The sequence below is a fragment of the Lottia gigantea genome (assembly GCF_000327385.1).
Source record: "Lottia gigantea unplaced genomic scaffold LOTGIsca_100, whole genome shotgun sequence".
Taxonomy (NCBI): Eukaryota; Metazoa; Mollusca; class Gastropoda; family Lottiidae; genus Lottia; species Lottia gigantea.
In genome coordinates this window covers 326,137-436,414 of record NW_008706748.1, presented here as the reverse complement: position 1 = coordinate 436,414, position 110,278 = coordinate 326,137, and the positions used below count along the sequence as shown (strand labels likewise).

The 110,278-nt window shown below is 33.0% G+C and overlaps 18 protein-coding genes across 18 annotated transcripts; 7 read left to right on the top strand and 11 right to left on the bottom strand.

Annotated features, from left to right (window-relative positions):
• Nucleotides 1-1,491: 1,491 nt before the first annotated feature.
• LOTGIDRAFT_170542 (hypothetical protein) lies at nucleotides 1,492-3,541 on the top strand (the record flags this gene model as incomplete). Its single annotated transcript, XM_009046357.1, has 2 exons — nucleotides 1,492-1,981; nucleotides 2,064-3,541. The coding sequence occupies 2 exons, from the start codon at nucleotides 1,492-1,494 to the stop codon at nucleotides 3,539-3,541; spliced, it is 1,968 nt and encodes a 655-aa protein (XP_009044605.1).
• A 2,142-nt stretch (nucleotides 3,542-5,683) lies between these two features.
• Nucleotides 5,684-6,415, bottom strand: LOTGIDRAFT_135759 (hypothetical protein; the record flags this gene model as incomplete). The annotated part of the gene is made up of 1 exon (XM_009046356.1): nucleotides 5,684-6,415. One exon carries the CDS (start codon nucleotides 6,413-6,415, stop codon nucleotides 5,684-5,686), a length of 732 nt encoding a protein of 243 aa, XP_009044604.1.
• Nucleotides 6,416-6,646: 231 nt separating this feature from the next.
• Nucleotides 6,647-7,012, bottom strand: LOTGIDRAFT_170540 (hypothetical protein; the record flags this gene model as incomplete). The annotated part of the gene is made up of 1 exon (XM_009046355.1): nucleotides 6,647-7,012. One exon carries the CDS (start codon nucleotides 7,010-7,012, stop codon nucleotides 6,647-6,649), a length of 366 nt encoding a protein of 121 aa, XP_009044603.1.
• A 2,616-nt stretch (nucleotides 7,013-9,628) lies between these two features.
• On the top strand, nucleotides 9,629-12,403 carry LOTGIDRAFT_170539 (hypothetical protein; the record flags this gene model as incomplete). Its single annotated transcript, XM_009046354.1, has 2 exons — nucleotides 9,629-9,764; nucleotides 10,731-12,403. 2 exons carry the CDS (start codon nucleotides 9,629-9,631, stop codon nucleotides 12,401-12,403), a joined length of 1,809 nt encoding a protein of 602 aa, XP_009044602.1.
• Nucleotides 12,404-13,363: 960 nt separating this feature from the next.
• LOTGIDRAFT_170538 (hypothetical protein) lies at nucleotides 13,364-14,679 on the top strand (the record flags this gene model as incomplete). The annotated part of the gene is made up of 2 exons (XM_009046353.1): nucleotides 13,364-13,832; nucleotides 14,024-14,679. 2 exons carry the CDS (start codon nucleotides 13,364-13,366, stop codon nucleotides 14,677-14,679), a joined length of 1,125 nt encoding a protein of 374 aa, XP_009044601.1.
• A 251-nt stretch (nucleotides 14,680-14,930) lies between these two features.
• LOTGIDRAFT_170537 (hypothetical protein) lies at nucleotides 14,931-16,046 on the bottom strand (the record flags this gene model as incomplete). Its single annotated transcript, XM_009046352.1, has 2 exons — nucleotides 14,931-15,513; nucleotides 15,724-16,046. The coding sequence occupies 2 exons, from the start codon at nucleotides 16,044-16,046 to the stop codon at nucleotides 14,931-14,933; spliced, it is 906 nt and encodes a 301-aa protein (XP_009044600.1).
• A 515-nt stretch (nucleotides 16,047-16,561) lies between these two features.
• LOTGIDRAFT_135816 (hypothetical protein) lies at nucleotides 16,562-17,293 on the bottom strand (the record flags this gene model as incomplete). Its single annotated transcript, XM_009046351.1, has 1 exon — nucleotides 16,562-17,293. One exon carries the CDS (start codon nucleotides 17,291-17,293, stop codon nucleotides 16,562-16,564), a length of 732 nt encoding a protein of 243 aa, XP_009044599.1.
• A 206-nt stretch (nucleotides 17,294-17,499) lies between these two features.
• Nucleotides 17,500-17,877, bottom strand: LOTGIDRAFT_170536 (hypothetical protein; the record flags this gene model as incomplete). Its single annotated transcript, XM_009046350.1, has 1 exon — nucleotides 17,500-17,877. One exon carries the CDS (start codon nucleotides 17,875-17,877, stop codon nucleotides 17,500-17,502), a length of 378 nt encoding a protein of 125 aa, XP_009044598.1.
• Nucleotides 17,878-19,138: 1,261 nt separating this feature from the next.
• LOTGIDRAFT_170535 (hypothetical protein) lies at nucleotides 19,139-20,176 on the bottom strand (the record flags this gene model as incomplete). The annotated part of the gene is made up of 2 exons (XM_009046349.1): nucleotides 19,139-19,364; nucleotides 20,031-20,176. The coding sequence occupies 2 exons, from the start codon at nucleotides 20,174-20,176 to the stop codon at nucleotides 19,139-19,141; spliced, it is 372 nt and encodes a 123-aa protein (XP_009044597.1).
• Nucleotides 20,177-21,597: 1,421 nt separating this feature from the next.
• On the bottom strand, nucleotides 21,598-29,764 carry LOTGIDRAFT_207498 (hypothetical protein). Its single transcript, XM_009046348.1, has 10 exons — nucleotides 29,675-29,764; nucleotides 29,088-29,236; nucleotides 28,458-28,660; nucleotides 27,465-27,590; nucleotides 27,042-27,297; nucleotides 26,338-26,443; nucleotides 25,534-25,658; nucleotides 24,055-24,165; nucleotides 23,526-23,719; nucleotides 21,598-22,769 (listed from the first exon to the last, which is right to left on the bottom strand). Exons 2-10 carry the CDS (start codon nucleotides 29,194-29,196, stop codon nucleotides 22,641-22,643), a joined length of 1,359 nt encoding a protein of 452 aa, XP_009044596.1. The 5' UTR covers nucleotides 29,197-29,236; nucleotides 29,675-29,764; the 3' UTR covers nucleotides 21,598-22,640.
• Nucleotides 29,765-29,897: 133 nt separating this feature from the next.
• On the top strand, nucleotides 29,898-32,541 carry LOTGIDRAFT_237256 (hypothetical protein). Its single transcript, XM_009046347.1, has 4 exons — nucleotides 29,898-30,015; nucleotides 30,565-31,165; nucleotides 31,244-31,755; nucleotides 32,243-32,541. Exons 1-4 carry the CDS (start codon nucleotides 29,941-29,943, stop codon nucleotides 32,519-32,521), a joined length of 1,467 nt encoding a protein of 488 aa, XP_009044595.1. The 5' UTR covers nucleotides 29,898-29,940; the 3' UTR covers nucleotides 32,522-32,541.
• A 658-nt stretch (nucleotides 32,542-33,199) lies between these two features.
• LOTGIDRAFT_223730 (hypothetical protein) lies at nucleotides 33,200-42,794 on the bottom strand. Its single transcript, XM_009046346.1, has 12 exons — nucleotides 42,597-42,794; nucleotides 41,517-41,624; nucleotides 41,144-41,260; nucleotides 40,291-40,508; nucleotides 39,580-39,675; nucleotides 38,750-38,949; nucleotides 38,360-38,473; nucleotides 37,232-37,327; nucleotides 36,522-36,675; nucleotides 35,848-35,977; nucleotides 35,572-35,688; nucleotides 33,200-35,271 (listed from the first exon to the last, which is right to left on the bottom strand). The coding sequence occupies exons 1-12, from the start codon at nucleotides 42,690-42,692 to the stop codon at nucleotides 35,041-35,043; spliced, it is 1,677 nt and encodes a 558-aa protein (XP_009044594.1). The 5' UTR covers nucleotides 42,693-42,794; the 3' UTR covers nucleotides 33,200-35,040.
• Nucleotides 42,795-43,035: 241 nt separating this feature from the next.
• LOTGIDRAFT_68637 (hypothetical protein) lies at nucleotides 43,036-45,178 on the top strand (the record flags this gene model as incomplete). Its single annotated transcript, XM_009046345.1, has 4 exons — nucleotides 43,036-43,102; nucleotides 43,878-44,000; nucleotides 44,556-44,721; nucleotides 45,103-45,178. Coding segments are annotated over 4 exons (432 nt in total), but the record flags the coding sequence as incomplete, so codon positions are not given.
• A 2,250-nt stretch (nucleotides 45,179-47,428) lies between these two features.
• Nucleotides 47,429-47,944, bottom strand: LOTGIDRAFT_135781 (hypothetical protein; the record flags this gene model as incomplete). The annotated part of the gene is made up of 1 exon (XM_009046344.1): nucleotides 47,429-47,944. A coding segment is annotated over one exon (516 nt), but the record flags the coding sequence as incomplete, so codon positions are not given.
• A 5,947-nt stretch (nucleotides 47,945-53,891) lies between these two features.
• LOTGIDRAFT_135750 (hypothetical protein) lies at nucleotides 53,892-67,329 on the bottom strand (the record flags this gene model as incomplete). Its single annotated transcript, XM_009046343.1, has 23 exons — nucleotides 53,892-54,060; nucleotides 54,433-54,615; nucleotides 55,178-55,279; nucleotides 55,862-56,007; nucleotides 56,487-56,565; nucleotides 56,930-57,127; nucleotides 57,762-57,840; nucleotides 58,370-58,523; nucleotides 58,976-59,134; nucleotides 59,544-59,736; nucleotides 60,156-60,296; nucleotides 60,510-60,597; nucleotides 61,043-61,231; nucleotides 61,910-62,066; nucleotides 62,527-62,682; nucleotides 63,147-63,228; nucleotides 63,429-63,598; nucleotides 64,217-64,375; nucleotides 64,595-64,678; nucleotides 64,807-65,032; nucleotides 65,335-65,602; nucleotides 66,269-66,355; nucleotides 67,197-67,329. 23 exons carry the CDS (start codon nucleotides 67,327-67,329, stop codon nucleotides 53,892-53,894), a joined length of 3,402 nt encoding a protein of 1,133 aa, XP_009044591.1.
• Nucleotides 67,330-67,767: 438 nt separating this feature from the next.
• Nucleotides 67,768-79,283, top strand: LOTGIDRAFT_135703 (hypothetical protein; the record flags this gene model as incomplete). The annotated part of the gene is made up of 22 exons (XM_009046342.1): nucleotides 67,768-67,842; nucleotides 68,405-68,457; nucleotides 69,552-69,642; nucleotides 70,113-70,211; nucleotides 70,561-70,647; nucleotides 70,925-71,029; nucleotides 71,258-71,392; nucleotides 71,723-71,883; nucleotides 72,029-72,161; nucleotides 72,468-72,563; nucleotides 72,968-73,072; nucleotides 73,486-73,677; nucleotides 74,028-74,221; nucleotides 74,654-74,722; nucleotides 75,036-75,108; nucleotides 75,585-75,719; nucleotides 76,148-76,248; nucleotides 76,763-76,874; nucleotides 77,136-77,296; nucleotides 77,915-77,987; nucleotides 78,479-78,669; nucleotides 79,133-79,283. 22 exons carry the CDS (start codon nucleotides 67,768-67,770, stop codon nucleotides 79,281-79,283), a joined length of 2,592 nt encoding a protein of 863 aa, XP_009044590.1.
• A 3,735-nt stretch (nucleotides 79,284-83,018) lies between these two features.
• On the bottom strand, nucleotides 83,019-105,314 carry LOTGIDRAFT_223723 (hypothetical protein; the record flags this gene model as incomplete). Its single annotated transcript, XM_009046341.1, is given in 5 exon segments — nucleotides 83,019-83,189; nucleotides 83,209-83,236; nucleotides 83,362-85,855; nucleotides 91,985-91,995; nucleotides 104,956-105,314. The coding sequence occupies 3 exon segments, from the start codon at nucleotides 105,312-105,314 to the stop codon at nucleotides 85,695-85,697; spliced, it is 531 nt and encodes a 176-aa protein (XP_009044589.1). The 3' UTR covers nucleotides 83,019-83,189; nucleotides 83,209-83,236; nucleotides 83,362-85,694.
• Nucleotides 105,315-106,631: 1,317 nt separating this feature from the next.
• LOTGIDRAFT_135735 (hypothetical protein) lies at nucleotides 106,632-107,006 on the top strand (the record flags this gene model as incomplete). The annotated part of the gene is made up of 1 exon (XM_009046340.1): nucleotides 106,632-107,006. A coding segment is annotated over one exon (375 nt), but the record flags the coding sequence as incomplete, so codon positions are not given.
• Nucleotides 107,007-110,278: the final 3,272 nt, after the last annotated feature.

Here is a 110,278-nt window from a genome sequence, read left to right as displayed (position 1 = left end):
TGAGGATCCCCTTATTAAATTAGTGAAGTCTCTTTGCATTTAAAATTTCAGATCAATCGATGCAAAAGCAAAAAAGTTGCAAAAAAATCGAAAAATTTGATCGAAAAAAGTGAGCGACGAATTTTCGAATTTCGTAATTTTTCAAGTGCTATCAGGTCAGAAATTACAGGTAGATTGTAAAAATGAAAACCCGAAGAAAATCGATGCAAAAATGCGCCTTCTAGAGCCGATTTGCGACTTTTTGCACATGTTGAACTGTGGCACTTCCGGTTTTGCAAAAATGTTCCAATTTATATTTATGCACATCGTCACCTATATAGAAGGTCTATGAAATTTGAAAAGTTGCTACAACTACTGCAGTCTAAGCTCGGGAAGGTGTGGACGAAACGAAAAAAAAAAAAAAAAAAAAAAAAAAAAAAAAGAATGGACATTTCGATAACAAACTGGGACTTTGCTGAAAGCAAAGTCCCACAAAAAAAAAAAAGAATTGACATTACGATAACAAACTGGGACAGTTGCTGAAAGCAAAGTCCCACAATAAAATATTCCTATCATCTTAAAGAGGACCATACGAAAAAAGAAATGTCGTTAGTACGCTTAAATGTTGTTACTTTTAATAGCCGCGAATATAATAATGCTAGGCCAAACAAGTACGTTCTATACGATATTCCGTGGTTCCATTTATCGGAAATTCACTTAATTTAACGACTTAAAAAATGGAACTCGAAAGCAGACAACAATACATGATAGACAAACAAGAAGAGTTTAAAATAAAGTTGAGACAGTGCAATACATGCAGGAAAACATGGAGTAGAATCGATTCTTTTTTCAAAACAGCGAGCACAGTTCTAACGGTAGGAGTAACGGTGGCAACGGCCGTGACTGGTGGATTAATGCTTCCGGTCATCGTCCCAGAATTACAAGAATTCAATGAAATTTTGGACAAATTCCATACAGAAATATCAGAGGTCAAAATAAAGAAATAATCAAAAATATATACTTAAAAAAATATGAATAAAATCGAACTTGCAGACGATGAAACATTGATAGAAAACGCCCTATTTTCCGATGTTATCAAGGCTATCTCTGATAAATTTAAAACATTCAAAGGACAAATTAAAATAGATGGAGAGATAGTCGAGGAAGGGAATCACAGACAATACATGTCACTCCTCGGTTTCAATGCCAAAACTTTTCACAATATCTTTTCAAATATGGACAAAAAATCCGATGCTTCCGATTGGTATTTTACAGGAAAAATAATTTTAATGAAAGACAATTTCCAAGAAATCAAAAGATCGAGAGTTGGTAGAGGAGGAACTGATCTACTAAAAAAGATCAATGAATACGAAGGCGAAAATTGTTACATACCTACAGATGGTCACTGCTTTGTAAAGTGCGTCAATCGTGTTTTAAACGAAGACTACACGAGAGAATTTCAAGAATTTCAAGAATTTCAATGGGTTTTCAAAAGCAAATAGAAAAGGAGTGATGACTTGTGCTAGAATGAAGGAATTCAACAAGAAATTTAACACTTCGTTTCAAATTTATAATCCCAAAAACAGACATTTTCATCCCAGAGACGTTCACGATGAATTAGATTGGGTTTTTTACTTACACAACTCGCATTTCTGTCTGATTAGAAGAAGCCAAAAAAGTTTGGGAATTCAAGAAATAGAAGACAATTACGAACAGGTGTGGAAAACGTGTAGAGACGATAACGCAGTAACACAGGTTTCACCCCTCAAACTAAACGTGCTTTCGAGTATGAGCGATGATGCGTTATTCGCTTGGGATTGCGAAACGTATTCAGAAAAAAACAGTCGAAGAGCAATTCCTTATGCCTGCACCTTAATTAATTTAGAAAAACTAAGAAAAAAGTTAGAAACGATAAAAAATATCTTTCCAAATATAAATCCTACTGATAATGTTCCAGAAGAATTTTATGATAAACTAATGAATGTAGTAGAACTATTTGTAGGTACAGATTGTATAGATCAAATGTTGAAATATTTAGGTCAATATGATAGAAAGAGATTAATATTAATTTCTCATAACGGTAGTGGTTTCGACAACTGGATCGTGCTTAAAAATGCAAAAAAAACTAACGCATTGCCCTTTAAAAACACCCAGAGGAATTCTATCTTTTCCTTTATCTAATCCATACACGGATGAAGATTTACAGAAAAAATGGAAAAGACAGAAAGAAATAAAGGGTAATTATTTACAACATATTAATTTCACGTGTTCCTATCAACACGAATCCTCTAGTTTGGCTGCATGGGGAAATTCTTCCAATCTCCCAGCGAATTTGAGAAAGATTGCCGACGCAGATATCGCTAAATACACGCAAGACAACTGGGAGGAATTGAGACACGAATGGCAACCTTACGCCAAGAGAGACACTCTCTGTTTGGGAGCTTGTTTGATAAAATACAACCAAGTCACGAAAGAAGTTGTAAACCAGAATATGTCCAATAATCTAACGGCTCCATCTTTATCTTTAAAGGGTTGGTATTATTTATATCATTACGATAAAGAAATGGTGGAAGAAGAATGGTATGAAACTACTAGAATGGTTGCGAAACATACCGAAAAAGAAAACGTAGAAAAAGTTTATTCGCACACTAATCCTTTTATAAGAAATTTTATCAGACGATCTATTAAAGGAGGAAGAGTTTCGGCAAATAGAAAATCATTTGAAACGAACAAAATGGATGAAATTTGTAACGTATTAAAGGAATATATTTCGCAAACAGAAAGTAATAACATAATTGATTTATTCAAAGAATACAGTGCAAGCACAAAAGACAAAACGGAGGTTCATTCGAGACTTAAAAAAATAGAATGTACTAAACTAATGGCATTTGATGCTAACGGTTTATACGCTTCCGCCATGTCGGATTTAGACAGTGAATATCCGAGAGCGGAAAGTGGAAGACCGTTTCTACCAGAAGAAGAAAAAGAATTTGTAAAACTCTTCAATAAACAAAAATTCAGACCTAGAACAGCTATTTTAACAGTGTGGTTTGACTATCCCAAAAACATGTTCTTCCAACCGATACCAGCTAAAGATAAAATCACTTTCACGAATAAAGAAGGTAAAAAGGAAACTGGTAACAAAATCAGGTTCAGAAATGGTTTCTGTCACGACGTTTTAACATCGGTCGATATTCAAGAAATAGTGAAAGCCGGTGGACGAATTATTAGAATATCAGATGGTATAGTTTACGAACAAAATTTTAAAACTTCACCCTATAGAGATTATATCTTAATTTTGAGAGATCTAAGAAATAAATATAAACGAGAAGGTAATATCGTGGGTAGTAATTGCATGAAATTATTAGGTAATTCCTTGTATGGTAAATCAATTCAGAAAGATATATTCACAACTAGACATTTATGGAATGAAGCAACTTTACAGGCCAACTTTGATTCACGCGTTAAAACCTATGAGAAAATTAATGATACTCAATATAGTGTTGAAACGGAATTGAAGAAAAAGAGATTACTACCGAAGATAGTAAATCTACACGACTAACACCTAGTCATTTGGGATCATTCGTTTTATCTCACAGTAAAAAAATAATGAACAATTTCATTCACGTCATAAATGGATTTTATAAACCCGAAATTTACTATACCGACACCGATAGTTTGTACATTTCATCCAAAAATTGGAAAAAACTAAACAGAGCTGGTTTGGTTTCCGAAAAAGACTATTGCAAAGGTAAAAACGATTACGGTGACGGTGGAATTATATTTGTTTTATATTTAGCACCAAAAGTAAAATACAACATCGTTTTGACTTCTGATGGTGTTTTAAAAGAAAAGAAAACGTTTAAACATTATTCTAATGATAAGATAAGTGTAGAAGATTACGTTCAGTTAGCAAGCGGACATGATGTGTCGAACGAATTTAATAAACCATGGGAAAAAAGTTTCACCAATGGAGTAGTTATTCCAAATGATAAACAAACTAAAGTTTTTAGAAGTTATTTGAATAATGTTAAAAGAAAACCACCAAACAGTGAAGGAATTATGTATCCTTACAACGACAAAGATGAGTATAGTTTTGAAGAAAACTATGAATTTGATGATTTCGATTATCTTACTATTCAAGAAGAGAATGAATATTGTTTTAAATGAAGTTGAATGACAATTTCTTCGTTGCCAAAGTCTATGAACCTGTTTTTACCGTCTTTGATTTCCAGATTTATATCTTTGATCATGAAAGAATTGACTGGTAAATAGGTCGTTTGAAACGGTTTCTCTATAATTCTGTATCCGATCGGCACCGTAAAAGTCGGTATGCTGTATATGATTTGGCGTTTGTGCTTGTTGAAAAATCCACCGTTGATCAAATTACAGTGAATGTTGATCACGTCGATGTCGTTCTCGATGTTGGCCTTGTGCTGCGCCAATGTCGATTGCGCGTATATTCGTTTATCGAACCCTAGTAACGCATTCAACGAATTTTCTACGTTGAAATCGACTTGACTGTTATTTCTCAAGATCAGTTTTATTTTGTTCAGATTCAAATTACCTTCGAATTCGATATTGTTTTTGCCGTTCAGGCTTCCTGCGTATTCGGATAGGTAATCGTTGATGGCCACGTATTCATAGCTTCCCGCTAGTAAGCTTATGGTTTTGAACGTAACTCCGTTATCCGTCGATATTTTTAGTTGATTGTTTTTTTCGTTGATGTTTCTTATGGAATTGTAAACGGAGAAATACTTTAATCCCAGTTCGTACTGTTTATTGCGATCGAGTTCATACTCGTAGTCTAGAGACAATTTAATGTCTGATTTATTCGAGGTGATAACGAACAATTGTTCTTTATTGGACATTTTTAATGACGTTTATATAGTCTTTTTTAGTGATGATTTTTTTCTCCAAAAGCCGTTTTAATATGCCATTGACTTCGTTGTATTGGCTGTCCAATTGATGACCTTCCTTCATGGCCGCTAATATTATTTCTAATCTATTAAGCATTCTTTATTGTTGTCGGATAAAAAAGTTATACCTTGTCCAGATGCCACCATATCTTCGAATTCGTCTATTTCTTGTATTATTGGTGGATACTCTTCTGCATAATCATCTACATCCTCTTGCTCAATAACTTTTGTTATATATAAATCAACTTCTTTCAATATTCTTGTTTCGGGTCCTGACTTTCTGATCGCATGTAGAAATTTTGAGTATGCTACTAAATCCTTGTAATCGGCAATTTCAACATCCTCGCCATTCATTAAATCTATTAACCCTCTCGTTAATGTAAATATAAAGTCTTTTGTGTCGATTTTGAATTGTGGTGAATTTCCACTAAATCTTATTCTAAAACCATTAAACAATAACCCCACTTCATCAATGATTGGTGAAATACTCTTTGGTAAATCTGGGTCAGGGTTTGAAAAAAGACGTTTTATATCATCTAATGTCTTAATTATAATACCATTATATTCAATCGCTTTGGGTTCTATATGAGGGGTGGGTTCTATAACGAGTCTCTTTTTAATATCTTCTTGACTTTTTAATATGGGTGAAATAGAGATTTTCCGTTAATCCGAGTTGTTGCAATCTGTTATTTTCAACTTGGGTCTTTATTTTTTTCTTAGCTTTGATATATTCTCTATTTCTTTTTAAAAAATTATTCCAATCCGTCATTTTTAAAAAAATAAAATTAACATATATCGATCATAACTCTTTCTCCCGCAGGTTTTCTAGTATTTACAAATACATATCCATGATCATCTGGGTTTCTCCATTGAGCTTTACAAACCTTTTTAAATGTATCTCTATCCTTTCCGTGATTTATAGACTGAATGATTTGAGATAAATCTTTATCATTTAATTCAAATAATAAAAAACAATTTGCATTTTTTCTATTGAATATAGAATCCATCCCGTAAAAAGATTGGGATTGGTATATGCAGTGACAGTTGTGATGTCTTCCTTTGGTGAAGAATTCTTGTTGAACAGTTTGATTTCTTTGCGCTATGCAGTCGTCAAACAATATTAAGTTCTTTCGATTGCTATCAATATTAGACAAGTCTAGATCATTAACATTTTTCGTAAGAAAAACTTTTATATCCGTTGGATTGAAAGATGGATTCTTTGATTTAATGAAGTTTTCTATGATATCTTTTATTTCCACTTCTTCTTCGTTTTCTTCGTAATATTGAAATATGTCTTGAACGTCTTTCTTTGGTAAATATTCTAAAGCTTTGAGGAATTGATAATACGATTGCTCTGGTGTTGTTGTGTAGATATACAGAGAATCGAATTCTAAACGGTTTGGTGTTGTCAACATGTTAAAAGTGAGATGAGTTTTCCCAGAACCTGAACTACCGCAAATACACATGAGCATTGGGTTACTAGGAAATATGTCCGAATGTTTGAATTTCTTGCCCATTTTTATTTATTACATTTTCGTACCAAAAATCACCCCGTTGCCTTTATACTTTGAAAGGAAGATTCCCTCGCCTGAAGGTATGTTTTTAAAAAATATGGCGTTGCCCTTGTGTTTGACCTTCATTTCTCCAGTGTCGATTTTATCTATTAATTTGCTTAATCCCTCTTTAACGGTTTTCTTGGTTTCTTCGCCAAATCTTTGTCCAAATTCTTTAACCGTCCCTAATATATCTCATACTCCCGAACCACCTCGTGCTTCTCTTTCCATTGCCAAATTGTGTCTACGCGCTTCGGCGTTTGCAGCGGCTTCAGCTTTCTTATCGTTGACAGCTTTGGATATCCCAGCAGCTCCACCAGCAGTTGCACCAGCTGCAGCTAAACCAGCAAAGATTAAAGGTAAGAAAGGTAAAAATCCACCTTTTTTAGTTAAATTCTCATCAATTCTTTCCAAGTCTATATCGTGTCTGACTTTGCAATGTTTGTATTTATCGATAATCTTTTGGGTTATATGCACTTTTTTACCGTTGTAAGTTATTAGAGTCGGCGAATTCGTTTCGATAGCTTCTATTATTTTCATAACTAAAGTTTCTGGTTTCATTTTTAAAGGGTGTTTTTTTATTCAATTCTTATCATTCTTCTATCTGATATTTTAATCAAATGTTTTGCTTCTTCCAGCAATAAACAGTAGCCGGTTACATCTCCTTGTGTTTTATCGATGTGAATATTTATGTTTACCCCTGTTTTGAAAAGATCTTCTTGATGGGCTGACAGATCGAAACAAAAGATTGGATGATTGAGTGAAAAATCTGTGTATTCAAACTGAGGCGTATTTCCAAACAATTCGCACATGTTTTTATAGTTTCTGTACAATTCGTTGTAATCTTTTTTGGAAGGATCAATTGTCAAAGGTTGATTGGGATAATTATCGTTGTTCAATCTGACTTGAACTGTGCGAATGATGGGATCTTGAGTATGGTTCAATGCCACTCTGAAAATGTTGTTGTTGTTTGTCTGAGAGTCTGGCAAGTTTTTGAAACCGACCATTAGATATCTCGCTGGTTTGACGGTGTTGGTGATTGGCCACGTGGTGGATTCTCCCGTTAAAGTCATGCTACCTACTTCGTTACGACGAAGAAAAGCAATTTCGATGTCTTTGGTTAAAAAGTTGAATATTCTCGTTTCCACTTCTACGGAAGGAGTGATTACCGGTATGTAAAGTTGGATATTCGTTATTTCCAATTTTGCGTCAGAGTTGTTTTCACCAAAGAATATCTTGTTGTCGTTGATTTCTCTTTGCAAATGAATTTTATACGGTAAACCTATGAAAACCTTTCTGTGTTCCAAAAGACCAAATAAAGGATACAACTTCCAATTAACGTAATTACCCCATCTGTTGTTCTCGACAACATTGTTGTATTGAAGCGCTCGTTTTTCAAATCCGTGATTTACTCCGCGAGTCACTCTTTCCAGTGTGTTTCTAGCAACAACTCTAACTCTAGCTAAATCGGCATCATTTGCAAGATTTCTTACCGGTTCTTTTAAAACTTCTCCGTCACCAACATCGGGAATCCATCCCGAAACTGAATCGTAGTTTTTGGGATACAGAACCGTTTTCAACATTGTGTCAAACTCGCCGGGTGTTTTATGGTCTCTATCGGATTTGAACCAGCTTCCAAAACCATTTCGCTGAATAAAGACGGAAAGAAGTTTCTAAAGTCGTATTGGTTTGTTGAATTCGATTCTGAGTGGCGTCTTTGATTTTGAAATCGCATCGGAAATGGGCATCGGAAATCAGCAACCAATTGGACAACGAATTAATTTCAAAGGTAACTCTTCCTCCGTCGTTTATTTGGGTCTTTGTCCCTACCGATGGTGAGATGATTACATAATCCTCTTTCTTCTTGTTGAACGAATATTGAATCGGATCATACAATTGAAAGATTGGATCCAATCTGTAATTTTTGCTTGCCATTTTTATCCAATGATTTTAAACCCTTTTCCTTGTTTTTCTAGGGCTTGTCGTTCTAGTCTCTTGTTTCTTAGTTCTCTTATTAACTGCAGTTCTTTAAGTTCGTCAGATTTTTTCACTGCATCGCTAATATTTACTCCTGCTTTTGCCACAGATTCAAGAGCTTGCGCTTCTGAGGAAATGAGGGATTTGTTGTTTGAGACAAAGTTGGCCACTTTGGGGATGAGAGATGTTAGCGCAGAGAAGAAACCGTCTCCTTCGAATTTTTTTTGTTCATGTTTTAAAATTAAAGACATTTTCATTTTTTTTAATGCGGTTATTTTATACTGTATTATTATTAGTGATTCTTGTCTGTGGTTTGGGTAATTTATAATACAGTTTGGGAGGAATCTGTTATGATATATTTTTTTAACAGTTTGGGAAGTCTGTTATAATACATTTTTAACAGTTTGGGGAAGTCTGTTATAATACATTTTAACAGTTGTGTCTTTTCGGATATGACGCATTGAAAAAGCTGCGCATGCACAGAAGTGAAACGCATCATATCCGAAAAGACATATACCTTCCATCTCAAAAACCGGATCAAACTGGATGCGCTATATCAGAAAACACATATACTACTGTTGTGTAATCACAATGGCTGAATACAGGCTGCATTTAATAAAAAAAATACTTTTTAACTGGTATGAAACAGGGTGAAATTTTACAATCATTATCTGAGAGAAATTTGAAACGATTATGAAACAATCTAACCGACATCCAGAAAAACTGTGGGTAGATAAAGGAAGTGAATTTATAACAAAAATATGAAATCTCTAGGATTTGAAATTTACAGCACGCATAATGAAGGTAAAGCTGTAGTAATAGAAAGATTTAACATGACTCTAAAAATTAAATTATTCAAAAAGTTCACGGAATTGAAATCCCAAAAATGGCTTAAAATATTACCAGAGGTTGTAGATGAATACAATAACAAATTTCATTCATCCATAGGTATTACACCAACACAAGCCTCAAATAATCCAAATATTATATAAGTCAATTCACACACAAAATATCGCGTTCGTATTTTCAAATATAAAAGCAAATTCGAAAAAGGTTACGTTGGATTTTGGACAAACGAATATTTATCGTAGATAAAGTAAACACCACATCACCTCCAACATATGAATTAATCGATCAAGACAAAGAACAAATCATAGGTAGGTTTTATCAAAACGAACTTCAAAAAACTGACTTTTAAAAATGAATATCTTTCTCGATAAATACGGAACCGATACAACTACAAACTTGCAACTTATGAAATGGGCAAATGAGTTAAATATATCACCGTTTTATCATTGTATGAGAGATGAAATAAATAATCTCAAATATAAGAAAGGTAAATTTTATGCGATAACAAATATACATACTTCAGATCAAAAAGGAGTTCATCACTCTGCTTTATACAAAGACTCTTTAAATAACTTTTATTTCTTCGATTCTTTTGGATTAGAACCCACTGAAGAGATAGTGAAATTAACTAATAAACCAATCAAATGTTCAACATTTCAATTTCAATTACCGGGTCAAAAATTTTGTGGTCAACTTTCACTTTGGGTTTTATATCAGTTGAGTTTAGGAAAACAATTTGAAGAAATTATAATAAATTTAACTTAATAAAAATGGCGAATAAATTTGGATTAGGTTCTTTACCTTTAGATACTAAAAAACCTAACACAACAACATAAATAATAAATAAAGCAAAACCTTACTTTGTGGATCAAATTAGAGACAAACTTCAAGGTGATTTAGATATGAATAATTTTACCATAACTATTTTAAAATTACCAGAAAATGATTATGACGCTGTTCACAAGAAATATTTAATGGATCGATCAAATTTAATTGAAGTAAATAAAGAACATTTAAAAGAAAGAATAGGCGATGTGAAAAGATACTTCAAACGACAAATAAATAATAAAGATTTTATTGATGATACTAATTTACAACAAGAAGTAACAAGTTTGAAAAGTTTTATTGAAGAACAATTACTTAATGTAGTGGATAAAACTCAATTAGAAAATTTAACATTATTAATATCTAAATTAGATGATAAGATAACAAAAAAAAATAGACCTTAAACAACTAATAGATAATGTTAAACCAGGTATAAGTGAAGAAAACTTAACTGAATTAGAAACCAAACTCAATGATAATAGTGAAATAGATGCTATTCAAAAACAATTACTCAATTTAGTAGATAAAACTCAGTTACAAAATTTGAAATCATAAATATCTAAATTAGATGATAAGATAACAAAACAAAAAATAGATCTTAAACAGCTAATAGATAATATTAAACCAGGTATAAGTGAAGATGAATTAGCCGCATTAGAAACCAAACTCAATGATAATAGTGAAAAAGTCGCCATTCAACAACAATTAGACAATCTAGTAGATAAAACTCAGTTAGAAAGTTTTAGTTCATTATTATCTAATTTAGATGATAAGATAACAAAACAAAAAATAGATCTTAAACAAATGATAGCCAATATTAATCCAGGTATAAGTGAAGAAAAATTAACTGAATTAGAAACCAAACTCAATGATAATAGTGAAATAGTCGCCATTCAACAACAATTAGTTAATGTAGTAGATAAAACTCAATTTCAAAATTTAAGATCATTAATATCTAATTTAGATGATAAGGTAACAAAGCAAAAAATAGATCTTAAACAATTAATAGATAATATTAAACCAGGTATAAGTGAAGAAAAATTAACTGAATTAGAAACCAAACTCAATGATAATAGTGAAATAGTCGCCATTCAACAACAATTAGTTAATGTAGTAGATAAAACTCAATTTCAAAATTTAAGATCATTAATATCTAATTTAGATGATAAGGTAACAAAGCAAAAAATAGATCTTAAACAATTAATAGATAATATTAAACCAGGTATAAGTGAAGAAAACTTAACTGAATTAGAAACCAAACTCAATGATAATAGTGAAATAGATGCTATTCAAAAACAATTACTCAATCTAGTAGATAAAACTCAATTAGAAAATTTAAAATCATTAATATCTAAATTAGATTATAAGATAGGAAAACAAAAAATAGATCTTAAACAACTAATAAATAATATTAAACCAGGTATAAGTGAAGACACATGGCAAAAGGAATCAACTGCTCTAGAAACTAAATTTAAAACTGAATTAAAAAAAGAACTAACAAATATTAATCAACTGATACAAAATATTTATGATAGCGAGATTCAACAACAGATAACTACTATTAATAACGAAGTTTTAAAACAGGAAAAAAATATAGCCACATTAGAAAAACATCTCAAGGAAAATAAAAAATTATATTATTTCAATCTTCCAGTTTTCAGTGTGAGAAATACTGAACGTATTCCTACAAGTGAAACAACATTTCAGTTGGAAGGATATGGATTTATATTAAAAATAAAAGTATTTTCATATATAAGTGGAAACGTTAAAAACATATTTGATGATTCAGGAAACTTTAATTTCCGATGTAAATCTCTAATTGAAATTCTTTTTCCTGTAAAAGTTAAAATCGATTCAATCTTCTTCTCTCATCCATCTAACTATTTTAACGCCAGTAAGATTTTCGAATTTATCAAAGATGGTGAATATGTTGAAAATAAAGATTTGGAAGTTAATGATGAAAACAACAAGCCTAATCATATGTATGAAATTAAAACAAATGGAAAATATATAGACACCTTTAGAATGTCAATAATACCAGACAATGACAGCGATATTCTTTCAATAGGTAATTTTGATATGATATTAAAGACGGAAAGCTCACCATCGATAAACATTATTAGAAATCCAACTCCACAAAAACCACACACAATAAAGAGTTATACGTTTTTAAGAACATTAGACTTTGAATATGTAAAACTATATTTTGTTAATACTAGTTTTTCACTCAATGTACGAAAATATTATCCTGATTTACCTCAATTGATATTCACAAAAGTCAACAAGATAAAGAATTTATAATATTTTCATCAATAATTGAACGTCATGAAGGAGATAGTAATAAAGAAGTTGGTGGTATATATACTTGTAAATGTAGTATAGAGATTAATATTGAAAAAAAAAATTTACAGTTCATCTAAATAAGATTAATAATTCGAAAGAAGAAATATCATTAGCATCTGTAAAAGTTACTATTTTTACACCCGAAGTAATGATAACAGATAAACGAAAAATAATAGGAGGAGGTATAGAGATTAAAGGGTTCCCTATTGTAAATATTGAACAATATCCATCTTTTTCTTTATCAGAAATTCACTTAATTTAATGTCTTAAAAATGGAACTCGAAAGTAGACAACAATATATGATAGACAAACAAAACGAGTTAAAAGTAAAACTAGAACAATATAATAAATGTAAGAAAAGATGGATTAGAATTGATTCTGTTTTTAAAACACTGAGTGTAGTTCTAACAGTAGTTCTAACAACAACTGCAACGGCTGTAACTGGTGGATTAATGGTTCCAATACTTATCCCACTGTATTAGCCATAATTACTGCTATTCAAACTTCATCTTGTGGGTTGATTGCTATAGGTTATACATCAAAACAGGAATCTTATTATAAAAAGAAAACAGAAATTTTAAATACATATCTTAATAAATTATTTAAATTTTTCGAAAGATCAAGAGAAGATAAGAACATAACAATAGAAGAATTGGAAAAATTCAATGAAATTCTAGAAAAATTTGAGATGGAAATATCAACAATAAAAGTTAAAAAAAATACTTAAAAATAGATCATTAAAAAAGCATATATAAAAAAATATGAATGAATCAATTGAAATTAATGATAATGAAACATTCATAGAAAACGTGTTATTTTCAAATATTATCAAGGTTGTTTCCAATAAATTTTTAACATTTAAAGGACAAATTGAAATAGATGGAAAGCACAAACAATTTATGAAACTTCTTGGTTTTAATGCCAAAACTTTTCATACTATCTTTAGAAATATGGAAGAAAAATCTGACCCTTCTGGTTGGTACTTTACAGGAAGTATCTTTTTACTTAAAGACAATTTTAAAGAAATTAAAAGATGGAAGAGGAACTGAACTACTCAAAAAAATTTTGGGTATTAAAGAAATAGAAGATAATTATGAACAAGTTTGGAAAACGTGTAGAGACGATAACGCAGTAACACAGGTTTCACCTCTGAAACTAAACGTGTTTTCAAGTATAAGTGATGCTGGGTTATTTGCTTGGGATTGTGAAACGTATTCAGAAAGTGAAACGCGTAAAGCAATTCCTTATGCGTGTACGTTAATTAATTTAGAAAAACTAAGAAAAGTGTTAGACAGAATAAATAATCTCTGTCCAGATTTAAATCTTACAGATAATGTTCCAGAAGAATTTTATGATAAACTAATGAAAATAGTAGAAATATTTGTAGGTACAGATTGTATAGATCAAATGTTGAAATATTTAGGTGAATATGATAGGAAGAGATTAATATTAATTTCTCATAACGGTAGCAATTTTGATAACTGGATCGTGCTTAAAAATATAAAAAAAAACTAACACAATGCCCTTTAAAAACACCCAGATGAATTCTATCTTTACCTTTATCTAATCCATACACAGATGAAGATTTACAGAAAAAATGGAAAAGACAGAAAGAAATAACAAGTAATAATAATTATTTAAAACATATTAATTTCACATGTTCCTATCAACATGAAACATCTAGTTTGGCGGCATGGGGAAATTCATCTAATCTACCAATGAATTTGAGAAAGATCACTGATATCGGTATTTCAAAATACACCAAAGATAACTGGGAATCTTTAAGACACGAATGGGAACCTTACGCTAAAAGAGATACGTTATGTCTTGGAAGTTGTTTGATAAAATATAACCAAGTCACGAAAGAAGTTGTAAACCAAAATATGTCCAATAATCTAACGGCTCCATCGTTATCTTTTAAGGGTTGGTATTATTTGTATCATTACGATAAAGAAATGGTTGAAGAAGAATGGTATGAAACTACTCGAATGGTTCCGAAACATACTCACACTAATCCTTTTATAAGACATTATATCAGACGATCTATTAAAGGAGGAAGAGTTTCGGCAAATAGAAAAATATTTGAAACGAACCAAATGGATGAAATTTGTAATGTATTTAAGGAATTTATTTCACAAAGTGAAACACGAAGTGAAACTGAAAGTATTTCACAAAGTGAAACACAAAGTGATAATTCAAAAAGAGATAACATAATTAATCTATTCAACACCTAGTCATTTGGGATCGTTCGTTTTATCTCACAGTAAAAAAAATAATGAATAATTTCATTCATGTAATAAATGGATTTTATAAACCTGCACTGATAGTTTATACATTTCATCTAGAAATTGGGATAAATTAAATCGAGCTGGGTTGGTATCTGAAAATGAATATTGTAAAGGCAAGAATGATTATGGTGATGGTGGAATCATATTTACCTATATAATCAAGACGAGAATGAAGAGTGATTAATTACTCAATAGATTTAGTTCTTTTGTTTTAAATGAAGTTGAATTACAATTTCTTCGTTACCAAAATCAATAAACCTATTTTTACCATCTTTGATTTCCAGATTTATATTTTTAATCATGAACGAATTAAGTGGTAAATATGTTGTTTGAAATGGTTTCTCTATAATTCTATATCCAATCGGTACAGTGAATGTTGGAATACTGTAAATAATCTGACGTTTGTGTTTATTGAAAAATCCACCGTTTATTAAATTACAGCGAATATTAATGACGTCGATATCATTCTCGATATTAGCTTTATGCGGCGCTAAAGTGGATTGTGTGTATATTTGCTTATCAAATCCTAATAAAGTATTCAAAGAATTTTCTACGTTGAAATCAACTTGACTCTTATTTCTCAATATCAATTTTATTTTGTTCAGATTCAAATTACCTTCGAATTCAATATTGTTTTTACCATTAGCACTTTCCGCATATTCAGATAGATATTCGTTTATTGCAACGTATTCATAGCTTCCTGGTAGTAAACTTATGGTTTTGAATGTAGCTTCGTTATCTGTTGATATTTTCATTTGGTTATTATTTTCGTTGATATTTCTAATGGAATTGTAAACAGAGAAATACTTTAATCCCAATTCATATTCTTGATTGCGATCGAGTTCGTACTCATAATCTAGAGACAATTTAATGTCTGATTTATTTGAAGTGATAACGAATAATTGTTCTTTATTTGGCATTTTTTCAATGACTATTTTTATTGGATAATTTTATCAATTACGGTTTTATAATCATTTTTATCTATAATACCTTTTCTCTAGGAATATTTTTAATATACAATTTACTTCATTATATTGTCTGTCTGAACGATGACCTTCTTTCATTGCTGCTAATATTATTTCTAATCTATTAAGTAGTTCCTCGTTGTTGTCGGATAAAAACGTTATACCTTGTCCACTGTTTTCTCTGGCTATCTCCCCTTCCAATTCGTCTATTTCATGGTCAGATACGATATCTTCGAATTCGTCTATTTCATGTATGATTGGATTGTCTTCAGCATATTCATCATCTTGATTAATAGCTTTTATATATAGATCAACTTCTTTTAATCTTCTTGTTTCGGGCCCCGTCATTCTTATCGTATGTAGAAATTCTGAGTATTCTACTAAATCCTTGTAATCGGCAATATCAACATCCCCCCATTCATTAAATCTATTAATCCTTCTGTTAATATAAATATAAATTGTTTTGTATCGATTTTGAATATTGGTGAATTTGCACTAAATCTTATTCTAAATCCATTAAACAATAACCCTTCATTATCAACAATTGGTGTAATGCTCTTTTGGTAAATCTGGCTTTGGATTTGAAAAATAACGTTTTATATCATCTAAGGTCCTAATTATAATACCATCATATTCAATCGGTTCGGGGTGATGAGGTTCTATATGAAGTGTGGGTTCTATAGGAGACTCGAGTCTCTTTTTAATATCTTCTTGACTTTTTAATATTGGTTGAAATAGAGTTTGTAGATTTTCTGCTAATCCAAGTTGTTGTAATCTGTTATTTTCAACTTGGGTCTTTATTTTATTCTTAGCTTTGATATATTGTCTATTTCTTTTTATGATATTATTCCATTCACCCATTTTTAAAGAAATAAAATTAACATATGTCTTTCACCTGCAGGTTTTCTAGTATTAACGAATATATATCCATGATCATCTGGGTTTCTCCATTGTGCTTTACAATCCTTTTTGAATGTATCTCTATCCATTCCGTGATTAATTGACTGAATAATTTGAGATAACTCTTTGTCGTTCGATTCGAATAATAAAAAACAATTTGCATTTTTTCGAATGAACATTGCATCCATACCGCAGAAAGATTGGGATTGGTATATGCAGTGAGAGTTGTGATGTCTTCCCTTCGTGAAGAATTCTTGTTGAACAGCTTGATTTCTTTGTGCTACACAGTCGTCAAACACTATTAAGTTCTTTCGCTCACTATCAATTTTAGACAAATCTAAATCATTAACATTTTTCGTAAGAAAAACTTTTATATTCGTTGGATTGAAAGATGGATTCTTTTCTTTTATATATATATCTAAGATTTCTTTTATTTTTATCTCATCGTTGTCTTCATAATATTTAAATATGTTCTGAACGTCTTTCTTTGGTATATATTCTAAAGCTTTGAGGAATTGATAATACGATTGTTCTGGTGTAGTTGTGTAGATATATAATGAATCAAAATCTAAAAGTTTTGGTGTTGTCAACATGTTAAAGGTTAAATAAGTTTTCCCAGAACCCGAGCTTCCACAAATACACATAAGCATTGGGTTACTAGGAAATATTTCTGAATGATTAAATTTCTTTCCCATTTTTTATTCTATATTTCCAAAAATCACTCCTTCTCCTTATATTTTGAAAGAAAGATTCCCTCTCCAGAACGTTTGTTTTTAAAAACTATGGCATTACCCTTATGTTTGACCTTATCATTTCTCCTGTGTCGATTTTATCTATTAGATTACTTAATCCCTCTTTAACAGTTTTCTTGGTTTCTTCACTAAATCGATTTCCAAAGTCTTTAACTGTCCCTAATATATACTACTCCCGAACCTTGTGCTATCTTTTCCATTTCCATATTATGTCTACGTTTTTCACTTTTTTCAGCATCAGCTGCTTTTTTGGCGTTGGCTGCTTTGACTGCGGCAGATATCCCACCAGTTGCTGCACCAGCCGCGGCCAGGCCAGCAAATATCAAAGGTAGGAAAGGTAAAAATCCACCTTCCTTTACACTCTTGTCAATTCTTTTCAAATCGATATCATCTCTAACTTCACAATGTTTATATTTATCAATAATTTTTTTAGATATTTTAATCCTTTTACCATTGTATGTTATTGTAGTTGGTGATTCCGTTTCGATAGCTTCTATTATTCTTTTTACTAAAGTTTCTGGTTTCATTTTTAAGAGGGTAATTTAAATGATTATTCTATACGAATCATCCGTCTGTCGGATATTTTAATTAAATGTTTTGCTTCTTCCAATAATAAACAATAACCGGTTACATCTCCTTGTGTTTTTTCAATATGAATATTTATATTCACCCCTGTTTTGAAAAGATCTTCTTAATGAGCTGATAGATCAAAACAGAAGATTGGGTGATTAAGTGCAAAATCTACATATTCAAACTGAGGTGAATTTCCAAATAATTCACACATATTTTATAGTTTCTATACAATTCATTATAATCCCTCGTGGATGGATTAATTGTTAAAGGTTGGTTAGGAAAATTATCGTTGTTTAATCTTACTTGAACTTTACGGATTAAAGGATCTTGAATTTGGTTCATTGCTACTCTAAAGATATTATTGTTATTCGTTTGAAAATCTGGTAAGTTCTTGAAACCAACCATTAAATATCTTACTGGTTTAATAGTGTTAGTGATTGGCCATGTGGTGGATTCTCCAGTTAAAGTCATGCTACCCACTGTATTACGATGAAGAAAAGCTATTTCAATATCTTTAGTTAATGAGTTGAATATTCTCGTTTCTACTTCAATTGATGGTGTTATTACGGGTATGTAAAGTTGGAGATTCATTATTTCTAATTTTGCATCTGAAGCATTCTCTCCAAAGAATATCTTATCATCATTGATTTCTCTTTGTAGATGAATTTTATTTGGTAACCCTATGGAAACCTTTCTGTGTTCCAACCGACCGAATAAAGGGTATAATTTCCAATTTACGTAATTACCCCACCTATTATTCTCAACAACATTATTGTACAGAACTTTTTTTATTGTGTTTCGAGCAATAGCACTCATTCTATCTTCATTTGCATCATCAGGAAAGAAGCAGCCAATTCGATAATGAATTAATCTCGAAAGTGACCCTACCTCCATCATTTAGTTGAGACCTAGAGCCAACGGTTGGTGATATGATAATGTAATCCTCTTTTTTCTTATTAAACGAATAACGAATTGGATCATATAATTGAAAGATCGGATCTAATCTGTAATTTTTTTCTGCCATTTTTAAAGATAGGTTTTACCCTATTATTTGAAACCATTTACCCCCATGGAAATGCAGGAAGAATAACAAAAAACCAAAGTAAGTTTTAATAAATACAAGGAAATTTAAAACATAAACAATTACGTTGATATACACTTCTACTAGATATTCTTCAGATTTTTCTCCCCTCTTACACTATCATCAGTCATAGTTCAAGGGTCAAGTGTCACGACCGCTCCTAGTAGAATCGGTAGATATACGTCACATATTTTATCCTTTTCCAAAACGCTTGTTCTTCGGCACTTCCATTTTCGAAATCTGTATCGACAATTTTGAATCATCGGATATTTGTCACAGAGTTTGGTAGTATCCCCCACTGCCTGCGATGGTTTAAATATTCTTCGTGATATGAAATGTTGACATCTATTAAACCTGTGTCTGGAATAGAACAAAATTGATATTTTGAAAAACAACAAATAACATGTCATCTTAATTCCACTCTCTCGTCTTATGATTAAATCAGACAAAGAACATCCCTTGATTTTGTATGATTAAATTCCTAATCTTCCAGCGTAACAAAAATTGAGACACTACTAACAGTTGAGAGTCTAGACTGTCTGTGCTGACGTGGCATGGGCGGAATGTTATATGTCAATATAACCATCTGTTACTTAGTGACAATAATAGTCAAGACGACTGATTGTTACCAGGCGTTGAAGATAATTATTGAATCAATGATAAATCAATAAAACTAACCGTGTATAAACTGGTTGGTATTTTACTTTGAAGTAAACAAACAACAGTGTTACCTCCCATTAATCAGTTAAGTTTCTAAATTCTTTGTGTATTTCATCTGCTAATCCCATACCCATTTTCATCTTTGCTTTCAAGAGTTTAATGATTAATGCCCTTTGAATTCTCTCTTTAAAAGTTGGATTTGGAATATTTTCAAGTTCGATTATCATTTGTTTGTCTGCTTCGTGTCTGAATGTTATGTCTTTATTTCTGTATAGTATATCGTGTTTAAGTGCAGCGGCGTCAACTCTATTGACTTGTTCTTCACCGGGTTTTGGTTTATCGTTTTCGTCTAATCGCAGATCTAACCTTGTACCTGGACCAGTGTAATTATGACCGGGAAGATGTTTTTCTCTGGGGTATTTTGCCCATGGAAATCCGGGAAGAGAACCTAATGATTTTTGAATGTCAGAACCGAAATAAGTTTTAGGAGTTTGAGCAATTATCATTGACATTTTTATCCAATAATTTTAAAACCATTGCCTTTTTTGTTTTCTAATCTTTTATTTCGCATTTCTCTTATATGTTGTAATTCTTTCAACTCGTTAGATCTTTTCACTGTTTCGCTTATATTTATTCCTGCTTTTGCTACAGATCCAAGAGCTTGCGCTTCTGAGGAAATGAGGGATTTGTTGTTTGAGACAAAGTTGGTCACTTTTGGGATGAGAGATGTTAGAGCTGAGAAGAATCCGTCTGCTTCGAATTTGTGTTGTTCGTGTTTTAAAATTAAACTCATTCTGTTTTAAATGAGTTAATTTAAAGATATTATTGGGCTGAGGCGCTTGGGGGTTGGTAAACTGGTAAGCTCCGGATTTATTAACTGTGTGCCTGGTGGGGTTGTTTGTTTGGTGGGCTTGCAGGCGCTGTGGGCAAAAGAGTAGTAATAGAACATATAGATAGGGGGCACTTTGGTATAATTCATAAAAAAAAAAATCGCTTTTTGACATTTTTTTATAACCCTAACCCAAGTGCCCCCTATCTATATGTTCTATTACTACTACTGTGACCAATATACCCTGTGCCCGTATTACTGTGACCAATATAGCCTGTGGCTGTATTACTGTGACCATAATACCCTGTGCCCGTATTACTGTGACCAATATACCCTGTGCCCGTATTACTGTGACCAATATACCATGTGCCCGTATTACCGAGACCATAATACCCTGTGCCCGTATTACTGTGACCATAATACCCTGTGCCCGTATTACTGTGACCAATATACCCTGTGCCCGTATTACTGTGACCAAAATACCTTATGCCCAAAATACCTTGTGCCCGTATTATTATGACCAAAATACCTTATGCCCATATTACTGTGATCAAAATACCTTGTGCCCGTATTACTGTGATCAAAATACCTAGTGCCCGTATTATTGTGACCATAATACCTCGTGCCCGTATCATTGTGACCATAATACCTTGTGCCCGTATTATTGTGACCATAATACGTTGTGCCCGTAATACTGTGACCATATTTCCGGTGACCAAATTTCCTGTGACCATGTTACAGTGCACCGTATTTTCATGCCTAACTGTGTTTCTGGCCAGTAATGCAATGCCTCCACATGGCCAATATATTCCAATGGTCTCCCATGGAATTATGAATGAAACTGTCAGAGACCCTGACCAATTTTTTTCAGTCCACAGTAATGGGGATGGAGCAAATTTTTTGATAGAATTGGTAGAAATCCACCCCAAAGTGCCTTCAGACCTGTGAATATTGCAAAAATTTAAACATAATGGTATTTTCACGCCTAACTGTGTTTACTGATTTGTTCATTATAACTGACGGGATAATATACTGGAAATCTCCATTCATATGAGATCTTATTTTGCACATGCAATATGCAAGTGAAGTGAATGAAAGTACACATTTACAACTATAAACTGTTATATAGTTACATTTCTATATACACAATTAACATAACAATTAAAGTAAATTAATCATCTGTTTTTAATATTAATATATATATTATTGTACTTAATATCATAGTGAGGCTTGCAGGTTTTAGGACTTTGAAAAAAATCACAATACTGCATGTCTACTAGTTAGATTAAAGGTACCAGTCAAGCTTAAAGAGGCATTCTGTTTTAATTCCAACATGTAAACTGGGCTTATTAAGCATGATATTATATACATAGGTGAACCTGCACATCAAACCAGGTATTAAGAAGCATTTGGTGCATGTAGCTTTCTCCGTTCAGATGATATAGTCAATTTAATATCCAGATTTGAGTCCCCTTTTAATACTTCACTGTCAGCTTATTACTGGGCAGTGCAACTTAATACCTGATATGATGTGCAGGGTCACATGTCCTTTGTATGGTTTCTATACGTTGACCTGCTGACAGAGAAACCAATCTTAATCATCAATATTTTAGACATGCTGAGTTAAAAAAACACATGATGTGATTTTTTGGTTGACAGAATATTTCGAACTACAGACCTGCAACTCTTCACTTTCGGAGGTACGCTTGTGAAATTGCTGCCGATTGGTTTTTAACAATTAGCGGTCCAATCAGAATTCAAAATACTTACTTAACTGTTTTGTTGCTGTTTGTGGCCTAACGTTTGAATACTTTAAGTTAAAACTTTCACGAAAAGAAAGGGGCATCATTCTCTATATGTTGGCATACAGTGTGATGGATTTCACACTCAAAACCAAAAAAACACAAATGAAAAAAAAATGAATGCCCGTTTAACATAGAAGATGGTCCCTAAGACCTAAGACACCACCAATATGACAATTCTACTCTGATCTCTCAATAAAACTATATAGGAACCACTTCATACAATAAGTTCCAACATCTTCAACCATTTCCACAACAGTTTATATTGTCTTATGCTACAGTGAGCTTCAAGTTGACCTTTCTTCTCAGAAATTGTGCAAAACCGTTCTTGAAAATACCAGGATTTCAAACATCCAAGTTTTGCATAATGGCGTCTCTTTCTTTCAAAGCCTTCCAGGCTGCGTCTTTCTCTTTCTTTGTGGGTGTTTTCTTCTTCTGTTTTGCTGCCTGAATTTTTCTATAGGCTTCCATAACCTGAATAGAAATGAGGAATTTTATAACAAAAAAATGAAGGAAAATCTGGAAGCAAGGCTGTCAATATGTTCATTGGAGCTCTACAATGGTTTGCTCTTATTTTTTCATTATCATGTAAAATAATCTTAAAACCATTTATTTAAAATCGCATTTCAATTTCCTTTACTTTCATGTTGCTGATATTTTACAACTTCATTGTAATCTAACAAGTTTTCAACTGTAGTTCCGTTCTTAGAATGTTATTTTAAGCATAATTATTTTAGAGTAGTGCAATATGACAGTCACTTTGGGTTTTGCTATCTCACAAGTCATCATTGTTTAATTTGTCATAAGAACAGGACTGTGCAAGCAAACTTGTTAGATTACAAGGGAGATGATCATAAAATATCATCAAAATAACTGAAATTGTAATGTAATTTAAAGGGACAGATAGGCCATTTTATGTGACCAATCATACTATAATCTGAGAAGCGGTAATTTTCTAGCTCAGCCAATCAATAATAGTGTTCACAGCTCACCGTCAAAATTTAAGCCTTCAAATCCATGTGTGTCCAGAATTATCCATGTTTGAATGTTAAAATGACGACTCATCAATTTAAGATACTCTGTGATATATAGAAAGGACATAGAAGCTTGTAGAAAATAGTAAATTTCCTAGTCCGAAGTATTTTTTAAGCAAATTTAATAACATTTCTAGTACTTCTGAAGATTATTTACATATATTCAAGACTAAAATCAACCCCCCAAAAAACAAACCTCAGTGTCTGCAGCAGATAGTTTTTTCTTCATTGCCTGTTTAGCCATTTGTTCTTTAGCCTTGACATGAAGTTGATTGGTGATAATCATATTCCTCTGACACAGAAGTCGTAACTCAGACTGTTTTTTACGTATTTCAGCCAATATCTCATCATCAGGGTTATCATCCTCTTTATCTTCAAAATCTAGTATACCTGCAAATACATTTAGTCAAATAAAATAAAGTTGGCCAGTGAGGGTAGGAAAGCTAAATGAGTCCGTTGATACCTAAGGGAGCCATGATTTTGAGCTTGTGGATCCAATGTGCTGTTACCTGTAAGATGGAAGTCATTCCTTTCCCAGTGGCGGAGCCAAAGGGGGGGCAGAGGGGGCAGCCACCTCCCCTCGCAGCTCCAAAAGCAAGTTTTTTCGTGCAAAAATATCATTACTAGGTTAGAAATTCGAGCACAATCTCAGATATCAGATATTTCATATGTAATAAGATTCTCTATTTATATCACAGTTAATTATATTAATAAGAGTTACCTACCTTGTTCCTCCAGTTCCCGTTTTATTCGTCTCTCAAGATGTGTTGGGTTACCAATGTTTAATTGTTTAGCTAAAGTTCTGGGTGAGATAGCTGGAGCTTCATCAGCACTTTCTACAAATATCAAATACAATAATAATTAGAACTAAAAAGCTGATTTATCAAAAAATAAATACCTTAAAATGCATATTTTTCGCTGTATTTTGATATGAAATTTATTGCATTGTAGTCCTTGTATACATAATGTATTTTAGCCCTTGTATCTCAATACATAATGTATTGTAGCCCTTGTATCTCAATACATAATGTATTGTAGTCCTTGTATACATAATGTATTGTAGTCCTTGTATACATAATGTATTGTAGTCCTTGTATACATAATGTATTGTAGTCCTTGTATACATAATGTATTGTAGTCCTTGTATACATAATGTATTGTAGCCCTTGTATCTCAATACATAATGTATCGTAGCCTTTGTATCTCAATACATAATGTATCATAACCCTTGTATTTCAATACATACTGCATAATAGCTCTTGTATTTCAAAACATAATGTATCATAGCTCTTGTATTTCAATACATACTGTATCATAGCTCTTGTATTTCAATACATAATGTATCATAGCCCTTGTATCTCAATACATAATGTATCGTAGCCTTCGTATCTCAATACATAATGTATCATAGCCCTTGTATTTCAATACATACTGTATCATAGCTCTTGTATTTTAATACATAATGTATCATAGCCCTTGTATTTCAATACATAATGTATTGTGACCCTTATATCTCAAAACATAATGCAATGTAGCCTTGTATCTCAAAACATAATGTATTGTTTGTATCTCAATACATAATTTATTGCTTGTATCTCAATACATAATGCAATGTAGCCTTGTATCTCAAAACATAATGTATTGCTTGTATCTCAATACATAATGTATTGCTTGTATCTCAATACATAATGCAATGTAGCCTTGTATCTCAAAACATAATGTATTGCTTGTATCTCAAAACATAATGCAATGTAGCCTTGTATCTCAAAAGATAATGTATTGCTTGGATCTCAATACATAATGCAATGTAGCCTTTTATCTCAAAAGATAATGTATTGCTTGTATCTCAATACATAATGCAATGTAGCCTTGTATCTCAAAAGATAATGTATTGCTTGTATCTCAATACATAATGCAATGTAGCCTTGTATCTCAAAAGATAATGTATTGCTTGTATCTCAATACATAATGCAATGTAGCCTTGTATCTCAAAAGATAATGTATTGCTTGTATCTCAATACATAATGCAATGTAGCCTTGTATCTAAAAACATAATGTATTGCTTGTATCTCAATACATAATGCAATGTAGCCTTGTATCTCAAAACATAATGTATTGCTTGTATCTCAATACATAATGTATCGTAGCCCTTTATTCTGATAAACATTGTATCATGGCCTGTTATAATCATGAAGTTATTTTACCTTTTCCACCAGTAATTTCATTCATTGAGTCATCTATTGGAGTCATGATATTCTCCTCTATTAAAGCTGACACTAGTCTCTGAGTCAACTGTCCAAATGGTGACTCTTCCATATTACTAAACCCACTGAAAAAATATAAAAAATTACTATTCACACTAATTTCCTTCATTACACACTGCACTGTGTAATCTAGTTAAGACATATTTAATTGTAGAGGAATTGTATGCGTGATTTGAATTCTAGAAAGCGTTTTAGATAGCTGAAATAAAGCTATATTAATTATATTTGCATATTTGTATAAATAGATATTAGTGGACATTTGGCTAGAGTTCAAAACATAAACTATAGAGTTAGGTAGTGAAAATAGTCACGAATCTAAAATAAGTTTGTATTTTAAAAAATTTCAATAACAACTAATCTACGATGTCAATAACAACAAATTTGAATGATGCAAATATAAAAAATAAATGGCGCTGAGACACATAATAAAAAGAGAAAACCTCTTTACAATGGTGTGGAAAAGAGATATTTGACTTTTGACAATGTTACTTACTTGGGTTCAAGTTTTTTAAGTAAGGTGGTAGACTCGTGATGATGATGATTATGATGATTATTATTATTGTTGTTATGACTACCAGAATTTCTCTTCTTATCAATTTTAACTCCTGGAATAGAATAAATAGTATCTTTATAGACATCCAAAATGACTGCTTCCAAATATTCATACTTGATCTTCCTTTTATGACCATCAATTCTTTAGCACAGTTGGTTATAATAGTGGAAATATTACATGATATCATATACATGGTTAAGTCGAACAAATGGTGGTTGTGGGTTCTAAACTCGGCAGTGTGTACAAGTGTGATGACCTTAAATATGTCATCTTCACTCATAATTCCAGTCAACCCAGCTGTAAATTGATTAGATTAATTTAAGAGAGATTGATGCCAAGAGGTTTGGCCGAATACCCAGAGTCATACAAAACTATGCTTGGTTCTTATATGGAAATAACGCACACGATCATAGTTCACAACCATTTTGAATCTCCTCCTCAACCTAATGAGTCCAATTTTTATAAAGGCTACAATATTTCAACAAAGTCTTCAAATCAAATTCAAAGCCATTTCTTAGCCTTCAAATGTAATAGGTAGAGACTCAATATGGCTGGGAAAGGGATTGTAAAGAGGTTTTCTAAAATTTTTATGTGTATCAGGGACACTGAAAGCATCAATTTGCGCCATTCAAATTTTCAATCAGACGTCTGTGGTTACTGCAATTCCACTAAGACTAAGTGTTTGATGACGTCACTAGTCGCAAAATATGCTTGTATAAGATGAGGCTTTTGAGATTAGTGACGTGATCAAACACTTAGTTTTAGTGGAATTGCAAGAACCACAGACGTCTGATTAAAAATTGGGATGTGCAAAATTTTAGAAAACCTCTTTACAATCTGTTGAACTTATTTCCGTGTAAAAACCACATTTGTGCCGAGATTATCAAACACTTACCATCATTTTGTTCTTCTAGAAGATCTTCCTCTGCCCATTTCTCTGTATAATGTTTCCCTAATGGAGTCACTTTAAAATAATCACCATCCTCTTCGTGAGATTTTAAAATATCTTCTAAAACTTTTAAATCATCGTTAGTAATATCAGCACAATATGGTTCAACTGACGTCCAGAATCTATTGACAGCGTCATTTTTAGGTAATTTAGGCAGTGTTTCTCTCGGTGCTTCATTAAATTCATACTCCAATATTTTAGACTGAAATCAAAAAGCCTTTTTGAATTATTTTTGAACTGCCTTCAGCAGCTTAGGTGTATAGAGAAAGATTTCTAAGAAATCTGAGGTCTAGGTCACTGTCCACCAAATATTTTTCAGGGGTAAAAATTTGCAGAATTCAGTTTGGGGAGGATAAAACAGCTCAATACCTGTGATTTTTGTTTGAGTTTCAATGGAGGAGTAGGTATTACACTGGAAGCTTTTCCATTGGCATCTTTAAATTTCTTACTAGGTTTCTCTTCTGAACCAGGCTTCCCTCTTTTACCCGATTGATCCTATAGATGATAATAATTTGTGTAAAACTCAAAATCAACATGCTTAAATCTAGACTTCTTATGTCTGCTACTTGCAGGCTTACACCATACAATCTACATACCTTATATTTCAGAATATAATGCCCAGTATTTTTACCCCAAAAAGGGCCCCTTACAGAAGGGGTGCGCACTATACACAGTGGAACAAATTTTGATTTTTTTTCCCTTCGAAAATACATGAACATAATTTACATAATATATAATAATCCAGCCAATGACTGTCAGGGAATACCTTTTCTGGGATACCTTGAGATCATTTTTGTTTTTTAAATCCGTACAGCATCAGTGATCTCTAAGTTTTCTATCAGTCCGTGCTAGACTTTTGATTATACGCAATATAAAATACTGTTAAATGGTATAGTTTTAACTAAAAATATAATTTTTTTCACGCTTAAAATGTTCTATGCCTGAGCATCTACGAACAGAATGAGTCTGGGCTTCATAATGCAAAATCTGATTGAATAATATAACTAAATTCAAAACTGAACAATCAAATGATACATTATAAATACCTGAAGAAGTATTTTTGGTTTTTTTTACTTACTATTTCTGTATATGTTTTTTTCTATATATCACAGAATATCTCAAATTAACGACTCGTCATTTTAACATTCAAATACAAATAATTCTGGACACACTTTGATTTGAAGCTCAAATTTTAATGGTGAGCAGTGAACATTATCACTGATAGGCTTAGCTTCAAACTTCCCCGTTTCTTAGACTTAAGCAAGATTGATAAAAAAAATGGACCACCAGTCCCTTTAACTAAACATAGTGTGGTCCCCGAGGAGATATTAAATTTGGTTGAATCTAAACTAATAAGTCTACCTTTCCTGGGGTCCCCTTTTCTTTCTTTCCTCCAATAGGTGGCGCTATAACATCTTTCTTATCTTGTATATTAGACAGGCTCTGAATCTCGCTCTCCAGTAATTTCAAGCGTTTACCAGCTGAGGCTAGCAAAGTTTCCAGATCTGTCTGAACAGTGTCTAATTCCTCAAGATTTACACTTTCATCATCTCCTCTTGATAGAACTATAAATAGATTGAAATGAAATGACACTGACTGGGTATCTCGGAACATTTATTTATTGTTTTGAGTCAACAAGATATTTCCCTCTTCAACTTCATCAGTCAAATCAGTCCAAATATTCAAAATCTGCAGCGTTAACAGTAACAAAATAGATCCATAATTAACCCTTCTTCTTTTTCAAAGATGTCAATTTGCATAATACATGCTCATCTTTAGACTAGTCTCTAATAATTTAGTTTAATTGCATAAGAGATCAAAAGGATTTTGACGTGCAGATATTTGTCAAAATATTGTGTTCAGAAAGTAATGACATTGTGTGTGCTTAAAATATCTTAGAGGTAGAAAAATTCTATATAGATCTTAATGCATATTTTTAAAAGGCCCATAAAATATCTTAGAGAAATTCATGCCAAACATCCAATCACTTACTGTTGCTGTATTTTAAGCAATCTTTAAGATGGTCAACAGGTTGGAGGTCAGGAAAGGCCAGCTGACTTTCTTTCTCACTATTATGAGAACTCTTTCCTTTACCCTTCATAGTGTAGCTGATGTTTGGTCTATTCTAATGGGGTGAGTTACTGAAATAAGCATGCAAGAAAGTGAATGTAAGTTTAATGCTAACAAAAATGAAAAGCAAAAGAAAATTGGAACAAAGGCCTATTGTAGATCAAAAAGTCAACTTTGACACCTCACTCCAGGATAAAAGTATTCTGAGATGTTCTGATTCAAATATCAAACATTGAAGACCTATTTGTAGCATTGTAACTCTGATGTTTGGTCTAATGGAGGGGGGGGGGGGGGGGGCTTTCCAAATGGGAATTTATGCTTGGAGTTCCTGGGAGAAGAAGGGGTTACTTTGAGAGGAATAATCAAAAGCACTTGATAATCTTGCCTACAAAACATAAACAAATAACTGGAAAGGTAGAAAACTCGTTTTTTTTTTATTTTTTGGGCCAAATATTGAATATTTTTTTGGCAAAATTTGGAATTAATACTTAAATTCTAACAATGCATACAATTCCGTTCTGATAAAAACGCTGATAATTGTAGATTTTCAATTCAAATAACAAATTTCTCTATTTTCCTTCTTTCTTGACGGCCATTTTGACCAGCATCACGAGTAGCCAATCAGAACAAAAATAGCTTAAAAGTCAATAATTCAGCCAATCAACATTCACTTTACAAAATTTAATACTTCCAGTACTCTTCTAGAAATATTATCCAGTCGCATTGTATTTGGTGGAAAGTAAAAGTTGATTTGGAGATTTGTGCTCCAACCAACATGTTGCAGGTTCCAAGACTAGCGACTGTAACCAAATATGCCTTAATCAGTAGATTTCTCTTGTTTATGATTCAGGTTTGTACAACTACTGTATTCTGGTCAAGTCATTTTTGTTCCCTCGCCTTAATGGTTCCCCTGGGGCAACTCGTAAATTTGTTGATCTGATGGTTTACTCATGATATAACAGAATTGATGTCTGTAGCAGGGATTTTGAAAGTAATAATGGATGATCGGTGCAAAGTTATATGAAAATATAGAATACAAAGTACCAAAGTTGGGCTGAGGTGTGATGCAATTCGGGTAATGCCTGCTTGGTATTAGGGGGTGAAAGCCGACTCACATATAAGCACTTGATCGGAATTTTTATTTCGTTGAAGAGGATTCTAACCCACGGCACCTAAGACTATTGGCTATTCCACTGTCACAAAAAGACAGTGTTCCATCCCAGCTTTAGAGGGAAGTATTGACATGTACACAGTTCAAGAGTTGTTAACCCCTTCCAAGAGATACAGTGTCACAAACTGCTCTCCAGTCCCTACTTGTGACCTAGGCCAGTGCTTCTACAAGAGAGTATCTCTTATACAACCTTTTACTGATCTAGCTATCTTGTGCTCTTTTTTTTAGGTTTTGTTTAATTTGCTGATACCAGACCATGAAGCAGATGTATTCAATCCCCCACCCAATCCAAACACAGAATCTACAGAACTCGATGTCATCGTGCAGTTTTTGATTGGTGGATTCCGACGATGGGACGCTATTTATTTTTTACATGTAGCAGAATATGGTTACACCTACGAAAACACCATAGTATTTTTCCCCTTGTTTCCTATGACAACCAGAATTCTTGCCAACACTGTTTTTTATCCTATACAATTTTTTTTATCTTATTCCAACACTGTATTACTCTGGGCTTTTTTGTTAAATAATTTTTTATTTGTGAAATGTGCTCAACTTTTATACAAATTAGGATTATCTATTCTCAATGAAGAGAATTTAGCATTCAAGGCAGCCATTTTATTCTGTTTTAACCCGGCCAGTGTCTTTATGTCAGCACCTTACTCGGAAACGATTTATTGTTTTTTATTGATGTCAAGCATGGAAAGTGTTCATAGGGATTCAAATGTTAAAGCAGCCATTCTGATTGGTCTATGTACATTAGCACGATCCAATGGTTTAATTGCGTTGGGTTTTGTGCTATACTCAATTTTGGAAGATTTCATGAAAAGTCTTGTTTCACTGGAACTGATGGGCGAAAGGAAAAAGAGTTCTGAAAATGAGGCAGATCGCAAACTTCTGCTGAGAGCAATAACAGGTTTTGCGTTTGTTAAGACTTTACTTTGTGGTATAGCAGCAGCTGCACCATTTTTGATCTATCAATATATTTGTTATTGGAATTTCTGTAACAGCGAAGTTTACGAGCTTCCAGAACACATCATTCAATATGGCTGGAAGAGAAATTATCATATCCTTGGTGACGATTTATCACCATGGTGTCATGACATCATACCATTATCGTATGGCTATGTTCAAAAACATCACTGGGAAGTGGGATTTATGAAATATTATGAAAAGCAACAAATTCCTAATTTTCTGTTAGCTACTCCTATAGTTATATTAAGTTTATCTTGTGTTTGGACATATTTTAAAAGAAACACATGGACATGTTTGACATTGGGATTGGGAAAGAAAACCAGTTCAAGGCAGAAGACTGAGGAAATTGAAGTTGATTTAGGTTTTAAGAATAAGAAGTTATTAGTTCACTGTGGTCATCTACTGTTTTTAGTTTTATTTGGACTGTGTTTTGTGCATATACAGGTGATTTTTTACTTTTTATACGCCCACTTGAAATAGGGTGTTCAATAAAAAGAAGACACAAACTATATCACAAAGTTTTTTACTGGTCCATTTTTGGTTGATCCATGAACTACATGGGTAAACATTCAAAAAACATTATCGGCTAATAATCTTGGTGACAATTTCATCGAGTTTGGTAAAGAACTGTCAGGAATTGTGCCAATGTCTCCATCCGCCTGTCAGTCCATATTTGGCACAATTCTTGAGGGATCTTGACGAAACTTAGTGAAATTGTTAACTATCACCCAAAGATCAAGGATGTACCTTGTTATAAAAAATTGAGAAGTATTTAATATGAGTTATTGACCTCAATCTTAAAAAACATTAAATATTTCCAGACTTGATTCTTGCTGAAAATGTTCAATTGTTTCCTTTATGTTTTGAATCTTCCCCGTCTGCCCAGAAATACCTTTGCTCGACTGTGATTTATTTTTGTTGTATATTTCAGGTTTTGACTCGAATGTTATGTTCTTCCTGTCCGGTGTTATTTTGGTACTCAGCCTATCTCATAACTGATAAACTTCAGCCTGCTGAGACTATCAATCGTTACGATACATTTAAAGCTTTATCGGAACCAAAACCACGGCCTAATTCAGAATCAGATATATTTCACCAGTTTTCTCATTGGTCTTTGCAGAGTCTCATTTTTAAATCATTATTAATATATTTCTTGGGTTATTTTGTACTTGGTACTATTGCTTTCTCTAATTTTTTACCTTTTACATAAAATAATAAGATTATATTTTTTGTATCTGTTGTGAATGAAAATTTCCTATTTAATGACCTCGGCAGACAATGTATCACATATCTAATTGCCCTATAATAGGAGACATTGATAGCATCAATTTGCATCATTCCATTTTTCCATCATACGTCTGGTTCTTGCAATTCCTCTAAACCTTAGCTTTTTATGACATCACTATCACAAAAGGTACTAATGATATCACCAAGGTGATAGTGATGTCATAAAATGCTTATTTTTAGTGGAATTGCAAAAACCACAGACATCTGATTGAAAATTGAAATGATGCAGCTTAAATTTATCAGTGTCCTCAATACACATAACAAATTTAGAAAACCTTTTTAAAAACTTTAAAAAACAGGCTATTTCCCATGTTTTTTTCCTCAAGATTTGGATATATTGTTAGGCGCATTGTCAGATCCTATTGTGAAATGAAATGAATGGAGTTTTACGTCCTACTTCTGCACCATGTGGGCTAATGAACCCTGGACCTTCAGGTCGGTGAGCAAACGTCAAACTCAATGAACCACCACGGCTACCAGATTATATTGTAACAACTAGCAAGCCATCGGAACATTTTAAATAAGAGACATCTTTTATCAATTTGTACATAATTCAACAACACTGAAACTGGAGATTTGGGATCACAAAGAAAACACTAAATAAAGGGAAATAAATTTTATAACAATATTTGGTTTTAACACCTCAAAGTATTTACGTACAAAATATATTCCAAAGATTTGGATTGAGACGAAGAAAATACATTATATACAAGATAGCAAGTCAGGAGATGGCAGCCATTTTGATCTGGCCAGGAAAAGGAAGTGAGAAGGGAAAGATAATTCTACATTGAAGGCCTTGATTGTCATAATATAATTTTGTGCTTTCGTTCAAAGCAAGAAAATTCCGTTAATCAAAATCTTGTCCAAAACCTGACAAAAATCAAGTGTAAAAATTGTATAATAGTGGACTCCTCCAAAAAAAAAGTACCATCTTTGTGTCACAAAAATGTGATACCTCTACAAAAGTAAAACCACCTATGGTTTGGCACTTATATTCAGCCTTCCAAAAATGACAGAATTTCTAAATTATACAAATTTAAACAGAAATTATAATGTCTTTGAAATAACGATGAAGTCTCCAAGTGTGAATGCCCTATTAACAATATTTGTAGAATTATCTTCCCCTGACAATAAAAGTTTTAAATACAAAATATTTACACTGAGTTTATACATGATTTCAATGAAACTTGAAAATATAAATGATAACTTTTTAAATGCACATTTTATCTGAAATATAACTTGGTATGGTTTCTGATTGAAAGATGCAAATTGCCCATTACTTTTTATTGATACTAAGAAAATCTAAGACAGAGATCGATAATAACGTTAGATGGAGCTTGGAAAACCAGGATGTGGCGCTGTCATCAAGCAAGCATCAATGAAGGATTATTATTATGCATCCTCCGCATAATCAATTCCCTAGTCAAGTGTATACAACTTGCATGAACAATTTTATTATTAACAGGAATGTTGTGAATCTTGGGTGCCGTCAAACCCTCAAAATAAAAGTAAATAGGAGTTTTATGTCTTGTTTTTCAAACTTTAGAACGACTCAATATTTGTCAATAGATCAGCATTAGCTTAATCTACAGCTAAAATAATGATCTAGCATACTTTCAATAAGAAATCATAACACATGCCCATGCTCTTCAACACAACGCCTTTATCTCTTGATTAGATCACGTGGAACAAAAAAAATAGATTTCACTTCTTTTAAGTTACCTTCGAATAATGTCACAAGATAATGCCATGCCATGCCTATAGGCTATGTTTTTAGATACCCAATGGTGAAATACAACTTATATTTGACCCAATAAGATTAGTTTTGATGGTTTTCAAACACTATAACCAAATACTTTCCTATAGACCCAAAATCTTTTGCAACAAACAAACTAAGGCTAGAGATACACAAAATCAGACTTGGAATGGCCTCTTTAACTACAGTCAGAATGCAACTTAAAAGCTAGTCTCCCACTTAAATATATTTAATAATGCTCTCGTAACAAATTGATAAAATTTTGCATTTTTTTTTGTCTTTCAAAAATTTTATTCCCTTAAATGATTTCTCCTTATGTCCTGAAAGAGGATCAAAATTGATGGAAATATTTGATAAACAAACATTATTCTTTGTTTCAATCGTGTGTCGTGAGCAAATTGCAAGTTTTTTTTTTCGTTTTTTTTAAATTAGAATAAAAATTCAAATTTGATCTTATTTGATTCTGAATAAAAATTTGAAATTCTTCAAAAACTGCCAATATATCACCATTTTGATTTACGATATATTCACTGCCGTAACAATAAATGATGAGTTCTCTCCCCTAACGTATGTATGTACATCTAGTAACACACGACAGTGGGCAGTCGATAATGCCTGTGAATTTGATATGGAGATCGCAATTTGAACACTGTAAGTCTATAGCACTTTGTTCTTCAAGTAGTTGTCTATGAAGTAGATTTAATTTTGCCTGAAACGCGTCCTGAAGACTTGATCGTCATGAGTCTTTCCACCATTGATCTAGCATAACGCAGTCGACTACAAATTTCCTTCGAACATCCGAACTTCTCTATGAGGTTATATCTAAAACATCTGAAGTCTCGTTTTTCATCTATATACGTCACAGCCTGCATCAGAGGACAGAGGATCACCTTTGTATGATCTTGGAAGAAATTGATCTATAATAGATAACCAGAAATATTTTATAATGATGAAAATTCCAACGAGTGACCGATCAAGAAAGGTCAGAAAGTCTTTTTTGGTTTATCCAGACTGTACAAACAGATATTAATGATTGGTTAAAACTCTTAATTATATGCAATAAAAACATAATGATATGATTAAGAATACATGATATTTCATTAGAAACACCAATCAATCAAATAGTTCGCTTGTTCACTATAACTGCAATTATACAATACATGTGGCAACCTTGGGTTGATCAGTTTTTTGATCATTTGACAGAATTTTAATCTTACCTGTAAGGTACCGTTACTGAGATGTAGAACTATAGCACTTCTAGTCCTGGTCCACGTACGTAGATACGGTAATCTGACCATCTCATCTGATTCTCTTGGTACCATGTTAGCACCAGCCTGAAATACAACAGAACAATGTCAGGAACTGTATTAAGAACCTTATTTTTTTACAAGGATAATTACATAGAACCTGTGACTACCATTTGTTTCACGCAATGAGAGGTCATGTAAAAATTACCTCACTCAAACCAACTGTGCTACAGCCAGTCAACATACCTTGAGAAGATGTTCATTCATGTAATTACGGAAATATTTTAATAATGTCACTTTCTTTGTCAAATCTTCAGGGAAAACTTTCAGAGTGTGATAATGTTCTCTACCATCTCGTTCTATATAATGTACATTTCTGGAAAAAATAATTAGATAGTTACAGGAATGGATGGAAAGTTCACAATCTCAGTAACAGTGATATTAGGTGCTTCAGAGACAAAAGAGACCCTTTTGGCCCATGCTGAGTTTGACCTCTAACCTCAATGTTATCACATAACCATCTACCAAAGCTGAAAAAGCTTGATTGAAGCTAGAGAAACATTACAATATTAATTTCTTCTTAGGGGAATCACCTTTTAAATAAGCTTACATTTTAACTATATAAAAACTGAGTTTCACTCTGACCAGGGGCTGGGAATTGACAAATAGATCCGGGGATGGACTATGCAGCTTTGAGCTCTCTAACCAATAGGTGTCCATAGGCTCCCATCCTACTACAAACTCATAAATTTAAGATTTAGGCTATTGTATTTTTCATGAAATCAATGGAACAAAAATAAATATGGTGAGAAAAATATTAGTTCCAAAACGTTATATGAGTTGCAATATTTTACTTTATAGAACATGATTATCAGAATCAATGAAGAGGACCTGGAAATCAAGGTAAGAAGACGACTTACTCTCCGTTAGCTAATAATATAAGTCTAGAAGAATCGTTGAACAGAACGCCAACACTGTTATCACAAAGTTGATAGCCTAAACCATATTTATCAGAATAATCCACCCATTTAGATACCCAGTAAATAGGCATAGAGGCGGGGTCTTCTGCAGCATCTATAATATAACATTGATTACATATATACATTCAATAAGAAAGAAACAACCAATTTTTTAACAAGGAAAAAAACTTATGTTCGCATGTATCCATGCTGTTTCTTGGCATTGATCTTTCCTAGATTATCTGTACCCATTTACAGCTGGGTCTACAGGAATAATGAGGAAAGATTATTCATAGACTCAAGGTCCCAAGACTTAAACACGCCAACCGAGTATATATTCAAAGGACATCATGTAAATATTCAAACACACTATTTCAAAGCGTATTAATTTCTGTATATTGTGAAATAATTTCAGACAATTTTTAATTCAAGGTTCCTTGTTTACGAATTTATATCAGGATAGCAAATTAATCCAGACATAGATAAATGTGAACTTGTGAATTGTGTTGGTGGAAACTACCAACTCATAAAGATTTCATCCCTCTTGAAGCATTATTAATTTGAACTGAAACCTTCAAATCATTTTACAAAACATACACCATTCATTATAACTCATCAACTATAAATATTGATGTGTTTTAGCTTACAAATCAATGAAACAAACAACATACCTTCCACCACATTAAGACGCTCTCCAGGTCTAGAGGCTATAGCTGTAGAGAGTTGATTATATAAATCTGATAGCCAATAGTCTAATGGTTCTTCATCTATAAAACACAATATAGAACATGATTCATTACTTACAAACTACTAAACTTACAACTTAAACAATGTCTATCATTAATAATAACTTCTATATCGTCAGAATGAGGTCCAGAAATGAGTTTAAAGTCATAACATTCTACACCTGTTTGAGGTAAGAAGTACAGGTAAGTTCCATACTATACTATAGGTGCAATGAGGGAAATTTTGTCAAGACAGCAACATTAGAACACTCTTTTTGATTTCCATCTTCCAAAGGAAAACCTTAACAGAATCTTATAACTCATTACATAACTGAAATTATGTAAGATTTGATCCATATCTGAATCTAAATCTTTTATTTGTAGGAAGTTGTTACTTGTGGGTCATCTTTTCCTAACAATATACAAAACTACTAACAAAAACTTTGAGAGACCTGGCCACGTATTCTGGAAATCAACGTAGTGCTAGGATACCCCACTAACAGTGTTAGAAGTTAGGACACTAGGACATCCTAGTGCTAATATCATTTCCAGAATATACATTCAGTTTACTTTCTTCTGAAAGGAATTTTATCATTTGATGCAAAAGATAAGACTAACTAAGGAAACAAAGTACTCCACTAGAAGCAGAAAAGAAAGGAAACTTACTCTGTCGTAAAGATTCAGGTCGTTCTGAGCCGTCACCAGCCTCCTTCTTATCCGAGTCTTTCTTCATATCAGTTGACATTGGTCGTACAGTTTCTATCAATAATCAAATTAGAAAACCATTATATTAAACTGGACCATTATTCAATCTAAAGTTTGAGCTATAACATTATTAAGACAATTTCAACGAGGCATGCTGATCTAGTAGTATTTACCAGACGTGAATTTAAAACGAACTACACTTAAGGTCTATTTCCTCAAAATCTTTATCACATCTATAAATTCATAATACAATATAAGGGTGGGAATTCTCAAGCTAAAATTCTACACATATACCAAACATGGTCATAAGATTTTTGAGCGATTGGGCCCTGATTTTAAACTATATAATAATAAATAGGCAATACTTACCTCCACTGTTGATGTCTGATAATGGTTTACGTAATAAAGTCTCTGATTTAGCTATAGTATCAAATCTAGGAGCCATGGTTAAACAACTAGTTGGTAGACGAGAGGGTAAATAACCTGATATAAAAATAAATATATTACATATCATTTTCTAACTTACATTGAACAAATGCTGAGCTTAAGATTTAATCTCTCTTGATGTGTGATAGTCTGATAGCCTTGATTAATAAGTCAACTTTCCTCATAATTCTAGGCCACCCAGCTGTAAATGGCTATGAATAATCTGGGAAAGTTCAATATCAAGAAGTTTGGCCAAAGACCAGCTGGTAGAGAGGATCCTTGTGAACCTTTTTTATGTGATCATTGACAAATATTAGAACAACTTGTACACACCAGAAGTGAAGAATTCTTCGTCTAAAAGTTGGTTGATATTTGGACGTTCAGTAGGATTTCCCTTCAACATTTTATTGATGAGATTTCTAGCAGGAGTGCTGAGTTTAGACGGTACATGATACCGGTTGTGTTTGATTCGTAAGTAAGTGTCTTTTAAACAGGATGTCTCAAATGGTGGACGTCCAACTAATAAAGTATATCTGAAATAAAACCAACATTGTAAAACTTTCAAAACTGAGATCTCATGGAAAAGTTAACATCCTTTAGGCTCTTAGACACACAGAGTGTGAAACAATAAAACTTCATATACCCTGAATTCTATGTTTTAATAATGTACAGGGGATGACTTTATTTTTTAGAATATCACACAAAAACCTTCCCTTTCAATTTTTTATATGAGATCTTCATTCAGCCCTTTATCCCCAAAAAATCTAGCTTTTGTTCACATGAAAACAAATGCAGCAAAACCTTGTCAACATTAAACAATTAAATAGATCAGCCCATTGATTATTCCTAACATCAATTATACTGATATTTACTTTACAAAGAAACTAAACATTATCATGTTTTAATATTTACTTATACAAGACTGTGCACATATAGATGTTTTTAAAAAATTGGTTTTGACTGCACTAGGTCAATTGACATGATAGAGATTTTAAACATTTTGGTGTAGACTGTCACAAATCATTCACCTCAACAAGGGCAGTAACTTTGTAAAATATTTCAATTTAATATCAAAAATAAGTTGATAGAAAAGATATTTAATTCTATTCTAGAAAAAAAATATGTTTGCCATTTTTATTATTATTGAAAGATATAGTACTCACACGATACAACCTAGAGACCATATATCAACTTCAAAACTATGTCCAACTTTCCCTAGAACCTCGGGAGCAATATAGTTTGGTGTACCACATAATGTTCTGAAGAAGAAAAACATATACAAAACTTGTAAAAATTGGATCATTTTCCCCTAATATCCGTTCATATTTTACTAGTTTCGTTTCCAATGTTTTATTACCTATCACCTTTGTACTTAACCACTACAGTAAGGTCTAACCCTATCCTTCTTGACTTTTCATTCTGATAACCTTTGCTTGACCTCTGTTTTAACCAATCACTTCGCTGCCCATTCCAACGACGGGATAAATGTGACGCAAATAATAGGTGCATTCCGAGCATATTAGACTAGCTTATCAAGTTTGCAAGTTTAAAATGCCTCGGAATGCACTTATTGTCTAATTTTAATTAAGACTGAGTTTGATCTAACCTCGAAATGACAAGTAATGATAATTTTACTCTATATCAGTCATCTGATTGGTCACTAAAATCGATTTTAACGAGTGTTACACATCTAATTATGCTTTTATGTCCTTCGGTTCAGAAAAAGCATTTCTGTGCCTCTAATGAAGTGAAATTTCTACAGCACACAGTTTGTGACAATTGGATTGGTGCATATTGATGCTATCGATGTCCCTGATACATATCAAAATTTAGAAAACCTCTTTACAATCTCTTTAAAATGTTTATAATATTACCTTTTTCTCTCCCCATCATATTCCAATCTTGTAGCCAGACCAAAATCACCAATCTTAACTTCTAGATCGTCGTTTAAAAACAGGTTACCTAGTTTGAGATCACGATGAATGACGTTGATATTATGTAAATATTGACACGCTTCGATAGTTTGACGTAAAAAATATCGTGTCTCGGGTTCTGTGATCGATTTTCTTCTCTTCTGTAATTCCATTAATGTCTGGAAAATGAAGATTAAAATTTGATTAAGCTTTAAGATAATCTTTATCCAGATCTAAACAAGTGTTGAGTTTTTATATTGTCTTTTGTGGAAGGCAGTAAACCGATAAAGACAAGAGTTGACATCAAGTTGTAAATATCTTTGACATCAAGTTGTCTCTTAATAGGCTAGGTATCAATGGTTAACAAAAGAATGGATTGTCTTTAATTTTGTTTAGTTGGTGGTCAAAATTTGAAACCTGACTAATTTTCAAAGACCATGTCAGGCATCAAAGTTAATGTATGTTTTTTTTCTTTTTTACATAAGATGTAGGCCTATACAATGGACACAATATGGGTGTAATGTAAGTACAGGCATCACTTCTAGGACAGAATCAATCTTACATAGTATGGACCATATTTTCATTATAGTTGTGTATGTTGAGCAGCTATGTCGGGTGTGGTGCCAGGCAAGATATGCTTACTCTTCTAGACACCTGATACCTCTTTTCATTATGATTGATATATTTCCTCATATGAAAAGTTAACTAGCTTCTACCAATGTTTCACCAATATGTTGTTTGGATTTGTTGTTTTGCATTTCGGATCGTTAGTACTTGGCTTATTTATTCCCTATATATGAGATTCAATACCTACCCTTCTACGACACAGCTCTAGTAAAATATAAACATTAGCTGAATCCTCGAAGAATTTTTGAAACTGGACAACATGTTTATGGTTTAAACTACGGTGAATATTGATCTCCTGTGCCATCTAAAAATAAAATATCGATGATGTAAGTATGTTTATTAAATAGAAACTTCTGATGGCATGCAACAGTTATTGCCTAGAGGCAACAAACCTTTTCACAAGCTGAATTTAAACAACTTTCTAAGAACCATAGAAAAACTTGATTTGTGTTTTACTCTCATCAACTCACTGCATTCCATATATGTCAGAAATGGGTTGAGAATAACAGAATTATTAAGACTTGTTAAATGACTCGTTGAATGTTTAATCAGAATCCTACTTTGTCTTTTTGATGCTGTTTGACCAGTAGTGATTTGGGAACCACCTTCCCAGCGTAAATTGTCTTCGTCACCATGTCCGTTAGTTCGTAACATTTTGCAAATCCTCCCTGTAACATAAGAAGATTAACTTATAAATTATAAGTGCCGAGAGTTGTCACCCACACAATTATACAATACTTATCATAATACAACAATTATGACAATAAATGAACTATAATAGTTCCAGCAATCATTTAATGGCTTTAAAGCAATTTATTATAGCTCCCAGTTTAAGTTCAAAAATGGAATTTCATTGATTTTTTGCAATTTCGTAAGAATTTTTTTTTTTCAAGTGTTCAACTTGTAGAAGACACCTGTTAATGACAATGTTAGTTTTAGAAAATAAAATATCTAATTTTTTAAGAGGTTGACTTTGAGACAAAGTAAAGGATGGGAGAGTTGAACAAAATCAGTCCAAAAAAAATGGCAAGCATTTGAAAATTCAACAAAAGGCAAATATTAATTCTTTGTTATTCAAGTTATCTTTTAAACTTTTATAAAAGATATACCGATGGGGATAAGTTTGTCTATTTATAAAGCTTATTCAAGATCATGATTAACTTTAGTTTAAATTTTAAAAAAAGGCAACTTTTCCTTAACTTTTGATTTTACGATCAAAATAAAATTTCAATGCCTCTAAAATAGCAACAAACTGAACAGATTTGATCATGAAAAGACCCAGGTCAAAATAGTTCAATGTGAACTTTTCACTTCACTTTCTTGGCAGTCATTGACTGAGTCAGTGAAAACACATAACAGTCAACATTGCACTCTATCACCACAACATGGTCATGTTTAAACTTGAATTGGAACAAGCGCAACATTTGTCAACAAATCAATCAAGGTGAAAACAAATCAAAATGGAGCCAAAATAAATAAAATATTGACTTTGCGATAATTCAGAACATACAAGACAGATATTTCATCAAAAATGAGTCCATAAATTCAAAAAATAGTGACCACAGGTGACCAATTTTGAGCTTTGTTTCCGACATTTTTTTGTTTATGATCGGACATGAATTTTTTTCTTGATCGTTTACCTTTCCAAGATATCTTCCTTTCATATAACGATTCCCAGTTGATGGATCCTCCACAATGTCGGGAATTTCAACTTCGTCTTTTCTTGCACTGCTCATGGTTTCTGGTTCTTAAATTTCATACAAAATATGGAATAAATTGATGGAAAAGTGGAAGAGATTATTTCACAGGCTTCACTCCATGAACAGCGGATTTCAAATTTTAGTCTGCTTGTTTGGTTGGGTGTCAAATGATTGGTTGAAATTTCTAATACGCGAATTTGATTGGACGATACTCCCGCCCTCTGTCGGATAAATTTAGCATTAAGACGAGGTTCACCTTTGACCTCAAAATTAAAATTAAAGGTAAAATGATTTGATTGGATAATGATTCAAAGATTCAACCAATCATTGGATTCCTAACTTTATGAACCAAAGTTATCACGTGACGTTCAAAATGGCGATGCTTGCAGAGCCACGACGTAAACAAAAATATTCAATAAATCCTCGTGGAACTCACTGGAGCAATGGTTTGTAAAGTTTTAAATGTCAGAAGTCTTTATAAGATGTTCTGCGTCATTATGATATTATATTTGATTATGGGAAATTCGCTGATTTTATGTAATTCTCAATTGAAGCTAGAACACGTGGTGTTTTTTATGTTTACATTTCCATCAAAGACTCAGACCACATCGGTTTATCTTTAGCTTTAACTTAAGCTCTTAATCGGTTGATTGATTTAACACCTTAATCAGATTAGATGATAGGATTAAGAAATCAAATGTTTATTCAGGCTGATTAAACAAAGGTGTCAGGCCAAATGGTCACAGATAATTTTTATTTTTTTCACATTTATGAACACTAACTTTACTTACTTGACTAACAGGCATTTTATAAAAAAAATTTGTTTAGGCTTAGGGTCAACTGAAATGCTTTAGAACTGAATTGTTTTTAAAATATTGTCAATTCAATTTAATATGTTGCGGTTGCCAAATAACATGGAAGCATAGAATATATTACATTTCTATGATGGAAGAAAATTGAAAATGGCACAGGATAAAAATGACTGGATTTAAAAAAATAGTACCTGATGCGACTTTATAGCCTAACTGATTTGATCAACTTCTTGCCATTTTATCAAAGAGCTAGTATTCAGGTTTATCAGTTCAGCATCCCTTTTAGAGTCCACATTGTTTAATTTGTTTCATGATGTTTTTTCTAATAGCACCCATAGACTTCACAACTTATTTGGGCAACCTCTTGTAAAAAAGAAGAGTAAGCTTATCTGATCTGTTTATATTTCAGATGACAGTAAATTTGGTCAGAAACTTATGGAGAAGTATGGGTGGAGTAAAGGTAAAGGTCTGGGGGCTAATGAAGATGGCCGAGTTGAAAATGTTGGAATTAAAATGAAATCTGATAACAAAGGTATTTTTTTATATGATCATTTTTAGTAAATGCTCTAACAGATATGGGGCACCATTTTCAGCTGGGAGGGAGCAGTTACTCAGATGAGTTCGCTAAAGGTCCAGGTTTCAAACCATGCATAGATCAGTGATGCAGGTAAGAAGGGCTGACATGGGAAAAGCGTCTTGTCATTCAGATGGGACATTAAACCAATTCCCCATGTTCCACAGACTGTGCACATTACAGATCTCTCGACAGTTGGGAATCGAAAAAGGGCAGAAAAATTTCTCTCATTGCACACTGCATTTCCTTTATTCGTTAGCCAATTAGCTGCAGAAAAGTACTACGTTTACGATTTTCAGAGGTCAATCATAGCTTAGACCTTAGTCTCAGCTTACCTTCAACAATTTTAGCCTTCTTACATACATTACTGGTATCCTGAAGAAATGTATTCAAAGTTGAAATCAACCCCTGAAAATAGTGAACCTTGGCCTTAAATCTAATCTTTACTTGAATGGCATGGTCCCTTTGACATCACCTGATTTGTACAACGCCATTTTTCTGCTTTTATTATAGGAGTTGGCTGTAGCAAGAAGTTTGCTGATAAATGGATTGAACATCAGGATGATTTTAACGATCTCTTACAATCCCTGAATCAGGATCAGAATAATTCAGATGATGGCCAGGATCAGAAAGTCGTCAGTTTGGAGAAAAAATCAGAAACGTCACGAAAACGTGTCCAGTAAGTAAATCTGGTTCTTTGATTGAATAGAGGCTCATGATTTTGACACATGTTTTCTGTATTCGATCGTCATCAGGATAGCTGCGGATAGTTGTGGAGGTTAACGTTCAAAATAGGACTAAATGTTAGCTAATTGATTAAAGCTCATCTCATTCTGCCAGCATGTGTTTCGGATATTCAATCCTCATCAGGACAAGTAGTTTTGAAAATGGAGATTAACTTATAAAAGAGTTCGTGTAAGCTGGAGCATATATTGCTGGTATGTAAGCTTTATGACCAGGCCACTTATTATAGAAAACAATTACTGATTTTCTATTAAGCAAAGTTTTTATCAAGCAAATCTTAGTGGACAGAATGAAGATTTTTAAAATGTATTTTTAGCTATATGAAGTTTACCAAAGGAAAAGATTTATCCTCAAGATCCAAACAAGATTTAGAATGTATATTTGGAACCAAAAAACACAAGAAAAAGACGAAAGTTGAGGAGGAAATTGTAAGTAGAATTATTTCCCCTGAAAAATCTAAAATTTAAGTTTTGAGATTAAGGCCCTAGCTGTAAGAGGCATTCTTTATTGTTATCTTTCAATTCTTTCATTCGATCAAGTGAGAAAATGCTGGTCAAATCAGTGAACTCAGAATTTGTTTTCTATTTCAATGGTACAGTTTATCAACAAAATGTATCATGTATGATTTGATGAGAATTTTGAATTTGAATTTTGAAATTTTGGTCTGCAAATCATATATTTAAAAGAAAAAAATTTATATATTTAGATGAAAATATGTTGGATGATTTCTCTGTTTTTAGGTGGAGGAGGAAGTAGTTGAAGAGGTCAAGGTCACTACAAACGAAATTCAGGACACAGATCATGGCGTAAAAACTTTTACAAACACTTGTAGCATTCAGGAGTACTTCGCTCTTAAAATGAAACAACGTAAAGAAGCTATGATGAGCACAAGTGACAATAACAACCAATCATCTTCCTACAATGGTTTTGGTGCTGAACAGTCAGACAGTAGTAACCAATCAGATCCGTCCAATGATGTTGATAAAAGTTTGAATCTCGCAGAGTCTAAAAAGCGGAAAAGAGTCAGTTTTAACTTGAATTATGATTTATTTGAGTTTGACAAAGATAGTGACGATATTTCTGAAAATGTTGGTGAAAATGGCGTTGATGGAAACAGTCCAAAAAAATCTAAAAAGAAGAAAAAATTAGAATTAGAACTCGAAGATGAACAAAGTGATGGGGATGAAAATGTAGAAGAAAATTTTGTGAAAATTAGAAAAAAGAAAAAGAAGAGTAAAGTAACCGACATTGAAGAAAGTGAAGAAACTACAGAAATTCTCCAAATTCTCAAAAAGCAGAAAAAATCCAAGAAGTCAAAGCAAGATGAATCTGAGACCGAAATTGTTGAAACTCCAAAACGAAAGAAGAGCAAAAACAATATGGAGGAAGTGATACACCCTTTTCAAAATGGATCATCCAAGAAAAAGAAAACTCCCAAATTCCCAGAATATCACAATGTATGTTTGTCTGATGACAATATTGACAATGTTGGAAAGAAAACTAAAGACAAGAAATCGAAAATTTGCAATTTGATCGATGAAAGTCACAATGAATCTGATGAAAATTTGGAAGAATCCACCCCAAAAAAGAAAAAGAAAGCTAAAATATCTAAAAACGAAAAGAAAACCAGAAAATTGTCTGAGAGTTTTGTAGACGATTCTATTTTGGATTCAGAAACTGAAACTGTCAAAGAAAAAACAAAGAAGAAGAAAAAGAGGAGTAAGGTTGAGGAATCCATTTTGGATGATGACGATGCGATTTTGGCTGATATTTCAATGGAAAAGAAGTCAAAGAAGAAACAGAAAAGATCCAAGTCTGTTGATGATAGTACAAGTGATCTTGAAATGGAAAATTCTGACGAAAATACGCCTACCTCTAAAAAACTTAAAAAGTCAAAGAAAACAAAAATTGTTGATATTGAAAATGAAATGGAGGATACAAGTATTAATGCTTCTCCCCCGAAGAAGAAGAAATCTAAGAAAGTAAAAGACACGAATAATGAAATTGCTGAGATGCCTGTCGCAAACAGCCACAGTGACATTTCTGACACTCAAAATCCTCAACGACAAGTTGTAAGAACTGAATTTCATGCTATTGACAGAACTAACAGTAAAAAAGGATATTCACTCAGTGGTCCAGAGGTTGAAAGCGTGTGTAAGAATTTTAAAGGATCTAATTTTCATCAAATTGTTGGTTATTTGAATTCTGGTTTGGTGGCTACAGATCATTATAGTTGATAGTTGTTATGGTTTAGGTTATTACAAACATTTTGTTGACTTTTGAATAAAACTGAGGTTTTAGTTACACTGTTTTGTTTTATCCCTTGGCCCGTTTTTAGCCCGTTAGCCTGAAAATGTTAATTAGTCCAATTGATATTGTATGCTACTTGATAAATACATGTAAGATTTCTTTTCTTCAGGAGCCACGAGTGCCCTGGCAAAGACTCTCCAATATTTTTCTTTGGGTTTCCATTGTTAAAGACGTGGATGAAGGATTGATGTTGAAAAAGCATCAAAGGCGGAATCTGTAACTCTTTGCTTTATAGACTATGCTCACAGCTATGCGGATTTCCTTACTGGTGTTTATTACCAGAAATGTAGGATGTAAAACTCCATTCATTTTATTTCTGGAGGTGCAAAGAACTACACTAGGGACTCTTGTGTTTGATACACTAAGGGCTCTTGTGTTTGATACACTATGGGTTCTTGTGTTTTATACACTAAGGGCTCTTGTGTTTTATACACTATGGGTTCTTGTGTTTGATACACTAAGGGCTCTTGTGTTTTATACACTAAGGGCTCTTGTTTTTTATACACTAAGGGCTCTTGTGTTTGATACACTATAGGTTCTTGTGTTTGATACACTAAGGGCTCTTGTGTTTGATACACTATGGGTTCTTGTGTTTGAAACACTAAGGGCTCTTGTGTTTTATACACTAAGGGCTCTTGTTTTTTATACACTAAGGGCTCTTGTGTTTGATACACTATAGGTTCTTGTGTTTGATACACTAAGGGCTCTTGTGTTTTATACACTAAGGGCTCTTGTGTTTTATACACTAAGGGCTCTTGTGTTTTATACACTAAGGGCTCTTGTGTTTTATACACTAAGGGCTCTTGTGTTTTATACACTAAGGGCTCTTGTGTTTTATACACTAAGGGGTTATGACAATGATTATAAAGAAAGCTTTTGTGTTTTATAATTTATTATATTCTAGTGTCTAAAACTCTGTGTATCTAATCTACATAACATTAACAATATCTATACAATATTTCTCTATCTTATACACCAATTACTTATATCTTCACCTACATATATATAGTTTCTATTGTTTCATCTCACATAGCTAATAATCCATTCTGAGGCAGTATCATCTAGTCGTAGTCATCTTCACAATGTCAAATGCGTAGTTTCGTATGTTCTTGACTAAATAGATATATATATATAGACACAGCCTTATGGAACAACAATCACTGGTTTAAGTTTTGTGCAACGTTTCGACTTGTTTCGTACTCACAATTGCTAAATGCCATTCAAAGACTTAATATAGATATACTGATATATAACCTTGATACTGTAAAATAAATACATTCTGTTGATTTACTAACAAAACGTCATGGAATGTTACAAAAGGTGATAACAACTTTTCAGGTTTAATTATTATATATGTATATATACGAGATCTTCATGCATAAGATTTCTATTAACCCTAATTATGATCCAAGCAAAATTTCCCTCATGGCACATTGCATGACTGAATTCATTAGCAAAATTGGGAGCAGCAGAATATGTAAAACTATGATTCATTTCGATGCTATCTAACTTTGAGTATACATATTTATACATACAATTATTATTATGCATGATCTTTACCAACCTCTTAAAGCTTAATTTTATACAACAGCAATCTAGCTACCTACATATGTAACCTGGCACATCGTATCAGGTATTAAGTTGCACTGCCCAGTAATAAGCTGACAGTGAAGTATTTAAGGGGACTCAAATCTGGATATCAAATTGACTATATCTTCTGAACGGAGAAAGCTATTGAGATGGAATTGGTATCAAAATGTAGCTGATGATGCCAGGAATCCAAATATAATAATAGCTCTACATACACCAAATACTACTTAATACCTGGTTTGATGTGCGGGTCACATATTGAGCAAAGAAATGTGTACAGTCTCAGGTGATAATTCAAAATATAAACAAGAGAACATTATTTCAGGTAGAATAAATACCAATGAAACTTAATAAGTCAGACTAATATGGAATTTATTTCTGGCTCGACCAAAATCAAAAATAAAATATAATTCTTACTTTTCAATTACTAAGTATTGTACATTAAACACCTTATAGGTCTGACTTGTATTATATCAAATATTCTACCTCCGCACAAAATTGATTTCATTCAGCAATTCTCGGCAGAGCCCTAGCATAACTTTCATTGAGGCCGTTTGCTGACAATAATATTTTGAATCATCGAAGGATGTGCACATTTCTTTGTCCTACTATATCTATTATTTTCCCTTCAACGATATGCTATTATAGAATGATATAATAATAAAATAAATACAACTAGAATTATCTACAATAATCTAGCTATCTATCATTGCATGGAGATAGTAAATTATGTTCTATTGTTTGAGAAATTGGGATAGTTGTTACTTTAATTTCTAAATTCCCAACTTCTTATAATTATGATCAACTTCTCGATAGGTTAATGGTTGAGTGACATTCAATAACTTCACAAATTTCCAGAGCTAGGGCAGTCAGAACCTGTGAGACTCATACAGCTTCTTGCACCACACCATTCTAATTTCCCCTCTTAAGACTATGGTGTCAATTTTTCATTAAATGCTATAGATTCTGATTTATCAACCAATCAACTGCTTTACAAGTCACAAAATAACATCAATTGCATCATAAATACCATGTTTCAGGCTTTAAAAGATTAAGAATTGAGTATATATGATACTGTATCACTCAGTGTTCACAGGGTAAATAAATAAATACATCTAAATTATATACAATATTAACTAAATCTAGAAACCTATCATAACATTGGGATAAAGAATTTCCAAATATGTTTAAATTGGGATGCTTGGAGGTTCTTTTTGTAGGCCTATCATTTTCAGTTTGCGTTCAAGAAGTCTATTTCCATTAAAATTTTTCAAATACATTATATATATCTAAATTAAATACTATACTAGACATCTATCATGGCATAATAAATAGTTTTAATTGTGGATCATTGTAACAAATAGTTCAGTAATATTGAAAAATTGTAAAACAAGAAATTTTTACACTGTCATTAGTTCCTAAACACTACAATATTCAAATTTTGGGAAAACTATGATATTGGTAAAAACTGCTAACATGTATTGGTGTGTATAATGTACAGTTTTTTACCTTAAAATATATCAATAAGGTACCACGCCCTTTTACAATTTACCATATCATAAGTCTTTACTTTGTGACCTTGGCCAGTGCTTATGTAAGAACATTCTAAAACAATGGACAGAATTATTTACAAAACACAAAATAACACACTTAAAATGAAAGCCCATACAAATGATAATAAGGTAAAGCATTATCAAAACAGAAAAAACAACATAAATACATAGAGTTATAATACTTTAGAATTGTGCTGTAGTTAAAATCTTCTTAATCTAAAAATATTAAAACAGAACCTGAAACATGTTGTTACTAAGAGTTTCACACTATGCGATCTTCATACAACTGACCTATTTTCAGCCTATGTCCCTACTGAATCTATCTATATTAAATAGTGTTGAAGATGTTTTGTTTCATTTATTTTCTGTGAGCTACTTCAGTAATTTTAATTACAATAGATATTTTTCAAATCAATGAAGTTTTTAAACCTATTCAACCCAAATTTAAAGTGGGCTTATATCAAATTCTAAGATTATTAAACTGATATTACAGAATCCCTCAATATTGGTATTCTTGCTGTATGGATCATTTGATTGGTTCAATGAGTGAATACACCTTCTTCAAAATTTAAGCTACGCAGGCTAACTCAGGGCAAATAAAATATCTAAAGCTGTAATTCAATCGAATTGGAATATACTATATTATCTATGAATACAGTTGCAGCTTCGAGATCAGAAGCTTGTAGTCCTAATCAACCAGCCTCTGAACTACCAGAATCATGTAAATAATGTCTGCCATTCACTACCATGATATGTTGCAAAGCGTAAGCAGAACTTTAAAGATAGGCTGTTTGTGACTCCTGTTTTCTGTATATACAAGCTACCTATAAAATTCAGCAAGGAACAACAAGGAAAGGAAAATATTTGATATTGAGTGTACAATATTATGAATATGATGTTCTAAAATATACTTGAGCTCCATGATTTCACAACAAAATATACCCTGAAGATGTAGAAAACGAGCCTGAAATCTCAAATAGGATTATAGGATTACCTGATAGAAAACACACTCTTACTTAGCACTGATCAGCCACATAGAAGAATCATTGAATCGTGATCATTTCTAAAGCTCCCAATTATTGGGATGATATTGTGATATTTATCCGTCGTGGCTTCAGATATTGTTTCAGTAATAATGGCCCATCATTCCGGTCAATTATGACATTGTGCTAAATTTGAAAAAAATAAAATTGGTCAGCTCTTACCCAGAGATGATGCATTGATGAGGAGTCTCAGTAATTTACTGGTCCACAATAAATTATCTTGGGGGGACAGGGGGTGGGGCTGGTCGACTGGGTAAGGGTGGTGGCCCAGGTTTAGATGCCTGCGGGGCATCCAATGGTGATAAAGATGACCGTGTAGGGACTGGGGGTGGGGCAATGTCAGGAATAGGGGGTGAAGGTTCATGAGTAAATGCTGATGCATCAGTTCTGGGTGGAGGGGGAGGGGGATCTGAGGGGCATGTAGTATTTGGTACTGGGGGTGGGCTGATGTCAGGACACACTGGGGGAGGAGAGAAGGGAGGGGGCTCACTAGATTCAGTGGTAACATCACAAACTAAAGGATTAGAGGAGCTCTCATCACGTTTTGGAACAGGGGGAGGGGGGTTGTCTACTGGCATTGGGGGGATGCTTGTAGGCATAGGGGGAATGGGGCTACTTGAAGGAATCAGGGGTTCTGAATTAGCAGGAATGGCGGGTTGGGCTTTATTCATGAAGTATGAAGGAATGGAACTGGTATCGAAGGGGTCAGGTGACGCAGGGACTGCAGGTAAGGGCTCATCTAATAAATTTTGAGATCCAAATAAATCAGAATTTTGAAAATTAACGGAATTACGTGGCTTTGCTTCAGGGACAAAATCAGAATTTTCGCCCATTTTTGTGAAATCCACAGCGCTGGCAGGTCTGGGTGGTGGTTTAGGAGGACCATTCACTGCTGCTGGCACGTCTGTGATATTTGGTGCATTTTCATTATGTAGTGAGTTCCTTCGTGGAACTGGGCGTGGTCTGGCAATAGGGGTAGGAGAAGCAGCACTAGGGCCAGTACTAGGAACAGGCGTAGGAGCATCAATTGGTGGTGGAATCACACTAGATGCATCTTTCTCTTGTTGGGATTCCGAGACTAAATTCTCCATACTTCGGAATCGTTGTTTCGGAACTGGAGCAGGATCACTTTGATTTTCTGTGCCATTCACGTAAAATTCTGATGTTCGACTTCTAGGTACAGGCTTGGATGTGTTGGGTGCTAGGCCTACAATACAGAAATAAGCAATAATGGAATTTAGGGCAGGCATAGTTCAGTCAGTAGAAGGGACAGGTGTGCCATTTTTCGGGGGTTGATTTGAGTGTTGAATATATGTAAATAGTCTTAAGAAGTACTAGAAATGTACGAAAATCACATAATTCCTTTCAAAATACTTCAAACTAGGAATTTTACTCACTATTTCTATAGATGTCTTTTCTATATATAACAGTGTATCTTATATTGACAAGTCGTCATTTTAACATTCAAACTCAGATAAATCTGGACACACATGGATTTGAAAGCTCGAATTTTGATGATGAGCTGTGAACATTATTACTGATAAGCTCAGCTAAAAAATTCCTGTTTCTGAGACTTAAGAATGATTGGTCAAAAATGGCCCACCTGTCCCTCTAAGTGTCTAAGTCATATTTCCTCGTGATGCAGATAGCTGGTAGAAAGAATCGTTGAGAAATGATGTTCAAACCTGGTAAAATAAGTGCCTGGATAGCAAGAGACTATACCTGGTTGTAATTGCGGAGCAGGGAGAGAACCCCCAGAGCCTGATCCTCCCATTAACTTCTCTATCAACTCTCTGGCCTCCTCCTCACTCGCTGCGTGACCATGATGCGATACATTGGTAGGTAGTCCTATAGTTGAGACCTGAAGAAAATATCACACAAGATCTAATATAATGTTTGTAAGACCTATAAGCAGATATGACGGGTGTGGCACCAGGCAGGGTATACTTACTCTCTTAGACACCTGATACCACTTTTCATCATGATATACTTAATCACTAATAATTGATATACTTCCTCATGTGAAAAGTTCATTAGCTGCTACCAATGTTTCCCTAATATGTTATTTGTGTTTCGAGTTTCATTATTGTACGGATTGTTTGAAATTGGTTTATTTATAGAGATAGGAAGGTTACGTTAAAACACTAAGATATATTGAATGGATATACGATAAAGTTATCTGTATGTGTTTTAAAATGTATTAGTGATAAATTCAGAAGTAGTATATCCATATATCTTAGTGTTTATGCCTGATATTTTCTAATGTACAGGTCGTCTGGGCAAAAACAAAACTAAAATATTGAAATAGTAAATATACCAACCTTGGGATTTTTCTTGTTTTTGGGGGGAGGTCTCAATGGCTGTCGTATTTTAGGGGGACCAGCTGTTGGTCTGTTAGGTAAACCTGTAAATTAAAAGATATGAAAAGTTATCAATTCTTTTTGTCATTTTTTGTCTAAAGTGTTACAGTTCCATTTCACCATATTTGGATTCCTTAGTCTCAGAAACAGGAAATATTCAGCTATGGTAATCAGTGTTTATTGTTGATTGAAATTTGAGTCTTCTTAGCTATGTGTATCAATGAATATGAATGTATTTCAGAAGACTATTTACATAGATTCAAGACCCAAATCAACCCCCTTCTGTCTGAAATTATGATAATAAATATTACCTGGAGCTGGTTTGGACCCAGGGGCTGGGCGGAGCGGACCTCCAGGGGGACGTTGAGGGGGTGGGGGTCTAGCAGGAGGAGCTGAAGGTCTCTCAGGTGGTTTCTTTCTCGACACCTGAAATTACAAATTATTATTTTGACCCTGTGTCTTCACACGTTTTTTTTTTTCGTATCTTAGTAGTGACAACAGACTTCTTTATCAAAAGTTTTCTAAATTTTTTATCTGTATCAGGGACACTTAAAGCATTTATTTTCACTATTCCAATTTTCAGTCATACGTCTGTAGTTCCTGCAAGTCCTATAGCTACATCATAAAATGTTTTTAATAAAATCGCAAGAACCACAGATGTCTACTTGAAAACTTGACTGATGGAGATAGATACCCTTACCAGCTAGTAGAAACGATCCTAAGTGAATCCTTGTAATAATGAATATGAATTCATGGTTCATCCAACTCAAAATTAAAATAACAGTAGAACCCTACCTCTGGGGAAACGGAAGAAACTCTGTTAGTTTTCTCTGGAACAATTAATTGTGGTCCGTCAGTTGGTGCTGTGGGTCTAGAACTAGGCGCTGCTGGGGGTCGGGATGGAGGTTGGGGTCGACAGGGTGGACCTCCTGGTATATCTAAAACACCATCATCAGACACGGCAGGGCTGCTTCTTCCTGAAAACAAATTCATTTATTGTCAGAATTGTCGTTTTATTTCTATGATCAGTTTAAAATTGATCGAAATGAAATATATAGTTTTAAATCCTACTTTTCTACTCCTGGTTGGGTTGATAATGAAGGGCAATGCCATGAAGTGTGCAATGAAGAAAATTAAACCAAAACAGAGTCATCAGTTGACATGATTCGTAACATACAGGTCAGATGACAGATAAAAAGCATTTGTAAAATTGCATTTTAATATACTTTACTTAAATCCTCGTAAATTAGGACTTTGTGAAATTTGCCACTAACAAATTTTATTTCAAATTTTTAAATGAAAGTACCCTCACCAGAAACGGGAGTGTTAGAGCGAGATAAAATGATGTCTGCTGCTGATAAACTTTCTGCAATTTCATCTTCATCATCTAGAAAAATAATTATATAAAATTATTAACGATTCTACAAGTCATTAGTGGCTGTGGTTAACTTTAAATTCAATATATAAGTTATTTATAACAAAAAAAACCTAAATAAATAAACCATATAAACGATAGTATATGATGGCATTTTAACCCTTCAATACTAGCGTCTATGGGCCTCAAATTTACCATTACAAGGTTATTGACTGAGGGTCCATACAAATGATCAATAGTATGGCCATACGAAATAAATAGTCTGTTTTACAGGCCCAAAACTGCCTGATTGTTAACTTAATATCAAATGTACATTAAATTTGTGGTAATAAATAATAAATGCTTCCGCTCGCTCCGATTTATTCCAGTTGAAAATCTTAAAAAGCGCTTGATAAATAAGAAATTCACCCTCTCGCCCCGATTTTTGAAAAAAAGGGCTGTAAAACAGACTATTTATTTTGTATGGCCCAATGATGTTTCTTTGCCAATTAAACTTCAATTAAACAAAAAGGTGGAATTCTTTAAGAAACATCTTATAAGTTATATGCTTAGGGATAAGTATGAAAAATATGATTCTCAATACATTGAAAGCGAACAAAGAACTTCGGTAAACTTTAGATATTCAGATGTAATGTAATTTGGCATTTGAGTCTGTATTAGCATCTATTTCAGAGAGTACACACAGCTTATAATAATACCTAAGAATCAAAATTTGTCAACTATTGACTCCAACGTCTTTATTCATGGATCCAAAGAACTCGGAAAAGGCTGCCATTAAGAAGAAAACAAAAAAAATCAACACAAAAAGAAAGACTTACCATCGACCATGCTGAATTCCATAGACGGTACACTAAAATCATCTCCTAATAAACTATTGGTAAAAACATTAAACATGGCCTCTGTATTCAACGCACACAATTTCATCTCATCTTCAATTACTTGTTTCCATTCTTCAGTTTTTAACCTGACACTGATAGTACCACTTGATAACTGGAATAGGAATAGTGATACTGGGTTATAATTGGATTAGAAGTCATCTGGTTTATCAATACTTGATAATGATTGGTCAGAATTTGCACTACCGAAAACCTATTAAGTGTTCCTTAGTTTTTAACCTAATATTGATAGTACCACTTGGTAACTAGAATAGGAATGGTAATACTGCTTCCTTTTTATTGGCTTAAAAATTCAGATGGTTTAGCAATGCTTGATAGGGATTGGCCGAAATACACAGAAATGCACACACTAACAGTACCACTTGAGAACTGGAATAGGAATTGTAATACTGCATTATTATTGGCTTAGAAGTCAACTGGTTTAATAATACATGACAATGATTGGTCAGAATATGCACAACTGAAAGCTTCTGATGAGTTGTTGAAATGTTTTACTTCCACAATTGACACAGAATGGGAACACTTGGTTATCATTGGTAGAAAAGTCAACTGGTTCATAAATATTTAACCTACCTGATGTTGATGGTATTTTAAAGCCTCTATTGCATGTTGACCATTTCTATATATCACCCACATATCATCTCCCACAAATCTATATTAAAATCATTTCAAAATATTAAACTAGGAAGGGCATGCCCACTCTTTCAGGACACCTGACACATTGAGCATTCTTCTACTGCATGGAAAGATGCTTTATGAGTAGAATAAATAGCCACACTATCGCTAAATTTGTCAACTCTGAATCACAACTTAAAAAAGTTAAATAAGCATACCACAAAAATAATATTTCAAAACATAAGATTCAATCTCCATGCTTTTATTATATCAATCAAGGGCAATAACTCTAAAAATGGTAAGTGAAAAATCCTCAAATTTAAGCTTTTGCCTATGATTTCTGCGTATTATGACAAAACCCTGGATGAGAAAACCTGAAAAAGGAATAGAAAGGAACCAACCTGACAACAATAATTTCTCCCACTTCATTAAACAACTCCACGATCTCATTGACAGTGTCGTCTGACATTTCTGTTTCCATGGAAATGATAACAGTGCCATCTGGTGGTCCCTGTTCACCAATCACTTCCTGGAAGACCCTCTCTTTCGCTGATTCATCTACACTCAATACTTCAATATCGAACAGTCCAATCACAGGTCTGAAAAATATTTTGTTAAATGTTGCGAGGCAGGTTTTTGTCGATTAGGGTACACAGTGAAATTTTTAAATTAAGACTCAGCCTTCAAAGGGTGTAAATATAAATCCAAGTGAAAATAAGCTGTCTACAGCACTTTCATATTTTCTGCTCTTGATGGAACTAATGAAGATGGGAAACACCATGCAGTGTGCAATGAGGTAAATTTTTTGAGACATTGGTACTAGCTACTCTGTTACATTCACACTGAATACAACAATCTATATATTGTATTTTGTTATGCTGATTTCATCTCATTCCATATAATCTCAGTTAACTTTTCACACCATCCCAACTAGGTTTATAATGCCATTTTTTCTGTATTAAGAAAGTCTTAATTGCATGCTACTAAAACTACAGCAAAAATAGACACTTCAGCGATAAATTACCTGTCAATCACCAGTCTGTCAGAGAACATTCTCTTACCTATCTGAAGTACGAAGTTCATCTCGTAAATACAATTAATTTCATCTATTGTTGTCAGTTTTTTTGTGGTCAGGAAGTTTCGAGAATATGATGCTAAAGCTATGAAACATCGCTGAGCACAAGCACCTCAACATTCATTCTTTATCGATATCTTAAAACATGTTTCTCTTACCTATGATCTGAAGTACGAAGTTCAGCTCTCGTGTATAAAATTAATTTCCCAGGATTCCAGTCTGGATCTTCCTCTTCAGCTACAACAAAATTGACACAAAGATGTTAAAAAAAAAATTAGAAGAATATGTTGAGAAATATTTTTGGTATACGGTTAACCGGCTTCTCCTAATTGACTAGAGCTCATCTCATGCTGCTGACAAATGTTTCAGACATAAAATTATTATCAGTGCCAATAACACCCTGGACTTATTATTCATTAATTGTTGTAGAACTTGGTATCAGATTTTAATACTAAAAAGTGATATCAAGAGTAGAGTTATATTAGCTGGTGAGTCAAATATTTTTAGAGGACTGAGCCCCCTTCTACAATCTTACCACCAAATTGTATACTAGACTGACTGGCTGATATAGGATTTCTAATAACTTTATTACAGTGATTTACATAGAGGAAAAGATGGTTACAATCTCATGCCACAGTTTTGACTGTAATGCTCAATAAATTTTGGCATGCTTTGGTATATCTCAAAGTAAAATTCTACAAATACGACAATTTCTTATAGTAAGATTTTTGTGGAACATGGCCCTGTATCACTATAATGTCCTAACCTTCCTGTGGTAAAATATGTCGTCTTCTCCATAAAACTCTGTCAGTCCAGGCTGGAGCTCGACATTTCTCACTGGTATCAAAATCATCACTAAATAAATCATATTTATACGTAGGAGGAAAGTTGGTTACTCCTTCATTGAAGCCTTGAAATGTCTGAAATATACAATAATAGGAATTAGGTGCCAACTCTAAGAAACATTGGCACTGACTCATTCAGTTTAAAAGGCATTTTGAAGAGAAATGACAAGACATATGGTGTAAGTATCAGCTTGTATGCAAGTACTAAAGAATGGATCCAGCTAAAGGTCAGGTTAAACTAATCTTTACGGGGATTATGTTCCAAATCTGGATCCAAACTTTAAACACAAAAATTTTTTACTAATAACTCTTTAGAAATAGTTTGATTTTCAATTTCTTTTAACCATAACATAAGTTTCTACTCTGATTTTAAATTATGATATAGATATTTGAAAAAATACTAAGTAAATTGGCCCATATTCCCATTCAACTGAAGTTGTAGAGGTATGGAGAGGACCCAAGAACACTTGACAGTATTAGAGGTGTCCAAGCTCATTCATACCCAAGCCTGAATTTATATGACTTACCTTTCCTTCAGCTCGTTCTTTATTCAACTGATCACAAGCCTGTAGAGCTCCAAAATTCTCATTTTTGACCAATTCCTTTACTTCATCACCGGGTAGATCAATTCTATAGTTAAAATCACCACACCAAAATACATAATCATGGGATTGGATGGTACGTCCCTGAAACATTTACGGCAAAATCATCAATTATAATTTGGTCCCATTTGGAGGACCTCCCCAAAAGCATAATCAAGGGAATCTATGGTTGTCCTTTTAAATGCTTTCAGCAAAATGAGATCAAAAAGTTTGGCCAAAGACCAGCTGGTAGAAAGGATTTTTGAGAATCTGAGTTGTTATCCTTGTAAAAATTTTCTTTGGAAAATGGTGAAGATTTACAGCTCAGTTTACAACAAATCTTTGAACATCAAACTCGCTATGTAAGCTGATAACATGCACCATCTTTAAATCCCCCTAATAGCCATCATTCCTTACCCTATCTGTTTCCCACATCCCTCAATGTTAATATCATCACCCTGTACCCCTTGAAAAACAGAAACTACATTGTCCAATGAAAGCCTTTCTTACTTACCATAGGAAAAGCCATCCTTCTCATAATTTCAGCGTAATCTGCGTTCCTGTCACTGACTTGTGACTGTCCCGCAGCCAAATGAGCACAAACAAAGCATACAGACGTACTATGTATTAAAAATCTTATTGCTACGCCACCTTTATTACCAGTGGCTCCCCCTAGGCCTGTTTTCACCTTTTCTACAGCTACATCTCTGTAAGAAACCATAAAAAAAAAGTGAAACTGCAAATGTATAAACCCTTTGCATTACAGTATATCCTGTTCTGGCACTGGCAGATAATCATATTTAGGTAACAGATAATAGATTGACGTTTATTCTGAATTCTGAAAGTAGGAATTGAGCGTCTTGCACAAATGCACATGTATAATTTTACAAGTTACAACAAATATCTATTTCAAAATATCATTGCCATTTTTTTTCTCTTAAACTGGTTTTTTAAATCCAATATGTCAGTCAGTTGTGTAATGCACTGTGAACTATAAATTTTGAGCATAAAATTGCCAAACCCTGCATCTTACAGAGAACATTGTTGTTCAAATACATGATTCAATCTAAGCTAGATTATAGAACATTATATATTTGACTACAAGTTTTGGAATAAAGTTACATACCTAATAAAGGGAGCTAGTTGAGGTCGAACAAAAACATATAAAACAACGCCCACTAGCTGAATACTGTTTAAAACTACGTATTTATGATCACGTGATATAGTTTTTATTAATTCTTTCTGCCATTCTTGAGCATTAGTTGTACTGAAGCATAATAACACAAAAGTTAAAATATTGCATTGGAGACAAAACAGCAAAATAATTTGTACCCCCACTTTATTTCTGAGAATAATTTAATAATCCACTTTTACAGCCTTAATGCACTTTTGTGATATTTCCCATACTCATTTCAGAATGCAACAAATAAATTCTATTTTTGAAAAAAATTCTGGGTTAATTCTAAAAATAAGTTCCTACCTAGCCTTCATAATATTGCTAGCATTGAGATCGACGATTTCTTCAAATCCAATAGCGAAGATATCAACTGGGGTGTTATAATCTGTATCTTCTAATAGATCCTCTAAAATAACAGACAGAATAATATTAAATCAAACTATTGCCTTTAAGTGCACGTTGAAAATAAATGAGTATTTGTATTTTGAGAGTTAATGATACAGAGTTAATAACTATGCAACTGCAAGTCAGACTTTATCACGTATCAAGAAAAGTTCCCAAAGTTTCAGTTGTCTTGGTTAGAGTTACATACAAGTAATGTCAAATATGCTTCAAATGTCTTCTTTTGGAGCACACTTGTATTATTCATCACTAGAAATTGTCAATTGCAAAAAATCTTCTGTGATATTTGCTGCGATTTCTGCTTAAAGTTGTCCAAATATTTAAAAATCTACAGGACCATTGTAAGATTTACTAAAAAATTGTATGCCTTCTGTCTTTTTATAAAAATTCATGGGCTCTGTTTTGTTTTTTTGTTGACACTGTAAATGACAAACCTGGTCTAGCCATGGAAACCGTTTTATGAGCGTCTAATAACCAATCTGTTAACGATTGATGTTTATACGCGATACTTCGAAAATGTTTCCCTCCATTGACATTCCAAGTACAGACACCAATACGTAATGATTTAGGTTCGGTATATTCTTTATATCTGTTGATCATACCATGAATTATACCAGGGGTAGCTGGAATGAAATAAAATGTTTGTATTCATTGTGAGGGTTGTTTGTGAGGTTCTATAGCACAGTCGGTTAGAGCGTTGGTTCTTTACATGACGTCATTTACTTGGTTACGTGAACAAAAGGCAGCTATGGATACTGATCTCGATCCACGTGAGAAAGACCTTGAATAAGTCATCTGCACTCATAATTCCAATTGACCCAGTTGTAAATGGGTATGGATAATCCAGGAAAGATCAATACCAAGAGATTTGACCAAGGACCAGCTGGTAGAAAGGATCCTTGTAAAATATAGTTGTTTCTTTCTTTTTTGGAGTTGTGATATACATTTGGCTAATGATATGACTTAAACCCTACATTTTGGGGGGTTTCTGGGTTTTTTTTGGAAATTAATTTGAGTTTCAATATGTTACTTCATTCATCTTCCACTAAATTTGGAACATTGAATGTAGCTTTACATCCTAAAGTTCTGCAGTTTTAAAGATGAAAAAAGAAGGCACAATAAGCACTTAACTTGGATCAGAATGGCCATTATAGGCCAAAAATATATCTTACCATGAAGACTATGTGTTGTTAGAAACGAAAACCGACCTCCCATCGTATCAGTTTCTATCTTAAACTGGGCCATAACTTACTTAAACAACATGACTAAATGGCCTAGTTAATTATAAATATAATTCTTACCATGTAGACTGCGAGTTGTTAGTAAGGATCTTGCCTTATCAGCTAGTTCCCCCATCAATGTATTACCAACTAACAATATATCTATTGACTCTTGTTTACTATTATCTAGAAAATTATTCTGAATAGCTCGAGATGCCGATCTTGACGCATCAGAGATCTGAAACACAAGAGATAGTGAGAAATTAATAACTTGTAGATAAACCTTTGGACATTTAATTTTAGTATTTTTCTCTCTGTCCATTTTTATAAAATATTTTCATGCGTATCAATGATGTCATAATGGCTGCTAGAACTATACTGTACATGATACTGGAACTTTTCCCTGAATAAGTAATTCAGTTTGTGAAACATTCGGTCACTGAATCCAAGAGTCAATTGTTTTTTTTAGTAGAATAATTAGTAGTTGGAAGCATAGCTACAGCCATCTTCAACCCTAACAAACGGATTACCAGCCACATAATTACACCTTATATAATGCTTAAACTTATCAAGTGACAATACACAATGTTAATGCCATACACTTTTACCTATTAATTGAAGTTCAGAAAATATGACGTTTTATTTAATTTACACTCAGGGTTCAAAGGGTTAAAGAGAAATATCTAGTTAAAACTGACCTTTGACCTACCACCACCTAGCGCCCCAGTACCAGCGTAGATACGACTAACATGGTCACCGTTTAAGGCCCAGATCTGTTTATAAACCTCCTGGAATCTTGATAACATCTGAGGTTTGTTTGATAATCCTAAACTCTCTACTTGAGCAGGCAAAATCTGAAATATAAACAAAAATTGGGACAATCATTATGGGGAAACCAAAATGTAAAATGAAACTTTTCTGTATCTGTTTTGGTTAGTGGTCCTAACAATACAAATACTGACTTCATTTTTTTTATTTTGTACCTTTCTGGTGTTGACTCCACTTGCAATCCATGATCTGATGAAATTGTTATGGATCTCTTGTTCTATGTCACTTACTATCTAACCTCAATAATATATTTCCTAACTACACGTATACCACTTTCAACAGTTTGAAAACAGAATCTTGTCAGACAAAACACAGAAACAAAGCATCCAGATCAGATTGCCTCTGAAAGGCCTGGCTATTTTTGGACATTTTGTGATTCATTTTGGTGGACACTTTCACTTTACCAGCTATAATGTTCCATTAGCTAACAGCTCTATTTTATTCTAGAGGCATGTAAGGACATGAAAACTTAGAAATATTAATAATTTACCTCCATAGCTAGCATGGTCTGTACAGCATTAGTTCTGTCTAGACAATCAAGACAGTTAGACCTGATTGTACCAGTCTGTTGTCTGGAATAACACAAAATAACAAAATGTAGTCTACATGGTTATACCCAGTTATGTTATAATAAAATATAAACTGCTCAAGATCTCTGTTATGTTCTAAAGAACCATATTTATATCCATATTCATGTGCATGTAAACCTCATTCGAACATTTGACAGGGTTGGCAGAACATTTCTAACACGGCATGAAAATATTGAACCTACCTTAAAATATTTGTTCCATCACTGGCAAAAAAATCGAACTCCTGAAGTTTTTTAAGAAGTTTAGTTTTTAATTTATCCAGATTTTTTAAATTACTGCCCTTGATTTCTGCATGATAATCAAAATGTATGAATGGAACTATATCATGATGTGAGGAAGCTTTATGATGATTCTGAAATACAAACAGATTTACAGTCAGATATAATACAAAGTAACTTTTGTGTCTTCAAATGATTTCTCATGTAAAATCTAAAAATCTTAAAGAGCTTTAATATAATTCCTTTATAGGCTTATTTTTTCTCCTCCTATCAAAATGATACAGGCACTATATTGGCAAGAAAATCACCATGTGTACTGAGGCGTAGTTAATTCAAAAGTAGTCTATATAAACAAAAGTAAGATTTGAATGACATTTAGAAGCAGGGAGTACACATATAAAAAAAACAAGGGAATATATTATTAAATGTATAACACATGTCACATATTTTGTTATTTAAGAAGTGTGTTATACTTTAATATATTCCCTGTTATTCTGTTATTTAAACAAGAGTATTCTAGTTTAATTCAAAAAAAGATTAGCAGTAATTAGTACCATACAAGCCAGACTTATGTTGTGGTCATTGATACTTATCCTAACTCAAATTAAGTAAAATTGGACTGTTGTGTTCATATTTTGAATCATACCCGGATGTGCATAATATCTTTGCTAACTATAATAAATTCAAGCCACAGTTTGTGTGGTGTTTTTGTCTTTAATCCATTCCATTTAAGAGATAAAAATAACCCCTACCTGAAATGCCTGACTAAGCAATCTCTCTCCTTCCTTACTACCCAATAAATTAACTATAACTTGTTCCCCGTAATGTTTACGTATCATTTGTAGATGGCGATCATAGGCTGGAGCTGACGTCTCATATCCTCGTGACATGTGAACTTTATGTGCACCAACCTGGAAAAACATGAAAAAATGGGGCCGTTTGATTGGTGAGTTTTGCACGTTCGGGATTTGAGGAATAGTAGGTGCAGACAGAATTCAAAATGGCGGAGAAGGAAATAGATAGGAAAATTTTGAATGTGAAATCTTTGAATCATTACCATGGATTATTGTGAATATGTAAAAATAACGATGGCCTCAAATACACTTCTGTAAATGATGAAGGATACTTACATTAATGCCTGGTTGTTCCCAGAATAATGGCACCGAACCTCGAGTTTCTACAAATGATGATACTTGCTCATCCAGAAATATCACCTGAAATAATTCAAACACGATTGATTTAACCCTGTTCTGTGGTGCAGCAACGCTTGCAAAGTAGCCCACGTTAAATTTTAGAAAAAAAGGAAAAAAATAAAGGAAAAAAGAAATCAAAATGAACTAACCTGCTCAGTTTCAACAAAATTAGCCACATGGCCGTCATCATTGGTTCCTCGTACGTTAAACCTGGTCCCGGCTCGTTCACAACTTAATCTAGATATCAGACAGGCTTTAGCTTGACGATGAGCTGCATATATAGTTCTTATTTCTACAGCTCCACACATAATCTTGATCAGCCATTGGTCACAATCTATACCATATCGTTTTAAATGGACATGTAGTAATCGATTCCTGAAATAAAATAAGTCTCATTTCAGTTACTTCAAGTTGATAAGAGCCTATCTCATGCTGTTAACACTAGCTTTAGATAAAAGATACTCAATGAACAGCTAGCTTATAAATCACTAAAACTAAATTATCTATAAAAGTTGTTCTTGTATGTATTATTGAATGATAACTTAGTTTTATGTATTTATCTGTTAATACAGGGATTCTGTCGTATAGCTGACAACAGACAAGTCCACAGATCAACATTGGCCAAGTTTTAACAACTATTTGTATGAAAGATTGAAATTACTATTACTATAACTTACCAGAAGAATCTGTTATCTGTTTCATGATCTTGATGTTTTCGTTGAGCACAGAGACTGAGATCCCAGGGAATACCAGATTGACACCAAGAGAAATAAAACGTGCCAGAGCTGAGAAGTTTCCTGACTTCAACAACCCTTTCTTCATCACTGGGCTCGTTTCGTAGAGGTACAAGTTGTACAGCAGTAATTTTAAAAACTTCTGTATCACCAATTTTACCCACAGAAAGACAAGTCGTCACCAGAACTAAATACAATATCTTCTGATTGCCTAAAATAAAACAAATTAACATATCATTGACCACCAACATTGTTATATTTGCGTTTTATTTGTATTTCATTGTTTCCTTTTGTTCATGAAATTATAATCAGAAAACAGGTATAGCCTACTCAATAAAGATAGCATTATCATAATGTTTCTCCAGATCAAAAACCATCATCTGTACAGCTGATTAAAAAAGCTAAAGTAAACTTAATCAAATTAGCACTTAAGAGGAAAAAAAGACAATATCCTTAACATATGTACATGTCGCCTTTAAACAATTATGATGAAAATAGGTCAAGAAGATTGTACAAGGAATAGAGAATACTCCTAAACTTCTAAATCTAACCATACTGAAAATCATGCTGAAATAAAAGGTATTCCTATCTGAAGCCAAGGCTTGGGAAAATAATCAAATGTGACCCTGCACATCGTATCAGGTATTAAGTTGCACTGCCCAGTAATAAGCTGACAGTGAAGTATTAAAGGGGACTCAAATCTGGATATTAAATTGACTATATCATCTGAACGGAGAAAGCTATTGAGATGGTATTTGTATCAAAATGTAGCTGATGATGCCAGGAATCCAAATATACTGATAACTCTACATACACAAAATGCTACTTAATACCTGGTTTGATGTGCGGGGTCACAAATATAAACAGGAATATTTACCAGCATTAAGATTTAGCACACCCAGACAAGCATAAGCATCTAAAATTTTACTATAAAACTTCTTTACTGTGTCTGCTTCTGCTGACGCTACAATAACAAAACAAAATCATGTGAGATCAGACTGATTCAAAGTAACAAGTTACTATTCAACAGTCCTAAGACAACTCAGACAACTTGTCAGAATATAAGAAGGTTTAACAGGTGGTTGAAGGCGTTAACATAAAATCCTATGCTAGCCAGGAATGGTCAGACAGTATTAGTTACTGAATATCATCATTCATGCATTAAGGGCACTAATTAGGTGATATACCAATATAGGAATTTATATTGTTAGTAATATTGCCTGATTAAAAAAAACGGTATTGAAATATCGCCATACCATGATATAGGGCAGTTTTCATGACATATTGTCAACTTTTTGTCCAGATAAGATCATCTACACAAAATCAGGAAAAAAACATACTTTAGAAATATCGCACCATATACCCATGTTGTGATGTATTAATGCTTAATCAACTTGAACCAATATCGCCCAGCCCTAGCACTATGCTGCACCATACTGCTGCTATAGATAGCAGAGTTGGTGGGGCTAGTAGAATCAGGACACATTGAATCAAAGACAACAACTTAAATGATAAGACAACTCCAGTCATCTTATAATAAACTGAGACGCCTATGATAGAGCTGTCTTGTATTTTGGGCTCTTAAGTCTATAGGCCTATGGCAGTGCAAAAAACGATCAAAATAAAGGTAAACCAATCAGAAACGAAGGCGACTGTTGAGCATTTTCAAAAACATTGATGATTGATGAGGCAAGTCAAGAGATAGGAGTGCCAGACGTCAACTGTCAAGTGTCACTTTCAAATAAATCATGAAAATGAGTCGATACTCAGATGACTGTGGTGACAGAAAATGGTTAAATTCTTACACAAAATGACTACTGCGTTCGATTCAAACATCACAGTTTCCTCTCTGTTCTTGCTCTCTAAAATTACACTGTATGGCGTGTCGGGATCTGGAGGTAATTTATGAAAAACTCGAAAAATCTTCCCCATTGCCATTTTTGTATTTATAATCCTAAATTAGCGGAAGTGGGATGAAAATATTGCGAGTTATCTCCCCAAATTATTCCGAAGTCATGTACATCCAGTCGTTTTAAAGTGATGTTCTAATGTAATAAAATTAGGTCTAAGGGCTTGATTGGAAAATATACAATTTTGAAAGATAAAACGTTTTAAATCCACTTTTAGATTTAATTGTATGATTGTCTTAATCATTCATAGATTTGTGTGTTTTGACAAGTGGACCTTGACATTAATAACAAATTTTGAAGCCCTGACTAAGGAGTATCCCTTTAAAATATAAGTGGGCGGTGCTGTCCACTTGGGGGCGGCACTAGTACCAATATGGCAGCTCTCTTGTCATGTTAAATGAATTTCTAAAGAAATCAACACATTTTTCTGGATTCCTTGGGTCGATTGCTTTAAAAATTTGTCAAAATGAGTATGAAGGCATTTGAGTTGGTGCCAGCTATCGAACGAGCTAAATTGATCGCGGACAAGATTAAAACGCAGGTAATTTTCATGCAACATAATGGTGACATTCTGAATGAAATTTGAAATGACAAGTCTCCAATGACAGTGATAACTTTGAAAGGCCGGCTAGTGCTGAACTGTTGATTGCTGACTTGACAGTTGGTGTCAGCTTTGTATTTTAGGTCGATAAGGGCTTTGAACATGCAATACTGTAAACACTACTGGCTGCTATCAACTTTTGCCATGTTCTTGGTGTCAGTGTTCAATCTAGATAGGATAGGCTACAATTTATATTATGGCAAATAGTCGCACATCGAGTTGCAATTGGCACATGCCACTGTCAAGCTTTTAGGTTTAGAGGAGATTCTGAATTTGCCGATTTGATTTTGTTACTTTCAATAAGCTGTTAGTATCACCTAGACATTTGATTTCAAGATTGATTTGATTGCTGTGCTTAACATTTTACACATTTTGACTTTTGATACAATTTGAGTTTTGATGCATTTTGACTTTTAAGGCCATTTTGGTTAAGTGCCAAGTTGACTACAGTACAACCTAATACAATCAAACTCCACCATGTTAATTGTTTTTTTTTTAACAGATTGAGTGTCTGGATGTCTGTGGTAAAAATTTGTATATTGGAACAGCAGACTGGTAAGTTTGGTAACTTTTCTTGATTCCTTACTGAATATTCTATGAGAGGTTTTGGAAACCTTCACTGGTGTAACACCGAATTTCATCAAAGTTAAAAAACAGAAATTTTTAAAAATGTCTTAGATGTTTCCTCAGATATTCTACAAAATAATTAAAATTGGTTTGTTTCGATTTTCTTTATGAATCCCTCACTTTGACCCATATTTCATGAGTAACCAACTTGACAACGGCAGCAAAATGCGTCACTTTCGTGTACAATGTTTGATCTATAAATAAGTCGAGAAAACACGTTGTATGGATACCGGGTGATATAATTAACTTCTCTTAATATTTATCTTTAATATCAATTCATTATAACTAGTGACAATTCCTTCCTCCATGATTTAAAAAAAAATTAGTGACTGAAAAAATAAGATACGAAGCGTGATTTATTGCTAAACAACATAAGAATATGGCCCACATTGTGTTCCATAGAATTTTTCTGCTGACACGGAATCTGCTGATCACGTGACTTCATTCGTTGAACTACATTCTAGTAGACGACACTTGGAATTCCCATTGCAGCTAGGGATTATATGGAAATTCGGCCGATAAAAAATTGAGACGTTTAACTGAAATCCGCCATTTTGTATTTGTCAAAGTATATATTAATACATTTTACCTTGCTTGAAACTACTGGATTCATTCTACTAGCTGATATTGTACAGAAAACCCATGTTTATCAAAACAAGCAAATGAGGAGGTCATGCAAGGTCGCACGTGTAAATTATTAATCCTTTCCGGATATGCATGAATAATAGGTTTCCACGAAATTAGGTTACTTTACTGTATATAGAAAAAAATATGTGAAATTTTTATACGTCAATTTTTTTTTCTTATTCAAAAGATATGGTGGCCTCCAAAGCATTTGCTTTTGATGTCACATAGGTTCAAATATACAGTAACTAATCACCTTGTCATGAACAATCTGCCTTGTTAACAACTAGCTATTCCACTGCCCTGTTATTTTTATAATATAAAGTATATTAATAGGCAAAATTTTAATTTATTGAACATGATAACATCTTATCATTGAAATTGATTTTTTTTTGTAGTTTTGTATTCCATTATTGTATTGAAGAACGAAATATTGGAGGTAGAACTACCTTTTATAGTGAAAAACAGGGACAGAAATATCTTGGCTTGGTAAGAAACAATTTACCTTGGTTTCATTTTAATTCAATAGTCATATCTGAATTGTACAGCCGTTTCAATAGAATCTCCAGTTGAGCTTTACGAACTTTGTCTATTGATTTATGTAGTAAAGTTTCCACTTTGCATTTGCATGGTGATACATTTAAACAAATTTGTCAAGTGACATGATGAGATTTGCTTGATTGAAAATATTTTTGATATTCTGAAATATAGAACATGCTGTGAAGATTTCCCTTGAAAAATTTCAAACAAATGAAATCATTAAACATTTAAGATCTGAGGCACTTTTGGACTTTGAAAAGGACAGTTTTTGATTCCAAACCATCAAGTGTTTGTCAGTTTTTTAAATTTTGAATACTGTAGTTAGAGTTAATATATGATAATTTATTCTAATCCTGAAATAACAAGGAAGATGAGAGTAAAATATTTTTACCATATAATACCTTTCTACTCTGTTTCAGAAAAAAGCGATAGTCCAGATAAAAGCTGCGTCAGCATTGAACAGAATTATGGTTCTATGTGATAATACTTTCACATTACTCAATATGTTTGATTTAGAGGTAATGTGATGTTTTTGATATATAATGATACATTTTATATTGATTTTACCCTGTAATTATGTGTGGAATTCGCATTCAAAAGCCCTGATTTCTCTTGAGAAACTAATCTGGCCCTGAGAATCAAATCATTAATATGGTCTCCCTTGTATGGTTTTGATTGTCATTTGATAAAAGGGATATATAGCTATCTATCTAAACCTGTCAGCATTTGTTTCATGGTATCTTTTATGCAATTGTTAACAAATTAAATGTGAGAGTTTTATTCTTTAAAGAGATACTGAAAAAAAGAACTTTTTAGATATACTTGTACTTTGAGGTAGAAATGTAAACCCAGTACTTTGTATTTCAGCCAGTTTATTCAGGTGCCAAGATTAAAGGAGTGAATTATTTTTGTTTGAATGAAAATCCTGCCAACCCAAATCCATTTAGTATTGAGGTAAGCCTCTTCTGTTAATATCTGATTCACTCCAGAGCTGACATAATTTTTTCGGAGTATTCTTGATACTCATATCATATTTCATTGTGCAGATACTTTCAGTGGTGGAGCCAGGTTTACTTCTGAGGGGGGGAAATATCTGAGATGGCCTGAATTTCTAACCTAGTTATGAGATTTTTGTGTGAAATACTTTGCTTTCGGGGCTGTGAAGGGGCGGACAAAATATAATGAGTTAATTTTAAGTTAGTGACACCTATATAAAACAATTGATTTGTAGATTTGTGTGGCTTTAAAAAAGAAACAGCTACAAGTTTTTACTATTTTAGAAGATAAAATAATTCACAATAAAGATTTATCCATCCCAGAACCAGCCACCATTATAGTAAGTTACTTCCCTTTTTATAGAGAAAATTTGAACCACTTGTACGTTACTTATTAAGTTCATGGTGAAGAGAAAGGAATTTTAATTACGAGTCACTTAGTATTTTTCTTGTCACCTAGATTCTTCCAGTAATTGTTTTGGTTTCCGATCAGAGAAGATAAAGGTGATCTTAGACACAAGTTGCACTTATACAGTCAAACACAATATATAACAATTTGTTTATTTTAGGGAGTAGATGAGAAACATGTTTGTGCTGCGTTAACTACTCAATATTGTATAATAGAAATAGACACTGGTAATATACAAGATTTATTCCCCTTTGATACAGAATACGTTAATCCTGTTGTTAAAAAGGTCACCAAGGTAACAAACTTCAATATTTTATATCAATTTATGAAGACCACACCTGTTAGTTCATGTGTTCTCAGAAGTTTGAATGTAAGGTAGAATTCGGATATAGTCCTAAGGTTGTACTATGGATTACATGTGTAGAACTCAAAGAAAATTTGTCTCTTGTCTTGACTTTTGTTTGGTTGAAACAATATTTTAGCCATTTTAACTGTATTTATAGTTTGTACAGAGTATGAAAGAGTTGTGAAATCAAGCCAAGCTTATGCTAATCTGTAATCTTCATTTTTTCGTTATGAAACTTGCTTGAGTTTTGGTTATATACATTATTTATATTGTTTTTAGGATGAGTTTTTATTAAGTGGCCCCAGTGCGTTGGGTATGTTTGTAACATCAGCAGGAATTTCACAACGCCCCCCGATGCAATGGTCAGATAACCTTGTCTCGGTCTCCTGTGTTCATCCCTACATAGTTGCTATGAACGACGAATTTATTACCATACACAGGTATGTGTAGAGTTTTCATTTTTGGGGGAAATTTACTCCTTTTCATTTACAAAATGCAGCATTAATACAGTGCAATTTTTTTACATTTTGATACAAGCCTTGGATTTAACATTACAGCTAATTCAGCATTATTGTTTATGTTTAGTATTTTAGATCAGCAACAGAAACAAGCCATTCCCTTCCAGGGCGGTGTTTTTATGAATGATTTTGATGGCAAGTTATTTATAGCTTCCAGTAGAGAAATTTATTCTCTGGTTCCAGTTGCTTTTGAAAAACAGGTTCATAAAATATTCTATTTAATTTTTCATTTGACTATCTCATGGAAACTAATTCAGCTTTTGTAGTACTTTTTAGAATAAAGATTTGACTTAAGGTTCACCTTCAATTTGATAATTCTGTGTAAAAACGCCATAATATACACATTATCTTCTAAGTCATCCGATAGTCATAACTGCTTATTTTTGCTTAAATTGAAATCAAACTGCACTTTTTGAAAAATGATAGTTACTTAGTGAGGCAAGTTTATCAGATGATAATACCCTATGAATGTATCAAATTTACTTTCTCTTGTTTATTTTTTACAGATTCAAGCATTACTAGCAGACAAAAGAGTCACAGAGGCGCTGGAACTGGCAGAAAATGCTCACTCTACAGGCATGACTAAAGACAAATTCATGAAGGTCTGTGTGCATTTAAAGAGATTGTAAACAGATTTTCTATATGTGTATTTGGAACACTGATTGCATCAATTTGCACCATTCCAATTTTCTATCTGACCTAGAATTTCCTTCTCTTATTTGATTAATCTATAAAATGATAAAATTATTGAACAGCGCTTAAAAGTTCTTGGATTCTGTGGACACCATTATAGGATTTGAATGACATAGAAACAAGGAAATATATTATTAAATGGATAACACACTTTGTACTTTGGTAAAGTACATTTCAATTTCAATTCAATGTACTTCGTTATTAAGGAAATGTGTTATATCATGAAATATTCTCTTGTTTATTTGGTTATATGACACCTTGTTATTTCATTCATCAGTTGAATTCCTGTAAATGATTCCTGTTTCTATTATAGATGTACAGAAGAATCCAACAACAAGCAGGTTTTATAGAATTTACACAACAACATTTTGAAGAAGCCAGAGATTTATTTATAAAAGGGCAAGTTGATGTGAGAGAGGTGAGTTGAGGGTGGGGTCTATTCTGTGGGGTGGTTGAGGTGGGGTGGGGCAGGGCATTTTACCAGGAACCACATAATATAATTTAACTTATAATATACTATTTAGATCTTCCCTTACAATCTATTTAGATTCTGTAAATGACTTTTTGAATCTAATTAGAACTGAATTTGAAGAGCACATTCACCATTGGTTTGATCATACCTTAGTTTCAGCTAAGCTAATCAGTAATATTGTTCACAGATCACCATCGAAATGCATGCTTTTAGCTTTAAACTTGACTAGCAAATAGCCCCATCAATAAGCCTCTTTCAAATTATAACCATTGTTATTGCATTCATCAGTTTATATACAAGGCCTTGGGCCACACCCATGCTCAGAAGCTGCTAACAATTTTAGTTTTTCTCTATTTCAGATTATTTGTTTATATCCTAAAATGATGCCAACAGGTTCAAATTTCACCCGTTCCAGTCCGGCGCTTCATGAGATACCAGATATAACCGTACTTACCAAAAATAACGAAACTTTGACGGCAGAATATATATATTTTTTACAAAGTTATTTAGAAGAAATACGAAATACTAAATTATCTATAGGACTTAAACAGGTAAATATTGTGCTAAATCAGATTATTGTATAAGTCAAGATATTACCTTCTGATCTTTCAACCTAGTTTTTACTGTTGGTAATTCAAGATGGAGAGACAAATTTCTCTCATTGTGTACAGTATTCTGGAGCAGAAAAGTAACACATGATATGATTTAATAAATTATTGAATGGATTTGGTAATATAGTGGACTCTGTGTGAATTCCGACATCTGCGTAATCCGACATTTTTTTTCTTCGGTTTCAGTGTCAGTTTTAAAAAATTTTCAAATTCTAAAAAATAAGCATTACTTATATTGCTTGACGGACATCAACATATACAAATGTGTTTAATATTTTTGTATTTTACAGGAAATAGACGTAGCATTATTAAAACTATACGCTGAGAATAATTCACCAGAGTTGATACCATTATTAATCTCCGAGACAAGTTGTGATCTAGCAGACTGTGTGGAGTGTCTGGAGAGATACCAGCGCCACCACGCTCTAGCTTTACTACATAAACATCACTCAGAGAATGACAGAGCACTAGCAATCTGGTCTAAGTGAGTTCGTCGCTTAATTTTCAAAGAATTTATGAAAGTTTACTAAATATCACTATACTTGCATGTGTCTGGCTATATGAATATTTCCTTGAAGGGGTAAACAACTTTCAAACTGTGTAAATATGAATAATTGGGTTGGAACACTGTCTCTTTGTGGAATGGCTTTGTCGGTAGCGCTTGGATTGTCTGGAAATAGGGTGCTGTGGGTTCAAATCCTCAAGTTAAGAAAAATGTTCATGCTATGGTTAATGCTTATGAAAGTGACAGTTTTCAATCCCTATCTTCTAAGGTAATGACAATATTAACCCTGAAGCTGTAATTTTATCAACTTTCTGTCCTGATGAGTTTGTTATATCTAAAACACATAACATAAACTCTAATCATTAACTATTATAATGAAGTAATAATATTGATATTATGTTGTATATTTAGGTTAGTGAATGGTGAATTAACAGACAACAGTTTTCCAGGGTTTAAATTTGTCATAGAATTTTTAGCCAAGTAAGTAGTAAATGGTTTCAATTTTGTGGCTGGGCATTTAACATTGTTTTATTTTGTGGAGGGTTCAAATTTTCAGTCAACTATTTAAGACCATAAGTTCAGTTAGAAATATCTTAAAATAACTGCTAGTGTTCATGTTTTAAATCCAGCCCAGGTATACACACATATCTTTGCTTGACTAGGCTTAACCGTCTTCATTAGCCCACATGGTGCAGAAAAGTAGGACGTAAAACTCCATTCATTTCATTTTACTAATGTTATAACAAAAGCTTATAGAATTATAATATATGTTTTCTTATATATATTTTGTCAGTTTAAATAACCATGAGTTAGTGTGGAAGTATATAGACTGGGCTTTAGAGAAAGATGAAGAACTTGGTGTACAGGTATTATCAGTTTATATCTACTTTCATCTTTCTAGAATGATAAGGCTCTCTTAATATCTATCTGGAGTATGCCATCCTTTTAATGTATTTTTCACTATACAGACTTCTCTCATAAGTCTAACTGGACTGTCCACACATGTTTAGATGTAAATTACCCCTCACGGAAGTTAGTGTGACAATTGAATTTAGATTTTAAATATTTAGATTTGGTTTGTATAAGTTAAGTTACAGTCAATATATGCCTGTTATGATGATATCTCCCCTATATTTACTGCTGGTTCAACTACAGTCTGTAATCATAAATAATAAATAACATAATGAAGAAGTTCTCTTACTTTGATGATAAAAATCCAATTCCAAGAATGAAAAAATTACCCCTTTTTCAAACAATCTCTCTTGATATTGAATTTTGGATCATGTTAACTTGGCAGTAGTATAAGATAAGCTATTAGACTGTTTTATTTTATTTATTGTAGATATTAACGGAAAGACCAGTTAACGAACCCCCATCAGAAAGATTACGACCAGACGCTGTGATTGATTATTTACATCGTTTTCCTCTGGCTGTTATAAACTACCTAGAATATCTCGTCTTTCAAAAAAAATTAGAGGTCAGTTCAGAGTTGTTTTGCTATGGCTCTTAACATCTAAATCCCACATTCATCTTGGGATTTACTTTAGACTTTGTCAGTGATGTAAAACTGAGGTACTGAGAAAGACAAAGTGTCTGATCTTCCAATGGGATGATAAGCCAAGCTACAGCCTGTTAATGATTTAATATTGTTCCAGGCATTAGGCAGCCTCAGCAAATTCCTCAAAAATCCTGAAATCCATAATTAAAATTGTTATTCAGAAAAGCATTACTCATTGATCCTGTTGTATATTTGCTGTCATGGCAAACATTTCCTTTGTAATTATACATGAATTTCGGCTGAAATTTTCCATCGTAAGTATTGTATGCAGTTATGTTCGGAACGGTAATATTTAAACTTGTTTTGATCTGGTCTATTTTCATGCTATTTGTATTTGTTTATTCTAGAAAGAGAAGTACCACACCCATCTTGCTGTATTATATTTAGATAAAGTTTTAAATTTATTAAAGAACTCTTCTGTGCGGAAGGAAGAAATAGATATGGCAAGGTAATATTAATTTCAGTAAATTAATTAACGAGCTCAATATCTTGCAAGTGAAATGTGTTTTTGTCTCAATATTTAATTTTCTACCTTATAGAGTTCCATTTTATTTGTCTGAATTACTTTCCATTTTGAAAATTAGTCGTTCGGGTAATATAAGAAGAACCTAAAGGGATTATGTGATGTTAGTCAGATGCCAGTATTTCGTAAAAGGAAGGGCTTAAGAGTTCAATGATTGATGGGCGAAGACAAATACCTTCTTTGATACTGAAGTATTTTTGTTAAAGAATGGAGGTACAATATGCCATAGCAATTTCTCAGGAGTGTGTCATGGGCAGTGGCATTTTTTTGCCCCCGGGCATTTTCTAGATATGCCCCTGATCATGGGGGTATCAAGTAAGCATGTGAATTTTGGCTTAAAAAAAGGATTGCATTTGGGATAAGCATTGATCCATCTCAGTTTCCTGACAAAATGTGTTAGAAAGAGGTTTTCCTTTATTAAATTTCTCTGTTATTATAGATCTAAATTACGTCACATGTTACAAATATCCAGTTTATATCGGGTTCAGCTAATTCTGGGTAAAACCAAGGAAACTGATATGCATGCTGAATGTGCTATTTTATATGGAAAGGTAAATTATTAATAAAATTGATAAATAGTAATCATTCAGAATTGTAAAATCATTATTATTCAGGGAGCTCAATTTTCATTGGTTAGTCTGAGTCGGTCAGTCTATGCAGATGTTAGCTTATGGTTTTAAATAGGAAAGAGCCCTTGGAGGACTAAGACCACAACTATTTTTCAAGACAATATTAACATACTAATTTTAACTTGCCACTTTAACTATTTCACATTTCACCACCAAACCTATATTTTGATTATTTTGTTATAGTTAGAAGAACATGATAAAGCTTTAAGAATTTTAGTTCATAAATTAAAAGATTATGGAGCTGCCGAGAATTATTGTCTAGTCAACTCACAAGGGAGAGAACCAGCGTATAGAAAACGTTTATTTCATATTTTACTCAGTGTTTATCTAGACTCTAGTTACGAGTAAGTTTTTTTGTGATGATTGTATTGAGTTGTAATGAATTTCCAGTCTTTTTAGAATGGATTGTAAAGTTGTCTGAAGCTAAACTTTGAATGTCAAAATCTGATATCTCTTTACCAAGGTTTGAAATAAGCGTCCGGACAGGGACATTGTCCGGTACAATTTCGGCAAATGGCCGGTACAATCTAGTTTGAGCCAGACGTTTTTGTCCGATGCCAAAAATATGAAAAAATATTATTTTCTTGCTGGAAATATCGTATTATCATATATTTTCTGCCCGGTACAAAATTTCAGATGTCCGACACAAATTGATTTGGATAAAATGTCCGAATTATTTCAAGCCTTGCACTTTACAATCCCTTTAAGTCTTCTATAAGTGAATCTTACACTTGTCAGGTACCTCAGAGATACAGAGGTTAATCTTCTTCAAGAAATTTTGCTACAAAAGTTGCATAAGCTAACTCTTTTGAATTTCCATTTGTCAAGGGATCTTTATCTTTGAACAATCTGTGCACTGGGCCTAGGTTTATTGTACATGACTAATCGAGCCCCATTGACCTTTATCTCTGATACAAGACTTTAAGAAAATGTATGTTATGTATGAAAATGATTAATTTCAGACGTAAAGACACTCTGGTAGCTCCAGCTATGTCTCTATTAAATAGTAATGTAGCTGATTTTGATACAGTTAAAGTAAGTCATGATAATTTATGTACTGTATATTTCTCTATATAATGCACATTGATTTATAACATTTTTCTGTTTGAGTTATTCTTATAAAATAAGATTTCTAGGGAAGCAAGGTCGAGAATTAGAGTGTTCGCGTCTCAATTTATCCTTTAAATTTGGGGAGCCATGACGATGAATTTATAACTACAAATTCAGAATGAGAAAGGACATGAAAGTAGAGAAAGAAATACTTTGTGGCCTATATTTGAAAGCGTTCTCCCATTATGTACTTCATTACTGCATTTAACCCTATAATATTTAAAATTCATGGCCAAAATTAGCTATCTTAGTGAGTATTGTGTATCAGAAACACATGTGTTGGCAGCGTTAGATGTATTTTTGTCAGTTAAATATTACAACTGCCCTTCAGCTTCCTCCAAAACAATTCTTGTATCCCAACATTTATTCTATTATTCATTCATTTTATCATTTATTTATTCATTCTGTCTATTTAGGTATTACAACTGCTTCCCGACTCCTGGTCAGTGAGTTTATTATCCCAATTTTTAACCCGAGCTATGAGAAAGAGTATGCATACCAGTCGTATGACACGAGTTGAGAGGATGATGGCAAGGGGAGAGAACTTGTCTATAAAACAAGAATGTATTGAACTACAACAAGAACCTGTTATAATGACTGAAGATAGGTGAGTTAACTTTTTAAAATCATTATTTTCATTACCGGAATATATTAGATAATATAAACCTGTGTCTATATAAAAATCTAATGTGTGAATTGGTTGTTTAGCCTCTAGCATTAACTTACCAATTGAAAACACCTTGGGGGTTGCTCAATTATTGAATCAACCAGACTTTCAATAAAACAAGTTGAAACAGGGTTCAGAATACGTCCCACGTATGCCTTAAAAATAGTAGGTGCAGACAGAATTCAAAATGGTGGAGAAGGAAATAGATGCGAATGTTAATGTGACATAGCCACTTCTGTACTGTTCAATTGAGGCCAGAATTGGAACATACAGAACTTGTTCAGAACTCATCAACGGAGCGCCACCTTTCTTGAAAATCTGGTTAACAAATAGTGAATTACTCCTTCCAATGTAACATACTCAAACGTGGCCTTCTATTTTATATAATTTTTATTCATTATAGGAACTGTGCAGTGTGTAATAGACCTTATAGTGAACCAACGTTTATACGATATCCAAACGGTGTAGTGACTCACGTACATTGTGCTAAAAATAAATATATCTGTCCAGTGACAGGCAAGTTGTTCAGGACCCAGAAATCTAATCCAAGTTGACAAGACTCGAGAATTTAGATTGCTGGTTGTTATTTTATTGTGATTTTAGTTGGGAACAAATTGAGAAGTTATTGCTGTCTTGGAGATGAATATTGACTGAAAGTTACAGAATGTAGAGGATTTAGTGTTACTGTCTGATTTACAGCAGTCTATTTAATATTAAACCAAACTTTCGTTCCATTTTTTATTAGCTTTTTATTTTAGCATAGCCACTTCAGTTAGGGTCTAAAGACGGCCTTCTTGAACAGTCGTCAGTTTGATGACAATACCAGCCAATCAAATTTATTCCCTGTCCAATGCTGGGATTTTATGACACTAACAAAGGTGTATTCCGAGTAGCATGAGACTAGTTTATCAACTGAATAACCTTTTGTTCATATTGTGGCTAGACCCTAACTTAGGTGGCTAAATAAAAATGAAAGCTGTTGAAAAAAACAAAAAATTTGTCAATCAACATCAGTGTTAAAAAACATTACACAAATCAAATTGCGAGCCAGGCCCATAGATAGAGGGGGGCCAGGGAAGGCAAGGCCCCAACTAAATAAACTTTGGCCCCCCCCTGAAAAATTTTGTTGACATGTTGAGTCAGTATAGTTGAGATCCCCTTAACAAAATTCGCCCCCCACCCTGAGACCTTGAGCTAGCTACGGGCCTGTTGCGACCATGGTTCATTGAGCTTTTGTGAAACAAACTTCTGTATGTTAATCTCGTCATCATATAATCTATTTATAGAAAACTTCAGTATCATTCCCTGAACAATATTGCTCATACTGGCTCTGATATATAATATATTCTGTTCAGGTGCTTCCTCCCTCCCCCCCTCCCTCATTCCTCATTCCTGAATATATTAAGCCCCACTATTATTCCCCCTCATAAAATCTCTCAAGAAGAGTTCTATAGTGAAATTGGTGACAGTTAAAGTTCTTAACTTGCGTTGAAGTGCCAACAAATTTTTTTTTAACAAAAATTTCAGGCACAGTTCTGTATGCAGTGAACAAGAGAGAAAGTGAAAGTGGCAAAATTGAATGGATGAATGACATTAATTGTTTTTTATTTTGTTGATGTATGTTGTTATATTATTATTATTATTTTGTTACTGGAAGAATTTTTTGGTTGCCATGGATACTAATACAAATAAAAATACAATGAAGCATTTTGACCAGGTACATCAAGATTTACTTTCTGCTTCTCCAGAGTTCATGTGTTATGAAATAATTCAGGATAAAAATGTTACTTAAGTGGAATCCTTATTTCTACAATCATACGATACATTCTAGGATTTACAGATTCGCATTTTTTGTTCCTTGATCTGTTTCCGTGGTAATCCAAAACACCTAAGGTGTCCAGTTTGTTACAGATGCAATATATTATCATAGCATAACTTATATCCTCAATAAATCGTTTTTTATTAATTATGAGGTGTTATTTGAGTCTTGTGCCGTCTGGGTATTAGCCAATAAATTAACAGGAAATAGTCAGAACTTTACCTTAAGAGGTGTGAATTTACTGGACGATGTTTAGACGGAGAAAGAAAATCTGAGCGAATGCATAGTTCCAGGTTAAGACAGTCTTTGTGGTGGCGTTTCTACGGAGGGGAGGGCCATGAAAAGATGCTGGTCTGGCTTTGGCCTCCCCCACTTTCAAATTTTTTATCATTTTACATCATGAAATAATGGCCCGTGCCCCCCACACCCCCGAAAAAATTTGTGGTACCTTCTCGGCTCCCTCACCTGAAGTTTCCTAGAAACTCTGAGTTTTCGTCTTCATCATTTTCTTGAAATTTACAGTAAACTTATTGATAATCATCTATAGCTCAGTCTGTAACGTGTGCCATGGCTTTGAATCCTCCTTGAAATAAAAAAATATCTGAGGCCTGTGCCAGTGCTGCTGAGAGTGTCGGCTTTCATGACGTATTACCTAATGACTCTGCATTCCTGTTTCATAGTATTTCCATCAAACAAACTAAGAGGACAGCATGGAACTAAACATAAAATGATGAAAATTAACAGTTATAATCTTACTCAATGTCCTATTAAAAATCCTTGACCTTCTGTAAGAGTAAAATATTTAAATTAGATGAAAATGTTATTCATAATATAGAGAGAAAGTTTACAATATAGTTTGAACTAATATTTACTCTTATTATATACAATTCTACTATATACTTCATTACCTTATACTTCCTAATAAACTTAAAAGATCTCTTGACGGTTTGAAATCACAAAAGGAAAAAATGGGTAATTGCTGCTATTCCAGAAAAATTTCCTTCATTCACACTGCATTGCGATGCCAAATCTGGAGCGTAAAGGTGCAGGCACACGAGCAGTCTTGGTCGGAGATTTTTGTCACTGACTCGAATCTTGAGTAAAATCTTGCATGTGCCCGTACTTCCACAAGATTATCGTGTCTCCGACAGGATTTATAATATCAAACAAGTTTGATAATTGTCTTCGATAGTTTTATCATCTGCAAGACGAAAACGAAAACAACTGACTGGAGATTTTTGTCTTCTCGTTTGCCTGTGCCAGTCGGTGAAACTCAAGCCAAGACTCAAACAAGCCTTCGACTAAGACCGTTCGTGTGCCTGCACCTTTAAAGTAACTACAGAATAAACTTTAGAGATCCATTGGTGATCTTAAGTTCTGTTTGTGCTGTCCTGGCAAAAATTACACACTACTTTGTGCTGCTACTCTATATAATCCCAATCTTGAACAATTTGAGCACATCCTGGTTTCATACACAACAAAAATACAAACAACGTTATGGAAAAAAAGTCTAGTCTTTCAGATGGAACAATAAACTGAGGCCCCGTGTGCTAAGGCTGTGCACATTAAAGATCCCTCGACAGTCGGAAATCGAAAAAGAGCAGGCTAATGTTGCAAAATTTCCCCTCATTGCACCCTGCATGGCGTTGCCTGTCTTCATTAGCCCACATGGTACAGAAAAGTAGGACGTAAAACTCCATTTAATTCATATTTTAAAATTCAGACATTTTTACACAAGTGTATACTAAGGAATAGAACAAGCTGTATTTACTGTAAATACGGTAATATTATAACAACTAGTAACTCATCTCACTGATCTGTAGTTACTCAATCTAAATTTTATATTTCATCTTGACATCAATATCTCTTTATTACTGGTGACCAATTCACAATAACAATTCTCCCACCTACACTACTAGTATATCGTAAGGAGATCTTAGACAAGAATGGAGACCACAGAAAATTGATTTGCACCTAAAACATTTTTGATGTATTTATATAACTTTAGTTCAAGAATGAGATAAGATAATCCAGGAAAGATTAATGCTTAAGGCCTCAAGTTTCTTCCAAGCAACAATTTGGAATCCTCAAGAAATAAGTCGGACATCTTTATTCTCTGCTCCAGGTTGTATTAAGAACAAACTTCAGTTTGCAATGAGGGAAATTTTGTCAGGACAGCAGAATTATCCTACACATTTTTTATTCCAAATGTCAGGGAACTTCTACATGCACAGCCTGTGACACATGGGTCCTCGGTTTATTGTCTTATCCCAATAATCAGGTGCCCCCCCCCCCCCACTCCTCTCCTTGAGCTGCAGGTTTACCCCCAGACCTCTTGGTTAGCCAGCAGGCTTCTCTCACTGCATTTTCAGACTTCTCTTGAAAAGTTATTCCCTGAACTCAAAAATTTGGTTTGTTTGTTGCATTCTTTTCCCTTCAAGTTTCCAGTAAAAATAAAAACACCTGAAATAATTTTAGTTTTTTATTTTGTAACAAAATATATGATATTATATATGTATATATATTCAATCCTGGAATTATGGGTAATTAAATATACAGTGAGCAATCCGAGCGATTTCATTGGACGATTAATTTTAAATATGTTACTATAAATAATTCGAATTTTGAACTGTTATAAGAATGTGATGTATAAAATATATATAAGTTTTATGTTAAGGTTTTAAAAATGAATGAAGAATTTAGGTGTATTAATTGAAAAACAATTACTTTTTAATAGACTGGTTGAGAAAACCTCAAAATAATCAATTTTTTTTCAGTGCATATTAAATTCACATTCAACTGATTACAGATATTTCTGAATTTCTTCTAGTTCACATTAGCTATTTACATTCACATCAAGAAAAGCAAATAATTTCAAGAAAAGGCAGATTTTCTATCATTTTTCAGATAAGTGAAGACTCCTTGTGCCTACAGAAAAACCATAGAAAAACTTCTTTTTTTAACAGTAAAAGCCAAACAATTCATTTAATTTTACAACAAACATGTACAGTACAACCCTGCAATAGGACAAATGTAGTATTACAGTTAACTCAGTATAAAAGCCAAATGGTCTTATTAGACAAGTTAAACCGTAAGATAAATATATACATTCTTGATGTCCTTATAAGGGAATGTCAAAGTTCAAGCCATTATAATGTGTAAAGCTCAATTAAATATTTAAGTACCAAAATAACACAAAGTGCCTTGAAAACATGTTCTTTTGACAAATATGGCATGGTGTTCAGTGAGCAACATAAAGCAAGGGCAATAATCCATCCAAGTAAAACTGAAATCTCAGCAAAAATATAAAAAAAACCCAGGATCAGGAAATATCTAATACTATCAAGTGAAAATAATTATTAAAAAAATAGGGGTGGGGCATAATTAATGAGGATTGTTTAATTATAGGGATGCTAAACTCTAAATATTCCTTTTAAAGTTGATGGTATTGAAATTCAGCCGTATGTAACATATTTCAGAATTACCAATGAGACTTTAGATATTCAACCTATACATCACTGATTGGTTGGTAGATGACAAGTTAACATCCCCTTCCAGTTAAGACTTGAACATTGCTACGAGCAGCTGAATTTTACAACTATCAAAGCCAAGGAGATTACAAATGAGACATTAGACTTCATCCTATACATCGCTGATTGGTTGGTATATGACAAGTTAACATTCACTTCCTGATAACGCAGACTTCAAACATTGCTAAACTATCAGAGAGTGGAGGAGATATCCAAGCAAATATCTAGAAGACAGTATCCCTTTAATGAAGTCAATCCTTTCTCTGGCTCTTCTACTATCTATAGGCCTAAGTTAAATTCATACCGAAATACTTCCATCTAGGCATTGTTCTGTAACTATTTTCAGGCAAACATGGTGACGTGTGCAAAATGTGAAAAAAAAAAGCATCATTCTACTTCATATTATATTGTTGCTACAATATATATATATACAATTAATTTTCTAAATTTAAATTTTAATCAATAAATCTGATTGGTTAATACATTTAAACCAACCAATCAGATCATCAAATCAATCAAAGGCATTATTTAAATATCAATCAATAGATTTCATTGGTGGAGGCCAATCAAATTTCATCAAAGCATTATTCAAACATCAATCAAGACATTTGATTGGTTGAACCAATATTAAATGGTCAATCAAATTTCATCAAAGGCATTATTCAAATATCAATCAAGACATTTGATTGGTTGAACCAATGGCCAATCAAATTTCATCAAAGCATTATTCAAATTCAATAAATAAAAGCTATACAAGATATTCAAAGGCAAATCCAGCCAAAATTGAGCTGTATATTGTAGTTAAAATACAATTAGAAAATAATTTAGGCGGATTTTGCCAATAAAACAATTGAAAGCCTGCGTAGAATTTTTAGACAATAAACTATTTCAATATAACATTTCTATAAAAAATCTTATTATTTATGTCAAGCACTTAATTTGTAGATATAGTATTTATCTTATAAATATATAGAAAATCAAAAATTGAGAAAAAAATTACAATACACTTGAGCGTTATAACAAAATATGGTCTCGAGCCAAAAAGAGCAAAAATATCGCATATTATAGGATAGATAATAATATCAAGACTACAAAATCAGCAGAAAATGTCAAGGTCATGTCGACCTCGTCAGGGCAAATTATTAATTCATATAATAAAAAACATAATTACATCATGAAAAAAAAAATTGATTGGAAAAATTAAAAAATGAAATAATTCATAGAAAAAGAAAAATAAAGTTATGCATTTATTAATTGGTAAAATTATACAGTTTCACAGAGAAAATAGCATCAGAAAAATTGGCATCAAGTTTTTTGAGCAGAGACTCTGTTAGTTGATGTTTTTTTCACACTGGAGGGTTTTTGATGTTGGGAATTTAGCCAGTCAAAGCAGATTTAAATCTGAATACAAGATTACAACATTTGCTGTTTTGTAGGAGTGATCATTATTAAACCAACCCTCTCTTCCAAAAAAAACTCCTCAATTCCCTTAATTGTACTTCTCTTAGATTCAAACCAGTGCCCTACAATGCCAATTTTTCTGAACGTATTTTCTCTAAGAGACTGTTGAATGTAATGTTGTACAGAATATTGTTAGTTCATACAGAATAATGAAATCACATTTTTTGGAATAAATCATGTTTTTGTTTGAAGTCCATCCTCTGATTGCGGGGGTCGGCTCTTTTCTTCTTTTTCAATGATTCTAAATATTCTTTAGCAGACATACCAGCCGGACGGCCATCTGTTTCGTCACTGACATGAACCGGAGCAGGCTCTGCTGCTTTGTAGGCAGGCGGTGGGGATTCTGGTTCCTGCAATACAAAGATATTTTAAACTTTAATTCAGACATTACATCAGTCATATAAAAATAAGACCAAACTTTGGTTCTGTAGAAGAGTTCCTAAGTCTATCTTTATTCTACTCACACAATGATCAACTAATCATTTCTAATACAAACTATGCATTACAATTCCAATATCAACTTCAAAACACATCAAGTCCTTTCCTTTGAGCATGCTGAAAGCTACCACACAATCGTGTAAGCTCTACCACTCTGCCTAATCAAAACACTACGATTTATCATGTGATCAATTTCATTGTTTTGATTGGCTACTGTACTATCGACCATTCCGATTAGCGATTTATCAGAAAATCTGACTCTGTTAAGAACGAAAATTAGCAAAGTTGCAGGCGTTCTTTCGCTTTTCAATGTTATGAGATTCATAAGGTTGAAACTTACTGGTGCTTTTTCTTCAGGGGCAGGATGACCTGGAAATAAAAAGGCAAAACCAAACGATAATCAAAAGGCAAAGAAAAACGATAAATTTCTACAGCCATAAGTCTGCAGTAGTAAAATCCACAAAACATGCATTTCATTGATAGTAAGAAATATACTTAATTATTCTCCTGTGGAAAATATTGTTTTATTTATTTTATTTTTATGTTTCAATATTCATATAGCTCAATGGGGAAAATAAAAGGAATTAATCTATTCATGAGTCAATTCTTCGCCAGAAGCAAGCCATGTGATAATTTTTTCATTACAATTGACAAACTGAAATAATTTCACAATGGGGAGGAAATGAAAAGAATTAAAAGATTTAAAATTTTTCTGAAAATACAATATATAATGCTAAAACTAGAATATAGAAGCAATTAAATCTAATTATCTATAGCAACGGATTAACTGAAATAATTAGTTCAATCTAATTTTGTTATAATGTACAATCTAGAGGCTTTTACATTTCTTAATTAGCCCGTCTAAAAGTAGGAAAGATAAACCATCCATGGTCTCCCTCCTAAGTTTAGTTGCGACTGGTAAACATTTCTCATCCAAAGAGAGCAAACTGCAAGCAACTTGCAAGTTAACAAACTTTAGTTAAACGACTATTCTAATGAAATCTCAAGCAATCAGATGATTTGGATTAATAATTGAAATACTGTGATGAAAAATTAAAATCAGGTTGGCTTGTAGTAAATATCTTTGAAGATTTTTTGTTGTTTTAAGAAATTAATTTGATTGATTTAAAGTAAATATTGTTATAATAGAAAACACTCTAACAATCTACTATTAAGCATGCTACTTTCAAAATTATTTTCGGTTACAATCTTCAATTTCTACCACAACTCTCTGTCTAAGTTCGGAAAAAAAAAAATTCATTACATCTTCCCAAGTGCCGGACTGAGGCCATGAAAAGGACATTTAAATACAAGGCTAGTTTACTCTGGAATTCATTACCGCAAGTACTTAAACAATCCAACAGTGTTTTAAAACAGGACTGAAATAGGGAACTACAATAATAAGAGACTAGAATTATTTTACAAGCATCCTATTATCTTTAATGTAGTAAAGATTACTTTTATTTCATTTCCTTTTTATATATATTTAAATCACCTTAATGTGACCCTTTCATCATTCATTTTCTATTTTATTTCTATTTACCATTGTACATGAAACCAATGACAAATATAGCTAAATAGCTTGCCGGTAGCCAGCTCTCAATTCTTGTCAAGGTAAGCGAAAATTTCAGAGACAAAAGTTTATCAAAAGTCAACCCAGAAAAGTCAGAGAGAAAAGTCAGAGAGAAAAGTCAGAGAAAGGTCAGAGAGAAAAATTGGACATAAATCAAGTTAAAACATTGAGACAAAAAAGTTGATTCTACCCCAAAACATCTAATCCTAAAACACCAAAACAACACAACTTCAACTATTATCACTAGATCCAAGGCAGACGTGACAGTATTTGACCAAGGATTAAAACTATTTGTCTACAGACACCTCCTTTTTTCACTCCTCACTTGTAATGTCAACATTGAGCTTGAAGACAGATGAAATTTTAAAATCTGTTAAATTTCTTGAAGTCAGTCAGTGTCCTAAAAGATAAAAATTGCTATCTATATGTATTGATCTGTGGATTTCTTGCACTATTTTGTCCTTACATAGAATAACCCAAGGAACCATTAAAAAGCACAGAATGCAGACCCTAATGATCTAAAAGTTATATATCCTATTATTCTGTACCTTATTGAGTACTGCACCATATAGAACTAATGAGATCAAATACATATACACCTGAAGGGAAACTTATTTATTGTCTGGTTAAAAAGATTGTTGCTCAAAATGGGAAATTTATTTTAAAGGTTATTCAGACATATTCTGAAAGTAATAATAAATTCAGTTTACAGGGAATTTCTTTTCTTTAAAAATAAGACTGTCAGTTTGTACACCATTAAAAAATAAATGTCTGGCCAAAGCATCTATTTGGGAGATTATTTTTTCAATATCTTTAGGACTTTGTCTACCTAGTTGATATTCAACTGACAACCTAGACTATCAGTTTACTTAAAGTGAATATAAAGATGTATATTTTCAGTATATCATTGAAATATGACCAATATAGATATGAATTAGTATATTGTATATTAATATATAGACTGCTAGAGATAAGGACATGTTGACATAGTCCCTACAGACTGTCAATCAGTTATCAGCAAATATAGGGGCCTGATTCACCAAAAAATAGACAAGACTATGTCTAGATTTTATTTTAAAACTGTCAATGGTTCTGGCCTATCATGTTTTGAGAATCTAGTTATCAGGGGTACATCTAGAAAATGCCTGCAGAGAGGGGGGGGGGAGATGAAAGGTGTCTCTCTTAGGTGACGCCTTAAGGGGGGCCAAAGCCACTTAAGGCTGGAAGGTCAGAAGCCCCTAGAAGCCAATGAATTTCAAATGGCTTGAGATGATTTTTTAGCATTTTAAGGGATTAATTTTTACTTCAAAATAAAACCTTTCATAGGCCTGAGGGGGTAAATGAAAATGAAATGAATGGAGTTTTACGTCCTACTCTTCTGCACCATGTGGGCTAATGAAGACGGGCAACGCCATGCAGGGTGCCATGAGGGAAATTTAGCCAGGACAGCGGCATTAGACTGCTCTTTTTCAATTTCCAACTGTCGAGGGATCTTTAACGTGCACAGCCTGTAGCACACGGGGCCTCGGTTTATTGTCCCATCCGAACGACTAGACGCTTTTTCCATGTCAGCCCCTCTTACCTGCATCACTGACAGGGGGAAACCGGGTTGAAAACCTGAGGGGGTAGGAGTATGGACCATTGGCCCACCCCCAAAAAAAACCCTCTGCCAAACTTATGAAATTTTATGTCTCAGTGTTCTGTACCTTATTAGGCCAATCAAATGAAATCTTTATTAGCTATGTTGGATCAAATTTACAATAAATTTTTGAGGTATTTTTTGTGATAAAAATAACTAAAAGTTGAGATTGTACCCTACCTTGAATATTTGACCTAATTTTAATATATGCAAATATACACTAGTATAAGTAGTTGATAAGAATATCTGTAACTTTACATTTCAATAGGCTACTTGTGACCTAGATTTATCCAATTAGGTTGAACTTTTGAGGGATGTTACATATGCCTGGCCTGAATCACACATTGAAAATTGGAATGGAATTTCATTGAAAAAATCTAAATGAATAAATGAATGGAGTTTTATGTCCTACTTTTCTGCATCATGTGGGCTAATTAAGACGGGCAACGCCACTAGACGCTTTTTCCATGTTAGCATGTCTGCATCACTGACAGGGGGAAACTGGGTTGAAAAATACGAAGCTATTATCTTGACCTATGCCAGGATTGAACCCTGGACCTTCAGGTTAGCGAGCAAGCGTCTAACTCACTGAGCCATCACGGCTCCCGAAAAAATGTAAAGGTTGTGGTATGAACCTCGAGATGTATTAGTAAGGAAGCATGCTAGTTGAAGAAAGACTTCAAGACACTGAATTCTATGAAAAGTAAATGAACCAAAGGGTCTCCTTAGAAAAGAGATGTTCCGAGTTAGAGTCATTCTTGTCACAAGATATAATTTGATAAAGAGAGGCTCTGAGAAAGTATCTAACTAACAAAAAAGGTGCAATTCAAGTCCATGGGACTAATGTAGGAAACAAAGGCTTAAAGTACAAAACTGACCCATTGTGACAATGTAAAAGATATAGAGACAGAGTGTCACACTAACTGAGCCACTTTTAAATATCAACAAGTGTATAACTAGTAGAGCCAATAAGGCTACTTTGGGATAGGGAAAGCTAGTGTCAAATAAAGCCATTGTGGCTGTTGAGAAATCTAGAAATGGACAGTTTGATCTGAATGACAAGAGGCAACTGATGATATTTGACAAGGTTACCAGAAACTAAAACTGACACTTCAATAGAACAAGTGAAAACAGATATATAATATAGTATACTTGTTGGTAAATATTGACCAGACCTCAACAATATATCAATAAAGCCTCCTATACTGGTCTGTAGAGCCCCTTATCTCTTGTTATTTTATATCAATACTCCCCTGAATAAGGCTCTCTGGGTCACTGACAGAGATTAGTATGTATAGGCAACAAAACCGATACTTTACATATTTTACATATAATACTATACCAATTATCATATTCTTAGAAAGGTCAAATGGAACATCAAATTTCTGATCAAAAGAGGTCACCAACGGCCAAAAAAAGAGGTATAGGTGACCCTGCACATCAAACCAGGTATTAAGTAGCATTTTGTGTATTAGTATATTTGGATTCCTGGCATCATCAGCTACATTTTGATACCAATTCCATCTCAATAGCTTTCTCCGTTCAGATGATATAGTCAATTTGATATCCAGATTTGAGTCCCCTTTTAATACTTCACTGTCAGCTTATTACTGGGCAGTGCAACTTAATACCTGGTCACATATTATCAACTCTTACCTTATTAGGACCCACTCGGTCACTGACAGCTATAAGTATTCATAGAGAACAAAACTGATATGGGTACTTAAAAATTCATATGAATTGGAATTGAGTTAAAACAACACAATGTGAAAAACTAAATACCTTCCAAGATGAGCAACTGAAAATGCTGGGGTTACAGACAGACCTTTGTGTGTGACAAGGTCACTAGAAGACTTTAAAAGGTTTCATATATCAACTTCTCTATTGATATCTGACAAATATTAGTCTATAGGGAATAAAATTGATACTTCAGATATTGTACATATAACACAATATCAACCATCATATAACCTAGAAAGACCAAGTTGGTACATCACACTTCACGTAAAAGTTTCACCTACAGCCATGGAAAGGGTTATCAGAAATGTAAGTGACCATTGAATCCATTTTTCAGAACTTTTGGGAAGTGTGGACAGCAAATTGTAGCAAGCGAAGCTGAATGGCCCATGGTGTCTGGTGTGGTTCAAGGGGTGAAGCCACACAGAAGCCAGGGAGTTTCTGCACATTTTATGCTGTGGGAGACACCATTTCATTTCCTTGAAGTCTGCTGTCACCCTATCCACTTCCATTTTGCAAAAATAATGGCCAATTTTTCCTGGATTATTTCCCAAAACAGCATCAGAATGAATGAAATGAAAGTCTACCTGGAAATTAAAGTGTATCCTATCACCATGACATTAAGTGTAACTATAGAAAGACTATACTGAAAGTGTCTACATAGCAATGAAAGAGTGTCTACATAGAAATGAAAGAGTGTCTACATAGCAATGAAAGAGTGTCTACATAGCAATGTCCCCTATTGCCATGACGATAAATGTAATTATAGAATGAATGAAATTAAGTGTCTAGAATCTAAAAAGTGGCCGATCACCATGAAAATAAGTGCAATTTTAGTTTGAAATGAAAGAGTCTATAAAGAAATGAAAGAGTGCCCAATCACCATGACAACTAGAAAACTACAGATTCTAATCTATTTTTACCATTTTCAACTTGAGGCACTGTTTCTGTAGATTGTACAGTTTCTGTGGTGAAGGTTTCTGTTACTGTATGATTGGTCACCTCAGACACTATAAATTAAGCATTCCGATTAGTTAACATTCAAATCCACAAAACACACGGCAAAATACTTCAATAAGAGGCAAATAGAGACAGTAAGTTTTACAGGGTAGGATATTTAATACAGTATAAAATAGAAGCGAAACATGTCCCCATTGTATTCAAACGAGTTTCAGAAGTATTTTTACTACTTCTATATTCTACTGTATTCATAATCCTGTACTATGCCTTATCTATTTACACCTAAATGCTTGTTAACATACATTAAGTTTTCAATTTTCAACAAAATATCACTGCAAAAAGATTGTTAATTCCTACCCTGGGAATACAAGGGGAAATAACTCAATTTCATGCTTTTAAATTAATTTTAAAATATGAATTGAAATATAAAATTATTGAAAAAAAATTACAAAAAACATAATAATTAATATTTTGTGTTTAATATCCAAATTTCTCAAACAGAATTTTAAAAAAAACCGCTAAATAGGAAAAAAAAGCTGCAAGAAAAAAGTTCTCTGAAATAAAGATATTGACTCAAAGCAAAGCAAATATTTTCCTCTAAGATTATACGATATATTGAGCACACATAATATGTAACATTACACTTGAAAATATAATATATGCATACAATTATTACTTTGTATATATATAATGATGGATGATGCACACAAAAACTTTTCAAAATCGACACAAAATCTTAATATTTCACACAATGCAGACATATATATAACGACATTGTATATAATGATAGCTTATATGATAAAACAACACAAATTATACTTAGTCATGCAACGATGCCATGTTGGTTTAAAAAAAACTTGTTTTCATTTTCAACAGAAAAAAATATATTCTTAGCATTTTTTAAACCCTTCCCATCAGTGTTAATCATGCATTTGATGCCTAGCCTCCCATTCCATTGGTTATTTTAATGCTTGACCATTTCCAACATTCATCTTCAGACAGTTCCAGCACCTCATTAGTTTCCAAGCTTCTAGAGCATTGGCACCTTCCTTAAAATATTCTATAACTCTTTAAATTCCTTCCACCAGAGAAATGTGCATCTTTAAGTTGGTATATTGCAAAAATGCAAGAAAATAGCTTTTGAGAAATCTTGATTATTTAACTAATTTAATTAACTAACAAAAAATTTAAAAATTCTACTTGAAAAAATATATAAATAATTTGAAAAAATTCTTCATAAGGAATGTAAAAGCTAAAAATATAACAAGACAAGACAGACACTAACTTGAAAGCAACACTAAACATAAAAGTTGAATACAAACATCTTTTAAAAGAAATATGGTTTCACTCATTTTTTAAGTTATGTTTGGAATTTAAGAAATATTTTAACTATTTAATTAAATTTCAAGAAAATACCTAAAAACACAAAATTTTGAAAGCATGTCTTTTAAGAGTTGTATACAAAGAAAGAGATAAAAAAGTAAGATGTATATTTAGTTGGTTGTGAATAATTGGAGACAATTTTGTGGCAAACAATTACTTTAAATAAAATTTGTTTCTACAATAAACCTTTGAATTCTTATGGCCAACTTCTCAAAAACAAGGATCAGAAAAAAAAAAAAATATCGAAACATTTCAAGATCTGATGTAAAACTACCATAATTGAAACAAAGTATCTTTATGTATTTTTCACCCACAAATAGCGTCCAATTATTCACATTGCAATACCACCCAGAGAATCTTGTTAATTCTGAAGAAAACACACATGTTAGTACCCTTTCGCTAAAGTTTTGTTATTTTTTTTTCACTCTTAATTTAACGCAAAGTTTACCATTTTCATAATCATCGCTGCCGTTAGAAACAACCGGCTCGGCGCTGGAATAATATGGCTCATCATTAGTAATACCGGTTGATTCGACATGTTCGAAAGTTGATTCGACATGTTCAGTGGTTGAATCAATATTTTCGGAAGTTGTTTCAGTAGTTTCGTATGTGTTAAAATGATGATCGGGCTCGGGTTCGGGCTCGGGTTCGGGTGTGGGTTCCCTTTCTCGGACAGTCTCAGTTGCTTCTGTTAAACAAAGGGGTTAGAGAAATATAGGATATAAACAGAACAGGACATGCAATAATATCAACATAGGTCTAGAGATGGAGAAATTTGCTCTTTATTTCTAATAACTGGGAAATGAAATGAATGGAGTTTTACGTCCTACTTTTCTGCACCATGTGGGCTAATGAAGACAGGAAACGCCATGCAGGGTGCAATTTTGCCAGGACAGTGGCATTAGCCTGCTCTTTTTCAATTATTTGAGTAATGAAGACGGGCAACACCATGCAATGTACAATGAGGAAAGTTTCGCTGCGATAAATTTCCTGTGACCAAATTTTCACTGATATATTTCATATGATCACTTTATCACTTTGTTTTCTGATGGTAAATGTGTTAAAAAGAGAAATTTCTCCATCTCTTTGTAAACAATTGGGTAGAATAGTTTTAAAACCATACAAAAATTCATTTTCAGAGAATAATTTCTTTTTAACTTTTTTCTCAAAGTATTATCACAAAAAAAATCTAAAGTATGATGAGACTAGTACTTATATAGCCAAAAAAGGAGTTAACTTTATGACAAAATGCAAAGTGTATTTTTTTCAGAAAAACTATTTGGATCTCATCCATTGATTTCCAACCTTGATTTTAATTATTATTATGTTAAAGGTATGGTTTTAAAAACAAAGAAATTAGAAACATAAAATAAAACATGAACATTTTTAAAAATTAATTTAGAAATGGAGATGAAAAAATGGAAAAATTAATTAGATTTAACAAAACTGTGAAATGGAAAAAGTGGAAATTTGGAGTTTCAAATTAGAACTGTTTTAGGTGAAAAAAGCACTAACATGCAAAAAAGTGTCATTGAAGCAAAATTCTATGTGAAAAAGCTGCTATTGAACTAAAAGGGAGAAAGAGACAGATATGTTAGGGGAGCTTAATATCATCATTGAAAGGTGACTGATATTCATTTTCTCTTGAAACTCTTTGAAACATAGCGACTGTAAAAATCGAACACTTTGAGTCCACTTTCTTCAAAAAATATGTTTTAAAAATCAAAAATAGGGGGATCTTAAATATTTTTTTTGAAAATAAAGTATATACCTTCAATGAATACAAGTTGAAATATATCACGCAAAATGATACACAATCTAAATCTATAGATTAAGGGTCAAGGTCACATGTGAAAGAGGTCAACAACAAATAAAAGTTGAAATTTAAATGGAAAAAAACTCAAGTATTCTACTAAAAACTTCAAGTTAATGGTGAAAAAGGATTAATTTCAACCAAAAAAATTATACAAAAATAACAAGAGTCAAAGATATGACCTTGAAAAAGAATTCCAAGGTCAGAAATCAAATTTGGTGCAGCTAACAAGTTTTCTAATAAAAACGGATGTAATACAGAAATTAGTCAAAATATTACCATTTTCAGAGATATTACGAGAATTTTCATGATCTTCTTTTTCAGTGGGTTCGGAGCTGATTGGCTCCGGAAGAGCAGAGACTTCTGGCGTCTGAGAAGCTTCCACTTCTGGCTCGTGAACGTTCTGGGTTTCGTGTTCTTGAGGGGCTAATACTTCTGGTGCAGGAGGGGGCAGAGACTCAAGCTCTGTATTCTCAGAGACTTCAGGGTCTGGTGTAGTTAGCTCTGGCTCTTCAGGAATATCTATATCAAAGAGTGAAGTGTTAAGAAGCAAGAAACAGAATCACAGAACATCGGTGTTAGCAATCAAAGCATAATGTGAAGGTAATGCCAAATAGCTTTCCTGATGAGGGTTGTTTATCAGAATCATGTGTCCGGAAGATGAAATGAGCTCAAGACATTTACTCAGCTTAACCAGTGAAAGGATTATCTTTCCATTGATAAAGATTACGGGGTTTCTCTGAATTTAGAAAGGGATGAATAAAAGCATCTGATGGTACTTCTCTTTGAAGGAGTCCACTTTTATAAAACAATTACTCATTTTGTCATTCTTCAGACAAGATTTTGATAAACGGAATGGTCTTGCTTGAAAACCTTATTTTGATTTCCAACTTCAGTTAGCAAACAGAATAAAGCTTGGCATTACTTTCACCACAGTGATGGTTTAAAGCATATAAAAACAATGGGGTTAGCATTAAAAGATGGAACTAGAATGGGTTAAACAGACATGCTAACAGGACAATGCAGGGCCTTGTGAAGTCATGTTGACAGGACAATGCAGGGCCTTGTGAAGTCATGTTGACAGGACAATGCAGGGCCTTGTGAAGTCATGTTGACAAGACAATGCAGGGCCTTATGAAGTCATGCTGACAAGACAATGCAGGGCCTTATGAAGTCATGTTGACAAGACAATGCAGGGCCTTGTGAAGTCATGTTGACAAGACAATGCAGGGCCTTATGAAGTCATGCTGACAAGACAATGCAGGGCCTTATGAAGTCATGTTGACAAGACAATGCAGGGCCTTGTGAAGTCATGTTGACAAGACAAAGCAGGGCCTTGTGAAGTCATGCTGATGACAGCACAGGGCCTTGTTTCACAATTTTATTTGATGAAGCAGGTAAAACCCTGCATTCAGTTGTTCGCTTTTACTAAAACATTTTTCAAAATGCATATTATTTTTGTTAAATAAATCTTGGAAACTGATAATAAAGTTTAAAAACTTGTAATTGGGACATTTTCAGGATAAATTTGACATCTACACATTTAGCTGCAAACTACAACATCTAACTGCAAATATAGCTGCTATTTTTCTACGAATTTCTACCCTAAGGCTCTTACTAATTCTATACACCTTGGGAAAGATTCTTGAAAACATAATTTAAGATAATTTTAGTATTCCAGTAATCTGATTGGTCAAATTAATTATAAATTTAATATCATTGACCAATCAGATTAGTATATTTCTTCAAATATTAATTTTATCTCAGTTAAGTTTTCAAGAAACTTTCCTCAGTTCATTGAAACATGTGATTGCATAAACTATGTTTTGATTGGCTGAAACGTGTCAAATTTAGTTTTAGACCGGTTTCTGACCAATCAATGATACTGTACGATATCTATACTAGTGTGAACATAACTTTAAAGGGACACATTGGCCTAATTATTTATCAACCAAAATATTTGTGCTCATCCAGGCCAGATTCAAAATATAAAGCAGTCTACATCCTTTAAGAGCTTGGAGTCTTGTCATTAAGCATCTTCTGTCAAACACATCAAACTAACTAACACTTAAATGCAAGAATATTTAATTGGGCCAAGGGCCAACTGATGAATATTACAAATTGGTAGTGTAGTGATATCATAATGTAAGTTTGTATAGTTTCAAATACTATTTATTCTACCTCAATATAATTGGACTGCTTTATGTTTAGGTTTTGAATCTGGCCTGAGTCAGCAAAAATATTTGTTAAACTATACTTGAATTTAAGGTTATGAAGGTGTGAAGGTGACCCTTAGTAGAAGTAAATCTTCAATCATGGTATGTGCTTGAACTTCCTAGGTTTTAAGATCTATTAGCTATGAATAATTAGGTGACAGTATCCCTTTAAGCTTGTTTTCAATGTGATATTATTAATACAATGAAGTGACATGTACAACAATGAGGTGACAACATGTGATCATTGAAATATTAAATACAAATGATATTTAAAAATCACACAAACCAAATGAAATTACAATATTTGAATTATTAAACTGTATGTTTGTATTGCAATGATATTAAGCACTATTTTACAACAGGGAATCCTCCAAATTCCAACTCTTAAAAACTCTTTATTCTGAACTTAGCTAGAATGTGTCTATCAAATGACCATTTTAAGTCATGTGGACTCTCCGGAAGGAATGAACAGAAATTGAACTTATTTTTCAGCTATGCGGATTGTCAAAAGGGATGGATGCTGAGATGACAAAATAAATCAGAAAGTGACATTAGGTATCCGTGAGCGATGACCCTGTCTTGCCAATGACACCAATTTATACAAAGAAGCATTTTGTTTATTACAGTCTGAACAAGTCTGTACCACCAAAATAAATTTATTATTATTGTTAAAACTAACAAAATATTACTAAGCTAACCAGTACTTGTAAATGAATAGTGCTTGCTTTGAACCTAGGCCTGTGCTTTCTATGATTAAAATTCTCATTTCAACTTAATACCAACCAGTAAAAAAAACATTCTGCAATAATCTAGTCACACATTTTTCTGGAAGTAGAGACACTGGTTGGAAAATCAGAATGATGCAAAAAGATTTTTTACACAATACACAATTGCAAACAAGGTCAGATACTTTGTTTGTTACCTCACAGTTGCAATGTTTTTTGGACAAGTGCCTGAAAAAGTTGGAATTTGGAGGGTTTGGTACACAAAAGAGTTAAGAATAATGAATTAGAGTGAAGAGATATTATAATCTGCAAGATAAAAATGTATGTTTTACCATCTTCTATTGTATGGGATGAGGGAGGTTGATATTCTGGTTCATTTTCAACTTCAATAACGTCTACAAATATACGATTTACACATGCATTGCCACAAAAACCACAAATTTTTAACATTTTATAAGATAAAGCAGAACATGAACTTTAGTTTCAACTAATATTTAAACTTGTTTCAAGCATAAAATAAATTTACAAAAAAGACAGCTTCAATACCATCAAAACATGTGCTGTAATAAGATGCTTTGACCTATATATTAACAATGCACATGCAAAACAAAAATAGGTCAAGTACTTAAACTGTTTCCTTAAAAATGAACATGTATCTTTAAAAAGCACATGCAAAGTTTGACCTAGATTTAAATGTAAATACACATGCAATTACAACATTAAAATACAATAATCTGTTAAAAAAACTTGAAAATATTATTTGTAAATACTGAAAATAAAAAATTGAAATTTTCAAACCCTCTCCCCTGATTCTTGATTAACCCCTTTAAATATTAGAACCCTAAAACCTGTTACAGTGCATGATACAATTTAAAATGTGTAATTGTTATGAATATAATTTTTTCCAGGTATCCCTGTTAATGAGAAAAGTTACAGAAAATTTTAGAGAAATTGTTAACGTATACGAAAGAGATTAGGGTATTAGATACAAACTTCTAAAATTAAGATTATTTCTGTCCCTAATGGAAAAGATTTCAAAAACTCTTCCATATCTTTTCCCCAATATCGTTCCTAACTTAAGGTGACCTTTTTTCACCCCCATCACCACCAAATTCCTCTTATCCCTGATGTGAACTGAACAGTGAAAGCAATAACAATATTACATGTGAACAACATTAACTTATCAATACTTGCATTTTGTTCTATCCAAACGAGCCGTCTTAATGAGGGTTTTATATCTGAAACGTGCCTTGATAGCTTGAGATGAGCATTTTGTCCTGCCTAAACTAGCTGTCCTGATGAGGGTTTTGTATCTGAAACGTGCTTTGATAGCTTGAGATGAGCTCTTATCGAATACATTATCTTCAATACAGATCCAAGGAGTTTTCTGCATATCAATTGAGCTAACGAAGATGGCCAACATTCTTGATTTCCAGCTGTCCAGAAAGCTTGAACATGTACAGGATTTAGCAAAAAAGGACTGAATTAATTGTCCCATCCCGCTAAATTAAATGCTCTTTCCATTTCAACCTATCCAACTTGGATCACTGACCAAATGGAAACAGGACAAAATGCAAGTATCAAAACTAAATATAACATTAAAAGTGAGAAAGAGATAGGACAGAGTATTATTACCACTGGTAGTTGTTGTTATAACTTCTGGTTCCTTTTCGCCATTTTCTGTTAACAAGAGACGAGAAAATAGAGGCTCAAATGGTTAAAATAGCAGTGTTAATTCATAGCGTGTATTTTTAATATTTGCATCATCAAATCACTAAGATACATGGATATACTACTTCTGAATTGAATACATACGACGTTACGTTATCAAGTAAAATGATAAAACTAGAAGTAGTATATCCATATATCTTAGTATTTTAACCTAACCTTTCTACTTCTATATGTCTTCTAAACATAGTTGTAATAATGAGTGCCAAATAAAGCTAACCACGAAAAAATTGATACACAACCTAGTGTGTATTGTGGCATGTCTTATCGCGATACGTCGATTCACTGATATATCTTGCCAGCACTAGTTAAAGCCAAGGTCACAGTCAAGGTCAGGAAACATAGTGACATTGTTAAAGGATATGAAAAAAATTGGCATAATTATTAAGCAGGCTTGAATCTTAAAATAAAACTATAACAAAATTACTTTGAAATTGATTAAGAATAAAATCTGTAAAAAAAGGCAACTAATAATTTAACTAAAATCTTAACATTTTCATTATTCCCCTCTATGATCTGATAGTTCATTTTAAAGTGATACTACGTCTTAGAATTAACATAAAATCTAAGAATTTTAAACTTGGCGAATAAGAGCCAGTAGATATACCTGGTGTCATAAATAACATAACAGGATCCTTATATAATCCGATAAATCAAAAAAACTTAGTAATTATCCATAAAAATGCAATAAACTATTGAAAAACACTTAATATCAAGATTACGTGTTTTTCAATAATTACTTAGTTTTATGAATTTTCCAATTTTACAGGGATTCTGTTGTAACTTTATGACACCAGGTAAGTTCACAGATGAATATATACTCATATTGACCTTTTCGAGAAGTTAAATTTTATGTTCATTCTAAGACGTAGTATCACTTTAATAAACAGTTAAGAAGAAGTCTGTAATATAATAGCTTGACATTGTGAAGATGCTGTATTTAACATTTTTTAAATTTTAAGATTTGAACAGCTCTCTGGGTTTACTGCTTTGAACAATATTTTAAGTCTAAAATCTCTTGTTATGTTTTACCTACTATGCAGCCTCGTTGTTAGGGTGGGGTTCGTGGGGGCAGGGCTCCAGCAAGTGAGAATTAAGCCCCAGCAGCAAAATGTTATTCAGTACAACAGAGATTGATTCATTTACAGTGTCTTTGTACAAAATCAAAAAGATATAGATTTTGATATGTTTTTGGCACCTCAAAATTGTTAGAAATGAGTTCTCTGGGTCTTTTATTCTTAAACTGAGCCCCAGTACCAATTCATTCCTGGCGATGGGGCTGCCGCTATGTAACTTCAACAAAACATTGACTATTAACTATTATTCATATATTCATTAAACCAGTCTGATTAATTAAAAATAATGACTACAATTAACCTACATCTTAATTACAAATTAATTAACAACTTTCTTCAGCTCAGAAATAATTTGCTGTATATTCATTAAGAATTGTAACAATTTGAACCAAGTTTTTGTTTGTCCCCTACTTGTCCTTGTGTATTATGATGAATGAGGAATCGAGATTTTTGTGACAAAGTGATGAATAGAAAGCTATTTTAATACAAACAGCTAATTAAAGGGAAATTGTGTGCAATCACATAACCAAACTTCATTTCCTTTTTTATTTGCTTTTATTTTTAATATAGCCATTTCAGTTAGGGTCTAACGACAGCCCACTTGAACGTTTGTCAAATTAACCCTTTGACCTAACTCGATGACCAATGAATTTCTACCCTCTCCAGCACTGGCATTTTGCAATGCAATGTCTATCAGGTTAGGTCAAAAGGTTAACAGGGGCTGTCGTTAGAACCTAACTGTAGTGGCTATATCAAAAATAAAAAACGAAACGAAAGTTTGGTCTAATTTTAATTTCTTAACCCAAGAATTAATCATTTACATATAGCAGAATAAAAATATAAAATTTCTTTGAAATATTATCCTATAAAATCAAAATCAGTCAAGAATTGTGCATTCTTAAGTGCCATTACGAGCAATTGTGGACGGACCAACGGACGGACGTGGGCATATAATAAAATAAAATTTCTCTGAAATATCATCATATAAGTATTAAATTTCAAAATATTTTGTAACAGAGGTTTCACAATGTTTAAATTTCTTGCCTAATCAATCAAATATCTTCAAATGATGCATTGTGTTACTATTAAAAAAAATAAAAGGAAAATTTTTCATTTTAAAAATGTAAGGTAATTGAGGGCTAATTTGTAAATGAAATAGAAATTTAAATTCTATTGTGTATGTCACATTTAACTGACTATTAAATACTCTGACTATATACTTTATGTCAGCAAGTTTTTGGCTGATGACTGTCATTTGCACTTTCACAATAAGTTTTTTTAGGTTTTAACTGAACAATAGCTTTTGATTTTTGTAACATTTCAAGTTAAATTATTTCAATTAGGATGCTTAGATCATACGTTTTATTTTATTTTGTACTAAACCTACAATTTTCTTTTGTTTTAAATAATTTTCAAAAATGTGTCACAATAGCTTTAATTAGCTCTTTATTTTAAACATTTTGAGTTTAAATATTTCAATTTAACTCTGTGTCATCTATTTGTGTATTTAACCTTCTAAAATATTTCATTTGTACCGAAACATTTATGTTAAAGTTATCTTTTAATGGCTCTAAATTTTGAACATCTTAACCATAAACATTTCAATTTGACTCTTATGTCATCTATGTTACAATTGATTTGTGCTGAATATCTAGAAATATCTCATTTTGTCCCAAACCAGTTCAAGTTACAACACAAACATCACTTAAAATACCATTTTAGCTAGAAATTTAACATATTAATCATTTATTTTATGTCATCTATTTTAGGCTCATTTGTATTTAAAATTTTTGTTAAATTCAACAATTATGTCCTTTTTGCAAAAAAAGAATTTAAAAAAAATTGCAAATGTCAAAGCTTGAGGTGAATTGGGGTCAAATTTTGTCTAATGAGACGTAATTAAGCTAATTTAATCAGGTGACCAATGATTTACTCTTGACATTAACAATTTATTCATTAAACAAATCTAATTAAAAATGCGCATAAAAAGTTCTAATTAAGAAAAAGCAGTATTAAAATTTACTTAAAATACTACATTTAAGAATTGGTCTAAGAATTTTGTAATAAATTATGAGATTTAATATTTTTCTAAAAATGGGTGATGGGAGGATATTAAGTTACGAAATCTACAGTAACATGGCAAATATTAAATTGCTGGAGTACAAGACGTCAGATTTCAAAGTGAAAAGTGATACAGTAAATTTGATAAAGCATAAATTTGATCTTAACTATTTTTAGCTAAAATTTTAAATTTATATTTTACCATCTGGATATAAATACAAATCTTCTTCAGCAGCTTCTGATTAAAGAAAAGGAAAATACAATTAGCTAAGTGGACTCTCCAAAATATTGTTTGATTTGATATGGTACATTCAGATAGTGGAAGCAATAGATTATTCTTGTACACCTAACTTAACTTGTTACAGCTTACAGAAGAAATAAAGATTTCAGTTATATCCTAGTCCATGGTAGAATTAACCCTAAATAGTCTTAAAATTGCTGGCTTCTTCATAAATCTTTACTTTATGACCTAGGCCAGTGCTTTCATGAGACTATGTTCTCATCACCATCTAACACTACAAAAGCCAATTCAAACCAACATTATAATCTGAACAATTTTCAGAGTAGGTCACTGTGTTTGGTTAAATCATTTTTACACTGAACCATTGGATGTGTATTGGGGAACACTTATGGCTTCAATTTTAGTGCCTCTGAAGGGGCATTCCAAATGGTCCATATAGAAGCTATAATTGTTACCAACATACCACATACAAAGGTGAGAAAAACCATTCAGAATCTCTTTAAGAAATACAGTCATCTTGTTATTTTTATCCAGGTATTTTTTACTCATGTATAAATATTAACCCTACAAGTTTTGAATATATTACGATATTTGATAGTTTAACAAATTTACTTATTTTATCTGATAAAATATACATAGGCTTATTTTACTGTGATTATACAATGAATATAAAGCAAACAAAAACTTTTTCTAGTCTACTTTTAATAAGGGGGGGGGGGGGTTAGTTTCATACCACAGGACAAGTCTGCACCACAAAAAACATTTTTTTCATCATTGTTAAAACTAACAAAACATTACTTGTGAATGAATAATCCTTGCTTCAGACCTAGGCCCGTGCTTTCTATGAGTTAAATTCTCATTTCACCTTAACACCATTCAATATTTTATATTTTTTGAGTTCGAGATAATTTTATTCCCATCCCATCAAAAAGAAACCTTTTACTGTAGATTTATTGGGAATAGAGAAAAACACTTTTTCATTATTTCATCAATAAACTAAGGGAGGATGGGTAAAAAATTCAAGGGTTTAAAAGTTTAAAAATTCAAAATTTTCCAAAAAAAAAATCTCAGTATGACAGTCAATTTATATGCAACGATGCTGAAAGAAAAATTATCTGAAATAAATCAAATATAATTCTTTGATGTGTCTGGATCCTGCACTGTAAAGTGTACCACAGAAAAATTGATATTTTTAGTGACAATCAATTATAAGTTAAGAACGTCCATCAAATACTTCAGGCAAAATCGACATCAGAGTAAATATATGAAAATATTAACAGTAAATCATGGGAAAGTAAAAAAATTTGGTTATTAACACTTATAATTGTACATATATTTCCAATCGGAGCATCCACTTAACAATAATGGCAAAATAAGTATCATCACGATTCATACAATCCCACAAAATTGTTATCAAGAAAAATTATAAAATTCTCTGAAAGAAAAAGGATTAAGTAATGCAAACAGCCGGATAATTACGACTATCAAAGAAAGATCGTTCAGGCTTAGTTGGTTAAAAAGACTAGTTGATCAAAATTAAGAATTGTAGATTATCTAGATAATTAGGTTAATATCAAGGCAATATCAAAACATTCAATTATCAAGGCAAGGTTATCCAGCTATGAACAAAGACTAGATCATCAAGACCCTCAAGGTTATCAAGGAAATATTATCCAGGCATTATTAATGAAGGCAAGATCATATTATCAAAGCATAGACAAGGATATCAAGATGTTATATTACCTGGAAGTGCACGATGGGGCGTGACTTGATATAAAACTTGCGGCAACGAACTAGTGATTGAAATTCCCTTTTCTTTATAATACGCATCTGTTTTTGGGTCGACAACCAATAATTTTGTTTCTTCTCCACCAGATTTGATCTTGCCGATGACATTTTGATGTTGTTCTTGTTCGACATTATCGCCATTAACTTCGATAATTCGATCATTTTCTTTTAACCCTGCTGATTCGGCTGGAGAATCGTCGTCAACTTTCCCGATATACTGGCCAGGTTTATTTTTCTCGGCGTGAAGGTTAAATCCGTAACCTTGGAAATCATGCCATTTTCTAATGTGACATAATCGTGGTCGGTGTTCGTCATCCTCGTTATTATTATTAACTGGAGCGATCACGGTCGTTTCACGTTCCTCTTCCGTTATGGTTTCTGGTTCTTGAGCAGGCATTGGAGGAGGTTCTGCAATAACAAAAAAGAGACAAAAATGAGTATAGATATTCAGGATACGCTTACTAAAATAATAATTAAACAAATTGGTCAAAGTTATTTATCTAAGTTATCATTTGAAACATTTGGCAAATAGAAATGGTGGAATATAGAATAAGTAAAAGCTAGAAGAGCTTGTACAGCAGTTTGTATGCTGGATAAGACCATGGTATAGGTGAATTGAAATCAAGATTATGTTTTCATTTTCAAACTGGTCTATAACGAGTATCAATATAATATGTAGAAGTAGTTAAATGTTAACAAACAACAAATTCAAAGCCTGGAATGCATGTATAGTAGAATTAAAATGGAGATTCAAACTGGTCCATTATGAGCTATAATATATAATATAATATAATATGTATTGGTATGTGAATGTTAATGGAAAGTGTTTGATAAAATGACAACAAATTAATGGTTTATATTGATTTCTATAGAAGTAAAATAAATTGTTTCTAGGGTAAAAATGTAAAGTATTTATGATATGGAATAAATTACAGTGAGTAGGCCATATTGTTGGGGGTGGGTGAGGTAACATTGTTGGGGGTGGGTGAGGTAACATTGTTGCATTGATAAGGGCGGCAATGGCATTGCTACGGGGGTTAGGTGGAGGCCATGGCCCCACCCATTTTTTATCATTTGACATAGTGGAAGAATGACCTGTGGCCCCCCTGGAAAATTTTATGGACACTGCTCGGCCCCCTCACCTGACGTTTCCTAGAGGCGCCACTTGGGGTGAGTGAGAAATTGTTGGGGTTAGTTGGGCTATATTGTTGGACGTGGATGAGGTCCATTTGCACTTGAATACATAATCAGATGTGTAAATCACTGTTAGTGACGTGGAATTAATTACAAAAAGAAAAGTAAGAAGGAAGATGTCATTGTTTTTGGTGACTCAGGTGTTAAAAGTGCAATTTTGTAACAGAAAAAACAACAAACATTTTAATCAATAATGTTAGAAAATTTGTTTCTTCCTTGTTGTTTTTGGAAGGATAATTCTATATTCATGGTTATAATATCAAAGAGCGTGGATAAACACAGTCAAATCAACAGTCTAGAGCCCAAGTCAGTAGTCAGAAATGACTGGCAAATACAGCTAGACCACCAATCAGATATAGGCTGACAAATATAAGTAAATGAAGAGCCCTGAGTAAACTATGAAATAATTCACCAATTATTTACAGTCAAATTTTATCAAAGAAAGGTTAAAACCTGATCCTGGGATGTCAGTAAATCTTTTACAGTGTCACCATTTTAATTGGTGTGAATCTCTTTAATAATACCCACTACCTTGTTGATATTGACCTGTATCTTGTTAATAATGCCCTCCACTAGTTTAATAATGCCCTGTACTTCATTAATAATGCCCTCCACAAGGTTAATAATGCCCTGTATCTTGTTGATACTGCCCTCAACTAGGTTAATAATGCCCTGTATCTTGTTGATAATGCCCTCCACTAGTTTAATAATGCCCTGTATTTCATTAATAATGCCTTCCACAAGGTTGATAATGCCCTGCATCTTGTTGATAATGCCCTCAACTAGGTTAATAATGCCCTGTATCTTATTGATACTGTTCTCAACTAGGTTAATAATGCCCACCACTAGTTTAATAATGCCCTGTATCTTGGTAATAATGCACTGTATATTGTAAATGCCCTCACCAATGACATGTACCTTGTTGATAATGCCTTCCACTTTCAACATAACGCCCCTTGTCTTGTTATGAAACTTGTAAACCCTCCAGTATCTGAACAAGTCAACAACTTCAAAATGTGAAAAGATTTTAAATAGTAAGCAAACTTCAAGACGTTCTTCAATGAATGATATTATATAAAGAATATCTATAAAAATCAAATTCTATTCTTCAGGTAGTAAAAGTGCCATGCAGTGTTCAAAGAGGAAAAGTTTGCCAGGATATTATTGTCAACAATTTTTTCTAATTTAAATTCGGTGAGAATTTCACACACCATAAATGACCTTGACAATTTAAAGGTACACCTCCATTCTGTATGATAAATTAATACAAGGCTAGTCACAGTCACATCAATATCACCAAACCCAGCTTGACACACATGTGACCTTGAGATGACCTTGATAGAAATGCAATACAGTAATATATTATGAATAAAATACCTATATCATTAATCATCTAGCCAGTGTTTAACTTAATACTTATAACTATGACCCTTTTCTCAAACAAGTTAGCATTCTGTTCATACTATTGGACAGTTAATATTATTAGTATGATAGGTTAATGTTAAGTTAATGCAGCCGAATGAACAATTTGAGCTCTAGTCAGACATGACTGGTATATACAATCAAATTAACAGTATAGAGCTCTAGACAGACATGTCTGGTAAATACAATCAAATTAACAGTATAGAGCTCTAGTTAGACATGACTGGTAAATACAACCAAATTAACAGTATAGAGCTCTAGTTAGACATGTCTGGTAAATACAACCAAATTAACAGTATAGAGCTCTAGTTAGACATGTCTGGTAAATACAACCAAATTAACAGTATAGAGCTCTAGTTAGACATGACTGGTATATACAATCAAATTAACAGTATAGAGCTCTAGTTAGACATGTCTGGTATATACAATCAAATTAACAGTATAGAGTTCTAGACAGACATGTCTGGTAAATACAACCAAATTAACAGTATAGAGCTCTAGTTAGACATGTCTGGTAAATACAACCAAATTAACAGTATAGAGCTCTAGTCAGACATGTCTGGTAAATACAACCAAATTAACAGTATAGAGCTCTAGTTAGACATGTCTGGTAAATACAATCAAATTAACAGTATAGAGCTCTAGACAGACATGTCTGGTAAATACAACCAAATTAACAGTATAGAGTTCTAGACAGACATGTCTGGTAAATACAACCAAATTAACAGTATAGAGCTCTAGTTAGACATGTCTGGTAAATACAACCAATTTAACATTCTGGAGTTCTAGACAGACATGACTGGTTAATACAACCAATTTAACATTCTGGAGTTCTAGACAGACATGACTGGTTAATACAGTCAAACCTACAGTATTGAGACATGAATGACAAATACATTTTCAAGTAAAATCATGACTGGCAAATACAGCCAAATCAATAGCGCTGATGAAAAAGATAAAATATCACCAACATGAATCACCTGTTATTTACCTGAGTAATTATAGCTTGAGATTGAACATTGATCACATAAAAAATCACTTTCATATTTCTTTGGTCTAGTCACATATTGACTCATTCATAGTGTGTGATCCACGATGGCTATTGTAATTCTTTCATGTCTTCATCATTAATTAAGTCAGTCTGTCTAAGAACCAGTGCTAAGGGGAGGGCCAAAGAGGGCCAGGGAGGGCCAGGGAGGGTCAAGGCCTAAGAAATATTCTACCAGGTGCAAGTTAACCTATTATGTAGCTTTCAGGTGGTAGATTTGAAAAAAAGTTTGAAGTTTTTGCACTTAATGACCTAATTCAGAATCCAATTCTCAAGCTAATAGTATCACAATAATACCCAATAATATCACAATATCTACACAATGTTACACAATATACAATATCAGCTGACTTCATATATTATTTAATAAATCAATTAATATCATATTGTCAAGAGAATTTAACTTCATTCACATTAAATAAACTAAAAAAATGTCCTTTCACAACTCAACTTTCTGATCAGAACCATAGCCCTAGGGAGAGAATAACCTCTAGAAAAAAATAACATACTCTTATATAATACTATTTTTTAACTTAAAGAGATTGTCAAGAGGTTTTCTAAAAATCGGAGATACTGATAGCATCAATTTGCACCATATCAATTTGAAATCAGACATCTGTGGTTCCTGCAATTCCACCACAACTAAGTGTTTGATGATGTCACCAATCATAAAGGGTCTTATGTGATAAAGTATATTTTGCAATAAGTGATGACATCAATCAAATTGATGCAATAAGTGTCCATGATACACATATAAAATGAAGAAAACCCATTGTCTTTTTCTACATTACAGATGACCATATTGTTATTAGCAGAGTTCGCAAATAGTTAAACTTTCAGCCCCTTTTAAAACCTTGTACAAGCTACAGGCCAGTTTCTATTTTTTTTTCAAGAGTTTTAAATTTGATATATCATAACAGTAAAACATTCTCTAAGTGGCATAAAATTTGTACAAAGCAGATATTAGTAATATAAGAAAAAAATAGCACACAATACGGACACAAAAGCATAAGTTTCACTTCCTGCTATACAAATTGGGCAGATTTTGACCCAAATATCTGACATTCCTAATGCGTAATGTTTTGAAAAACAAACCTCACCCCTTCCTTCCTTAAATCTCACCAATCTTCAAGATAACGTTTTCTTGTAACTTTGAAAGGAAACAGTCTGCATTTTCAAGGGTTGATTTGGGTCTTTATTGTGCTTTAATAGTCTTAAGAAGTACTAAACACACAAAAATCACATAATCCCTTCAAATATACCTCTAACTAGAAATTTCACTGCCTACTTCTATCTATCTGTTTTCTAACTTTAATATGTTTTTTTAACTTTCAAACGTGAATAATTATGGATACACATGGATGTGAAGGCTCAAATTTCGAAAATTATCTGTGAACACTATTACTACGTATGTAAGCTAAAAATATTCCTGTTTCTGAAACTAAGGTGTGATTGGTCGAACTGATAGTGAAGGTGCTCCTTTAAGATAATTCTAGATTTGTGTTTCTAGCCAGGGATGTTGATATGATTTTATTTGCCAGTCATGTCTGACTGGTGCTCGCAGTTCTTGATTAAAACGACCCACCATTTACTCTTTAATTTTCTCTAGATTTGTGTTTCTAGCCAGGGATGTTGATATGATTATATTTGCCAGTCATGTCTGACTGGTGCTCACAATTAAACTCTAATCTTTCCAT

Bases quoted from the DNA above. Each gene is read 5' to 3' on its own strand.
- LOTGIDRAFT_207498 (XM_009046348.1), bottom strand. From the start codon at position 29,196: ATGAAGGGTAAAGGAAAGAGTTCTCATAATAGTGAGAAAGAAAGTCAG. The intron at 26,444-27,041 runs GTAAGTGTTTGA...ATCAATTTACAG, and splicing joins TCTAGAAGAACAAAATGATG to CTGGGTTGACTGGAATTATG. The intron at 24,166-25,533 runs GTAAAATAACTT...TGATATTTGTAG, and splicing joins TGAAATTACTGGTGGAAAAG to AAAGTGCTGATGAAGCTCCA.
- LOTGIDRAFT_237256 (XM_009046347.1), top strand. From the start codon at position 29,941: ATGTTGCAGGTTCCAAGACTAGCGACTGTAACCAAATATGCCTTAATC. The intron at 30,016-30,564 runs GTTTGTACAACT...TCTTTTTTTTAG, and splicing joins TTCTCTTGTTTATGATTCAG to GTTTTGTTTAATTTGCTGAT. The intron at 31,166-31,243 runs GTCTTGTTTCAC...TTCTGCTGAGAG, and splicing joins TTTGGAAGATTTCATGAAAA to CAATAACAGGTTTTGCGTTT.
- LOTGIDRAFT_223730 (XM_009046346.1), bottom strand. From the start codon at position 42,692: ATGAGCAGTGCAAGAAAAGACGAAGTTGAAATTCCCGACATTGTGGAG. The intron at 41,625-42,596 runs GTAAACGATCAA...CTTATGTTACAG, and splicing joins AAGGAAGATATCTTGGAAAG to GGAGGATTTGCAAAATGTTA. The intron at 36,676-37,231 runs GTATGTTGTTTG...GTTATATTATAG, and splicing joins GCGTCTTAATGTGGTGGAAG to ATGCTGCAGAAGACCCCGCC.